Genomic DNA, 144179 nt, shown 5'->3' with positions numbered 1-144179 from the left:
TGGGTGCACACAGCCTGCCCTCCAGGACACCTACAACACCAGGTGTTGCAGGAAGGCCAAGAAGATCATCAAAGACCTCAGCCCCCCGAGACACAGTATGTTCTCCCCACGTCTATCACTCAGACTCAGGGTAGTATAGGAGCATCATGGCAAAAACTGTGAGACTGGCCAATAACTTCTACCCCCAGATCATCACACTGCTGAATAGCCACCATTGGGCAGCTACCTGCCCTCCCCCGCCCCCCCAGTTGTAAATATGTATATATTGTTATTATTATTGTTTTATACACTTCTCTTATGGACCTGCACTGTTAGAGCTCAGAGTTTAAGAATTTCACTGTACCCTGCAATTATATCTGCGACCCTGTGCATATGACTAATAAACTCATCTATCTAAAAATGTCATTGTTGAGAAGGAGTGTCTGTGGATCCCAGTACAGGAGCTTCAGAATGGTTAAGGTTAAAACTATGTATGGGAGTGGTTTTCCCAGACACAGATTAAAACTAGTCCTGGACTAAAAAGCTGTGGAGAATCTCCATTGAAAAGGCTTCATCTTTGTCTGGGAAACCACCCCATGAAATTTGATTCCGTATATTTGTCTCAAGTTTGTCGAGAGATTAAACTGCTGTAAGTCACCCACACATTATCGGGGTAAGCCCCATGCGGCAGGGTAGCGTTCCTGGTTGAGCTTTGCATCAGTTTCATCATCAGTTGCATTAATGATAATTTAAAGCTCATTTGGATATTATTCCCAACCAAAGCATCCTTTATGAACTATACTAATTATCTTGATCACCATCACCTTTACTGTGAAATTATGTCATGTTCTCAAAGAAAGCACAATATCATATGTCCCTACACTTACATCAATGTGTGTCCATTGTGTGTCTATTTCTCAGCTCCTTGATGTATTTCGGCATAAATTCAACATCAGCTTGGTGTTTGACTTTATGGAGACAGACCTGGAGGTAAAACTGCGCTGTAGGTTTTGGCCATATGGGCCAGTTTCCCGGACCCAGATTAAATCTAGTCCTGGACTAAAAAAAGCTTGCTCAGTGGAAAAACTCCACCAAATGGCTTTTTACTCCAAGACTAGGGTTAATCTCTGTCCAGGAAACTGGCCCCAGTAAATGCTGATGTTCACGACTTTAGTCTAAAAGTGACCTTGGGCACTAGAGGCCACTAGAGGGATACTCCATCCAGTGCTTGGGATTCATGGGTTAATTCAAAGTACGAAGTTTCTGTTGGATATGCAAGAGGGTCCCTTTATAGACTAGTACTCTGTTCATTCTGTTAGCTCTCTGTGATGTTCTCCTTGAGGCACAGATATGGGTTCAGTCATACCGAACATCAAAGACTGGCTGGTGCCCAGAGAGAACCAGAGAGAGGGAGCAGCCTGAGAGCTATGGTATTAGTTTGCTTCTATCTCTCTCTTAGGGTTTCTGTAGGGCCAACTCTTGTCCTGGGGGATCTGTCTGTCTGTGTCTCTGCCTCACTCTGTCCCTCGCTCTCTGCCCATCCCTATTTTTCTCTCCTTGTCTTTCTCCCATTTGCTCTGGATTTATGAGTCTGTGTCTGCCAGATGGCTCCAGATGAGTGCCCAGTTTCACTGCCAATACATCAAACTCAGTTAGAGAGTAGAAAAACAGACCCCCTTAGAGCCATAATTAAGGAGTGGTAGCTGCTCTTAAATAATCAATACCACCCTCTCCGTAGCTCTCAGGATGATCTAATGGCAATTATCAAATCATAGACAGACAGATAAATAGCTCAGACACAGAAGACTGAAATACGAGGAGGATTTGATAGCCTGTGTCTACATAGAGATGTTGAGCTGAAATTCTCTTGTGCTTGTGCTTTCCTGAGAGGCGATTTGTTGTATGTGGACCTTCAGCCTTGGGGTTAAGAAAAGGTAGACTATTGAGAGACTGGCTGACACCCTGGTCTAACTCTCTCCTGTGTTCTAGGTGGGGATTAAAGATACCATTCTGGTGCTGACTCCAGCCAACATCAAAGGCTTCATAGTGATGACTACTGGGCCTGGAGTACATGCACCACACACTGTCATACAATACACACCTTCTCATAGGTGCTTGTGTCAGGTAAAGTTAGGTGTGATGGACTCGTCTCCACTTCAGAAATTATATTTGTAATTGTATTTTATGTAAATTAACAAATGTACGTTTGTTATAAATCAATTACAATTGAAGTCGGAAGTTTACATACACTTAGGTTGGATTCATTAACTTGTTTTTCAACCACTCCACAAATGTCTTGTTAAAAAACTATAGTTTTGACGAGTCGGTTAGGACACCTACTTTGTGCATAACACAAGTCATTTTTCCAACAATTGTTTACAGACAGAGTATTTCACTTTTCACAAGTTGACTGTGCCTTTAAACAGCTTGGAAAATTCCAGAAAATTATGTCATGCCTTTAGAAGCTTCTGATAGGCTAATTGACATCATTTGAGTCAATTGGAGGTGTACCTGTGGATGTATTTCAAGGCCTACCTTCAAACTCAGTACCTCTTTGCTTGACATCATGGGAAAATCAAAAGAAATCAGCCAAGACTCCAGAAAAAATATTGTAGACCTCCACAAGTATGGTTCATCCTTGGGAGCAATTTCCAAATGCCTGAAGGTACCACGTTCATCTGTACAAACAATAGTACGCAAGTATAAACACCCTGGGACCACGCAGCCGTCATACCGCTCAGGAAGGAGACACGTTCTGTCTCCTAGAGATGAACGTACTTAGGTGTGAAAAGTGCAAATCAATCCCAGATCAACCGCAAAGGACCTTGTGAAGATGCTGGAGGAAACAGGTACAAAAGTAAAACTAGCCCTATATCGACGTGACCTGAAAGGCCGCTCAGCAAAGAAGAAGCCACTGCTCCAAACCCGCCATAGAAAGGCCAGACTACGGTTTGCAACTGCACATGGGGACAAAGATCGTACTTTTTGGAGAAATGTCCTCTGGTCTGATTAAACAAAAATAGAACTCTTTAGCCATAATGACCATTGTTTTGTTTGGAGTGAAAAGGGAGATGCTTGCAAGCCGAAGAACACCATCCCAACCGTGAAGCATCATGTTGTGGGGGTGCTTTGCTGCAGGATGGACTGGTGCACTTCACAAAATAGATGACATCATGAGGAAGGAAAATTATGTGAATGTATTGAGACATCTCAAGCCAAAGTCAGGAAGTTAAAGCTTGGTTGCAAATGGGCCTTCTAAATGAACAATGACCCCAAGCATACTTCCAAAGTTGTGGCAAAATGGCTTAAGGACAACAAAGTCAAGGTATTGGAGTGGCCATCACAAAGCCCTGACTTCTAATCCCATAGGAAATTTGTGGGTAGAACTGAAAAAGCGTGAGCGAGCAAGGAGTCCTACAAACATGACTCATTTACACCAGCTCTGTCAGGAGGAATGGGCCAAAATTCACCCAACTTATTGTGGGAAGCTTGTGGAAGGCTACCCTAAACGTTTTGCCCAAGTTAAAAAAATGTAAAGGCAATGCTACCAAATACTAATTGAGTGTATGTAAACTTCTGACCCACTGGGAATGTGATGAAAGAAATAAAAGCTTAAATAAATAATTCTCTAAAGGGGTGATCCTAACTGACCTAAGACAGGGAATTTCTACTAGGATTAAATGTCAGGAATTGTGAAAAACTGAGTTTATATGTTTTTGGCTAAGGTGTATGTAAACTTCCGACTTCAACTGTATATTTCTCCATAGTAAACACTGTGTACGATCTGAAGCCCAATAACCTGCTGCTGGATGAGAATGGGCTGCTGAAGCTGTCTGATTTTTGTTTGACTAAAACTCTCGGCAGCCCTGCAGTCTACACTCACCAGGTAGTCAGTCACCTGTAGGTGTCACTCTCAAACTCCATTTCAAAGTCTTTATTGTCCATTTATTTATATATTTTTAAATAGCATTTAATGTGTCACTCACTGTGTTTGATACAATGTTTGCTCTCTCTCTCAGGTGGCGTCGTTCTCCAGAGTTGTTCGGTGCCAGGATGCATGGGGTGGGCGTCGACATGTGGGCCGTGGACTGCGTCCTTGCGGAGCTTCCGCAGGTACACACACCATAAGCTCAGTCCAATTTAAACGAGACAAAACAAGTTTGCCTGTATAATGGCACTGAAACTAGGCAGCTCAATTGAACGTTCTGAAATTGTCTTGTCTCTGTGATTTAAAAAGAAATCTAGACTGAGCATCAAGGTTCAGACTACTGTATTGTCAGACACACCTTTCTGTATACATAATTCTGCATCCCAAATGGCAAGCTGTTCCCTGTATAGTGTACTACTTTTGACCAGGGCACAAGGACTCTGTTCAAAAGTTGTACAAATGTAGGGAATGTGGTTGCCATTTGAGACTCATGTGTCTGTCTTTTCTGTGTCTGCATGTGTGGTTCATTTAAGACTAAGCAACGCCTTGAAAATATCTGGGTCCTCAATAATACATTGTGGATTTAAATAATGCCTTCATGTCTCTAACTCTAATGTGATACACAGTCCAGCACACAAACGGGGTCCCTGGGTCCTGTGTGGGGGGGTGATCTGGCATACAGACATACAGCAGCCTGTCCCCCCTGCTGTTCAGTTCTGTGTCAGAACTACCTCCGGCTATAGGAACCCCTGAGCCCCCCTCGGCCTCCCTTCTCTTTGGCTTTTCTCTGGAAGAGTTCTAAATGGCACCCTATTCCTTATTTAGTGCACTAATTTTGACCAGCGCTTAAAGCAGTGCACTAAAGGAGGCATTTGGGATGAAGTCAGTCTGTTTATTCAGTGCTGTTTCTCCCAGCTCTACCCCCCTTCCTCTCAACAGCCTCTGAGGGTGAGGTACTTTACGAACAGCCCCAGCTGCCCCAGCACAACTCCTCATCTGAGCCTCTCAAAGAGAATCAAGAGGAAACGAGATGGTCTGGAGACAAGGAATGAACAACACAGACACACACGCACATCTCAGCATTGGAATCAATAGCACAGACATTATTATTCCATCATACACCAGAGATAGAAGGTTAAATACCTCCTTGACATGTTTGTGTTTGACCATGATATTAATAACAACATGGTAAATATTATTCTGCTTGCTTATTTAAACTGATGGTTTGGCATGTACAAAGGATTCAATGACTGGTTTCCAATTTTGGATTGGGCCAGCAAGGGCCTCCCGTACCTAGAATGCATACATATTTTTGTACTGTGACCATGTTATCAGAAGTAACCTCGTCAATTAAACATAAATATTCTCTCACACTGTCAGAGTAACATGGTCTACTCGTATAGAACTGTAATCCCATTATAGTCAGAGCCCAGTAATTAAAGGGATGTAGGCAGTACAAAATAGCGCAATAGCAACCCAGGACTAACACACACACACAGGGGTAGGGATGGTGGCGGTACGTTTAACTGCAATAAAAAACGAGTGTTACTGTGAGGTTCGACGTGTGGTTTGGGAACTATTCAGGTTGACTGGGTTGTGTATTATAATAATAATAAAGAATAAATTGATACTCTGATAGGGATATAGAGGGCATTTGCTTCAATGGAGAAACATGACCAGTCTTGCTGGTAAACATCCAGTGTGGTTCATTGGACTAGGTAGTTAAACAGTGGACCATGGACCCCCTAAACAGTGGTCCATGGTCAGGTTTTTTTTTCTTTTCTCCTAATGGTTCAAGTTTAGTGTTGAATAATGTTATTCTAGACCTGTGGTTAGTGGCAACTTCTAACTCCAGCGTGGCTCGTGTGGTCCAGTGGAAGACCTTCAGTGTGGTCTAACAGTGGTTCTGGATAGAGCTCTGTAAGAGCCTGCTAGAGCACGACTATTTAGGTAACGAAAGAAGAAAACAGCAAGACTGTATTTTTGTCATGATTCATTTCATACATTTAGATGTACTGTAATATTGTCATGATTCATTTCATACATTTAGATGTAATGTAATATTGTCATGATTAATTTCATACAAAAACACAGTACATCTAAATGTATGTTATTTATTTTTGATGTGATGTAGGATAAGTCATTCTGTCTGAGATTGTGGTTGGTCATTTGGTTGACACTTCTGAATTAATGCAACACCTCAACTCTTAGCTGACTCACCTTAGCATAAGTATCTAATCAATTATCCCCCCCAAAAATATGAATGTAATTAATTAAGTGGAGAAATCTTAGTAAAAAATACCTACTCCCACTCTGGTTTAAGGTGCCATTCACCTTAAACCAGTGCTCTGAATAAATACATATACCTCCCACCCACTACATGAGCAGAGATTCAACCTCACGTCTGAAGAAAAAAAATGTCTGTATGCCAGTCTGTTTGCACAGATTTGGATAGAGGGAAAGGTCGTTTTGCATGGCTTGCTGCCCCAGGTGGGTAGGGATTTTACTTCAGGACCAATTATTTAACCTTTATTTAACTAGGCAAATCAGTTAAGAACAAATTCTTATTTACAATGACTGCCAACAACGGCCAAACCCAGACGACCCTGGGCCAATTGTACATCGCCCTATGGGACTCCCAATCATGGCTGGTTGTGATACAGCCTGGATTCGAGCAAGGGTGTCTGTAGTGACGCCTCAAGCACTGAGATGCAGTGCCTTAGACCGCTGCGCCCCTCTGGAGGCCAAGAATGAACAAATCCCGCCCACCTGGGGCACTGGGCCAGGTGAAACTTACTTGCTTAGTGTGTGTGGGAAAGAGACATGCTACCTCCAGGGCAGACGGTGGCTCTCCACTCAATTCCTGCTCCGCTCTGACACCACTGTTCCACCAGCAGCGCTGTATGTCAGCAGTCTAAAGTGGCCTGTTCCTGTCCTCTCCTCTGTCCACACGGATCTGACACAACCTGGCAAGTGAGAGCAGATCTTATGACAGGTTTAGTTAGTCTCTCACCAGACTCAGGGACTACCTTTAGCTGTCCCCTGTCAGAGCAGGTCAAAAGCTGGTGTCCGCTACACCTGTACTGTAGTGAGACCCTTGGTTTCACCCATCCAATGTTGTTGGATCAGTTGGCTCAATGAAAAGGAAGGAAGGATACATTTTTTTTTAAGTATTGGAGCTGGACTCGGTCCAGACAGACAGAGAACCATTTGGGTTATGGCCAAGGCGCAGGGTTGAGGTGAGGGCAAGCTGAATGTATCAATACATACACAAAATATCTAGGTCAAATAGGGGAGAGGCGTGGTGCCGTGAGGTGTTGCTTTATCTGGGGGTTTTTTCAACCAGGTTTACTGTTCATTTGAGCAATATGAGATGTAATGGAGTTCCATGCAGTAATGGCTCTATATAATAATGTATGCTTTTGTGACTTTGTTATGTTTTGGGGACTGTGAAAGACCCCTGGTGGCATGGCTGGTGGGGTAAGTGTGTGTCAGAGCTGTGTCTGTTGACTGCAAGCAATTTGAAATGTTCAACACATTGCATCACTTTTTCTTTTTATAAGAAACAGTCAGTCTCTCCTCAACTCTTAGCCAAGAGAGACTGAAATACACTGCTCAAAAAAATAAAGGGAAAACTTAAACAACACAATGTAACTCCAAGTCAATCACACTTCTGTGAAATCAAACTGTCCACTTAGGAAGCAAGTCTGATTGACCTATAAATTTCACATGCTGTTGTGCAAATGGAATAGACAACAGGTGGAAATTATAGGCAATTAGCAAGACACCCACAATAAAGGAGTGGTTCTGCAGGTGGTGACCACAGACCACTTCTCAGTTCCTATGCTTCCTGGCTGATGTTTTGGTCACTTTTGAATGATGTCGGTGCCTTCACTCTAGTGGTAGCATGAGACGGAGTCTACAACACACACAAGTGGCTCAGGTAGTGCAGCTCATCCAGGATGGCACATCAATGCGAGCTGTGGCAAGAAGGTTTGCTGTGTCTGTCAGCGTAGTGTCCAGAGCATGGAGGCGCTACCAGGAGACAGGCCAGACACTCTAATGTACTTGTCCTCTTGCTCAGTTGTGCACCAGAGCCTCCCACTCCTCTTTCTATTCTGGTTAGAGCCAGTTTGCCCTGTTCTGTGAATGGAATAGCCTTCATTTCTCAGAACAAGAATAGACTGATGAGTTTCAGAAGACAGTTCTTTGTTTTTGGCCATTTTAAGCCTGTAATCAAACTCACATGCTGATGCTCCAGATACTCAACTAGTCTAAAGAAGGACAGTTTTATTGCTTCTTTAATTAGCTCAACAGTTTTCAGCTGTGCTAACATAATTGCAAAAGGGTTTTCTAATGATCAATAATGGGCCTCTGTACGCCTATGTAGATATTCCATGAAAAAAATCAGCCGTTTCCAGCTACAATAGTCATTGACAACATTAACAATGTCTACACTGTATTTCTGACCAATTTGATGTTATTTTAATGGACAAAAAAATTGATTTTCTTTCAAAAACAAGGACATTTCTAAGTGGCCCCAAACTTTTGAATGTTAGCATATATGGTTAAATTATCAGCATACATGGACACACAGGTTTTGTTTAATGCCAGTGGCAGGTAATTGGTAAAAATATAAAAGACACTAGAGAGCTGCCCTGCGGTACACCACACCCTACATGTTTGACATTAGAGAAGCTTCCATTAAAGAAAACCCTCTGAGATCTATTAGATAGCTCTGAATCCACAATATAGCAGAGGTTGAAAAGCCATAAAGCATATGTTTTCTAAACAACAGGCTATGGTGAATAATATATTTGTTAAAAAAATTAACAAGGCAAATCAGTTAAAAACAAATTCTTATTTACAATGACAGCCTACCAAAAGGAAAAAGGCCTCCTGCAGGGACGGGGGCAGGGATTTAAAATGTATATATACAGTATCAGTCAAAAGTTTGGACACACCTACCCATTCAAGTTTTTTTAAATTTTTAATTTTACTAAGATTCCAAGAACACAGGATGAGATGTTACTATCCTTTGTGCAAGCACTTCCAAGAGTTAATGAACAGTGAGCGTGTTGAAATTTGGGGAGCGCATCGTCAGTAGTGTACCTTTGGTTCCTAGGGTGTTTCGGCCTTTCACACTATACACCCTCCCCAAAGGCGGCCAGCGACAGGGTGATCAATCCTACGCTTGCGTCCCATTCCCAATTAGTCATAGGAGTTGCCTTGTTGTTGATAGCCAACATCCCATGGGACTATGCATGGCAGGGGCGTCCTCCTCCCTGAGTCAAGCATTGTTGACCGCATACCTCCTGGCCCTCTCACTTCGGGGCCCAGCTGGGGTCTTTCCTCTTCATCCAGAGCCACTGACTGCTGCCTTCTGCCGCCTCCGATACAGCTTTGATTGCCGAGCTCTGGCCCTTAATTCCCAGGTCTCTAAGCAGTCTGGTTGTAGATGTTGCCACAAAACCTCTGCAGCCCACCTCCACTGGTCGGACTTCTGTGTTCCAGCCATGATGCCATGCTTCGGCAGCTAGATCAGCATAGCGCAGATGTTTTCGCTCATAAGCCTCATCTACTGAGTCCTCCCAGGGTACTGTGAGCTCAATGATGAAGACCTTATTGAGCGAACGGGACCAGAGCACCATGTCAGGTCTTAGGGTGGTGGTTGCGATCTCCGGAGGAAACACAAGTTGCCGGCCAATGTCAGCTAGCATTTTCCAGTCACGGGCCAAGCACAGCTGGTCTCGCTCTAATGGTGTAGAGCCGCTCTTCGGTGGTTTAGCCCCTTCGCGGACAAAGTTTGTCCGTAAGGAGTGTGATGCTGCTGTGGGTGGTAGGGAGTTGGTGGCAGCTCGCTTGTCCTCCAGGGCGGACGCAAGGTTTTTAAGGACTTGATTGTGACGCCAAGTGTAGCGTCCTTGGGTGAGGCTTGTTTTACACCCTGTGAGAATGTGCCTGAGGTTGGCTGGCATGGAACAGAGGGCACAGTCCGGATCTTCACCATACCATTGGTGAAGATTAACTGGTGTTGGAAGGACGTCATATGTTGCTCTGATGGAAAAGCTCAACCGCCTCGCTTCCATGGCCCACAGATCCTTCCAGCTGATCTTCCTCTTCTCCACACTGTCCCATCGAGTCCACTGTCCCTGTTTGGCAAGAGAGACTGCCTTGGCCCACCTTGCAGCCTCCTCCTGATGGCGTACTTCCTGCACTACCATCTTCCGCCGCTCGGGTGCAGTGGCCTTACTCCAAGCAGCACGGCTAGTTAGCCCAAGGCCTCCTCTCCCTTGCTGAACATGACCCACAATGTCAGCATGTCTGAGGGCTGCTGTTGCATCCTGGACTGCTTTTCCTGGCCTCCATTTTCGCCCAGTTGCCAAGGTCGGCGCGTTGTTGCTCACCACTGGGTCTCGAGATTCATTCAGTGTCATCTGGAGCCTGGTTTTTGCACACTTGAATTCCTCTGTTAGACTGGTGAGGGGCAGCTTGAGGACACCATCTCCATAGAGGCCTATGGTGGTAAGGCATCGTGGAACTCCGAGCCACTTCTTTAAGTAGCCTGTGACTCCTCTTTCCATCTTCTCCACTGTTGAGATTGGAACCTCATACAGTGCTAAGGGCCACAACACCCGGGGTAGGAGACCAAACTGCAGACACCAGGCCTTTAACTTTCCAGGTAGCTGGGTGTTGTCGATGGACTGTAGGCTACTACTGATGTCTTTGCACAGCGGTTGCACCTGGTCTTTGTCCTTCAGGCTTGCATCATACCACCTTCCAAGGCTTTTTACCGGCTGCTCAGACACTGTTGGGATTTGGTCATCTCCGATGAAGAATTTCAGGTCAGAGAGTACTCCCTTCACAATCGAGATGCTGCGTGACTTGGATGGTTTAATCTTCATACGGGCCCAGCTGATGTTCTCCTCGAGTTTTCTGAGCAGTCTCCTGGTGCATGGGACAGTGGTGGTCAATGTTGTAATGTCGTCCATGTAGGCTCTGAGTGGAGGGAGGCGGAAACCAGAGTCGACTCGCTGTCCACCAGCAACCCATTTTGAGGATCTGATGATAACCTCCATTGCCATTGTGAATGCCAACGGAGAAATGGTACATCCCGCCATTATACCTACATTCAGGCACTGCCATGAGGTGGTGAACTCTGAGGTGGTGAAGCAGAACTGCAGATCCTGGAAGTACGACTTCACCAGGTTTGTGATGGTGTCCGGTATGTGGAAAAATCTGAAGGCAGACCACAGGAGTTCATGGGGCACAGAACCAAATGCATTGGCGAGGTTGAGGAAGACTACATGGAGGTCCCTTTTCTCCACCTTGGCCATTTGGATCTGGTGCCAGATCATGCTGGAATGTTCCAAGCAGCCAGAGAACCCTGATATTCCTGCCTTCTGTACAGATGTATCGACGTACGCATTCCTTTGCAGGTACTCGGCCATCCTCTGGGCAATGACCCTAAAGAAGATTTTACCCTCGATATTCGGTAAGGAGATTGGGCGGAATTGGCTGATGTTCACTGCATCCTTCTCCTTAGGGATCAGGACCCCGCCTGCCCTACGCCACACTTTGGGTATTATCTTCTTCTGCCAAGCTGTTCTCATAAGCCTCCAGAGGAACCTCAGGACGTCTGGTGCGTTCTTATACACTTTGTACGGGACTCCATTTGGCCCCGGGGCTGATGCTGTTCTTGCCCGTCGAACTGTGTTTTCCACCTCTTTCCATGTCGGAGGGCTGGTCTCAATATGATGTTCCGGGGGTTCAATGGGTGGGATATCTGATGGGATGGCCAGATGTTCATGTCGCTTTGAGTCAAAGTTTGTTGTTCTCAGGTGCTCCTCTAGGTCTTTCTTTGTTGTTTTTAGAGCTCCACTTTTTTCCTTTGTGAAGAGACTTTTAAGGAACTTGAAGGGATCTTTATAGAATCGAGTTCTAGTTTGCTCTTTCTTCCTTCTGCGTTTCCGTAGGTTCTCTGCTCTACGGAGGGATGCCAACCGGGTTTTGATGTCAGCCTGAAGTGCCTCTATGCCCTCCTTTTCCACTTCCGAGGCCTTCTTCCACTGTTTCTTAAGCTGTCGCCTTTCTTGAACGAGGCACTTGATTTCTTGTTGCCTCCTGGAAACTGGTGGGGTTGGAACCTTTCTCCCGCCTTTTGCCTCTTCCACTCCAAATCTTTCTGTCCCGTACTCATAGATGATGTCCCCCATCCTCTCCAACTTCTTCTCCACTGTGCCTTGAAGTTTCTCGAGGGTCAAGGTAAGGTCAGTATTCACTGTTTCCCACAACTTCTTGTCACTGGCGCCAGGCCACTTCACATACGGTCTGTGCCCTGGCAGTCTCCTCTTGACTACAGGTCTGGGAGGCTGGGTGAGTTCCACTCCTGTTGTTGGTTCCACCTCAGTTGTTACTTCGGTGCTTGAGTTTACGTCCTCCATGACAGTGGTACTGATGCACTGCAAACTATGGTTTACGTCCAGTTGCTGTGCTTCATTCGACTGATTTGATCGCTTTCGCAGAAAGTAATCAATGCGAGTTCTCTGTCTCTCTTTACCCAAACACCCCTTCTTCCCCTGGTGGATCCTCAACCCATGGTGTGATGTAACTTTCCTCCAACCACAGACACATACCTGCATCTGTTTGTGGCCCACTGTTGCAGCAGAACTTGTGTGACAGTTGCTGTGGTGTTCTCTTGTGCTGTGCTCTCATTACTCGTAGTCGTTTTCAGTCCAGTCGTTACCATGTTGTCAGCCGATGAGTCATCTTCCGCCCCGCTCTCGCAGACTCTAGGGGTATTCTCGTATGTTGACTTTCTGTAGCTAAAGCGGATGTTTCCAACATACTGCGAAGCATGGGAAACTACAGAAATGGGAAGCTACCCCATGACTGTCCCAGTGGGGTCTATTCCCTCCGGTCAGCCGTCTCTCCGTGCCGCCACAAGGACTTTCCCTGTTGTCAGCTGATCTTTCTCAGCAGTCACTGGACAAGTCCAGATATTCAGATTCCAAGAACACAGGATGAGATGTTACTATCCTTTGTGCAAGCACTTCCAAGAGTTAATGAACAGTGAGCGTGTTGAAATTTGGGGAGCGCATCGTCAGTAGTGTACCTTTGGTTCCTAGGGTGTTTCGGCCTTTCACACTATACACCCTCCCCAAAGGCGGCCAGCGACAGGGTGATCAATCCTACGCTTGCGTCCCATTCCCAATTAGTCATAGGAGTTGCCTTGTTGTTGATATACTCTACAATGTACAATAATAGTGAAGACATCAAAATATATTTGTTATTCTTCAAAGTAGCCACCCCTTGCCTTAATGACAGCTTTGCACACTCTTGGCATTCTCTCAACCAGCTTCACGAGGAATGATTTTCCAACAGTATTGAAGGAACTGCCATAAATTGGGTTGAGGTCAGGTAATTGTAGAGGCCAGGTCATCTGATGTAGCGCTCCATCACTCCTTCTTGGTCAAATAGACCTTACACAGCCTGGAGGTGTGTTTTAGGTCACTGTCCTGTTGTAAAACAAATGATAGTCCTACTAAGCACAAACCAGATGGGATGGTGTATCACTTCAGAATGCTGTGGTAGCCATGCTGGTTAAGTGTGCCTTGAATTCTAAATAATTAACTGACTATCACCAGCAAAGCACCGTCACACCACCTCCTCCATGCTTCACAGTGGGAACCACACATGCGGAGATCATCTGTTCACCTACTCTGCGTCTCACAAAGACACAGCAGTTTGAACCAAAAATCTCAAATTTGGACTCATCAGACCAAAAGACAGATTTCCACCAGTCTAATTTCCATTGCTCGTGTTTCTTGGCCCAGGCAAGTCTCGAAATTCCACAAAATAACTTTGAACAAGGCACACCTGTTAATTGAAATGCATTCCAGGTGACTACCTCATGAAGCTGGTTGAGATAATGCCAAGAGTGTGCAAAGCTGCCATCAAGGCAAAGGGTGAAAATACAGCAGAAAATATGGAGTGTTGCGCCATGATTGGCTCAGTGTTCTGTCACTCATGGGGAAACTACGTCACCGCCAAGTCTAAGGGTAGAGCTAGAAAATTCTAGCCCCTTGGGTGCTGCTATAGAGTTTACATTAGAAGTGCCCATCCAAGAAGGCTAAAGGTCATTGGCCACAGATAAAATGATGTCAAATCATGTTATATGTACAGTAGCTTTGATTGGACTGATCACGTCAACATCATACGTTCAATATCTTAGCTAAATCAAATAAAATGTTATTGGTCACATACACACGGTTAGCAGATGTTACTGCGAGTGTAGCGAAATGCTTGTGCTTCTAGTTCCAACAGTGAAGCAATATCTAACAATTAATCTAATAATGCCAGAACAACTGCCGAATACACCCAAATCTAAGTAAAGGGATGGAATAAGAATATATACATATAAATATATGGGTGAGCAATGACAAAGTGGCATAGGCAAGATGCAATAGATGGTGTAAAATACAGTATATACAGTGCCTTGCGAAAGTATTCGGCCCCTTTGAACTTTGCGACCTTTTGCCACATTTCAGGCTTCAAACATAAAGATATAAAACTGTATTTTTTTGTGAAGAATCAACAACAAGTGGGACACAATCATGAAGTGGAACGACATTTATTGGATATTTCAAACTTTTTTAACAAATTAAAAACTGAAAAATTGGGCGTGCAAAATTATTCAGCCCCTTTACTTTCAGTGCAGCAAACTCTCTCCAGAAGTTCAGTGAGGATCTATGAATGATCCAATGTTGACCTAAATGACTAATGATGATAAATACAATCCACCTGTGTGTAATCAAGTCTCCGTATAAATGCACCTGCACTGTGATAGTCTCAGAGGTCCGTTAAAAGCGCAGAGAGCATCATGAAGAACAAGGAACACACCAGGCAGGTCCGAGATACTGTTGTGAAGAAGTTTAAAGGCGGATTTGGATACAAAAAGATTTCCCAAGCTTTAAACATCCCAAGGAGCACTGTGCAAGCGATAATATTGAAATGGAAGGAGTATCAGACCACTGCAAATCTACCAAGACCTGGCCGTCCCTCTAAACTTTCAGCTCATACAAGGAGAAGACTGATCAGAGATGCAGCCAAGAGGCCCATGATCACTCTGGATGAACTGCAGAGATCTACAGCTGAGGTGGGAGACTCTGTCCATAGGACAACAATCAGTCGTATATTGCACAAATCTGGCCTTTATGGAAGAGTGGCAAGAAGAAAGCCATTTCTTAAAGATATCCATAAAAAGTGTCGTTTAAAGTTTGCCACAAGCCACCTGGGAGACACACCAAACATGTGGAAGAAGATGCTCTGGTCAGATGAAACCAAAATTGAACTTTTTGGCAACAATGCAAAACGTTATGTTTGGCGTAAAAGCAACACAGCCCATCACCCTGAACACACCATCCCCACTGTCAAACATGGTGGTGGCAGCATCATGGTTTGGGCCTGCTTTTCTTCAGCAGGGACAGGGAAGATGGTTAAAATTGATGGGAAGATGGATGGAGCCAAATACAGGACCATTCTGGAAGAAAACCTGATGGAGTCTGCAAAAGACCTGAGACTGGGACGGAGATTTGTCTTCCAACAAGACAATGATCCAAAACATAAAGCAAAATCTACAATGGAATGGTTCAAAAATAAACATATCCAGGTGTTAGAATGGCCAAGTCAAAGTCCAGACCTGAATCCAATCGAGAATCTGTGGAAAGAACTGAAAACTGCTGTTCACAAATGCTCTCCATCCAACCTCACTGAGCTCGAGCTGTTTTGCAAGGAGGAATGGGAAAAAAATTCAGTCTCTCGATGTGCAAAACTGATAGAGACATACCCCAAGCGACTTACAGCTGTAATCGCAGCAAAAGGTGGCGCTACAAAGTATTAAAAAGTATTAAGTATTTATTAAAGTGGCCAATGATTTCAAGTCTGTATGTAGGCAGCAGCCTCTCTGTGTTAGTGATGGCTGTTTAACAGTCATCACAGATAGAAGCTGTTTTTCAGTCTCTCGGTCCCAGCTGTGATGCAGATGTACTGATCTCGCCTTCTGGATGGTAGCGGGGGGAACAGGCAGTGGCTTGGATGGTTGTTGTCCTTGATCTTTTTGGCCTTCCTGTGACATTGGGTACTGTAGGTGTCCTGGAGAGAAGGTAGTTTGCCCCCAGTGATGCGTTGTGCAGACCGTACCACCCTCTGGAGAGCCTTGTGGTTCTGGGCCATACAGCCCGACAGGATGCTCTCAATTGTGGCATATGTAAAAGTTGGTGAGGGTTTTAGGTGACAAGCCAAATTTCTTTAGCCTCCTGAGGTTTAAGAGGCACTTTTGCGCCTTCTTCACCACACTATCTGTGTGGTTGGATCATTTCAGTTTGTCCATGATGTGTACGCCGAAGAACTCAAAACTTTCCACCTTCTCAACTGCTGTCCCGTCGATGTGGGTAGGGGGTGCTCCCTCTGCTGTTTCCTGAAGTCCACGATCATCTATTGTTGACGTTGAGTGAGAGGTTGTTTTGCTGACACCACACTCTTGAATGCCCTCACCTCCTCCCTGTAGGCTGTTTCGTCATTGTTGGTAATCAAGCCTACTACTGTTGTGTCGTCTGCAAACTTGAAGATTGGGTTGGAGGCGTGTTTGGCCATGTAGTCATGGGTGAACAGGGAGTAAAGGAGAGAGCTGAGCACACACCCTTGTGGGGCCCCAATGTTGAGGATCAGCGAAGTGAAGATGTTGTTTCCTACCTTCACCTGGGGGCGGCCCGTCAGGAAGTCCAGGACCCAGTTGCACAGGGCAGGGTTGAGACCCAGGGCCTCTAGCTTAATGATGAGCTTGGGTGGTACTATGGTGTTGAATGCTGAGCTATAGTCAATGAACAGCATTCTTACATAGGTATTTCTCTTGTCAAGATGGGATAGGGCAGTGTGCAGTGTTATGGTGATTATATCATGTGTGGACCTATTGGGGCGGTAAGCAAATTGAAGTGGGTCTAGGGTGACAGGTAAGGTGGAGGTGATATGATCCTTGACTAGCCTTTCAAAGTACTTCATGATGACAGAAGTGAGTGCTACGGAGCGATAGTAATTTGGTTAATTTACCTTTGCTTTCTTGGGTACAGGAACAATGGTGGCCATCTTGAAGCATGTGGGGACAGCAGACTGGGATAGGAAGAGATTGAATATGTCTGTAAACACACCAGCCAGCTGGTCTGGACATGCTCTCAGGACGCGGCTAAGGATGCCGTCTGGGCCGGCAGTCTTGCGAGGGTTAACACGTGTAAATGTCTTACTCACATCGGCCACGGAGAAGGAGAGCCCACAGTCCTTGGTTGCTGGCCGCGTTGGTGGCACTGTATTATCCACAAAGCGGGCAAAGAAGGTGTTTAGTTTGTCTGGAAGCAAGACGTCGGTGTCCGTGACGTGATTGGTTTTCTTTTTGTAGTCCGTGATTGTCTGTAGACCCTGCCACATACGTCTTGTGTCTGAGCTATTGAATTGCGACTACACTTTGTCTCTATGACATTTCACTTGTTTGATTGCCTTGTGGAAGGAATAACTACACTGTTTGTATTCAGCCATAATCCCAGTCACCTTTCCATGGCTAAATGCGGTGTTTTGTGCTTTTAGTATCCACGGTTACTGGTTTGGGTAGGTTTAATAGTCACAGTGGGTACAACATCTCCTATGCACTTCCCTATAAACTCACTCACCGAATCAGCGTATACGTCAATATTATTCTCTGAGGCTACCCGGAATTTGCCCCAGTTCGCGTGATCAAAACAATCTTGAAGCGTGGATTCCGATTGGTCAGACCAGCGTTGAATAATTCTTAACACGGGTACATCCTGTTTTGAGTTTCTGCCTCTAGGAAGGGAGGAGCAAAATAGTGTTGTGGTTAGATTTGCCAAAAGGAGGGTGGGGGAGGGCCTTGTATGCATCGCGGAAGTTAGCGTTTCAGTGATCCAGAGTTTTGCCAGCGCAAGTACTACAGTCAATATGCTGATAGAATTTAGGTAGCTTTGTTCTCAAATTTGCTTTGTTAAAATCCCTAGCTACAATAAAGGCAGCCTCTGGATATATGGTTTCCAGTTTGCATAATGTCCAGTGAAGTTCCTTGAGGGCCGTCGTGGTATCGGCTTGAGGGGGGATATACACAGCTGTGACAATAACCAAGGAGAATTCTCTTGGGATTGATTACGGTCTGCATTTGATTGTGAGGAATTCTAGGTCAGGTGAACAGAAGAACTTGAGTTCCTGTAAGTTGTTACAATTACACCATGAGTCATTAATCCTGGAAGGATATTGATCTCATCCCGTCAGTAGAGGATGCCTGGTTATTTTTTATAAATGCCTTCCTAACCATCTTAAATAAGCATGCCCCATTCAAGAAATTTAGAACCAGGAACAGATATAGCCCTTGGTTCTCCCCAGACCTGACTGCCCTTAACCAACACAAAAACATCCTATGGCTTTCTGCATTAGCATCGAACGTGATATGCAGCTTTTCAGGGAAGCTCGAAACCATCATACACCATTATACACAGGCAGTTAGAAAAGCCAAGGCTAGCTTTTTCAAGCAGAAATGTGCTTCCTGCAACACTAATTCAAAAAAGTTCTGGGACACTGTAAAGTCCATGGAGAATAAGAACACCTCCTCCCAGCTGCCCACTGCACTGAAGATAGGAAACATTGTCACCACTGATAAATCCACTATAATTGAGAATTTCAATAACCATTTTTCTACGGCTGGCCATGCGTTCCACCTGGCTACCCCTACCCCAGTCAACAGCACTGCACCACCCACAGTAACTCGCCCAAGCCTTCCCCATTTCTCCTTCTCCCAAATCCAGTCAGCTGATGTTCTGAAAGAGCTGCAAAATCTGGACCCCTACAAATCAGCCGGGCTAGACAATCTGGACCCTTTCTTTCTAAAATAATCTGTCGAAATTGTTGCCACCCCTATTACTAGCCTGTTCAACCTCTCGTTCGTGTCGTCTGAGATTCCCAAAGATTGGAAAGCAGCTGCGGTCATCCCCCTCTTCAAAGGGGGGGACACTCTTGACCCAAACTGCTACAGACCTATTTATATCCTATCCTGCCTTTCTAAGGTCTTCGAATGCCAAGTCAACAAACAGATTACCGACCATTTCGAATCTCACCATACCCTCTCTGCTATGCAATCTGTTTTCAGAGCTGGTCATGGGTGCACCTCAGCCACGCTCAAGGTCCTAAACGATATCTTAACCACCATCGATAAGAAACATTACTGTGCAGCCGTATTCAGTGACCTGGCCAAGGCTTTCGACTCTGTCAATCACCACATCCTCATTGGCAGACTCTATAGCCTTGGTTTCTCAAATGATTGCCTCGCCTGGTTCACCAACTACTTCTCTGATAGAGTTCAATGTGTCAAATCGGAGGGCCTGTTGTCCGGGCCCCTGGCAGTCTCTATGGGGGTGCCACAAGGTTCAATTCTTGGACCGACTCTCTTCTCTGTATACATCAATGATGTCGCTCTTGCTGCTGGTGAGTCTCTGATCCACCTCTACGCAGACGACACCATTCTGTATACTTCTGGCCCTTCTTTGGCCACTGTGTTAACAACCCTCCAGGTGAGCTTCAATGCCATACAACTCTCCTTCCGTGGCCACCAATTGCTCTTAAATACAAGTAAAACTAAATGCATGCTCTTCAACCGATCGCTACCTGCCCGCCTGTCCAACATCACTACTCTGGACGGTTCTGACTTAGAATATGTGGACAACTACAAATACCTCGGTGTCTGGTTAGACTGTAAATTCTCCTTCCAGACTCGCATCAAACATCTCCAATCCAAAGTTAAATCTAGAATTGGCTTCCTATTTCGTAAAAAAGCATCCTTCACTCATGCTGCCAAACATACCCTTGTAAAACTGACCATCCTACCAATCTCGACTTTGGCGATGTCATTTACAAAATAGCCTCCAATACCCTACTCAATAAATTGGATGCAGTCTATCACAGTGCCATCCGTTTTGTCACCAAAGCCCCATATACTACCCACCACTGCGACCTGTACGCTCTCGTTGGCTGGCCCTCTCTTCATACACGTCGCCAAACCCACTGGCTCCAGGTCATCTACAAGAACCTGCTAGGTAAAGTCCCACCTTATCTCAGCTTGCTGGTCACCATAGCAGAACCCACCTGTAGCACATGCTCCAGCAGGTATATCTCTCTGTTCGCCCCCAAAACCAATTATTCCTTTGGCCGCCTCTCCTTCCAGTTCTCTGCTGCCAATGACTGGAACGAACTACAAAAATCTCTGAAACTGGAAACACTTATCTCCCTCACTAGCTTTAAGCACCAGCTGTCAGAGCAGCTCACAGATTACTGCACCTGTACATAGCCCATCTACAATTTAGCCCAAACAACTACCTCTCCCCCGACTGTATTTATTTTTCTCCTTTGCACCCCATTATTTATATCTCTACCTTGCACATTCTTCCACTGCAAATCTACCATTCCAGTGTTTTACTTGCTATATTGTATTTACTTTGCCACCATGGCCTTTTCTTTGCCTTTACCTCCCTTCTCACCTCATTTGCTCACATCATATATAGACTTATTTTTCTTCTGTATTATTGACTGTATGTTTGTTTTACTCCATGTGTAACTCTGTGTTGTTGTTTGTGTCAAACTGCGTTGCTTTATCTTGGCCAGTTTGCAATTGTAAATGAGAACTTGTTCTCAACTTGCCTACCTGGTTAAATAAAGGTGAAATAAGAATAAAATAAATAAAAAAGGGATTAAATGAGGTTGAATGAACTGTTTCACTGCCAGAAAGGCTCAGCTGATAGCCAGGTGTAGCAGTGGTAAGATGTTGGGACAGCTTTATGTAGGCCCTAACAGTTTTTGGGCACTCTCTGTCACTGTTACAGTGCAATTCATGTATTTTTTAGTGTTGTGTAGTGTCTTTGCTGGGATGCATCCCACTTTTTTTGTTTTGCCCACCAAGATATACATGCTAAAATCACCACTGGCTGCCTTATATGACTTTCACTTCAATATCACATGATATTGGTTCTCGGCATCACATTATATCAAAATAAATACATGCCCAGGCTCTCAGATTCCCAGATGACTTCCAACGTAAAGACTAAGAAAACGTTGCCTGTGTGAGTGGGCTCAGACATGCCATTCTGTATCCATGTGAAGGTCCTGTACCACACACACACACAAAAATACATTTGACGCACACGCATGCACAAACACACACACACCGACTGAAAACCATCCCCTCTCTAAACATTCCTCCCTCTATCTTGTTTGCGTTTCTCTGTGGAAAAGAAAGAAAGAAGAGTCTGAGAAGAGGAAGTCAGTGTCATCACCCAGGTTACCTAAAAGACAAAGGGAACTGCAAACTTTTTGAAAAGCAAACACCCAACTCTTTCTCTACAATAACGCTTTAAACACACACACACAGTTTGTTCAACATACAGTGCCTTCAGAAAGTATTTTCCACATTTTGTTGTGTTACAGAATTTAAAATTGAGATTTTTGGGGTCACTGGCCTACACACCTTAATGTCAAAGTAAAATGATGTTTTTCTAAGTATTCAACCCCTTTGTTACTGCAAGCCTAATACGTTCAGGAGTACAAATGTGCTGAACAAGTCACATAATAAGTTGCATGGACTCACTCTATGTGCAATAATAGTGTTTAACATGATTTTTGAATGACTACCTCATCTTTGTACCCCACACATACAATTATCTGTAAGGTCCCTCAGCCGAGCTGTGAATTTCAAACACAGATTCAACCACAAAGACCAGGAAGGTTTTCCAATGCCTCGTGAAGAAGGGCACTTATTGGTAGATGGGTAAAAATAAAAACAATTGAAAATGGACTATCCCTTTGAGCATGGTGAAGTTACTAAATACACTTTGAATGGTGTATCAATGCACCCAGTCATTACAAAGATACAGGCATCTTTCCTAACTCAGTTGCCAGATAGGAAGGAAACTGATCTGAGATTTCACCATGAGGCCAATGGTGACTTTAAAACAATTACAGAGTTTAATAGTGATAGTGGAAAACTGAAAATGGATCAACAACAATGTAGTTACTTCACAATAATAACCGAATTGACAATGTGCAAAGAAGGAAGCCTGTACAGAATAAAACATATTCAAAAAAATGCATCCTGTTTGCAAGAAGGCACCAAAGAAAGACTGAAAAGAAATGTGGCAAAGCAATTCATTTTGGTCCTGAATACAAAGTGTTATGTTCGGTGCAAATCCAATACAACACACTACTGAGTACCACTCCATATTTTCAAGCATATTGGTGGCTGCATCATGTAATGGGTATGCTTGTAATCGTTAATGACTGGGAAATTTTTCAGGATAAAAAATAAACGGAATGGAGTTAAGCACAAGCAAAATCCTATAGGAAAACCTGGTTCAGTCTGCCTTCCACCAGACACTGGGAGATGAATTCACCTTTCTGTAGGACAACAACCTAAAACACAAGGCCAAATCTATGCTGGAGTTGCTTACCAAGAAGACAGTGAATGTTCCTGAGTGGCCGAGTTACAGTTTTGACTTAAATCCTGTGCTTATTTTGAGTCGGATCCTCAGATTTGACTTTGTTTGTTCCGGCACCTATTTGCCTCTCGTGGCATAATTGATTACTTATTTCGCTGTTCGCACTGTAGACATTCTAGTAACAGCAATCAGCATTAAATCAAGTTGCCTCCTCGTTATTTATCCCGCCCCCCAGTGCATCCACCGACGAAGTGGTCGGAGCAGGTGCAATTTGCAGTTCAAGAAGAAGCAAACGTATAACCCCTGGCTTGTCATGCAGAATTCAAAGTTGGGCTGTACAATATGCAAAAAGCCTTAGAATGAAGTTAAACATCAGTCTCATGCCCGCTCCTGGCTTTGAGCAAGAAGTTGACTCGCAAGAGTTAAATGGCCTTGACATGGGGAGAGTCATTGTGGAAGGTTTGGAAAACTAAGGTAGGACATTTTTTTTCATTTACTTTCACAGCACAAAACAAGTTTGTAATTGAATATGTGCTTCATATTATCACATAGGCAGGAGGTCTAAATATTCTCATATGTGTGTTCTGCTGCAGCCTACATTGTTCTACTTTATTTGAAGTTATATTCCGACATTGAGATATTTGTTCTACTGTTACATTGATGTCTTGAAAATTATATGAAATTGGGGTCTTGTAAGCCCCACTGCTGAGTATGTGTACATGGCGGGTGTTCTGAAGTGTTGTCTAAAAATGTTGCTGTACACTGACGTCTAGAAAATTAGGCTATAAGAAATTCGGACTTGTGTAAGGCCCGCATACTGCAGTGAAGTCTAAAATGCTTTGAATTAATTAGCACCTTGGAGAGTGCTGTCCGTTTCACCACCATAGATAGTAGGCAACTTGGCTTAAATCTAGTGGCTTGCGGAAGTATTCACTCCCCTTGGTGTTTTTCCTATTTTGCTGCCTTACAACCTGGAATTAAAATACTTTTTTTTTTTTGGGGGGGGTTGTATCATTTGATTTGGTGTACAGCAATCTTTAAGTCATACCACAGATTCTCAATTGGATTGAGGTCTGGGTTATGACGAGGCCATTCCAAGACATTTAAATGTTTCCCCTTAAACCACTCACGTGTTGCTTTAGCAGTATGCTTGGGGTCATTGTCCTGCTGGAAGGTGAGCCTTTGTCCTGGGCTCAAATCTCTGGAAGACTGAAACAGGTTTCCCTCAAGAATTTCCATGTATTTAGAGCCATCCATCATTACTTCAATTCTGACCAGTTTCCCAGTCCCTGCCGATGAAAAACATCCCTACAGCATGATGCTGCCACCACCATGCTTCACTGTGGGATGGTGTTCTCGGGATGATGAGAGATATTAGATTTGCACCAGGCATAGCGTTTTCCTTGATTCCCAAAAAGCTACATTTTAGTCTCATCTGACCAGAGTACCTTCTTCCATATGGTTGGGGAGTCTCCCACATGCCTGTTGGCAAACACCAAATGGTTTGCTTATTTTTTTCTTTAAGCAATGGCTTTTTTTCTTGCCACTCTTCCATAAAGCCTAGCTCTGTGGAGTGTACGGCTTAAAGTGATCCTATGGGCAGATACTCTAATCTCCGCTGTGGAACTTTGAAGCTCCTTCAGGGTTATCTTTTGTCTCTTTGTTGCCTCTCTGATTAAAGCCATCCTTGCCTGATCCGTGAGTTTTGGTGGGCGGCCCTCTCTTAGCAGGTTTGTTGTGTTGCCATATTCTTTCTTTTTTTTATAATGGATTTAATGGTGGTCCGTGGGATATTCAAAGTTATAACCCAACCCTGATCTGTACTTCTCCAGAACTTTGTCTCTGATCATTTTGGAGTGCTCCTTGGTCTTCATGGTGCCGCTTGCTTGGTGGTCCCCCTTGCTTAGTGGTGTTGCAGACTCTGGGGCCTTTCAGTACAGGTGTATATATACTGAGATCATGTGATATATCATGTGACACTTAGATTGCACACAGTTGGACTTTATTTAACTAATTATGTAACTTCTGAAGGTAATTGGTTGTACCAGATCTTATTTAGGGGCTTCATAGCAAAGGGGGTGAATACATATGCATGCACCACTTTCCGTTTAGAATTTTTTTAAACAAGTTCTTTTTTTCATTTCACTTCACCAGTTTGGATTATTTTATGTATGTCATTACATGAAATCCAAATAAAAATCAATTTACTCTGGACCCTGATCTCTCTTTTGACGAACACATCAAGACTGTTTCAAGGACAGCTTTTTTCCATCTACGTAACATTGCAAAAATCAGAAACTTTCTGTCCAAAAATGATGCAGAAAAATGTATCCATGCTTTTGTTACTTCTAGGTTAGACTACTGCAATGTGCAACTTTCCGGGCTACCTGGATAAAGCACTAAATAAACTTCAGTTAGTGCTAAATACGGCTGCTAGAATCCCAAAAATGTGATCATATTACTCCAGTGCTAGCCTCCCCACACTCCCTTCCTGCAAGGGCTGATTTCAAGGTTTTACTGCTAACCTACAAAGCATTACATGGGCTTGCTCCTACCTATCTTTCCGATTTGCTCCTGCGGTACATACCTACAAGTACGCTACGGTCACAAGACGCAGGCCTCCTAATTGTCCCTAGAATTTCTAAGCAAACAGCTGGAGGCAGGGCTTTCTCCTATAGAGCTCAATTTTTATGGAATGGTCAGCCTACCCATGTGAGAGACGCAGACTCGGTCTCAACCTTTAAGACTTTACTGAAGACTCATCTCTTCAGTAGGTCATATGATTGAGTGTAGTCTGGCCCAGGAGTGTGAAAGTGAACAGAAAGGCTCTGGAGCAACGAACCGCCCTTGCTGTCTCTGCCTGGCCGGTTCCCCTCTCTCCACTGGGATTCTCTGCCTCTAACCCTATTACAGGGGCTGAGTCACTGGCTTACTGGTGCTCTTCCATGCCGTCCCTAGGAGGGGTGCGTCACTTGAGTGGGTTGAGTCACTGACGTGATCTTCCTGTCTGGGTTAGCGCCCCCCCTTGGGTTGTGCCGTGGTGGAGATCTTTGTGGTCTATACTTGGCCTTGTCTCAGGATGGTAAGTTGGTGGTTGAAAAGGGGGGCTGTGCTTTGGCAAAGTGGGTGGGGTTATATCCTGCGCGTTTGGCCCTGTCCGGGGGTATCACCGGTAGGGGCCACAGTGTCTCCTGACCCCTCCTGTCTCAGCCTCCAGTATTTATGCTGCAGTAGATTATGTGTCGGGGGCTAGGGTCAGTCTGTTATATCTAGAGTACTTCTCCTGTCTTATCCAGTTTCCTGTGTGAACTTAAGTATGCTATCTCTAATTCTCTCTTTCTCTCTTTCACTCTCTCGGAGGACCAGAGGCCTAGGACCATGCCTCAGGACTACCTGGCATGATGTCTCCTTGCTGTCCCAAGTCCACCTGGCCGTGCTGCTGCTCCAGTTTCAACTGTTCTGCCTGCAGCTATGGTACCCTGACCTGTTCACCGGACGTGCTACCTGTCCCAGACCTGCTGTTTTCAACTCTCTAGAGACAGCAGGAGCGGTAGAGATACTCTTAATGATCGGCTATGAAAAGCCAACTGACAATTTCTCCTGAGATGCTGACTTGCTGCACCCTCGACAACTACTGTGATTATAATTATTTGACCATGCTGGTCATTTATAAACATTTCAACATCTTGGCCATGTTCTGTTATAATCTCCACCCGGCACAGCCAGAAGAGGACTGGCCACCCCTCATAGCCTGGTTCCTCTCTAGGTTTCTTCCTAGGTTTTGGCCTTTCTAGGGAGTTTTTCCTAGCCACCGTGCTTCTACACCTGCATTGTTTGCTGTTTGGGGTTTTATGCTGGGTTTCTGTACAGCACTTTGAGATATCAGCTGATCTAAGAAGGGCTATATAAATGCATTTGATTTAAATTAGAGGTTGTAATGCAACAAAATAGGAAAAACGCCAAGGGGGATGAATACTTTTGCAAGGCACTGTACTTGAAAATATATGGCAAGACCTGAAAATGGTTGTCTAGCAATGATCAACAACCGGTTTGACAGAGCTTGAAGAATTTGGAAAACAATAATGGGCAAATGTTTTACAATACAGGTGTGGAAAAGCTCTTAGAGACTTCACCAGAAAGACTCCCAGCTGTAATCACTCTACAAAGTATTGACTCAGGGGTGTGAATACTTATGCAAATTAGATATTTATGTATTTAATTTTCAATACATTTGGAAACATTTCTAGAAATAAGTTTTCACTTTGTCATTATGAGATATTGTGTGTAGATGGACGAGAGAAAAAATATTGAATATATTTTGAATTCAGGTTGTAACAACAAAATGTGGATTGGATCAAGCGTACAACTATCATGAATATAAACTATATGAACCCAACAACGTGACGAAAACGGATGTGAGATAGAAATAAAATAAGAAAATACAATCATCTAAATTAAATGTGCCATAGTAATTCAGTATATTTTTTGTCGTGCGTATTAACTGTTTATAATGCTTCATATATTGATTTATTACACAGTAGCTCTACTATGGCATTTTACTCGCTTTGAGTCACGCCGCATTTGCATTTTGTCTGTGCGATGAGCACCTGCCTGTAACAAGTAACGCCATCACGGTAAAAACAGTGGGAGGAGAGAGGGGGCTAGAAAGAGAGAGAGATAGAGACGGGGAAGTACGCGTACTGCAGGCGCTCTGAGTAGAATTTTATGCGAGAACGTCCGTCTGTACCGAACTGGAAAAGTGGGCTGAATTCTGAAAGGGAATTTTTGACAACCATAACAAGATGTGTAGACCTACTCCGTGCTGTATAGGACAGGTGAGTAATAACTAATTGTGGTTATAACTGATATTATACTCGGCACGTTTATGGAAAAAATACCACCAGCGAACGTTATTGCTTTTTCTAACAAATTGAACTCCATAATGTATAGTAGCTTACGCTACATTTGATGTAAAATGTCGGAATTTAGTTAGCTAATTTAGTTTTTTTTTCTTGATTTCGTATTCAAGGTTTCAATTCATTTTTGTATTTTACGAAATGTGTGTGGCTTCCAACTGTTTGGCTAAACGCTAGCTAGCTAGTTACTGTAGCTAGCTATTCTTGCGGATGACCATCGAAGATAATCTAGCCTGCCACAGTTTCCCCCAAAAATGAGTAGTAGCGCGCGATGCAGCTACAAAGATGTTATGATTTGAATCGGACGCGAGTTTGTAACATTTGTGTAAACTGGCAACATTGTTGCTTGTGTTGTAGATGTCACTTCTACTGTAAACAATGTGTCATCGCACTGTTTAACATGCGGTGACGGCGTGCGTGACACTAATTTGCCTTCAGTTCCTACATTTGCCGATCTGGTTACCTCTGCCAACATCCTAGCGGTTGTGCCCGGCTTGATCCAATTCATTTTTTGAAACTATCTCACAGTTTTCCAGTGACGTAATGCTGTGTTGTTCTAAAGGTTTTGGGCAAGTCGCTGTATTTCTTCTTTTCCAGTGGAATGATATTGAGTTCGCATGACTAGCACAGATCTTAATCCAATAAACCTCACTTATTCGCTTCGGCTATTTGGGAATGATATGGTCAAGCCATTAGGTGATGAGAAGAGCTTCTCTGGCTGAAAAGACTATGGGGCTAATTTAGGTAGAAATGACCATTGCAGCAGAAGTCAAAGCAACCAGCCAAAGTCCATTAACACATCTAGTTTAATATAACTTCATATTGGTGTGTGAGAAAACTGGTTCTTATTTAACACAATGATACAGAGATCTTCAATGTCCCATTGAATAGGCCTTGTCTTTGGCATTGTTCCATAACTGCCTGCTAGTCTAACTAACCACACTGAATATTTTCTCCTCCAGAGGAATTTAATTACAGGGACACGTCCCTCATCCAATGTATTCAGGGGCCATCCCTTCAGTCCAGTCAATGAAGAACGGAATCAAAGGAAATACGGGCTGGTGTGTGTGTGCATGTGTGCACATGCATGCGGTGTGTGTGGCTGATGTTAGCAAGAAATGAAGCACAAACACTTTAGTCAACATTGTCTTGCTACACAGGCCATGCGATAATCCTGTCTGTCACAGACCCCCATTAGCATTGTCCCCATCAACATGTGTATGAGTGTGTGTGTATTTGTGTTTGTTTTGACTGTGTGTCTATGCCTGTGTGTCCATCTTATTTGTATGTGTGATCGGCGGGTGGTCTGTTCATTTCCTCTTTGGCTGAATGTGGGGGGCTGGCTGTTTGGATTAGATTAGTGACGGAGATAAACTGGCCAGAGCTGCGCAGAAGAGGGCCAGAAACAGTGGTGTAGATGGACAGGGAGGGAAGTAGTCCAGAGAGAATCAGGACTGGAGAGGTGACTCCGATAGACGTAGTTGTAACTCTGAGCTACGCTGGAAACAGAACAGGAGGGTGGCAAACACACCAATGAGAGGTCAGGACACACTGTTGTCACACACTGACTCAACATACACCTGCAGTAGCCTGGCGGACACACATGTGCATACACCTGCATCCGACTAAAATAAACATCCAGTCATCTGTCACTTCAGGTTTGCCACATTGCTCCACTCTACATCCAGATACTGGTCCCAGGTCAGCTGGATAGTTCAGCCTGTAATAGTTGAGGTTAGCGCTGGGGCAGGGAGATCTGACACTGGAACAGTTTCAGAACATTTCCTTCTGAACCAACATGGCTACGTAAACAAAGCCATTGTGTGTGTTTTTCAGTCTCTCCTGGCTCATAGACTATAGCTTCACATTTAGGAAACAACAGATGTAGTGATTATGGTGGTCTTCCTTTAAAACCCCTCTGGCTGTGAACACTGTCAGGCTTCCACAGGAGGAGGGAGACTTGAGCTAAACCCCTGATCAAAACCAGGATATTATGGCCTTTGATTGGCTTGGCTTCTTAAAGGAGTAGATTACTATTTTACAACTTGATGTTAGATCAGTGTTTCCCAAACTTGGTCCTTGTGACCCCAAGGGGTGTTTGTTCTGGTTTTTGCTTGATGATGAGTTGATTAGTTAAATCAGTTGTGTAGTGCTAGGGCAAAAACCATAACGTGCACCCCTTGGGGAGTTTGGGAAACCCTGTGTTAGATGGTTGCTCATCCTGAAAGTAGTCTATGGATCAAGAGAAACTGTAGTCCATGGTTAATTTTTCTTTAAACACCAACTACGAACTTCAGCTAACCTTAACCACCACAATCTAACCATCAATGAAACTGATGGGGACATGTGAGCATGTAAAAAAAAGAAAGTCTAAATCACTTGAAATCAATTCAAATCCTCTCCATATTTGATGTTACTTAAAGGTGATTTGGCCATAAAAAACATGCTTACATTCCCCCATCACTTCCATTGATTATTAGCTTGTGGTGGCTATTTACTTATTATTGCTGGAGCCAAATCACACAGAGAATCTGGCCACACATTTGAATTCAAGGGCAAAGAAGATAAAATAGCATGTAAAAAACCTAGTGCTATCTATTTTAGATTCTGAACTCAATTTCAAATCACACATTAGGAATGTAGCCAAAATAGATTTTTACCACCTGAGGTACATTGCCAAGGTGGGCCGTTTCTCTCTTAGGCTGATACAGAGACTCATGCATGCTATTATTACAAGCAGGCTTGACTACTGTAATGCTCTCCTGTCTGGTCTTCCAAGAAAGCCATTGGTCAACTGCAAAACATACAGAATGCTGCAGCGTGGGTACTGACCAAGACCAGACGGAGAGCACACATTACGCTGGTTTTAAGGCAGCCTTTAGTTACTATGCCCTAGCCTCTGGAATAGCCTGCCAGAGAACCTGAGGGGGACTGAAACTGTGGACATATTGAAAGAGATCTTAAAACACACCTTTTTAATTGAGCTTTTCCTTAGGGTGCTTTTTGGTTGTTGTTCTTTAGTTTTTTTATCCTCTTATGTTTGTTGTGTAGTAAATATTTCATTGTTTTATTCATTTTTTCCTGTGAAGCACATTTTGTTCCATCCCATGTCTGAAATGTGCTGTATAAATAAAGCTTGATTTGATTTGATCAAGTTGTAAAATAGTAAACCACTCCTTTAACCGTCCTTGTACCAGGTGCAGCCATTGAATTTAGTTTGAAACTGAAATGTTTTACTGGCTACGATGAGGGTCACAAACAGAGCCTGGGGTTGTGGTTGGGAGTTTGGCTAGGGCTGTTGCTAGGCTAACAGGCCTACTGTAGTGTGTATGTTTATGTGTACACTCTTAGAAAAAAGGTGCTATCTAGAATCTGAAAGCGTTCTTCGGCTGTCCCCATAGGATAACCTTTTGAAGAACCCTTTTGGAACCCTTTTTTCTAAGAGTGTCGCCTAGATGTTGAGCATCTCTCTGTGCTGGCTGAGGCTCCATGTGTAGAGACTGTAGTATGATGAAACCCTGTGAAATGTCTGTCTGCTTGATGGTAATGGGTTCAGCCTAGCGACATCGAAAGACAGGGAGAGAGTGTAACCCACTGCTTCAGTCAGCAAACGAAAGGGGAAGGGGTATACCTAGTCAGTTGTACAACTGAAGGCATGTGTTTGATAATTGATATCCAATATTGGATGAAAAAAGATCTGCTACACATTTAAATCTCCCATGTAACTACAGGTATTCCATTGTCTATAACACAATTATAAGCTAAATGCTTTATTTGTGTGTTTTTATTGGAGGCAAAGGTAAACATGGCTATGTATAACAGAAGTGGCTATGTTCCATTACTGAGAGTACGATAATATATTGTATTGATCAGATAGCACTGTGTTATGGCTGGACTACATTCTTCCTCTGTGTACTACTGTCTGTCTGTATCACTATCTCTCTGGGTCTCTTTTTTATCTTTTTGTTCCATTTCCTCTGTTTGGGTCATGGATGCCTCTTGGGTTGCTCAACATTCCCCTGTTCTCTTCCTTTCGCTCCCTCTCTTTATTTAGCGTAGCCAATGCCAGGGGCTGTATTTACCCCATTAAGGTGTTGTTACTCAAATCAATCAAATCAAATGTTATTGGTCACATGCTTCGTAAACAACAGGTGTAGACTAACAGTGAAATGCTTACTTACGGGCCGTTCCCAACAATGCAGAGAGAAAGAAAATAAAGAAATAACATTTCATAATAAAAGTAATAATAAATATACAATAAATTAATAACGATAACTTGTCTATATACATGGGGTACCAGTACCGAGTGCAAGGGTACGAGGTAATTGGTAGATATGTACACTACCGTTCAAAAGTTTCGGGTCACATGTCCTTGTTTTTGAAATATAAGCACATTTTTTGTCCATTAAAATAACATCAAATTGATCAGAAATACAGTGTAGACATTGTTAATGTTGTAAATACCTACTGTAGCTGGAAACGGCAGATCTTTAATGGAATATCTACATTACATAGGCGTACAGAGGCCCATTATCAGCAACCATCACTCCTGTGTTCCAATGGCACGTTGTGTTAGCTAATCCAAGTTTATCATTTTAAAAGGCTAATTGATCATTAGAAAACCCTTATGTTAGCCCAGCTGAAAACTGTTGGCTAAATAGTACCCGCAAAACACCAGGCTCAACTCAACAGTGAAGAGGCGACTCTGGGATGCTGGCCTTCTAGGCAGAGTTCCTCTGTCCAGTGTCTGTGTTATTTTGCCCATCTTAATCTTTTATTTTTATTGGTCAGTCTGAGATAGGGCTTTTTCTTTGTAACTCTGCCTAGAAGGCCAGCATCCCAGAGTCGCCTCTTCACTGTTGAGGTTGACTGCTGTTTTGCGGGTACTATTTAATGAAGCTGCCAGTTGAGGACTTGTGAGGTGTCTGTTTCTCAAACTAGACACTAATGTACTTGTCCTCTTGCTCAGTTGTGCATCGGGGCCTCCCTCTCCTCCTATTCTGGTTAAAGACAGTTTGCGCTGTTCTGTGAAGGGAGTAGTACACAGCGTTGTACAAGATCTTCAGTTTCTTGGCAATTTCTCGCATGAAATAGCCTTCATTTCTCAGAACAAGAATAGACTGACGAGTTTCAGAAGAAAGCTCTTTGTTTCTGGCCATTTTGAGCCTGTAATTGAACCCACAAATGCTGATTCTCCAGATACTCAACTAGCCTACAGAAGACCTGTTTTATTGCTTCTTTAATCAGAACAACAATTTTCAGCTGTGCTAAAGTAATTGCAAAACGGTTTTCAAATGATCAATTAGCCTTTTAAAATCATAAACTTGGATTAGGTAACACAACATGCCATTGGAACACAGGAGTGATGGTTGCTGATAATGGGCCTATGTAGATAATCCATTAAAAATCAGCCTTTCCAGCTACAATAGTGATTTACAATATTAATAATGTCTACACTGTATTTCTGATCAATTTGATGTTATTTTAATGGACAAAAAATGTGCTTTTCTTTAAAAAACTTGGACATTTCTAAGTGACCCCAAACGTTTGAACGGTAGTGTACATATACAGTGCCTTGCGAAAGTATTCGGCCCCCTTGAACTTTGCGACCTTTTGACACATTTCAGGCTTCAAACATAAAGATATAAAACTGTATTTTTTTGTGAAGAATCAACAAGGGTTTAAGGGATTTAGCTTTTAGTGGTTACCATTCTTATCCTCAAAAGACACAACCCATTTTAACACTGATCATAGGACTGTTCTTATCTCCAATAGAGCCCCACAGTGGAGGTGTCATAATACCCATAAAACCTAGTAGTCAAACAGGGAAATGGTTCCAATCGTTTTTCCACCATTCATTTTTCCCATAGGTAATTTTAGATGCACTTAAAATAAGGGCTGTGTTTCTTGTAGGCGTTTGGCGTGATGTTTTGATAACCATGTAAATCTCTCCCAGACAAGGTGACTTTTATCAATGTATTTGGCTCAATTTACTCTCAGATTCGAAAATGCTAATTAGCATGAAAATATACGTCATGCAAGAGTACAAATCCCTGCAAACTCCTGCACATCATCTCTAGATAGACGACACCTTTGCTAACAGGTATTGTGTCAATTTAAAACTTGCACAAGACAGTTCACAAAAATGTAAATTTAAAGAAAGTTAGCTAATTTATTCATTACTAAATTTAGCTAATGTTAGATAGTTAATCCAGAGATTCTTACCTTTGCCTCAATTTGTAAGTCAAGTCCACATTAGCAGCTAATTAGCATTCATTTTTTGTCAGGGGAAATACAGGCAAATATATTGATAAAATTCACCTTGTCCTAGAGAGATTTACACGGTTATCAAAACGTCACACCAGGGTAAACCTACATGAAACCGAGCCCTTATTTGAAGTGTTTCTAAAATCCCTTATGGGAAAAATGAATGGTGGAAAAACGATTGGAACTATAACCTTGTTTGACCGCTAGGTTTTACGAGTATTATGACTCATACTGTGATACTCTATAGTGGTAGCCTATCTCATAGTATTAGAGATATCTCCTGACCTGGGACCAGCTGTGGGCTTCACCAACTCCTGTCAACCTGCTGATCCATTCCTTTTCAATCCCTCAGTTTTTGACTAGCTAGCCCATTGTTTTCAATAAGTGGTTTGACTCTCTCAGTCTCTTCCTGGATTGGGATTTGTGTTCATTTCCTGAAGGGAATCTGAAGCCAAACATCCTGTTATACTGAAGTTCTGAGACTGAGTGGCCCACTAGTGGTACATAGCGGAGCGTGAAAGATGGTGTGTTTGTGTCTGTGTGAGCACAACGGGTCTGTAGTTTTACCAAGTCTTTTAGACTGAGGAGGGGTTTTCCCCTTTCACCCTTAACCCCTGGGACAGCTGATGGATACGAGAGAGAACGAGATGAGGAGGAGAGAGAATAGAGAAAGAAAGGGGGAGGTCAAATAAAGGGAACAGGATGAGAGGGTGGTAGATAGGGGGAGGAAGTGAGAGAGGGATAGCATAACAGAAAGAACTAGAGGGAAAGAGTTCTCGATGCCCCCAGGGTCCAGCGAAGGTTGAGTCACAGTGGGGGTTGGTGTGCTGTGAGTGGAAGGAAGGGGTGGGGAGGGTGGTTTTGTGCTTTTTATAATAGTAATAATAATAATAATAGTAGTAGATAATAGTAGAGAGCTGGTGGCCTTGCCATGTAATCCTAACCCTTTGTGGGAGTGGTGTGTGTGGGGGGTTGGAGGAGGGGTTGATGGCTACAGATTTGGGGGTTAGTAGTTTGGCAGGAACGGTGTTAATATTGTTTGAAAGGGATCAGGGCAGACCACCTGTCGACAGTGGAGGGAGGGCAGGGTCAGAGTTGGTTGTCATGGCATCTACATTGTCTCTGTGTGCATCGGAATGCCTCAGCACGGAAGCTAGCTATTCAGTTAGCCCCAGTTAGCTCCTCTAGCTCCCTTAGTGTGTGTCCACTGTGTTAGTGTTAGAGCGTTTACACACACTGGGTCTATTAGATTAGCTGAACGGCTAAATACACGCTCACTAAAGACAGCCAACACCCACACAACCATTTTCCTAATCCACTACTTGAGTGTTGCCTAATTCATTCTTATCAAAGAGAGGAACTAATCCCATTTAGGCCTGTGAAGTTTAGTAGAGGATATAGGCCTACTGCCCAGTCCCAAATCAACTCCCTACCTCTACCCCATACCCTGCACAGTACACACTCCCCCCCCAGCCCATCCTCCCTGACACTTTTCCTACTAGCCCTACACTCCTGCATCTGAAAGGGAAAGGCAAAGGGAAAGTGGGATACCTAGTCAGTTGTATAACTGAATGCCTTCAACTGAAATGTGTCTTATGCATTTAACCCAACCGCTCTGAATCAGAGAGGTGCGGGGGCTGCCTTAGATTGGTGGGTGTGAGAAATGTAGAATACAATTTAGGCTTACTAAAATAATGGCCTGTGTCTGTCAAACTGTCATCCCGTTCATTTGTAGTTTTTCCGCAGATTCTCCAATGCATTTTAAACTCACGCTGTTGACACTGATGCCTCCGAAGCCATCATTCTCCACACAGATGGACAGTTCTTCCAGAGAATCTGTCTTACTGCTCTTATAAGCAGAGGCATTGTCATCTATTTCTGAACTGGATAATTATACACCATACTTTAACCATCCACCCTTGCCATTCCATATCCATAAGATTCCCAGTGGCCCTAAATCATACAGAACACACAGCTGTGGTGAGGTTAGGGGGGTCTGAGTTGGCTTCAGTAAGGGGAACAAAAACAGGCTGCTGCCTCCTGCTCTCCTTCCCTCTCTGTGCATATACATCCCTTGGCCCCTCCCTTGCCTGTCCTCTCCTGTCCTGTCTCTCTATTATGATACAGTCTTAAAGTGGAACTGACAGTGTTTTAACTAGGTTACAGATATGAAACAAACAGACAATCATAATATCAGTAAAAAATATTAAATTCCCATTTTATGCCACAAAACTATTTTTATTTGAGTTTTTAAAAATAGGTTCTATTTGACAAAAAATATCTATGACATTGTTGGCAGAATAGATGGATGCAGTTCAATGCACAAATCATATAATTCACCAATAGATTTCTTGGTAGCCCAACAAATATTGCTATCAGGTTGTAAATTACAGCTGACCTGGGCCCGGTTTCCCTGATAGCGGTGGAACTTAGGCTTACGAGTGTTTTAACAATGCATCGTAAAATAACGTCTGAAGATGCCACACCCATTTCCTAAAACACCACATACTGCACTCGTCATACAGTGAGACTTTTAACTGTGTCATTACAGGAGCTGTCCCGTGCTGAAAAGGATTCCACAATATAGGCTAAAGAACCCACTGTAGCTCTTAAATTATTTATGGCTACTCAAAGTCATCTTTAAAAATATATATATGTTTTACACAATAGTTTTCCCATCAAGAGAAGAATTGTTCTCTAGCCTATTATGTATTTAAATATTTGTATTATGTTTGCCATGTGTTATGTATTATGTTTTATCATACTATTATGTACATTCTGCATTTCTTCAGTTTGTGTAAACTGTGAGCAAAATTGAATAAAGCCAAAGTCAAAATCGCTCATTCCCTCGTTCACTATAGAAAATATCAACGTGATCTAAAAGTAGGATATGATGACAAAAAAGTTTTTGTAATCACTCAACAAATCATTGTAGCCTAATGGCAGGCAGGAATTGGGCTTCAAGTAGGCCTACAGATATTCTACAATTAAATAATTCAACAATAAAAAGAATTAAACATGAAGTAGCAAGTTAAGCAACGTTGCCATAGACCTAATATGTTGACCTTTAGGTTATTGCTTAGGCTACAGTGAAATGTGTGAGCTTTTAGATAATTGTAGCCAATAGGCCTAATGTACAGTTGAAGTCTGAAGTTTACATACACTTAGGTTGGAGTCATTAAAACTCGTTTTTCAACCACTCCACAAATTTCTTGTTAACTAACTATAGTTCTGGCAAGTCAGTTAGGACATCTACTTTGTACATGACAAGTAAGTTTCTTTCTGCATGACACAAGTCATTTTTCCATTTTTTTTTTACAGATATATTATTTCACTTATAATTCACTGTATCACAATTCCAGTGGGTCAGAAGTTTACATACACTAAGTTGACTGTGCCTTTAAATAGCTTGGAAAATTCCAGAAAATTATATCATGGCTTTAGAAGCTTATGATAGGCTAATTGACATCATTTGACATTTGGAGGTGTACCTGCGGATGTATTTCAAGGCCTACCTTCAGACTCAGTGCCTCTTTGCTTGACATCTTGGGAAAATCAAAAGAAATCAGTCAAGATCTCAGAAAAAGAATTGTAGACCTCCACAAGTCTGGTTCATCCTTGGAAGCAATTTCCAAACGCCTGAAGGTGCCATGTTCATCTGTACAAACAATAGTATGCAAGTATAAACACCATGGGACCATGCAGCCATCATACCGCTCAGGAAGGAGACGCGTTCTGTCTCCTAGAGATGAGCGTACTTTTGAGCGAATAGTGCAAATCAATCCCAGATCAACTGCAAAGGACCATGTGAAGATGCTGGAGGAAACAGGTACAAAATTATCTATATCCACAGTAAAACGAGTCCAATATCTACATAACCTGAAATGCTGCTCAGCAAGGAAGAAGCCACTGCTCCAAAACCGCCATAAAAAAAGCCAGACTACGGTTTGCAACTGCACATGGGGACAAAGATTGTACTTTTTGGAGAAATGTCCTCTGGTCTGATGAAACAAAATTACATCTGTTTGTCCATAATGACAATCGTTATGTTTGGAGGAAAAAGGGGGAGGCTTGCAAGCCGAAGAACACCATCCCAACCGTGAAGCATGGGGGTGGCAGCATCATGTTGTGGGGGTGCTTTGCTGCAGGATGGACTGGTGCACTTCACAAAATAGATGGCTTTCATGAGGGAGGAAAATTATGTGGATATATTGAAGCAACATCTCAAGACATCAGTCGGAAGTTAAAGCTTGGTCGCAAGTGGGTCTTCCAAATGGACATTGACCCCAAGCATCCTTCCAAAGTTGTGGGAAAATGGCTTAAGGACAAGAAAGTTAAGGTGTTGGAGTGGCCATCACAAAGCCCTGACCTCAATCCCATAGAACATTTGTGAGCAGAACTGAAAAATCATGAATCATCATGATCATACTATTATTCTGACATTTCACATTCTTAAAATAAATTGGTGATCCTAACTGGCCTAAAACAGGGCATTTCTACTAGGATTAAATGTCAGGAATTGTTAAAAACTGAGTTTAAATGTATTTGGCTAAGGTGTATGTAAACTTCCGACTTCAACTGTATATGAATATCGACGGGGCTCAGATGCAGCCTCATGGCTTAATAGTAGGTAGGTCTATCGATTGCACATACATGAAAGTGATGTAAATATTTAGCCTAATATTCTAGCTATTATATAGTTTGGTTATCTCTGTATTATTTTTTGTAATGTATCCTTGCTTCGCTCTTTAGGCTATTTATATAGAACTTTGAAGTTTTCAGCAGTCACAGAGAGACAGATACACATCTTCATTCTATGTTTAGCAGAGATTTTCTGCGTGTAAAGTGACGCGGGAGGGCGACGCACTTAGTGGTCTGTGGCAGGTATTAGATTACGAGCGATTTCAGATGCAACGTCAGTAAAGGTTTTAGGAAACGGCTCGGAAATGTTAAGATCCTCTTACCAAGGTTCTAACGATGAACTCAGCCTTAAGATGCTTTTGGGAAACTAGGCCTTTTGGAAACCAGGCCCGTGTACATTGTTTGCGGTCTCCAGCCATTCGGGATGTACAGTTTCAGTTTCAATTACTTTTTTGGACAACAACTGACAAATGTAGCAAACTAAGGCTGGGAATTTCAATACAATCAAACTAGCAAGGGCGATGATCACAAGTCAGTCATAACGTGGATAATAGACTAGCATATCTATTTATGTAGCTATTTATTTAGCAAGTTAAAAACGCAGAGCCTAACGTTAGCTAGCGCTGGGAGGATGTCATGTCATTGGACGAGTGAGTGAGTGGCCAACTTTTTCTCCCCCATATCATTTTTGGGTGGCTACAGCTAGAGATGCAGGTGTCATTTGGTTACTGTTATTCAGAGTTAGCATATCTCTTAGTAGTCAATGTAAATAAAACATTTTAGTATTTTTTTCTTCTTCTCCCCAATATAGTGATATCCAATTATGATATTGTCTCATCGCTGCAACTCCCCAACTGACTCAGGAGTAGTCGAAGGTCGAGTTATGCGTCCTCCAAAACATGTCCTGCCAAACCGCGCTTCTTAACACCCTGACTCCTGTGAGATTTACATATTTGAAGGAATCCATTCAGGTGTATTTTGTGGCTTTGGCGAATGCGTTCTAATTACCTAAAGTCTGTTGCTACTGCCTGTAAACACACAGTCCAGTTCAAAGTGAATGATGGCAGGCCCATGTGGTAAATGGCTTATTTGTAGGCCTACTGTATCTCTGATTGGCTATGGCGCACCGGTCAGTGTAGAGTCCCATCCTGGACAAGACTGAGATGGTTTTATTTGGTTTTATGTACTTCACTCTATTAAGTTTTCAAACTTAAAGCTGCTTCCCCACTCTATATTGCTATAGAATTTTCACAAATGCCTTACTCTACATCATTCCCAAACATTGTATGAAAATGGTGCTTGCTTGTCAGAAATGTTTTTAAAAATTCTTCCTGGGAGTTTATATGAACAGATTTTAATAAGATTTAATATTGCTAAAACACTGTCAGTTCCATCATAGTCCGCAGATGCTAAGACGCAATAGTCCGGCATCCCATCGTGAAATAGCTACCCGGATTTGAGACCAATATCAGCGGGAGACCAGAGCCCGAACGCGCACCTCCCCCAAATTCCCATCCAACACAGTTCTGGTACTCATCCTATATTCATTTGAATGTGTTGACAGTTGGAGAAATTGCTTGAGCTGCACTGAGAATTCCAAAACTATGAAAGCCAATATTTAAGAACACAGCTGTGTGTACACGTACATGTTTTGGGCCATGATAAACCCTTTAGATAGACAGGATTCAAACCTACAGAGTTTGTGACATAGTATGTTATATGGCAGTAAAGCCTACCATCTGAGATGAGGTCTAAACTGTTCTAGGCCTGTGTCTGTTACGTAATCTGTGTATTATACAGTAACGGATGTAAAGCCAGATATGGTCTGAGCCAGTGCTTAACCCTAACCCTAACCCTATGATACCACAGTAAAGTGTGTCTTTGATATTGTCTGTGTGTGTGTGTGTGCGCGCAGTCTCAGCGGGCGTGTGTTTGTAACGGTCTGATGTGTTCTGTTCCGGTGCTAATGTCAGTACTCTGTGGTATGCTCCAGACCCGTGCTCCTCGAGCCTCTAAATCACATCACATTTTATTGGTCACATACACTTATTTAGCAGTTGTTATTGCAGGTGTACCAAAATGCTTGTGTTCTTAACTCCAACAGTGCAGTAGTATCTAACAATTCACAACAATACACACTATCAGCCAGGGATCTGCTCAAGCTCCTCTAACTCCTGTCAACCAGCCAAGACTCCCGAGATTCCTGCTCAACAACATTTTGGCTGCATCAATGACTTTCCTTCTCTCTCTCTGTGCATTTTCCTGAGTTGTTAGCAGCAGTGACTGGCTTTAGTTTAGATCTTAAGGGGGCGGTTTGGTTTCCCAGACACAGATTAAGCCTAGTCCTGGACTAAAAAACACGCTCAATGAATAATCTTAAATCTCAATGGATAATCTTAATATCTCAATGGATAATCTTAAATCTCAATGGATAATCTTAAATCTTAATGGAGAATCATACATCTAAATGGAGAATCTCCTACTTGGAGAGGCATACTTTGTGTCCAGGAAACCGGCCCATAATGTTGTTTATTGAGCATGCATAATGGCAGTATACTGTAAGTTTTAATGCCTATGTCTTCTCTTCTGTCCTGGTGTAGCTGGCGTGCTGCTGTGGCTCGGCAGCCTGCTCCTGTTGCTGTGGCTGCTGTCCTAAGATCAAGCAGTCCACATCAACACGCTTCATGTATGTCCTCTACTTCCTCCTGGTCACCATTGTCTGTGTCGTCATGATGTCACCTACTGTGGAACAGGAGATGAGGGACCATGTGAGTACACACACGTGCACATTTAGACACGTACACACGTGTGTGCACACACACACACTCTTCTTTACATGCATCCACACACACACACAAGGAACATGCACACACACGTACACACATGCTCACACACACATAGGGGCCTACATATCTGGCCTTGTCTTATTTCCTGCCTTGATGTTGGTTAACACATGGAGATACAGTAGAGCTCTAGAATAGTTTTGGAAGCTTTAAACTCCACATAAACCCGGTAATAAAGCCTTCCCTGGCACAGCAGAATGGAGCAGAGCTATGGAAAACGCTGCTGGTGTCATTTCCTGGGTGTGTAATTGTATGGTAGTTAGGAGAGCCTAGTTTAGTACAGGGTGCCACAGGGGCTAACACAGACAGTAACTACAGGTGGTGAGGGTAGGCAACAACACATCCGCCACGCTGACCCTCAACACGGGGGCCACTCCTGTACTCCCTTTTCACCCGCGCACAACTCCAACACCATTATTAAGTTTGCCGACGACACAATGGTGGTAGGCCTGATCACCAACAACAACCTCTCCCTCAACGCCAGTCAGACAAAGGAGCTGATCGTGGACGACAGGAAACGGCGGGCCAAGCACACCCCCATTCACATCGACAGGGCTGTTCTACAGCTGCAGCATCGAGAACATCTTGACTGGCTGCATCACTGCTTGGTATGGCAACTGCAAGGCGCTACAGAGGGTAGTGTGTAGGGCTGTTGCGGTGGCCGTATTAGCACCACACCGGGAGTCATGAGTCATGACCGTAGTAAAATTCTACGTGACCGTTGACTCAAGGTATTCTCCTCTTATGCACTCTGGACGTGTTAGTAGATCCCAACTCACTAATGATCATCAGGTTCTAATGGCCTGGTACTCAGGGCTCTATTGTTCCTCTAACCACTCTGTCATGTGTTAGTAGAACCCAACTCACTAATGATCATCAGGTTCTAATGGCCTGGTACTCAGGGCTCTATTGTTCCTCTAACCACTCTGTCATGTGTTAGTAGAACCCAACTCACTAATGATCATCAGGTTCTAATGGCCTGGTACTCAGGGCTCTATTGTTCCTCTAACCACTCTGTCATGTGTTAGTAGAACCCAACTCACTAATGATCATCAGGTTCTAATGGCCTGGTACTCAGGGCTCTATTGTTCCTCTAACCACTCTGTCATGTGTTAGTAGAACCCAACTCACTAATGATCATCAGGTTCTAATGGCCTGGTACTCAGCGCTCTATTGTTGCTCTAACCACTCTGACATGTGTTAGTAGAACCCAACTCACTAATGATCATCAGGTTCTAATGGCCTGGTACTCAGGGCTCTATTGTTCCTCTAACCACTCTGTCATGTGTTAGTAGAACCCAACTCACTAATGATCATCAGGTTCTAATGGCCTGGTACTCAGGGCTCTATTGTTCCTCTAACCACTCTGACATGTGTTAGTAGAACCCAACTCACTAATGATCATCAGGTTCTAATGGCCTGGTACCCAGCTCTCTATTGTTCCTCTAACCACTCTGACATGTGTTAGTAGAACCCAACTCACTAATGATCATCAGGTTCTAATGGCCTGGTACTCAGGGCTCTATTGTTCCTCTAACCACTCTGACATGTGTTAGTAGAACCCAACTCACTAATGATCATCAGGTTCTAATGGCCTGGTACTCAGGGCTCTATTGTTCCTCTAACCACTCTGACATGTGTTAGTAGAACCCAACTCACTAATGATCATCAGGTTCTAATGGCCTGGTACTCAGGGCTCTATTGTTCCTCTAACCAAATCAAATCAAATCAAATTGATTTATATAGCCCTTCATACATCAGCTGATATCTCAAAGTGCTGTACAGAAACCCAGCCTAAAACCCCAAACAGCAAGCAATGCAGGTGTAGAAGCACGGTGGCAAGGAAAAACTCCCTAGAAAGGCCAAAACCTAGGAAGAAACCTAGAGAGGAACCAGGCTATGTGGGGTGGCCAGTCCTCTTCTGGCTGTGCCGGGTGGAGATTATAACAGAACATGGACAAGATGTTCAAATGTTCATAAATGACCAGCATGGTCGTATAATAATAAGGCAGAACAGTTGAAACTGGAGCAGCAGCACGGTCAGGTGGACTGGGGACAGCAAGGAGTCATCATGTCAGCTAGTCCTGGGGCATGGTCCTAGGGCTCAGGTCCTCCGAGAGAGAGAAAGAAAGAGAGAGAGAATTAGAGAACGCACACTTAGATTCACACAAGACACCAAATAGGACAGGAGAGGTACTCCAGATATAACAAACTGACCCTAGCCCCCGACACATAAACTACTGCAGCATAAATACTGGAGGCTGAGACAGGAGGGGTCAGGAGACACTGTGGCCCCATCCGAGGACACCCCAGACAGGGCCAAACAGGAAGGATATAACCCCACCCACTTTGCCAAAGCACAGCCCTCACACCACTAGAGGGATATCTCCAACCACCAACTTACCATCCTGAGACAAGGCTGAGTATAGCCCACAAAGATCTCCGCCATGGCACAACCCAAGGGGCGGCGCCAACCCAGACAGGACGACCACATCAGTGAATCAACCCACTCAGGTGACGCACCCCTTCCAGGGACGGCATGAGAGAGCCCCAGTAAGCCAGTGACTCAGCCCCTGTAATAGGGTTAGAGGCAGATAATCCCAGTGGGAAGAGGGGAACTGGCCAGGCAGAGACAGCAAGGGCGGTTCGTTGCTCCAGAGCCTTTCCGTTCACCTTCCCACTCCTGGGCCAGACTACACTCAATCATATGACCCACTGAAGAGATAAGTCTTCAGTAAGGACTTAAAGGTTGAGACCGAGTTTGCGTCTCTGACATGGGTAGGCAGACCGTTCCATAAAAATGGAGCTCTATAGGAGAAAGCCCTGCCTCCAGCTGTTTGCTTAGAAATTCTAGGGACAATTAGGAGGCCTGCGTCTTGTGGCAGTAGCGTACGTGTAGGTATGTACGGCAGGACCAAATCAGAGAGATAGGTAGGAGCAAGCCCATGTAATGCTTTGTAGGTTAGCAGTAAAACCTTGAAATCAACCCTTGCTTTGACAGGAAGCCAGTGTAGAGAGGCTAGCACTGGAGTAATATGATCAAATTTTTGGGTTCTAGTCAGGATTCTAGCAGCCGTATTTAGCACCAACTGAAGTTTATTTAGTGCTTTATCCGGGTAGCCGGAAAGTAGAGCATTGCAGTAGTCTAACCTAGAAGTGACAAAAGCATGGATACATTTTTCTGCATCATTTTTGGACAGAAAGTTTCTGATTTTTGCAATGTTACGTCGATGGAAAAAAGCTGTCCTTGAAATGGTCTTGATATGTTCTTCAAAAGAGAGATCAGGGTCCAGATTAACGCCGAGGTCCTTTACAGTTTTATTTGAGACGACTGTACAACCATTAAGATTAATTGTCAGATTCAACAGAAGATCTCTTTGTTTCTTAGGACCTAGAACAAACATCTCTGTTTTGTCTGAGTTTAAAAGTAGAAAGTTTGCAGCCATCCACTTCCTTATGTCTGAAACACATGCTTCTAGCAAGGGCAATTTTGGGGCTTCACCATGTTTCATTGAAATGTACAGCTGTGTCATCCGCATAGCAGTGAAAGTTAACATTATGTTTTCGAATAACATCCCCAAGAGGTAAAATATATAGTGAAAACAATAGTGGTCCTAAAACGGAACCTTGAGGAACACCGAAATTTACAGTTGATTTGGACAAACCATTCACAGAGATAAACTGATATCTTTCCGACAGATAAGCTCTAAACCAGGCCAGAACTTGTCCGTGTAGACCAATTTGGGTTTCCAATCTCTCCAAAAGAATGTGGTGATCGATGGTATCAAAAGCAGCACTAAGGTCTAGGAGCACGAGGACAGATGCAGAGCCTCGGTCCGATGCCATTAAAATGTCATTTACCACCTTCACAAGTGCCGTCTCAGTGCTATGATGGGGTCTAAAACCAGACTGAAGCATTTCGTATACATTGTTTGTAACCACTCTGACATGTGTTCGTAGAACCCAACTCACTAATGATCATCAGGTTCTAATGGCCTGGTACCCAGCTCTCTATTGTTCCTCTAACCACTCTGACATGTGTTAGTAGAACCCAACTCACTAATGATCATCAGGTTCTAATGGCCTGGTACCCAGCTCTCTATTGTTCCTCTAACCACTCTGACATGTGTTAGTAGAACCCAACTCACTAATGATCATCAGGTTCTAATGGCCTGGTACTCAGGGCTCTATTGTTCCTCTAACCACTCTGACATGTGTTAGTAGAACCCAACTCACTAATGATCATCAGGTTCTAATGGCCTGGTACTCAGCGCTCTATTGTTCCTCTAACCACTCTGACATGTGTTAGTAGAACCCAACTCACTAATGATCATCAGGTTCTAATGGCCTGGTACTCAGGGCTCTATTGTTCCTCTAACCACTCTGACATCAATGCAAATCCTATTGAAAATCACATCAAACACTTATCTTCAAAACAGTATGTGCTTTTATATCTCACCACACTGTGATTGATCAATTTGAACAGCTTGAAACTGATTGGAAAACATGGTTGTTGTGGATGTTGTTTCAAAGCCTAACAATGAAATGGACAGCGCTTTCTATATGCATATTAGCGCTTATGCATACGCATAGGTCTATATATGAGCTGAAGCCCGAAAAAAAACCTGAATTAAAATAATGATTGTGCCGTTATACAATACATAACCTACCACATAGTACACATGGCAGAAAGACATACAAAAAATACACATTTAAGATACATAATTGGTCGAGCTTATATTAAACCAATCCAGAGATGGCCTATAGTGAATCTGTATTTGATTTTGAATATCCTAGTAATAGGGAATTGTTTATATTTTCATAATGAATGGGCTGACACATTACCTTATGCTGCTATACGTAATATCTCACCACCTGGAGTTTCCATCTCCTCTTTCCTTCATTCCTTTCATCAGCGCACAGAAAGAGGGGCTGTCAACAGTTAAATTAAATCTTTAGTTGTGAAAACATGTTACTATCCATGTTCATGAACAGATTTCACTTGGTTTCCCAAGTAAAGCACTGACTGGGTAGCTGCAGGAACAGGGTTGGAGAGCCCATGACATACAGAGTACTGGGTAGCTGCGGGAACGGGGTTGGAGAGCCCATGACATACAGAGTACTGGGTAGCTGCGGGAATGGGGTTGGAGAGCCCATGACATACAGAGTACTGGGTAGCTGCGGGAACAGGGTTGGAGAGCCCATGACATACAGAGTACTGGGTAGCTGCGGGAACGGGGTTGGAGAGCCCATGACATACAGAGTACTGGGTAGCTGTGGGAACAGGGTTGGAGAGCCCATGACATACAGAGTACTGGGTAGCTGCGGGAACGGGGTTGGAGCCCATGACATACAGAGTACTGGGTAGCTGCGGGAACGGGGTTGGAGAGCCCATGACATACAGAGTACTGGGTAGCTGCGGGAACAGGGTTGGAGAGCCCATGACATACAGAGTACTGGGTAGCTGAGGGAACAGGGGCTGGAGAGCCCATGACATACAGAGTACTGGGTGGCTGCAGGAACAGGGTTGGAGAGCCCATGACATACAGAGTACTGGGTAGCTGCAGGAACAGGGTTGGAGAGCCCGTGACATACAGAGTACTGGGTAGCTGCAGGAACAGGGTTGGAGAGCCCATGACATACAGAGTACTGGGTAGCTGCAGGAATGGGGTTGGAGAGCCCATGACATACAGAGTACTGGGTAGCTGCAGGAACAGGGTTGGAGAGCCCATGACATACAGAGTACTGGGTAGCTGCGGAACGGGGTTGGAGAGCCCATGACATACAGAGTACTGGGTAGCTGCGGGAACGGGGTTGGAGAGCCCGTGACATACAGAGTACTGGGTAGCTGCAGGAACAGGGTTGGAGAGCCCATGACATACAGAGTACTGGGTAGCTGCAGGAACAGGGTTGGAGAGCCCATGACATACAGAGTACTGGGTAGCTGCAGGAACAGGGTTGGAGAGCCCATGACATACAGAGTACTGGGTAGCTGCGGGAACGGGGTTGGAGAGCCCATGACATACAGAGTTTGGGCGGAATATCACCTGTTGCGTAGTGTAATAAACGGAGTAGCCTACCCAACATCAGTAAAACGAACCGGCAGGAAAGTGGCCTCCATTCGCAGTTGCAGTGCATAAGGATAACATGTATTTTCCCTCCTACCCCTGTTCCTGCCCATTTGATAATGTGCCATTCTAAATTGAAACAAATTTGACATATTAGTAAAGACAATATTACATTGAGGATAGTTAGTCATGGTAACATCCACATTAATGTAGAAGTGTTTAGACATATATTATATTCTTATTTACAATAAAAGTGACTCCAAAATGACACAATACATTGTTCACCATTCATTTCTATTGGGCACAAAATAGTCTGAAACACAACCAAAACAAACAGAACATGCATCCAACAAGTTTGTAGAGTCACAAGCTTGATGTAATCATTGGGTTCTAGGAATATGGGACCAAATACTAAACTTTTGACTACTTTGATACACATATAAGTGAATTTGTCCCAATACTTTTGGTACCCTGAAATGAAGGGACTATGTACAGAAAGTGCTATAATTTCTAAATGGTTCACCCGATGTGGATGAAAATACCCTCTAATAAAAGATGACAGTCTGCACTATAACCTCATAGTCATTGTATCATTTCAAGTCCAAAGTGTTGGAGCACAGAGCCAAAACAACAAAAAATTTGTCACTGTATTTATCAGACTGTTACTGTCCAACTGGGCACACACTGGTTGAATCAATGAAATGACTTGGAACTGACGTCTGTGCCCAGTGGGATGGCACTGACTGTGACTACTCTACCACTGAAAGAGCTGTCAAAGACTCCCCCTCTCTCTTTGTATAGAGCAGACTTCCTGCTGTTTAGCTCCATATGAAACAGACATTCTGTAAAAGGAACATCCAGGCACAAAATGGCTACCGTTAGAGACACACGATGAACACACACACACAGCGCAGTGGGCAGTCTAGAAGATGAGAGCGTGGTCATTGTGTATGTGTGTGAGAGAGCGTTGGTCTTTTGTCAGTAGATTTACAGCAGTGAGAGTCAGTGCTGTCCTTCTCCTAATCAAACCTCTATCGACATGCTAATCAGCTTCTTCACAACACACAAAGACTACAAAAACAGCCTGTTATATTACTGCCAAGCTAACTGCTCTATATCCTACTATACTGTGTCTATATTGGCTGTGGTACTGAACTATGACAGCTCTGTCCAGTGACTGGCCGACTATACTACAGCCATGTTAGGGGTGTCCGACTCAACCAATAATCTAGAAAGTGGAACTGTCAGGTGACGTAGACCAAAGGACATTTGAGGTTTTTGTTAGTTTGTTTGGATAGAGCAGAACTTATGTACCAGGAAGCTACTACAAGTGAAAGCTGATGGAAGGCTCCAGGGCAGCTTTATAAAGGACATTCCAACACACAGCCAGTCTCTCACTGGTTTAAAACACTTTTATATAGAGACTCCCAGCACCCAGCGTTGAAGCAGCTGTCTTTATTTCCTATAGAAATGACTCAAGTGACTCTTGCTCGGTCTTTCCACTTTCTATAGGCATTCTCACTCCCTCCCTCTCTGCCCCTTCATATAGGCCTACATCTCTTCCCTCCTTTTCTCTCTCTCCCCCCCTCTCTCTCTATACATCCCCCTCGCTCTCTCACACACTCTCTCTTACTCTCTTTCTGTCATTTGTTCTCTGCTGAAAGCAGGCTGGTAATTTATTCATCCCTGTCTTTGTTTGTTGTGGCCGACAGCCTCAGTAACAGGCCGAAGAGAAAGAGAAAGACGGTTTGATGGAGAGAAAGAAATAGGGCTTGGTGGAGAGAAAGAGGGTTTGGTGTCGCTGCCTGTTCCTTTTGCAGCTTGTTTAGAAGCGTGACGCTCAGCATGAACCCTATTAACTCTACTCTGACTGAAGACTGTGGGCTCCTCTGTCCTCTGGGGAACACACACACATTCAGACGTGCTGTGATTTGTGTGATCCATTCCTTTTTTAATTAGAATAATATTTGTTTCTCAAATTATTTTTCAAAAGGTTTCTTCCCACTCCAGATACAAACGTATACATACGAACAACAACTTACAGACACACGTAAACAATGACTACATCTCATCTGCCCAGACCTCCCTCCCTAATGCCTGCATTTTTGTTTGCCACTTGTACCAATTTATTTTTCTTTACAAATCCATTCCGCCATAATAGTGATATTACCATACCTATAGTGTTAACATGGCTACTTGTCTCTCTCCATCTCTCTCTGTCTCTCTGTCTATCTCTCTCTCCATCTCTGTGTCTCTCTGTCTATCTCTCTCTCTCCATCTCTCTCTGTCTCTGTCTATCTCTCTCTCTCCATCTCTCTCTGTCTCTGTCTATCTCTCTCCATCTCTCTCTGTATATCTCTCTGTCTGTCTCTGTCTTTCTCTCTCTGTCTTTGTCTGTCTCTCTCTCTCTGTCTTTGTCTGTCTGTCTGTCTCTGTCTCTCTCTCTTTGTTTCTGTCTCTCTCTGTCTCTCTGTCTCTCTCTCCCTGTCTCTCTGTCTCTGTTTCTGTCTCTCTGTCTGTCTCTCTGTCTGTCTCTCTCTCTCTCTGTTTCTGTCTCTGTCTGTCTGTCTGTCTCTCTCTGTCTCTCTCTCTGTTTCTGTCTGTCTGTCTGTCTGTCTGTCTCTCTGTCTGTATGTCTGTCTCTCTCTCTGTTTCTGTCTGTCTGTCTGTCTGTCTGTCTGTCTGTCTCTGTTTCTGTCTCTGTCTCTCTGTCTCTCTGTCTCTCTCTCTCTGTTTCTGTCTGTCTCTGTCTGTATGTCTGTCTCTCTCTCTGTTTCTGTCTCTCTGTCTGTCTCTGTTTCTGTCTCTCTCTCTGTTTCTGTCTCTCTGTTTCTGTCTCTCTCTGTCTGTCTCTCTGTCTCTCTCTGTTTCTGTCTCTCTCTGTCTGTCTGTCTCTCTCTCTCTCTGTTTCTGTCTCTCTGTCTTTCTCTCTGTCTGTCTGTCTCTCTCTCTGTTTCTGTCTCTCTCTGTCTCTCTCTGTCTCCGTGTTTTAGATCCCGTTATACAGGGACCTGTGTGAGAAGCTGAATGCTGGTGAGAACTGCTCTACCTTGGTGGGTTACTCTGCTGTGTACAAGGTCTGCTTCGGCATGGCCTGCTTCTTCTTCTTCTTCTGTATATTCACCCTACGAGTCAACTCTGCCACGGGCTGCCGTGCCGCCATACACAACGGGTACGTGCACTGTCTACAGTATCGGTGTGTGTGTGTGTGAATCTGTTTATTAATCAGTGTGTGTGTAGTGATGTTTGTCTCTCTCTCTCTGACAGGTTTTGGTTCCTGAAGTTCATAGCCTTGTTGGCCTGCTGTGTTGGAGGATTCTTCCTGCCAGAGCAGGACATCTTTCTGGAAGGTATGGACCCTTATGTCCCTTTTACTATCTCTAGTCTTTATTCTCTCCATACAGTCCCTCCCTGAGAGGAGAGACACTGCTCTGTCACACTGTGGTGTCTCACCTATACTCACCTGTAGAGGTCAGCTTGACTGTCTTTTTAACCTCTCTAGGGTATGTGGGACGCTAGTGTCCCATCTGGCCAACATCCAGTGAGATTGCAGAGCGCCAAACTCAAATACAGAAATGCTCATTATAACAATTCAGAAAACCAAACATATGTTACATAGGTTTAAAGATGAACTTCTTGTTAATCCAACCACGGTGTCAGATTTATAAAATGCTTTTCGGCGAAAGCATACCTAGCCCAGAACATACCTAGCCCAGAACATAGCCCATTTGACAAATTATTACAAACAGTAAGCAGCCAAGCAGAAGCGTTACAAAAGTCAGAAATAGAGATAAAATGAATCCCTTACCTTTGATGATCTTCATATGGTGGCACTCAGAAGACATTCATTTACTCAATACATGTTCCTTTTGTTCGATAAAGTCTCTTTATATCCAAATACCTCCGTTTTGTTTGCGTGTTTTCTTCAGTAATCCACAGGCTCAAACACCGTCAAAACAGGCAGACAAAAAAATCCAAATTGTATCTGTAAAGTTTATAGAAACATGTCAAACGATGTTTATATTCAATCCTCAGGTTGTTTTTTAGCCTAAATGATCTATAATATTTCAACCGGACAATAACGGTGTCAATATAAAAGGTAAACAAGAAACTCTCTTGGTATTGCGCATGAAAAATCTCTGTGACACGTCAGCGTCCACTCATTCAGACTGGTCTTACTCCCTCATTTATAAGAATACAAGCCTTAAACTATTTCTAAAGACTGTTGACATCTAGTGGAATGCATAGGAACTGCAAATTGAGTCCTAAGTCAATGGATACTGTAATGGCATTGAATAGAAAACTACAAAACCCAACAACAACAAAAAAACTTCCTGAATGGATTTTCTCAGGTTTTCGCCTGCCAAATCAGTTCTGTTATACTCACAGACACTATTTTAACAGTTTTGATAATGTTAAAGTGTTTTCTATCCAAGTCTACCAGTTATATGCATATCATATCTTCTGGGCCCGAGTAGCAGGTCATTTAATTTGGGCATGCTTTTCATCCAAAATTCCGAATGCTGCCCCCTAAGGTTAAAGCCTTTCCTTAATCAGCTTTGAGAGAAGAGAGGGGGAATAAAGAGAGAGAAAGAGAGGGGAAGGAGTCTGTTATCTGCTCCCTTCAGAGGAGAGGACTGGTGCAGATGCAGGCTTTAGTTATCGTGTGTGTGTACAGTGATAATCTAGTCCCTGTGGTTGTCTATGGGATGACGAGGGGTTATGCAGAAGTCAAGTGTACACACCCTGCAGAAGATATGGAACAAGAGCTTTGCAGTATTTCAAATGTATGATCTCTGCCTTTCTTCCTCCCTCCCTCTCGCTCTTTCTCCACTCATCTCTCTTCAATCTCTTCCCTTCTCTCTGTCTCTCTCGTCTTTTCCTCTCCCTCTCTCTCTCTCTCTGTCTCTCTGTCTCTCTCATGTCTTTTCCTCTCTCCTCTCTCTCTCTCTCTCTCTCTCTTGTCTTTTCCTCTCTCTTTCTCTCTCTCTCCCTCTCTCTCTCTCTCTCTCTCTCTGTCTCTGTCTCTCTGTTGTCTTTTCCTCTCTCTCTCTCTCTCTCTCTCTCTCTCTGTTGTCTTTTCCTCTCTCTCTCTCTGTCTCTGTTGTCTTTTCCTCTCTCTCTCTCTGTCTTTTCCTCTCTCCTCCTCTCTCTCTGTCTCTCTCTCTCTTGTCTTTTCTTCTCTCCTCTCTCTGTCTCTCTCTTGTCTTTTCCTCTCTCCTCTCTCTCTCTGTCTCTCTCTCCCCTGTCTTTTCTTCTCTCCTCCCCTCTCTCTCTCTGTCTCACTCTTGTCTTTTCCCCTCTCTCTCTGTCTCTGTCTTTTCCTCTCTCCTCTTCTCTCTCTGTCTCTCTCTCTCTTGTCTTTTCCTCTCTCCTCCTCTCTCTGTTTCTCTGTTGTCTTTTCCTCTCTCCTCTCTCTCTCTGTCTCTCTCTCTCTCTCTTGTCTTTTCCTCTCTCCTCCCCTCTCTCTCTCTGTCTCGCTCTTGTCTCCTCCTCTCTCTCTCTGTCTCGCTGTTGTCTTTTCCTCTGTCTCTCCCTCTCTCTCTGTCTCTCGTCTTTTCCTCTCTCCTCCTCTCTCTCTGTCTCGCTCTTGCCTTTTCCTCTCTCTCCCCTCTCTCTCTGTCTCTCTCTTGTCTTTTCCTCTCTCTTTCTCTCTCCCTCATCCTGTCTCTGGCTCTTGTCTTTTCCCCTCTCCTCTTTCTCTCTGTCTCACTCTTGTCTTTTCCTCTCTCCTCTCTCTCTCTTGTCTTTTCCTCTCTCTTTCTCTCTGTCTCTGTCTCTCTGTTGTCTTTTCCTCTCTCCTCCTCTCTCTCTGTCTCTCTGTCTCTCGTCTTTTCCTCTCTCCTCCTCTTTCTCTCTGTCTCTCGTCTTTTCCTCTCTCCTTTCTCTCTCTTGTCTTTTCCTCTCTCTTTCTCTCTCTTTCTCTGTCTCGCTCTTGTCTTTTCCTCTCTCCTCTCTCTTTCTCTGTCTCTCTCTTGTCTTTTCCTTTCTCATCCTCTCTCTCTCTTGTCTTTTCCTCTCTCTCTCTCTCCCTCTGTCTCTGTCTCTATCTTGTCTTTCCTCTCTCCTCTCTCTCTGTCTCTCTCTTAGTCGTAGTGGACATTGGATTACCATTAACAACAACAATATTAATGAGAACAACAATACATTAAAGCAATGGTAGTAGACCAGTGTCAACATGACTGAGAAGACACATGACATGGTATGAAAGACAAAACAAAACAAGATGGGAAATATTATCGACATTACTTTGCACTTTTCACTGGCTGTCCCTCAGGTTGTGGCAGGAGGACACTGCACGTTTTGGCTTTTCACCCAATAAATATTTGATTTTTTTCTTCATCTTTTATAGTTTCAAATTCTTTGTATTGAATTATAATTTTGGGAAAGAAATATTCTCTTAGGTCTGAGTATTTGTCACAGTGTAATAGGAAATGCAGCTCTGTGTCTACCTCTCCCCTGGAGCAGAGTGAGCACAGCCTGTCCTCTCTGGGCAGCCAGGTTTGTCTGCCTCTATAGCCAGACTGTACTTACTGAGTCTATACCTAATCAATGTTTTCCTCAGTTTTCTATCAGTCACAGTGGTCAGATAGTCTGCCACCATGTACTGTCTGTTTAGAGCCAAATAGCATTGAAGTTTACTTTAATTTTTTGTGGTGTCTTTCCAATAGCTGATATATTTTTATTTTTGTTTTGTGATGATTTGGTTGGGCCAGATTTTCTGAATGCTGTCCTGAGGCTCTATGGGGTTGGTTTGAGTTGGTGAACTGAGCCTCAGAACCAGCTGGCTTTTTTTTGAGCCAGATTCTAATTGGAATTTCGATTTTGATGTTCCTTTTAATGGCATAGAATGCTCTTCTTGCTTTGTCTCTCAGCTCATTCACAGCCATGTGAAAGCTACCTGTGTTTCTGATATTTAGTCATAGATATGTGTAATTTTTGGTGTGTTCTAATAAAACTGTGTCCAAATATAATTTATATTTGTCATCCTTATTTCCAGACCTTTTTTGGAATATCATTATATTTGGGTTTTTCAGGTTAACGGTCAGAGCCCAGGTCTGACAGAACCTGTGAAGATGATTTAGGTGCTGCTGTAACCCCTCTTTAGTGGGAGACAGCAGCACCAGGTCACCTGCGTACAGCAGACACTTGATTTCAGTGTTGTGTAGGGTGATACCAGGTGCTGACGATTCTTCTAATGTTTTTGCCAATTCATTAATGTAGATGTTAAATAGTGTTGGACTTATTGGGCAGCCCTGTTTCACTCCCCGTCCCTGAGAGAAGAAGTCTGTTTGCTTGTTGCCAATTTTAACCGCACATTTGTTTTTAGTGCACATTGATTTAATAAAATCATATGTTTTCCCTCCAATACCACTTTCTATTAGTTTATAAAAAAATACCTTTGTGCCAAATTGAATCAAATGCTTTCTTGAAATCTGCAAAACACGAGTAGATTTTGTCTTTGTTTTGGTTTACTTGTTTATCAATTAGAGTGTGGAGGGTGTAAATGTGGTCTGTTGTATGATAATTTGGCTTCTGCTCAGGACATTGTGTTCGTCAAGGAAATGATGTAGTTTGCTATTTATAATACTGCAGAGAATTTTCCCCAAGTTGCTGTTAACGCAAATTCCTCTGTATTTATTTGGGTCAAATTTGTCTCCATTTTTACATTGGTGTGATCAATCCCTGGTTCCACATATCGGGGAAAATACCTGCAGTGAGGATAATGTTGAAGAGTTTGAGTACAGCCAATTTTAATTTGTGGTCTGTATATTTGATCATTTCATTTAAAATACCATCAGCACCACAGGCCTTTTTGGTTGAAGAGTGCATAGTTTTTCCAATAATTCTTCTTCTGTAATTGGGGTATCCACAGGATTCTGATAGTCTTTGACTGCTGATTCAAGGATTTGTAATTTTTCTTGTATATCTTTTTGTTCTGGGCTCTTTGTTATATTGCTGTAGAGGTTTGCAAAGTGAATTCTCCATATATCCCCATTTTGGATAGCCAATTCCTCATGATGAGGTTTGTTTAATGTATTCCAATTCTCCCAGAAGTGGTTTGATTCTATGGCTTCCTCAATTCCATCCATCTGATTTCTAATGTGCTGTTCCTTTTTTGTTCTGAGGGTGTGTTTGTATTGCTTCAGTGTTTCCCCATATTGAAGGCATATATTTTTGTTGTCTGGTTCTCTGTGTTTTTGATTAGATATATTTCTCAATGACTTTCTTAGATTTTTGCAATCATTATCAAACCATTTTTCATTATCTGTTATTTCTGGTTTGCTCTTATGCTTCTTTAAATTAGCCAAGGAGGCTAATTTGTCAAATATAAAGTTTATGTTCCAAACAGCCACATTTACACCTTCATTGCTGAAGGAGAATGTTAAGGCTAAAAAGTTGTCCTGGAGAGATTGTATTTTTTGGCTACTAATTGCTTTTTGGTAGATGTCTGTACTGTTTGCACTCCATCTATAGGCCTGTTTTGTATCATGTCATTTATTGGGCCGTGATGCTTCATGGTTGGGTTCTGCTCTTCTCAGATACACTGTGATTTTACTGGGGTCTGAGAGAGGTGTTAGTGGGCTGACTGTGAAGGCTCTGAGAGACTCTGGGTTGGTCTGAGAGAGGTGTTAGTGGGCTGACTGTGAAGGCTCTGAGAGACTCTGGGTTGGTCTGAGAGAGGTGTTAGTGGGCTGACTGTGAAGGCTCTGAGAGACTCTGGGTTGGTCTGAGAGAGGTGTTAGTGGGCTGACTGTGAAGGCTCTGAGAGACTCTGGGTTGGTCTGAGAGAGGTGTTAGTGGGCTGACTGTGAAGGCTCTGAGAGACTCTGGGTTGGTCTGAGAGAGGTGTTAGTGGGCTGACTGTGAAGGCTCTGAGAGACTCTGGGTTGGTCTGAGAGAGGTGTTAGTGGGCTGACTGTGAAGGCTCTGAGAGACTCTGGGTTTAGGTCGGGGAGGAAGTAGTCTACAGTGCTGCTGCCAAGGGATGAGCTGTAGGTGTACCTACCAAAAGAGTCCCCTCTCAGCCTGCCATTGACTATGTACAGACCCAGTGTTCCACAGAGCTGTAGGTGTACCTACCTAAAGAGTCCCCTCTCAGCCTACCGTTGACTATGTACAGACCCAGTGTTCCACAGAGCTTCATGAGCTGTACTCCGTTTTTGTTTTTCACTTTGTCATAGTTGTTTCTGTGGGGGTATGTGGGGAAGGAAAGGTTGTTGCTTCCTGGTAGGTGTTTATCCCCATGACTGTTAATAGTGTCTTGTTCTTCTGCTGTTCCAGCATTCAGGTCTCCACAGACCAGTACGTTGCCTTGGGCCTGAAAGTGACTAATTTCCCCCTCTAGAATGGAGAAACTCTCTTCATTGAAGTAGGGTGACTCTGAGGGGGGAATGTATGTGGCACAGAGGAAGATTTGTTTTTGTCTGTCAAGATAGCCTCCTTGTTGATTTTTAACCATATAATGAATTCTCCTGTTTTGATCAATTCAATTGAATTAATTAGTTCAGATTTATACCATATTAGCATTCCCCCTGAGTCTCTGCCCTGTTTGATTCCTTTTAATTTAGTGGATGGTATGATTATCTCCCTATAACCTAGTGGACAGCCAGTGGAACCATCACCTCTGCACCATTTTTCCTGTAGTACTACAATATCAACATCATCAATTTCTTTCAGGAATTCTGGGTTTCTGCTCTTTAGTCCAAAAGCAGAGCACTTCGATCCTTGTAAATTCCAACAGGCAACGTAAAAATATTTCATAACTTTTTTTTCTCCCTTTACCTTCAAAATGAGATAAACACTCACAATCCAACAAGAACTATTAAAATAAGATTTTTCAATTAAAGTAAACTCTTATTATGCAAATGTTATTTGTTTATAATTTAAGATAGAATTTGTGTCATGCGACTTGGGTGGGTATAGTGTGAGGATGGTGGAGTTCTTGTGCTCATCTTACCATGACCCTTCGTCCTATCACATGTGAGCATAGTAGACTCAGCATTTGTTTAATGTCACTCATTTGGTTGGTGGGGGCTGGGCCAGTTGCTCCTCTCACAACCTGTGCGTAGCTCTGCCTGCTGAGCTGTGGCTCCTCCAAGTGTGGGTCTGCGGTGGAGGGCAGGGGGGTGGGAGGCCTCATCTGGGTGGCTCTGAAGCTGGGCTGGGGTGGTCTGTGCTGCGCTGGCTGTGGTGGGCATTGAGGTTAGTGGTGCTGTGGTCGTGGCTGGGGGTTCCAGGGTGCTGGTCCGGGGTGTTGTCTCGGTGATCTTGGCGGGGTGGAGATTGCTTCACTGTCCCTGGCTGGAGGTCGGACTGCGGTTTAAAGCCAGTTGTACATTGGATCGCAGGGCACAGTCCTGGGATAGGCTGGCGTTTATTCTTTGGATTGTGGCAGGGTGGAAGTCCTTCCTCTATAGAAGGGTTGACACCACGATTCTTGAGTTGGGGAAGATTGCGGAGGCCTTCTCAATCACTCCCCGTAGTGAAGTCGTCACCCTCTCCTGCTGAGCACGCAGGTCATTGCTTCCGGTGTGTATGATTATGTGGCTTGGCGACCCAAGATGGGCCTTATCAAGCAGCTCCATGGCCCTCTGCGTTGTTGGGCACCACACCTTTCTCCTTTTGTGTCGAGGGAAAAGTTTATTCTCCTGAACAAACTTCCCATTTGAGTCCATCAACAGGACGATGTCAGCCAGTGTTTCTTCTGGACTGGAGGGGGCAGAGGGGGGGCTGGTGGGTGTTGGAGCTGGGGTGTGGCTGGTCTGTGCCGGTGCCGCTGTCAGTGGGAGGCTGTTCTGTGGGTTGGGGAGGAGGGGTGCAGCAGGCAGGGCTGGGGAAGCCTGGCTGGTTGAGCTGGTCTCCTCTGCTGTGTGAGGGCAGGGCTGGGGAAGCCTGGCTGGTTGATCTGGGCTCCTCTGCTGTGTGAGGGCAGGGCTGGGGAAGCCTGGCTGGTTGAGCTGGGCTCCTCTGCTGTGTGAGGGCAGGGCTGGGGAAGCCTGGCTGGTTGAGCTGGGCTCCTCTGCTGTGTGAGGGCAGGTCATAGAGTGGTGTTCTAGCTGGTCCTGCAGCCTGTCCTCTGTTCTCTTTCTCTCCTGCAGCTTGTCCTCTGTTCTCTTTCTCTCCTGCAGCTCCTCTCTTAGTGTGGTCAGATCGTTATTACTGTTCTGCCTGTCTTTTTGGAGCTCTCTCACCTCCTTTCTTAGATCATCCAGCTCTCTCTTGAGTCCATCTCTCTCTTGCTGAACTTCTTTCAGCTGTATTGCAAGGCTGCTGTCCTGCTCTGTCTTCACCTTGGTTAGGAGCTTCTCTAAGGTGTGGTTGTCTGGTTGCTGTTTTCTGTTTGCTCACGCTCTCTCTCAGCAGGACCACCTCCCCCTCCAGTTTGGTGAACTCATCCCTCATGGCAGCCATGGTGGTGAGGAGGGCCTGAGCCTGCTCTGCACTGAGGGGGTCGCTCTCCTCCTGGGGCGTGTCCTCCACTATGGTGGGAAGAGAGGTGCTGGATGTGCCTTTTTGGGTGGGGAGAGTAGAGGTGAGGGTGGTGCTGGTGGAGTTTGTCTTGTGAGAGGGCATGTCACTGGTGGTGTCCTTCTCTATCTCTGCTCTCTCCTTAATGGTCTGAAAGTCTGTTTCAAACAGCCTAATGTTACCTTGCACCATGACAGTCCCAGTCTTGTAGAGGTTGATTGTTATCATGGTGCTGTCAGGGTCATCTGTCTCTTTGACTTTCAGCTTCCACCCATTTCAGATTCCCTCTTTCTTTATGGATGGGTAGTGAGAGCAGACTGCTGAGCTCCATGCATTTGGCTGGTCAGTGAGGAAGATGAGATTACTCAAGTCATTGTTTTTGTAGAGGTCTGCAAAAAGTGTTTCTGACCTCCCCTTTAGTAGTTTCTGTTTAAAAGCTTTCCTCGTTGTGTCATTTTTGGCCTCTTTATGGTAGAGAATGGATTCTGCGCTGAGGGGGAGTGGGGACATGGTGCCTGTGGGCTCTGCTACTACTGCTACTGCTACTGCTGCGCTGTTCTGCTGCCCCGTTGCCATGGCAACCAATTTGTTCGTCTGTTGCTAGCTAGCGCTAATTTAGTTCAAAAACCAGCAAAAAGAGTGACAAATCCTCACACACAAAAAAACAGAAGATATGTTTAAAGTTAGTCCGTGCTCCATTTTGGTTTACTCACTCAGTTTGGTCGTTTGATGTAGTTGTATTAACTCCCCTTGCTAGGTTTGTTCTAGCTCGTTTCTTCTGGCTAGCTTGTTAGTCTGCTGGCTAGGTCTTTGTTGTGTTGCTAGAGACAAAAGTTCCTAACTTGAAACGCAAAGTTACTATTCTATTACTATTCTATTCTGAATGAATAGAGTTGTTGTTCATCACTTCTTGTCTGGAATTCTTTTTCGATTAGAGTGTTTATCTCATTCTAAAAACAAAGAAATATGAAATATATCAGGAGCTCATGTTGAGCATGACTCTCATGTTGAGCATCTCTCATCTCCTCCTCTCTCTCTTGTCTTTTCCTCTCTCCTCCTCTCTCTCTGTCTCTCTCTTGTCTTTTCCTCTCTCCTCCTCTCTCTCTTGTCTTTTCCTCTCTCCTCTTTCTCTATCTCTCTCTTGTATTTTCCTCTTTTCTCTCTCTGTTTCTATCTTGTCTTTTTCTCTCTCCTCCTCTCTCTCTGCCTCTCTCTTCTTTTCCTCTCTCCTCCTCTGTCTCTCTCTTGTATTTTCCTCTCCCCTCCTCTCTCTGTCTCTCCTCAGTGTGGAGGTATGTTGGAGCCGGAGGAGGGTTCATCTTCCTGCTGATCCAGCTCATGCTGCTGGTGGAATTTGCTCACAGATGGAACACTAACTGGTGAGAACAACAACAACATCAATACTTATAATAAAGCTCTCTTTGTCCTGCTGCTTTATTTTATGTCTTCAGCCAAAACAGTCACACATAAATACAGAATTATGTCATTACATAGGATAGACACACATCCTCCAAGCCTAAAGTACTTCAGTATTTCTGTTATATGGAAGGGAATAATGTGTAGGGTTGTTGAGAAGGGAGAGAGGAAGGTGGCACATAAGGAGGGAGAAACGGAGGACAGCGGGACGAAAAGAGGATGGATCCCTGTGCTGTGTTGAAGGAAGGAGGACTAGAAAGAGGGAGGAATTAACCTTATGTAGGATTGCTTATTTTGGAGATGGAAGAGTATGAAGGAGGGAGAGAGAGAGAGGAGGGGAGGATGCCAGGATGGACTCCTGTGTAATGTTATTTACACAGGTGAGAGAGCGGGCGAGAAACAGAGGGAGAGAGAGAAAAACAGGGAGAGAGAGAAACAGAGGGAGAGAGAGAGACATACACAGGGGGAGATAGAGAAACAGGAAGAGAAAGAAACCCAGGAAAGAGAGAGAAACAAAGGGAGAGAGAGAGAAACAGAGGGAGATGGAGAGAGAGGAACCAAGGGAGAGAGAGAGAAACTGAGGGAGAGAGAGAGAGAAACAGAGAGAGATGGAGAGAGAGGAACCAAAGGAGAGAGAGAAACCGAGGGAGAGAGAGAGAAACAGAGGGAGAGAGAGAGAAACAGAGGGAGAGAGAGAGAAACAGAGGGAGAGACAGAGAAACAGAGGGAGAGACAGAGAAACAGAGGGAGAGTGAGAAACAGGGAGAGAGAGAGAGAGAAACAGAGAGAGATGGAGAGAGAGGAACCAAAGGAGAGAGAGAAACCGAGGGAGAGAGAGAGAAACAGAGGGAGAGAGAGAGAAACAGAGGGAGAGAGAGAGAAACAGAGGGAGAGACAGAGAAACAGAGGGAGAGACAGAGAAACAGAGGGAGAGACAGAGAAACAGAGGGAGAGTGAGAAACAGGGAGAGAGAGAGAGAGAAACAGAGAGAGATGGAGAGAGGAACCAAAGGAGAGAGAGAAACAGAGGGAGAGAGAGAGAAACAGAGGGAGAGTGAGAAACAGGGAGAGAGAGAGAGAGAAACAGAGAGAGATGGAGAGAGAGGAACCAAAGGAGAGAGAGAAACCGAGGGAGAGAGAGAGAAACAGAGGGAGAGAGAGAGAAACAGAGGGAGAGACAGAGAAACAGAGGGAGAGACAGAGAAACAGAGGGAGAGACAGAGAAACAGAGGGAGAGACAGAGAAACAGAGGGAGAGACAGAAACAGAGGGAGAGAGTGAGAGAGAAACAGGGAGAGAGAGAGAGAGAGAGAAACAGAGGGAGATAGAGAGAGAGAAACAGGGAGAGAGAGAGAGAGAGAAACAGAGGGAGATAGAGAGAGAGAGAAACAGAGGGAGAGAGTGAGAGAGAAACAGGGAGAGAGAGAGAGAGAGAAACAGAGGGAGATAGAGAGAGAGAGAAACAGAGGGAGATAGAGAGAGAGAAACAGAGGGAGAGAGAGAGAGAAACAGAGGGAGATAGAGAGAGAGAAACAGAGGGAGAGAGAGAGAAACAGAGGGAGAGAGCTATTGTGTCTTGTTGTATACAGTACAAAGGAGGGTTTGGTCAGTGTCTTAAGTTGCAGACAGGATGCACATGACAACGGAGTGTATACCCACAGTTTCCTCTCCCCCTCTGAGACACACACACACACTCACAATAGAAAAATGTTTGTCGATTTTCACTGACTGGGAATATAAGGCAAGAGGTCACAGCAATTACCCTGCAGCTGTGTGACTGGGTGTGTGTGTGTTTGTGTCTGTGTATCTTAGTGCTGAGCGATTAGTGCTTTTTGAGGGCGGTTCGGTTTTAGTTAAATTATTTAAAAATAGTCACGTTTTCGATTTCAGTTTCGATTCTTTGGGTTGAATGCTGTAACAACACAGAATAAAACTATTAATAAAATCCCATGATGGTCGTGACCGCTCATTACTGCTTATCGCTTATTAACCATCACTTATTCACTTTACATATTACATTTGTTTTATTTAAAGACTATTATTTTATTCCAAGTCATCATCTCATCTCTATAGGGCTGCTGCATATGCTGTCTGACAAAATCCCTATTTTATAGATCTTCAAAGGAAATGAGGCAGTCCTCTATGACTGCTGAATACCAACTATCAATCACTTAGATCATGTCTTTTCAAGTGGAGATGCACTACATTACCAAAACCATGTGGACCCCAGCTCGTTGAACATCTCATTCCAATATCATGGGCATTAATATGGAGTTGGTCCCCCCTTTGCTGCTATAACAGCCTCCACTCTTCTGGGAAGGCTTCCCACTTAAATGTTGGAACATTGCTGCGGGGACTTGCTTCCATTCAGCCACAAGAGCATTAGTGAGGTCGGGCACTGATGTTGGGCGATTAGGTCTGGCTCGCAGTTGGCGTTCCAATTCATCCCAAAGGTGTTCGATGGGGTTGAGGTCAGGTCTCTGTGCAGGCCAGTCAAGTTCTTCCACACTGATCTTGACAGGCCATTTCTGTATGGACCTCGCTTTGTGCACAGGGTATAGGGCCTTCCCTAAACCATTGCCACAAAGTTGGAAGCATTGGGGCAGGTAGTGTTCTCGGGGCAGGTAGTGGCATCCGCCAAAACCAGATTTGTCTGTCGGACTGCCTGATAGCGAAGTGTGATTCATCACTCCAGAGTCCAATGGCGGCAAGCTTTACACCACTCCAGCCGACGCTTGGAATTGCACATGGTGATCTTAGTCTTGTGTGTGGCTGCTTGGCTATGGAAGCCGATTTCATGAAGCTTCCAATGAACAGTTATTGTGCTGACGTTGCTTCCAGAGGCAGTTTGGAACTCGGTAGTGGGTGTTGCATCCAAGGACAGACAAATTTTATGCGCTTCCGTTCTGTGAGCTTGTGTGGCCTACCACTTCGAGGCTAAGCCGTTGTTGTTCATAGACATTTCAATAACAATAACAGCACTTACAGTTGACCGGGGCAGCTCTAGCAGGGTAGGCATTTTATGAACTGACTTGTTACAAAGGTGGCATCCTATGAAGGTGCCACAATGAAAGTCATTGAGCTCTTCAGTAAGGCCATTCTACTGCCAATGTTTGTCTATGGAGATTGCATGGCTGTGTGCTCGATTTTATACACCTGTCAGCAATGGGAGTGGCAGAAATGGCTGAATCCACAAATTTTAAGGGGTGTCCACATACTTTTGTATATATATTGTACCTCACAAAGCAACGGCTGCTCTCTATATCCCCTCACGATTGAGTCTTCTTCTGCCTCTTCCGTAGCAGGCATAAAAGAAACACAGACCGGAAAAGTACATGTGCAATGGATTATGGTCATTGTAGTTAATTGCCACGTTTTATGAGCTAAACTTTGTCGAATATTTGCCTGTTGAAAACTACAACTCTACATTGCACAGTTCAGGCTGGCTCTGATTTATCTCTAAAGAAACTGAATGTGCACATTGAGCTCACAGAAAAAAACTGAAGCAAATGGAATTCAAGTAATTGAACCGACGGCGGTCAATTAGTTGTTTAAAAAAATAAAATAACCGAAATGTCGGTTAATCTATCAGTACTAGTGCATCTGTGTGTATTTGTGTGTTTGTGTCTGTGTGTCGATGGGGTTGGGGAGCTCTGAGTAAAAGTAATCTGGATGTGGAAGTTTTGCCAACAACCCTAAACCTGTCTTGTTTAGGGTTGTTGGCAAGCCTCAGGAATAAAATATAACTATATCCCCTCTCTCTTCCTCCCATCCTTCCCTCCATCTCTCTCTTCTTCCTATCCTTCCTTCCCTCCATCTTTCTCTTCTTCCTATCCTTCCTTCCTTCCCTCCATCTCTCTCTTCCTCCTATCCTTCCCTCCATCACTCTCTTCCTCCCATCCTTCCATCCATCTCTCTCTTCCTCCTATCATTCCCTCCATCTCTCTCTTCCTCCTATCCATTTCTCTCTTCCTCCTATCCCTTTCTCTCTTCCTCCTATCCTTCCCTCCTCTCTCTTCCTCCCATCCATCTCTCTTCCTCCCATCCTTCCCCCCTCAATAGGAGTTCAGGTGTGAACGACAACCGTCTGTGGTATGGAGCACTGGCCATGGTCACCTTGGTGCTGTTCAGTATGGCAGTAGGAGCTGTGGTGTTCATGGCTCTGTTCTACACACACTCTCAGGCTTGTCTGCTCAACAAGGTGTTCCTGGGGGTCAACAGCAGCCTCTGTCTCATAGTCACCCTGCTGGCTATATCGCCCTTCATACAGAGACGTTAGTATTGGCTATACAAACACTGGAACACACACTGGAACGCACACACACACACACACACACACACACTTTAACAGTCCTTCTGTTCTCCCTCCAGTCCAGCCTAAGTCAGGCCTGCTCCAGCCAGGAGTGATCAGTGTGTACGTCATGTACCTCACCTTCTCAGCCTTCTCCAGCAAGCCCAAAGAGAGTAAGTAGACTGGAGGCTCAGCCATTGAGCTCCAGTGTTTCATTGCCTATCTGATTGACCTATTAACAGGTTTTATGTGTTTGCATTTTGTTAAATTTCACGTAAAATTCAAATGACACTTGCACATCTTTCTTGCAGGTACATAGTAACAATTGAATAACATGAAAGTAAAGAGAAACCCTTTAAAGTATCACTTTTCTTTATTAAACTTACGAATCGGCCTCAAGGCCTTCGTCAGAGCTTTTTGTTCAATTGTACTTAAAATGCCTCCATTTAAACTGTGTTCTGGTCTAATGTGCCCTTGCAGCTCTCCAGTACTAACAAACTTAAATATTATCCTCCTCTTTTTCCTGTTTTCTCTCATTCTTCCCCCTCTCCTTTTCTCTCTCTCTCTGTTTCTGTTTAGTGTTGGAGGTTAATGGGGTGAATACGACAGTTTGTGTGTTTCCCTTCAACTCTGGATCAGAGAGCGACAAGAGGATTGTATCAATAGTGGGAACTGTCATCATGTTCGGCTGTGTGCTCTACTCCTGGTAAGACACACACAGTTATGTTATGGCCTGGTACTGACCCTGATACTGAGCCTGGTACTGACCCTGAGCTGTCACCTATCCTGTGTTTTTAGATCAGTGCAGAGAGGATAGGGGCTGTGCTCTTTAGACTATTAGAATGCTTCCAGGTTAGAGATCTGTAGCTGCAGTGAGGTCATGTCTTATTGGCTTGAGCAGATGTGAAAGTGTTTTTGATTGGCTGGTGCTGTTCAGAGGGTGTGTGTGATTGGCTGGATCTGTAGTGCGTGTCCACATGTGTTTCACATTAAGCTCAGACATATCTCCTGTGGTCGTCTCTGTAAAAGACTTGAGCTATTCTCAACCACAAATTACTGGGAAAATGTCTTCTGTCATTCCTGTGTGTGTGTTTCAAGTTTTATTAGTCATATGTAGTGGTAAACACAGTTCTACGGAATGCTTACTGGTGTGTGTGTTTGTGTGTGTAGTTTGACGTCCACCACCAGACGAAGCTCTGCAGCACTGCGTGTGTGTAGGAACAGCATGCCTGAGACTGAGGTAAGAAGACCTAATCTCTCTCTCTCACACACACACACAAGCTTAGTGTGTTTAGTGAAATGGAGATGTTATAGTTGATTGGTTGGTACATTCCTGTTGTACTAACTCCCCTCTCTTCTTCAGAGAGCTCGCTGCTGTTTCTGCTTTGGAGATGACACAGGTAAATACCCACATATTCTCTCTCCCTCCCACTGTTTTCTTTCTATCATCTCCCTACTGCAACACCAGCAGAAAGAGGCAGTGTTCTTGTATGTTCTCTCATACACATATTAACAGTAAAGATGCAGGAACAGCATTGGTCAGTAACCAGAGATGATGTCAGTGTTACCAGGAGGGGACAATGGTGGTGTGGAGCTAGACCAATCAGATGGTAGCAGTAGACCTGAGAGAAGGCTGCATCTGCCTTCTGGTGGGAGATAGCAGCACTGCAGCCAGGGAAAGAACAGCACGTCATTTCATTTAGGAATTTATTACACAGAGAAAACATATTTTAAATAAGCAGATGTACAGTTTAGAACATTACAATTAATTAAGAAAACAGGAGCCCTTCTCAGGAAACCTACTGATTTTCAGGGAGTTTCCTGTCCGGAAAAGGGGAGGGAGAGACATATAGTATAGACCAGGAAAATGGAAAGAAATCAGGAATATTAAATGGTGAAAGTGTTATTGGGTAGAAAATGTTCTGTCCATCATACATGTATATGTTGCTGCGATGATGTAAGGTTGTAATAATGTTGCTGTGATGTTGTGGTTGTGTTGTCCAGATGACTATGATGAGGAGAAGACTGGAGGAGGCCAAAATGTTCTGTATGATGAGAGAGGGGGAACCATCTACAGCTACACCTACTTCCACTTTGTCTTCTGCCTGGGTTCAATGTATGCCATGATGACAGTCACCAACTGGTTCCAGTAAGTAGAAGAGTTACTGGGGAAACTTTACACTAGGTTCCAGTAATTAGGAGAGTTACTGGGGAAACTTTACACTAGATTCCAGTAAGTAGGAGAGTTACTGGGGAAACTTTACACTAGGTTCCAGTAAGTAGAAGAGTTACTGGGGAAACTTTACACTAGGTTCCAGTAAGTAGAAGAGTTACTGGGGAAACTTTACACTAGGTTCCAGTAAGTAGGAGAGTTACTGGGGAAACTTTACACTAGGTTCCAGTAAGTAGAAGAGTTACTGGGGAAACTTTACACTAGGTTCCAGTTAGGAGAGTTACTGGGGAAACTTTACACTAGGTTCCAGTAAGTAGGAGAGTTACTGGGGAAACTTTACACTAGGTTCCAGTAAGTAGAATAATTACTGGGGAAACTTTACACTAGTTTCCAGTAAGTAGGAGGTTTACTGGGGGAACTTTACACTAGGTTCCAGTAAGTAGGAGAGTTACTGGGGAAACTTTAACTAGGTTCCAGTTATTCGGAGAGTTGCTGAGGAAACACTTTACACTAGGTTCCAGTAAGTAGGAGAGTTGCTGAGGAAACACTTTACACTAGGTTCCAGTAAGTAGGAGAGTTGCTGAGGAAACACTTTACACTAGGTTCCAGTAAGTAGACGAGTTACTGGGGGAACTTTACACTAGGTTCCAGTAAGTAGAAGAGTTACTGGGGAAACTTTACACTAGGTTCCAGTAAGTAGAAGAGTTACTGGGGAAACTTTACACTAGGTTCCAGTTAGGAGAGTTACTGGGGAAACTTTACACTAGGTTCCAGTAAGTAGGAGAGTAACTGGGGAAACTTTATACTAGGTTCCAGTAAGTAGAAGAGTTACTGGGGAAACTTTACACTAGGTTCCAGTAAGTAGGAGAGTTGCTGTGATAAATGTAACTTGTAGTAGAATTACTGGGGAAACTTTAACTAGGTTCCAGTAAGTAGGAGAGTTACTGGGGAAACTTTAACTAGGTTCCAGTTATTCGGAGAGTTGCTGAGGAAACACTTTACACTAGGTTCCAGTAAGTAGGAGGGTTGCTGAGGAAACACTTTACACTAGGTTCCAGTAAGTAGGAGAGTTGCTGAGGAAACACTTTACACTAGGTTCCAGTTATTCGGAGAGTTGCTGAGGAAACACTTTACACTAGGTTCCAGTAAGTAGAAGAGTTGCTGAGGAAACACTTTACACTAGGTTCCAGTAAGTAGGAGAGTTTCTGAGGAAACACTTTACACTAGGTTCCAGAAAGTAGGAGAGTTGGTGAGGAAACACTTTACACTAGGTTCCAGTAAGTAGAAGAGTTACTGGGGAAACTTTAACTAGGTTCCAGTTATTCGGAGAGTTGCTGAGGAAACACTTTACACTAGGTTCCAGTAAGTAGAAGAGTTACTGGGGAAACTTTAACTAGGTTCCAGTTATTCGGAGAGTTGCTGAGGAAACACTTTACCCTAGGTTCCAGCAAGTGGAAGAGTTACTAGGGAAACTGTAACTAGCTTGTGTGATATGTTTGTTTTCCTGTAGCTATGACAACCATAAGATAGATAAGCTGCTGGATGGCAGCTGGTCGGTGTTCTGGATCAAGATGGCGTCGTGCTGGGTGTGTCTCATCCTCTACATCTGGACCCTGGTCGCACCCATGGTCTGCCCCAAACGCTTCGAGGCCTAACACACACACACACACACACACACACACTGAAACACAACCCAACACTACCTTCAGCTTTCTACATGGGGTTTTTGTGTTGTTTTTGATTTCCTTTTCCCCCCTACTTTACATGGTTAAGCTATTGTTTCCTTGAAGGCAGTTGCTGTCTTTTAATTTTTTTACTACCTTTGATACATGGAGTACTCTGTTACATGCAGGGACTCTTCAGGGTGCCTAAAACAATGCGCTGGACCAAAATACATACAGTAATTTATGTGGGACCACATGATCATAGTGGTGCCCTGATTCTGTTATGGGATGCCCAGCACCCTTGAGCACCAATGTCAATTAAACCCTTTTCCATGTTTGCTTACATTTGTGATTTTTATGTGTGCGAAGCATCTGTTTTCCCATGATGGACCCAGACCTCCATATTGTTCTGTTATTCCCATAAAGAGAAGTTCCATTTCTCAGGCTCACATATAAGCTGGAAGTGTCTTGCTTGCTATTGCGCCCTTTTGTAGAAGACGTTTTCTATGCAACGAATCCAAATGTTTTGATTTGCCTGTCTTCACATGGTCATGTGAATCATTTTAAATTATGAGTAGATATGATGGATTGTGTCCACACTCCTTTTGAGACATTTGTACACAACACTTTTTTGTAGTGTTGTTTTCCAAATAGGCCTGTGTGACTAGCAGAGTGCTGCCTGGCTGGTAAAGGACTGCCCTGGGACCAGACTCACTAATGGAGGGAGGGAGGCGATCATGGAGGGAAGATCAACAGTTTGATTTCAAACATTTGCCAAAGGTAGATCTCAGAAACAAAGAATTGACACGCTAAAGTTCTTCACTACCACAAACCTCTGATCCTTGGTTAGCTCTCTGTTGAAGGGTCACTTTCAGAGACTTTTTCAGGACTGTGAAAACAGAAGGGGATAGGGTTCAAAACGGACCGGGACCTTAGCGTGTAGTGTAGGTTACTTAACACTGGTTGTTACTGACTGAACAAACCCAGATCAAGACTTGACAGGGAGCAAAAAAAACTTTCTCCAGAAATCCCAATGATTCTGTTGTCATACTTACAACCCTACAGTATATAACCCTTTTGATACTATTATATGTACACTCGTTTAATATAATATTTGAAAAACTGGAACATTTTTCTATTTAACATGAAGTCTTTCTCCTTCGATTTCAGATTGCTGAATAGAATAATCACATAACCCTATGAGCCAGCAGTTTGATTCATTCATATTTATGCCATAAAGTACACACTGTGACTTTAGTTTCTTCCTCAGCCATTGTCCTGAAGGGGTTAAACCCATCTGAAAGGGTCGGCTGTGAACAATAGGGTTGGGATCTATCCATTCAGTAATGTCATGGATCTGAAAGGGTCGGCTGTGAACAATAGGGTTGGGATCCATCCATTCAGTAATGTCATGGATCTGAAAGGGTCGGCTGTGAACAATAGGGTTGAGATCCATCCATTCAGTAATGTCATGGATCTGAAAGGGTCGGCTGTGAACAATAGGGTTGGGATCCATCCATTCAGTAATGTCATGGATCTGAAAGGGTCGGCTGTGAACAATAGGGTTGGGATCCATCCATTCAGTAATGTCATGGATCTGAAAGGGTCAGCTGTGAACAATAGGGTTGGGATCCATCCATTCAGTAATGTCATGGATCTGAAAGGGTCGGCTGTGGACAATAGGGTTGGGATCCATCCATTCAGTAATGTCATGGATCTGAAAGGGTCAGCTGTGAACAATAGGGTTGGGATCCATCCATTCAGTAATGTCATGGAGTGAATCGGAATTTCAATTCAACAATTAAAAGTTGCCATAGATTGTATAAAAATAGATTTACGAAATATAATTTCACTTGAATTAACTGTATGATGCTGAATTGACACCTGGTGAATTGGAACGCCTGGTGTAAAACTGGTTTACTAATCAGTTCCTGTACATGTTTGATATTAGCAGATTGTGTCCATATGTCATTTCAGACAAGTTGTTTGTCCACAGAGCCAGATAGACGTGACATGGTGTTCTACAGCTCAGCACCATCAGGTCAAGGTCATGTTAAACCGTTAGGCTCAAAATAGTCTGATTAGGCTGTATGCTGATGTCCCTTCCTGTTCTCCATTGTTAAGATGACCACTAGGTGTGTACACAGGAGTGTGAATGGAATGGGAGTGTGTTTGTTTCATTTATTTTAACAGGAGCACTTGCATGAGTTTGTCTGTGCAGAACATTGTGTGTATGTGTGTGCGTGCATGCGTCTCCAAAAGCACTGCTCACACTAAGGGCTCTATTCAATCCGTATGGCAGACGTTCAGCATTACAGTGTGATTGACATTTAAAGGCAATGTTCCCGCGTTAGCAAAGACTGCATTCACAGTAAACGCTGTATATGTCTTGTCGGCTCCATCGGAAATTACCTTTACATTTCTATCGCCCAATCTGCAACTCTTCAGCGATACAGACTCAATAGAGCCCGAATTCTCTGTACACAGTTAGTTTGTCATCAAACAAAAAATAAAACATGAACAGCCTGTGTGTGTCTGTGTTTGTATAAAGCTAATCACTTTTAGCCTCAGCTTGAAATAGTGCCTTGGGGAAGAAATCACACTGCAATCTATTCCATTTAGTTACACACCAAACATATTTTATGTTATATATATTTATTTATTTTTCTTTGGTATTTTACCAAAGGCTCAGCATGTTTATTAATAGATTAACTAAAAGACAAGGGGAACAGATAACACACATACAGGTTTACAACACTACAATCATCAATCTTCTAGTTGAACCTATTCTAATAGTACAGTGTCATGACGTTGGCCTGGGGGTAGGTTTATGACAGTCATAAATACCTCTCCCCCCCCCCTTTCCTCTCTACCCTACTGATGTTACAGTTGCAAAACCCTTGGTTAACAGAGATTCTGGGAACATCAGAAGGTGGGGGAAATTAACTATATTCTGATAATCCAACCAATTGAACATATGCGGTGGTACATAATGAATATGATGTCAGTTCGGTTGTCATCTGAGAAATTCTCATCAATGATAAGATGACAAACTCTACAGTGGAAAGTCTACACATCAGAGTTATCGGATTCACATGGAATTGTTGTTCAATTTAAATGTTTGAATATGACATTATTCGTGATGTGATGAAATGTGATTTTAGCTTCTAAAACTTAAGATTTGGGTTTTCATTAGACAGGGCTCTGCTCAATCAGTGGCCCGCCCCTGTGGAGGGACATGGGCTATAAAACGTTTCAAACACACCCTCCTCTCCCTTCCTATATAAGCCCTTGACAATATAACCTCCTGTTCCAAAGATGTGAGGACGACGGTCCTATGTCAGAATGGTTCAGATAACTACAGAAAGAAGCCAAAATCAGCGTGAACTTTGAACTCTCACTACAGAAGTGATACCTCCTAGCCGTTGAGTTAGCAACAGCAGATGCAACGAGGGTTAGGAAGGAACAGACAGAGTATCCCGTCTATCACCCAACGATGTTACTACAACGTATCCAATTGACAACCAGAGACATTCTTCAAAGGATTTGGTTTGGCAACACGGCCTTCCGTCTACCAACCAACCTACCGAAGCGCAGCTCAGAGTAAATATTTCTTGCATTTTCCTTTTCCGAATGGGCGGTAATTTAGAATGCATCAGATACTGTATTTACGATTGCACAGCTTCTCCCTGTGTCCCTCAGTCTTCCCGCTCTTTCACTCAAACCCAGCCCTTTTCCTTTGTGTAACAAGCTGTCATATCTGTTCCGCCCACTAGGGACGTTTTCCTTTATGACGTAATTTGTAATCAAGTTATGATTTAATTATGTGTATGTGTAATTCTGTGTGATTAGTTAGGTATTTAGTAAATAAATAATTAAACCAATTTTGTATTGCTGATTCAAATTGTTAGCCAGGGTTCGTGCAGATAGCCAAGAATTTACAACTTTCAGATGAGACTGAATTAAGATGATGATTGATATTGACTGCTATTGATGTAAAATATTACTAGGTCTTTAAGAGTTTTCAGAAGATAACAGCTCTATAAATATTATTTTGTGGTGCCCAACTCTAGTTAATTACATGATTAGCTCAATCAGGTGATATTAATTACAGAGAAATTATTTTATAGAATAGCATGTCATATCACTTAATCCTGCATAGCCAAAGACACGACACTATCCTGTGACGGTAGTACTGGACTATCCTCTGAACAGTCTAATCACTTTATGCTGGTCCAAGTCCCCTGCACACGCGTCACCCATGTTGTCATCTGGCACAGTCACACAGATTAGCCAGTGGGTTCTTGGTATGGCACACCCACAGAGTGAGGAACTACTTGAGAGCACACCCACAGTAGGGAATGAAACTAGTGGAGTGACTGACTGTTCTCATATGTCTGGTCAGAGTTGACCTCTAGTCTGCAGTTGTCTGCCTCGTCCAGGATACCGTTGTCATCATTGTCACACTCGTCTCCATGTCCATCCTTCTGTGTCCAGCTGGGAGGAGTTGATGACTGTAGGACAGTTGTCCTTAGTGTTCTGGTGACGAGAAGAGGTGAGAGCAAAGTCAACGCAGTAACTCTTCTATAGGTGTGGACGTGTTTATAGAAGGCTCTACCTGTCTATTTGTGTCACACGTGTCTCCTACAAGATCATCATCAACATCTGACTGTGGGAGAAGAGGGATATTATTCAATATCCTCATGAGGCATGCTACCCTGCTGCTGGCTACATTAGCATTTCAGTCTGAGTTTGGGGTTAGGGTGGTGCTATGGTTATGGTTGAAGTTGTTGGTTCTGTAGTGGTTTATCCAGAATGTTCTTCACACCTGACCACAAAAACACAGGTAAAATTGTTTCTTCGGGCCCCAGATGGTAGGGTTTGTTTAAGGCAGAGGTGAATAGTTTCCACTGGCTCTCAGCTGCGGGCGGGATTATAATGGAATAGAAACTTAGCGATGAAACTTATGTTGGCCTGGTATGGTTCCCAATCAGACAGCTGTTTATCATTGTCTCTGATTGGGGATCATATTTAGGTAGCCATTTTCCCCATTGTGATTTGTGGGATCTTGTCTACAGTTAGTTGCTTGTGTGCACACCAGTAGCGTCACATTTTGTTAGTACTTGTTTGGGTTAATTAAAATATGTGGAACTCTACGCATGCCGCACCTTGGTCCAATCATTATGATGATCGTGACAATATGACTCTGTTGAAGGCAATGATAAAGTCTGGAAGGGCTAGAGACAGGAGACATGCAGTTTTAAACCAGACAGCTAGACCTCAGACTGGTTTGGGAAAATAGATCTTAACGTCATGGATAAATAAATCTTAGTGAGAACAAGTACTTCTACAGTCACTTAAAATAAATCACTAATCAAATCAAATTTATTTATATAGCCCTTTGTACATCAGCTGATATCTCAAAGTGCTGTACAGAAACCCAGCCTAAAATCCCAAACAGCAAGCAATGCAGGTGTAGAAGCACGGTGGCTAGGAAAAACTCCCTAGAAAGGCCAAAACCTAGGAAGAAACCTAGAGAGGAACCAGGCATGTGGGGTGGCCAGTCCTCTTCTGGCTGTGCCGGGTGGAGATTATAACAGAACATGGCCAAGATGTTCAAATGTTCATAAATGACCAGCATGGTCGTATAATAATAAGGCAGAACAGTTGAAACTGGAGCAGCAGCACGGTCAGATGGACTGGGGACAGCAAGGAGTCATCATGTCAGGTAGTCCTGGGGCATGGTCCTAGGGCTCAGGTCCTCCAAGAGAGAGAAAGAAAGAGAGAATTAGAGAGAGCATATGTGGGGTGGCCAGTCCTCTTCTGGCTGTGCCGGGTGGAGATTTTAACAGAACATGGCCAAGATGTTCAAATGTTCATAAATGACCAGCATGGTCGAATAATAATAAGGCAGAACAGTTGAAACTGGACTAGGGCACACTGGTTGAATCAACATGGTTTCCACGTCATTTCAACAAAATTACGTTGAAAAGAAATGTGAAATAGACGTTGAATTGATGTCTTTTTGTGCTTAATTCTAAACACCATAGCATCTTAATAAGTGACCACAGTCCAACTATGTTGTCCCTCAATCTTTCTTCACCAAAACAGAATTACAGTTGGTGTTTTAACCCCTCCTTACTCACAGACCAAACATTCATTGACCGCATGACAGCCAAGTTGAATGAGTTCCTCAAGACTAATGACACAGGAGTGGTATCTGATTCTACACTATGAGAAACTTTTAAAGTGGTTATGAGAGGTCATATTATTTCAGTCTGCCGTAACAAAAAAGGGAATCGCAGGCAGTTGGAGACATACAGAACTTCACTCTCTCAGGTTGACTACAACAATATTTTAAAATTAAAATATGAATACAATTCTATTCTTGGTTCACAGTTCAGCAACCTCCTGCTAATAAAGCTGAGACAAAAACAATTTGAACTAGAGGACAACCCAGAAAAGTTGCTGGCCAGACAACTAAAGAGTGCACAGGTAAATAGAGTAATCCATAAAATCCAGTCTAAAGCGGGCACTTTGCTGACAGACCCTAAAATAGAAACAACTGCTTCAAACAATTTTACTCAGTTATATTCTTCCAGATCCGATGCTTCTGGTTCTGATGTATCAGCCTTCTTTGATTCCATCAGCCTGCCAAAACTTGATGATAGTGCCAAAAAAAGAATTGAACTCAACAGCGGAAATAATCGAGGCAATAAAAGCTTTCCCACCTGGAAAGGCTGCAGACCCGGATGGTTTGGGTTGTGAATTTTATAAAACCTCAAGTGAAGTTCTCGCTCCCCTCTTACTCAGGGTGATCACTGATTCAACAGAAAATAATATTTTGCCGAAATCATTGTATGAAGCCAATATTTGCGTTCTTTTAAAAAAGACAGGGAGGCATCATATCCTGCAAATTATAGACCAATAGCATTGATTAATTTTGATAAAATGATCACCAACATGCTTGCTAAAAGGTTGAACAAACATGCAACAACCATTATTCACCCGGATCAGACAGGATTTATCCCCGGCAGGTTCTCTTTTTCTAATGTACGCAGGCTGCTGAACATTCTTTATGCAAATCAGGGGAGGGGCTCCAAGGCGGCTATCAGGGGAGGGGCTCCAAGGCGGCTGTTATATCGCTAGATGCTCAGAAAGCTTTTGACCAAATAGAATGGTCAAATATGTTTGAAGCACTCACTAGATTTGACGACTCATTTATCACCTGGGTCAAAATGCGCTACGCCTGCCGAACATCCTCTATTCTGACCAACAGCGACAAATCCAGTCCCTTTGAACTATATCAGGTTTGTCCACTCAGTCCTCTGCTCTTCGCTGTCGCCATTGAACCCCTGGCGATACGAATAAGGGATCATCCTAATATCCAAGGTCTTAAAGTAGGAAACATAGAAAGCCGCATTTCATTATATGTAGACGATGTATCATTATACCTCTCGAACCCAGTAGCCCCTGTCCCTAAACTACTAGACTTAATTAATTTGGCAAACTATCTGGCTATTCAATAAATCAGGAAAAAGGTGATCTCGGTAATCGCTGATAAATTTACAAGTGAGCTAGAGAGGATAACATTTAAAGTGGTACATGACCACTTAATTTACCTGGGACTAAAAATACCTAGAAATCCAAAATTCATCTTCAAGCGAAACTACAGTGAACTGGTTGCAAACCTAAACCAAACAGAGAGCTGGAGAATATTGTCTCTTTCTATGATGGGGCGCATTAATGGCATAATGTTTTCTCGCCAGGTTCCTTTATCTTTGCTAGAATCTCCCAATTTTTCTTCATAATTTTTTAAGACTTTGGACTCGACATTCTTATCATTTGTCTGGGGTTACAGAAACCACCGCAATCGTAAAGCCCACTTGCAAAAGGCCACTTAGGCTTAGGTCTACCCATCTTTAAGCGGTGTTGGGCTAGTAACCGGAAAGTTGCAAGTTCAAATCCCTGAGCTGACAAGGTACAAATCTGTCGTTCTGCCCCTGAATAGGCAGTTAACCCACTGTTCCTAGGCTGTCATTGAAAATAAGAATTTGTTCTTAACTGACTTGCCTAGTTAAATAAAGATTAAATAAAAATTACTGGGCTGCAAATGCCAGAGAATTTACTTACAGGCAACTGGGTTTCCCTGATAAATTGGACACTGTTACCCCCGTGTGGCTAAATATGGAGCTCAAGTCTGTCACAAATTCCTCTCTTCCAGCCTTGCTTTTCTCCAAAGCAGAGTTCCCAAACAAACTGATATGCAACAACTTTGCTTTGAGAAATTCCATATTAAGCATGTTTGTAAGGTGCCTGATACCTCTGTATACACCCTGATATGCTTTAATTATTGTTTTGTTCTGATAAGGTGTTTCTTGAATGGAGGGAGAAGGGACTGGCTACAATTAAAGATTTATACATAGATAATCAATTGGCATCATTCATCCAATTAAAGAATACATTCAATCTCTCCCATTCACATTTTTCCGTTACTTACAAGTCAGACTCTATATCAAAGGGAAAATTCAAAATGCTGACACCTCCAGTACAACATTCGTTTTATGATTTGCTACAGCGCCCTCCCAATTAATAACACCTCTACACAGAGGCCATACTAGTCATCTCAAGGAGACCTGGGGTAAAAAGTTAAATATTGAAATCTCATGTATATGGGGAGAAGCCCAGTCTAGAATTCACTCCTGTTCCATCAATGCCAGATATCAATTGATACAATGCAAAGTTGTGCATAGACTTCATTACTCCAAAACCAAATGACATAGAATTTACCCCCAGGCCTCCCCACTGTGTGACAGGTGTAAAGTCTCAGAGGGTTCCTTAACTCATCTGTTTTGGCTCTGCCCCTACTCAATAATTATTGGAGGAACATCTTTGATTTGTACTCACAGGTATATGAGAGGGCCATTGACCCAGACGCAGAACTCGCTCTCTTTGGCTGCTTACAGTCTGTTCTAAGATGGTCCTATGAGGAACAACAGGCTCTGATGTTTGCAATGGTGGCTGCAAAACAAATTGTCCTCACAGAATGGAAGTGACCCCCTCCCCTTTGCTTCAGGCACCATTAACTTGGAAAATAATAGTTTTTTAGGACCAACTCCTCCAGCAGATATCTCAAGGATTGGGTTCCGTTTCTGGACCGTCTGGACAGAGACTGACTGTGAACACTGACTAGGAACACTTACTGTTGTTGCAACTGTCATTGTTGCTCTCTTCTTGTCCCATGTCTTGCCTAAGCAATGCTTAATTTCATGTCTGGCAGCTGCGTTTAAAAAAAATCTTGTGTGCTTTTGTTTTGTACAAAATTGCAAAAGAAAATCCTTTAAAATAAAATATTTAAAAAAGAATCAATGCTCTATGACTGTTTTGATCACATAGACTGGAATATTTCCCAGGCGCCACTGGGGATTACCTAAATGAATACGCCGACAGTCACCGTATTCATAAAAAAATGCATTGATGATGTGATGCCCGAATCATAAACTGTGGCAGCCTTGTCAGGAAACAGAAGAGGAGAGATGCTGCTTATAAGCACTGCAAGGTGACCGGGGACAATTGCATGGTTAAACAACACAATTATAACCTATGCAGATCGATCAAGATGGCGAGACACAAGTATACGGACGAAATAGAGAAGCAATTCAGGGGGTTGGACACGACGCGTATGTGGCAGGGGCTTCTAGCGATCACGGATTACAAAAATAAATCCAGTCACGTCGCTGTCCCCAACGCTGCCCTGCCGGACGAGCTAAACACATTTTTCTCACACGTCGAGCATAATGACTCTGAGTTGCCGAGGAGAGCCCCTGAGGACGAGGGCTACGTGCTGACGATCTCCACAGAGGACGTATGGAAGTCATTCAAGCGTGTTAACCCTCGCAAGGCTCCTGGCCTAGAAGGCATCCCTAGCCGTGCCGTCAGAGCATGTGACGGTTTCAACTGTTCTGCCTGTGATTATTATTATTTGACCATGCTGGTCATTTATGAACATTTGACCATCTTGGCCATGTTCTGTTATAATCTCCACCCGGCACAGCCAGAAGAGGACTTCCTCTCTAGGTTTCTTCCTAGGTTTTGGCCTTTCTAGGGAGTTTTTCCTAGCCACCGTGCTTCTACACCTGCATTGCTTGCTGTTTGGGGTTTTAGGCTGGGTTTCTGTACAACACTTTGAGATATCAGCTGATGTACGAAGGGCTATATAAATACATTTGATTTGATTTGATGTGCAGACCAGCTAGTTGTGAAGCACCTGCTTCACAATGTCCACTCTCATCCCCGTGCCCAAGAAAGGGAAAGTAACTGAGATGAATGACTACCGACCTGTAGCACTCACTTCCGTCATCATGAAGTGCTTCTAGAGGCTACTCAAAGACCACATCACCTCGTCCCTCCCCGACACACTCAACCCTCTCTAATTCGCCTGCCGCCCTGTCAGATCCATGGACGACACAATTGCCATTTCACTGCCCTCACCCACGGGACAAAAGGAATGCATATATGAGGATGCTGTCAATTAACTTCAGCTCGGCCTTCAATACCATAGTGCCCTCTAAGCTCACCACAAATCAAATCAAATTTTATTTGTCACGTACACATGGTTAGCAGATGTTAATGCGAGTGTAGCGAAATGCTTGTGCTTCTAGTTCCGACCATGCAGTAATCTAACAATTTCACAACAACTACCTTATTCACACAAGTGTAAAGGAATTAATACGAATATGTACATAAAAATGATATGGATGAGCGATGGCCGAACGGCATAGGCAAGATGCAGTAGATGGTATAGAGTACAGTATATACATATGAGGTGAGTAATGTAGGGTATGTAAATATTATATAAAGTGGCATTGTTTAAAGTGGCTAGTGATACATTTACTACATCCAATTTTTAATTATTAAAGTGGCTAGAGATTTGAGTCAGTATGTTGGCAGCAGCCACTCAATGTTAGTGATGACTGTTTAACAGTCTGATGGCCTTGAGATAGAAGCTGTTTTTCAGTGTCTCGGTCCAAGCTTTGATGCACCTGTACTGACCTCGCCTTCTGGATGATAGTGGGGTGAACAGGTAGTGGCTCGGGTGGTTGTTGTCCTTGATGATCTTTTTGGCCTTCCTGTGACATCTGGTGGTGTAGGTGTCCTGGAGGGCAGGTAGTTTGCCCCAGTGATGCGTTGTGCAGACGTCACTACCCTCTGGAGAGCCTTACGGTTGTGGTCGGAGCCGTACCGGTCAGTGATACAGCCCGACAGGATGCTCTTGATTGTGCATCTGCAAAAGTTTGTGAGTGTTTTTGGTGACAAGCCAAATTTCTTCAGCCTCCTGAGGTTGAAGAGGCGCTGTTGTGCCTTCTTCACCACGCTGTCTGTGTGGGTGGACCATTTCAGTTTGTCCGTGATGTGTATGCCGAGGAACTTAAAACTTTCCACCTTCTCCACTACTGTCCCGTCGATGTGGATAGCGGGCTGCTCCCTCTGCTGTTTCCTGAAGTCCACAATCATCTCCTTTGTTTTGTTGACGTTGAGTGTGAGGTTATTTTCCGAACACCACACTCGGAGGGCCCTCACCTCCTCCCTGTAGGCCGTCTTGTTGTTGCTGGTAATCAAGCCTACTACTGTCGTCTGCAAACTTGATGATTGAGTTGGAGGCGTGCATGGCAATGCAGTCATGGGTGAACAGGGCGTGCAGGAGAGGGCTGAGAACGCACTCTTGTGGGGCCCCAGTGTTGAGGATCAGCGGGGTGGAGATGTTGTTTCCTACCTTCACCACCTGGGGACGGCCCGTCAGGATGTCCAGGACCCAGTTGCACAGGGTGGGGTCGAGACTCAGGGTCTCGAGCTTAATGACGAGTTTGGAGGGTACTATGGTGTTAAATGCTGAGCTGTAGTCAATGAACAGCATTCTTACATAGGTATTCCTCTTGTCTAGATGGGTTAGGGCAGTGTGCAGTGTGATTGCGATTGCGTCATCTGTGGACCTATTGGGGCAGTAAGCAAATTGGAGTGGGTCTAGGGTGTCAGGTAGGGTGGAGGTGATATGGTCCTTGACTAGTCTCTCAAAGCACTTCATGATGACGGAAGTGAGTGCTATGGGGCGATAGTCATTTAGCTCAGTTACCTTAGCTTTCTTGGAAACAGGAACAATGTTGGCCCTCTTGAAGCATGTGGAAACAGCAGACTGGGATAAGGATTGATTGAATATGTACGTAAACACACCAGCCAGCTGGTCTGCGCATGCTCTGAGGACGCGGCTGGGGATGCCGTCTGGGCCTGCAGCCTTGCGAGGGTTAACACGTTTTAATGTTTTACTTACATTGGCTGCAGTGAAGGAGAGCCTGCAGGTTTTGGTAGCTGGTCGTGTCGGTGGCACTGTATTGTCCTCAAAGCGAGCAAAAAAGTTGTTTAGTTTGTCTGGGAGCAAGACATCCTGGTCTGCGACGGGGCTGGTTTTGTTTTTGTAGTCCGTCATTGACTGTAGACCCTGCCACATACTTCTCGTGTCTGAGCCGTTGAATTGTGACTCTACTTTGTCTCTATACTGACGCTTAGCTTGTTTGATTGCCTTGCGGAGGAAATAGCTACACTGTTTGTATTCAGTCATGTTTCCGGTCACCTTGCCCTGATTAAAAGCAGTGGTTCTCGCTTTCAGTTTTGCAAGAATGCTGCCATCAATCCACGGTTTCTGGTTGGGGAAGGTTTTAATAGTCGCTGTGGGTACAACATCACCGATGCACTTGCTAATAAACTAGCTCACCTAATCAGCGTATTCATCAATGTTATTGTCCGACACTATGCAGAACATATCCCAGTCCACGTGATCGAAGCAATCTTGAAGCGTGGAATCCGATTGGTCGGACCAGCGTTGAACAGACCTGAGCACGTGCGTTTCCTGTTTAAGATTCTGTCTTTAGGCTGGGAGCAACAAAATGGAGTCGTGGTCAGATTTGCCAAAAGGAGGGCAGGGGAGGGCTTTGTATGCATCGCGGAAGTTAGAGTAACAATGATACAGGGTTTTACCAGCCTGGGTTGTGCATTCGATATGCTGATAAAATTTAGGGTGCCTTGTTTTAAGATTAGCCTTGTTAAAATCCCCAGCTACAATAAATGTAGCCTCAGGATATATATGTTTTCCAGTTTACATAGAGTCCAATGAGGTTCTTTCAGGGCCGTCGATGTGTCTGCTTGGGGGGAGAATTCTGCTGGTAGATAATGCAGTCGGCATTTGATTGTAAGTAATTCCAGGACAGGTGAACAAAAGGACTTGAGTTCCTGTATTTTGTTATGATCACAATGCGTCTCGTTAATCATAAGTCATACACCCCTGCCCCTTCTTCTTACCAGAGAGATGTTTGTTTCTGTTGGCGCGATGCGTGAAGAAACCAGGTGGCTGTACCGACTTTGATAATGTATCCCGAGTGAGCCATGTTTCCGTGAAACAAAGAACGTTACAGTCTATGTCTCTCTGGAATGCAACCCTTGCTCAGATTTCATCTACCTTGTTGTCAAGAGACTGGACATTGACGAGTAGTATACTCGGGAGCGGTGCGCTCGATGTTCCCGTCTACGGAGCCTGACCAGAAGACCACTCCGTCTGCCCCTTCTGCGGCGCCGTTGTTTTGGGTCGCCGGCTGGGATCCGATCCATTGTCCTGGGTGGTGGACCAAACAGAGGATCCGCTTCGGGAAAGTCGTATTCCTGGTCGTAATGTTGGTGAGTTGACGTTGCTCTTATATCCAATAGTTCCTCCCGGCTCTATGAAATAAAACTTAAGATTTCCTGGGGTAACAATGAAAGAAATAATAGTACATAAAAAACAAAATACTACATAGTTTCCTAGGAACGCGAAGTGAGGCGGCCATCTCAGTCGGTGCCGGAAGTTGGTAGAGCCCTGGGACTGAACTCCTCCCTATGCAACTGGGTCCTGGACTTTCTGATGGGCCAACCCCAGGTGGTGAGGGTAGGTAACATTTACTTCCTCCACACTGATCCTCAACACGGGGCCCCACAAGGGTGCAAGCTGGGCACTCCCCCATCCTCATCAATGGGGTTGCCATTGAGACAGTCAATGTACACATCTCCGAGGAGCTGAACTGGTCAAACCACACGGACACCTTGTTGAAGAAGGCATGACAGCGACTCAGCGAGGCTGTAGAAATTTGGCCTTCCCCTGGGGGCCCTCCGGGTTCTACAGGAGCACCATCGAGAGCATACTGTCGGGCTGCACGCCCCACCAGACATTTATCATTGTTACAGTTGTATTCACACCCTTTGTACATCCCCGTCGCCTTGTTTGTCATGAGTTGGGAAGAACATTATATTTAGGAACATGCCTTGCATTAGTTAATGGCAGGGAACTCTGCTAACATACTGTACGCCCACCCACTTCCTCTCTGTCTGCAGATGTCAGAAGTATGCCATTTCTGTATGTTTGAAGTATGCCATTTCTGTATGTTTGAAGTATGCCATTTCTGTATGTTTGTCTCCGAGTGACATCCAGAGCCATATATTTATATGGTTCTGGTGACATCCAACATCAGCTGCTGTAATACTGGCTCCATTCACCTAGATGTTCCACGTTGTCTCCTGTGCCTTTGCTGTTGTTTTAGTTTTTTTACTTCCTTTGTTGACAGGATGCTCATATTCAATTCATAGATGCATTTCCTTTAAGAACTACATAAATAGTTAGCACTTTATCCATTGTGTTTGGTTGGTTTGTGTAAAAAATCTACAGAACAAAGGGAGACAGTATTGGAAGGGACTGATACTGTGTGTCTTGATAAAAGCGCAGAAGGGATTGTATAGCTGTAAACTGTAACCAACTAACTCCGGTTAAGCTCATTTTTGGAATTGTAATAACACTATTGACTCTTTTTACAAGATCAGAAAGTCACAGTTAGGTGTTAGGATTTGGCACATTGTCCTTAGCTGGTCAATAGTTGAAGTTAAGGCAACATCAGCAAGATCATTCTCCTGGGGTTTTGTGATGGTATCAAAAACATATAAATAAGAGATTGACATTATAATAAATTATCATAATCCTGGTTCATTCTTTGTGCATGTTTGCAAATTAATGCTTTCATTTCAACTCAACAAAAGTCTAATCCAACCTCACCTATTTAATTTGAGTCTGTTCTGTGAAATGAAGAACCACCTAATTTACAAAACTGCCAATTGTGCCTCCTCTCTCTGTCTGTGTTGTGGGTGGGTAAATGTCCTCTGATGAAAGTGATAAAAAGCTCTGACCTAGGAAATAACCATATTCATCTGTCATTTAGGCTGACAGAGGACTTTTCTAGCCTGGTTTCGTAGTGTTTCTGTTCCAGACCCTGGTGTTTCTGCTCTAGCCAGGTGTCCATGTTTTTAGCCTGGTGTCTGTGTGTTTCTGCTGTAGCCTGGTGCCCGTGTGTTTCTGCTCTAGCCTGGTGTCCGTGTGTTTCTGCTCTACCTGGTGTCCGTGTTTCAGCTCTAGCCTGGTGTCTGTGTGTTTCTGCTCTAGCCTGGTGTCTGTGTGTTTCTGCTCTAACCTGGTGTCAGTGTGTTTCTGTTCTAGCCTGATGTCCGTGTGTTCCTGTACTAGCCTTCCTTTCTGCTTTCTGCTCTAGCCTTCCACATTGAATCCATTAACTGTTTTTTTTGACCAGCCACACGTTTCACTACTTCACATGCACCATGGAAACGATGCAGGAAGAAATAAAATAATTTCTCTCTCTTTTGTGAAAGAAAGTAACAGAGGTGGTGCAGTGCCTGAAAAAACAGTCATTATGTTGGGAGTGAGATAATAATAATTTCCTCTGGAGCATAGTTCTGGGATGAGGTTTTTTCATGAAGCCAGCTCTGCTAACTGTTGTTTACTAGCGACATTCAAATATGTATTATAGACCAAGTATCAATGCTTAAAGACTTAAGTGGATCTAACACCTGTAATGTAACTTTTCCAACAAGCAATACAACTAGCAATAGCCAGGGTGCCAGCTGTGTTGCTTTAGCCAACTCTAGCCATCAAATCGGAAATATTCTGAAGAAAGGCTCAAGCTGAGATGTAGAAGAATAAACAACTCCACTGTTCATGCATTTTCTAAAGTCTGTCTGTCTGTCTGTCTGTCTGTCTGTCTGTCTGTCTGTCTGTCTGTCTGTCTGTCTGTCTGTCTGAGCTAGAAGGTATCAGGAGGTGTCAGTTTTTTTACTCTGGGCAGTGAAGTGTCTTCCACCTGTGTAGCTTCTTTGGGTCCATCTACGTAGTACACTACATGACCAAAACCATGTGGACACCTGCTCGTCAAACATCTCATTCCAAAATCATGGGTATTAATATGGAGTTGGTCCCCCTTTGCTTTTGTAACAGCCTCCACTCTTCTTGGAAGGCTTCCCACTATACGTTGGAACATTGCTGCGGGGGCTTGTTTCCATTCAGCCACAAGAACATTAGTAAGGTCGGGCACTGATGTCAAATCAAATTTATTTTGATTTTTGATGTTAGCGATGTTAGGCGATTAGGCCTGGAGCGCAGTCGCCGTTTCAATCTATCCCAAAGGTGTTCGATGGGATTGAGGTCAGGGCTCTGTGCTGGCCAGTCAAGTTCTTCCACACCGATCTCGACAAACCATTTCTGTATGGACCTCTCTTTGTGCACGGGGCCATTCTCATGCTGAAACAGGAAAAGGCCTTCCCCAAACTGTTGCCACAAATTTGGAAGCATAGAATCGTCTAGAATGTCATTGTAAGCTGTAGTGTTAAGATTTCCCTTCACTGGAACTAACGATGAAACCATGAAAAACTGCCCCAGACCATTAATCCTCATCCACCAAACTTTACAGTTGGCAATATGCATTCGGGCAGGTAATGTTCTCCTGGCATTCGTCAAACCCAGATTTGTCCGTCGGACTGACAGATGGTGAAGCGTGATCCATCACTCCGGAGAACGTGTTTCCACTGCTCCAGAGTCCAAGGGCGGCGAGCTTTACACCACTCCAGCCTATGCTTGGCATTGCGCATGGTAATCTTAGGCTTGTGTGTGGTTGCTCGGCCATGGAAACCCAAACTCCCGACTAACAGTTTTGTGCTGACGTTGCTTCCAGAGGCAGTTTGGAACTCGTTAGTGAGTGTTGCAACTGAGGACAGATGTTTTTTACGAGCTACTCGCTTCAGCACTCGGCGGTCCCGTTCTGTGAGCTTGTGTGGCCTACCACTTTGCAGCAGAGCTGTTGTTGTTCCTAGACATTTCCAATTCACAATAACAGCACTTAAAACTGACCAGGGCAGCTCTAGCAGGGTAGACATTTGATGAACTGACTTGTTAGAAGGGTGGCATCCTATGAAGGTGCCACATTGAAAGTCACTGAGCTCTTCAGTAAGGTCATTCTACTGCCAATGTTTGTCTATGGATATTGCATGGCTGTGTGCGCGATTTTATACACCTGTCAGCAACGGGTGTGGCTGAAATGGCCGAATCCACTAATTTGAAGGGATGTCCACATATGTTTGTATATATAGTGTATGTCCTAGTCCATCCATAAGGTTAGGATTTAGGCTTGGGTAGTCTGGATCAGTGCTAAGAGGACTTCTGCATTACTTGTCCCGGCCTGTATATGTTTGATTCCAGACTAGATGTATGTGGAGAAAGCAAGGCCTCTAGTGGTGAAAACGGACATTACCAAAACCACATGAGGTTAGGGTTTTGTTTGTAGTTTGGGCTAGGGTTAGGGTTAGGTTGAACTGGGAGGTGGGCATGAAGCTTGGGTTAGAGTCAGGGTTGAGGGTTAGAGTTCAACCTAGCATCAAACACAACAACACAAACTCTAACCCTAGCTTCATGTCTACACCCCGGTTCAACCCTAATCCTAGCCTGAACCTACTTTCGTGTCCACACCCCGGTTCAAAAGTAGCCAAAACCCTAGCCTTAGTTTCATGTTCACATCCCTGTTCAACCCATACCTTAGCCTCAATCACAACCCTATCTTTAACCCTAGCTTCATGTTCACATCCCTGTTCAACCCATACCCTAGCCTCAAACACAACACTAACTTTAACCCTAGCTTCATGTTCACATCCCTGTTCAACCCATACCTTAGCCTCAATCACAACCCTATCTTTAACCCTAGCTTCATGTTCACATCCCTGTTCAACCCATACCCTAGCCTCAAACACAACACTAACTTTAACCCTAGCTTCATGTTCACATCCTTGTTCAACCCATACCTTAGCCTCAAACACAACCCTAATCCTTTCCTTGACCTCAACCCATGGTCATATCCATAACCCTATGCTATGCATAGAATAATAATTTTCACAGTTTGGTGATACAGGTCACAGGCAGCAAAACCAGCTGAATTCTTCTTGAATGGGTAGAACTTGTAAAATATTAACTTCCCCAGTTTGTCCCTTAGGAGGCATACTTTCTCTAGAAATAGAGTGATCACACTGACAAGCTGAACACCGATATTCAAGAGGGAGTGAATGGATCTCCACACACAAACACACTGACAAGCTGAACACCGATCTCAAGAGGGAGCGAATGGATCTCCACACACAAACACACTGACAAGCTGAACACGGGTCTCAAGAGGGAGCGAATGGATCTCCACACACAAACACACTGACAAGCTGAACACCGATATTCAAGAGGGAGTGAATGGATCTCCACACACAAACACACTGACAAGCTGAACACCGATCTCAAGAGGGAGCGAATGGATCTCCACACACAAACACACTGACAAGCTGAACACCGATATTCAAGAGGGAGCGAATGGATCTCCACACACAAACACACTGACAAGCTCAACACCGATCTCAAGAGGGAGCCAATGGATCTCCACACACAAACACACTGACAAGCTGAACACCGATCTCAAGAGGGAGCGAATGGATCTCCACACACAAACACAATACACACATGACATGAGTACAATTTGTTTATTTCCTATCATCTCAAAAACATAGTTTGTACATTGCTTGCACTTAAAGGTACAAATAATATATCCAGTTTAATATCAGTCCACACTTTAATGAGGTGACCAGAGCGTGAGTGTACTATAGTTTCATGTAAAGCCTCTTCAAGTTCTTTAAAAGAACTTCATAAGTACAATGAATAATTATTATTATTATTATTGTTATTCATTATTATCATCTTAAGCCTTCATCAGTAATGACATGTTGAAGTGGCTTTTCACCGGCCAGTGGCAGTCATGAATATACTGTACATGATCACAGATGAAGAAGTAGATGACAGGGGATTTGAATGGAGCGATGTCAGTAGTCTCAAACTCAGCAGGATAATGCCTATTATTGATGTACAGGTAAATAATAATGTCTCACACAGACATCATGTTTGAGTTGAGATATTTCCCTTTTTTATCACATAGACTTAATATCAGTACGGCATATGGCATATACTAATTTCCCTGACTATCTTTCACAACACTGCATCTTGACGTATAGTACGAGTTCACCAACAGTTAGCTAACAAGAACAGTATATAGTAAGTAGTACATGAATACATCAGTAGAAAAGGTCAACATGTACAATAAGTAACACACACGCACACACACACACACACACACACACACACACTACTTCACCTCACAGCGAATCCCAGATAAAGCACATATTTAGTGTGTGTGATGCTTGCAGTGCTATACAGTACAACAAGAACATTAGAACAGTCGCTCTACTGCAGGTATAACTACTAGGAGTACTATGTACAGGAAATCATTCATAGAATATTGCACTTGTTGGCCCATTGCACCCCACAGACAAAGCTATGAGGATGCACTTAAACATAGACAATATACACCTTTATAGATAGAAATATAGATAATTCAATGTCTTCATGCAACTTTTCTGAACCTTCATTTTTCTATGCAGAAACTCTAGACGGCGCAAAACAAACTACAGCCAGTTTTTTGGCACAATTATATATTTTTACTATTCTGTTTCTAGGTAATTTGTAGCTAAAGGATCAATGTAACTATTCACTTAATATATAGAAGAGATTATCTTTACTGGGATTTATAGGACATTCTCGATGTAAAGGACAATTTGCTTCAGCCAAGGATGGAGTGACAATAATAACATGATCCCTAAGCTGGTCAGGGATGTGGAAAAGGTGCACTAGTTTCTTATAAAAGGGAACCCATGTACTGGAGCAGGTATATGAAATATGGATGTTTTGTCTGTTTCATAGAATATTGCTGTTTATCCAGTCAGACAGACTATCTATCATGGCTTCAGTATCCATCGGTCATAACATATCATATCTTGGCTGTGTTTAATTTGTGAATTATATGTTTTCATTTCTCTTGAGAAGTGGAAATGAGCAGGTTGGTATTTATTGACATAAATCATGTACTGGAGGCAGCTCTGCAGAGTGGTCACTAGGTGGCACAGCCACAAATTCATAAAATCTGATTTTAAACTTACCTTAACCCTAACCTTAACCACATTGCTAAGCCTAATGCCTAACCCTAACCTTAAATTAAGACCAAAAATCACATGTTTGTTTTCATAAATTTCTACAACATAGACAATTTTTACTTTGCAGCTGGCCTATCTAGCTGAAACCACTCTGTTCTGCCTCCAGGGCAAGATTCAAAACAAGAAATGTCAATCTGCTGGAAATGAGGGAAGGGTTTATTGTTTGGGTAAAGCTAAATGTAAGGGTCTGGGTATAAAAACACAACTTAGGTTATTGGCTATTTGACATCACACTTGTATTATTCTTATTAAGGCTAGGAAAAGAGGATCTATTCAGTTTAGCAGAAATGCAGACACTCATCAGATCACACATCAGGACTACTACTACAAAACACATGTACAGTATAATACAGTACTCACATAGACACAATGCATGTATAGTATATTCATTAAATATGAAATAAATGCGGCAGGTGAGCACAAAGGAGAAGAGGCCATGTTGGAAATACTAAAAGGCCACATTTGTTTTTATCCAAGGTAGATGATTGAAAGTACTCACACAGCCACACTCATTCATTTTTCCTAAAACGAACAGGCACACGGTCACGCACGCACACACAAACTGCAAACAGAAATCACTACTATCTACCAGTTTGTATACAGTACACTTAATGATATAGTTTGGCTGTGGCAGAAGACTATGTAACAACAATACATACAAAATAAAATAAATACATAAATAGAAGGATAAATAAATGAAAGCACTGATTATAACTGTGTGTCCGGCAGGTTTTACGATGGACAGTAAAAACAGTGACAGCTATGGGTTCTCCTCACAGAATTACAATTGATAACAAGTCTTTGAAGCCAGCTGGAAAGCTACTGTGCAGTACGTGCATTGACCACACATTGAATTCTAAAAGCCTTTACAAGCATCATTTTTGTAAATATTGTATGGTAAGCTAAAGAGAATAATGTATGTTTGTAATGTCCTATTATCAGCCACACTATAATAGGCCTACATCGACTCAGACTTATATTGACCCTCTGTGTTTCCAGGTAAAGGTATGAAGTGTGTATCTGTTCCTCAACACAGCTATGGAGAGGGACATACATTGATTGCTAGCCTGGTCACTGATCTGTGCTCTTGCCAACTCCACAATTCCATAAAGAGTTGGCAAGAGAGCAGAAACAAACTGGCACCAAGGCTAGTTGATTGCCATTGATGTTCAATGATAAAAGCGGTCGGATAACACACCACACTGTAAAGGAGTTGCTGTGAATTTGACAGTAACTTACAGGCAGCTCAGTGGCAAGTCTAATTCTGTATTTCATATTACAGTACACCTACTATTATATAAATATGGTATCAATGCAAGTACTTGGTAATGACACATACAGTAAAATACCGTAAAATGTACCCTATTATACTACAAAAAAGTTCATTCTACCGTAATCAGAATGAATGAATGGATTAATGAAATTCATTGAGGGGAGGGGTTTGTACTTTACAGTATTTTACTGTAATTACAATGGAGTGGTGCAAGCAAGTTGGCTGCTATGTAAAGTGTTGACACATTATATCATATTAATTCATATTTGGTGTTTTGTATCACTTGCCCATCTAGAGGCCTTAACCAAGGTTTCCACACTGACAGCGACTACAGGGCAAAACAGACCAAAAGGACCTGGCAACATGCTCAACCACTTAAAGGTTTGACTTGCTGCCACTCTAATCTGTCCACTATACATTATGAATGAATGGGTCACTATCACCACATAGCAGTCAAATTGGTACAGCATTCTCACATGCAGGTGCAAGCCTCAAAATAAGGGAATATTACCTTTCTGTATGTTTTTCATTAGTCCACCGATGATACAGTCCCTTATTTTTTTGCATGTCAGCAATCAAGTTTTCCTGATAAAGAACTTTCAAAATACCGAAAGTGTCACAGTATGATGCGTTTTCAATATCTTGAAAACTTGAATGCTGACATGCAGAACATTTAGGGACTGATTCAACAGCGAAACAAAAACAAAAATATCATTTTTGAGATGCACAACAATACCATGCACCCATTAGTGGTCAAAAGGTTTTTGGCCCTCAAAAGATACGGTATGGTGCTGTATTCTGTGGGGGGGGAATTACAGTACCATTCGAAACAAAGCAATGACTTCTCCGACCAAAACGTTTTCCCACAATGTACCATAATATACAGTATGCTGTAGTAAAAAGTTTCAGAGTATTTTACTAATGATCATACTCAAAATTACTGAATAAATTACAGTTTTCTGTTACAGTGCAGGATACAGAAAGACAAGTGTGAACAACTCCAGTCCACTAGGGATGAAGTCCTGCTGGTTTTCCTTCCATCCTGGCACTTAATTGATCAACTACTGTCACTGATTGGCCAGACAGTGCACCAACAGCAGCTACACTGGTCAATCTCTGACTAAAAGGCAAGGAGGAAAGTCAGCCTTCACAGCAGCCATCCAGGACTTTAGTTGTGCACCCCTGCTTTAAAGGCCCAGTACAGTAAAACATGTGATTTCCTGTGTTTTATATATATTTCCATACTATGAGGTTGGAATAATACTGTGACTGTGTAAATTATGGTAATGCCCTTTTAGTGTAAGAGCAGTTTGAAAAGGCCGCCTGAAATTTCAGCCTGTTTTGGTGGAATGGAGTTTTGGCCTGCCTATTGACAACACCAGGCGTTAAATTAGGAAATAGACCAATAAGAAAGAGAGTTCCAAACCTCTCTGCCAATAACAGCTAGTTTTCAGTTTTCCCCTCCCCACTCAGACCACTCCCAAGACCACTTGCCATAGCAAAATTCTTGCTTGAGAAATTGCTCTTTGCTAAGAAGCAATTTTTGTTTATTTTTTTACCATTTTAATTGAAAACAATAACAGTAAGGTATTTTATTGTTACCCAGAAATTATACGATATTAATATTTAAAAAATATCAGCATTGTACCTTTAAGACTGTTGTATCCAAAATAGCACCCTATTCCCTACATAGTGAACTACTTTTGACAAGGGCACTATGTGGGTCCTGCTCAAGTAGTGCATTATATAAGGCAGGGGTTCTTAAACTTTTTCAGCTCGAGACCCAAATAAAAAATGTACCATCATCCCGTGAACCAAATCGTCCTCCGACTCATATTAAGAAGAAATTGTGTGTGATTATAGATGTATTCTATAATGCGACTCACCTCTCACATGCCCAGGCCCCATTTTGCGTCCCAACCCATAGTTTAAGAAACTCTGAAATAGGTAATAGGATGTAATTTGGGATGCAGACTACATCTAAGGGACTGGGTATCTTGGCGACACAGTAACTGGGAGGAGCCACTAACAGTTGCAGGCGGGCTGCTGGAGGGGCGGGGCGCTGTCTGTCAGTTTGGCGCTGGGTGTTCCCATGGTAACGGCGGTGTCAGTGTCCAGGCTTTCGGACATCCTGTCACAGATGATGTCAACGAGGCGCTCGAAGGTCTGCTTGACGTTGATGTTGTCCTTGGCACTTGTCTCAAAGAACTCAAAACCTGTGAAGGGATAGAGAGACAGAATAATATATTGTTGGTGATGTTTACAATAAGTAAATGATCCACATTCAGAAATCTCTTGACGTAATGTCTTAGTGGAAATGTAAGGCTGTCAAATACTGTAGGTCATGCTTACAATAAGTCAATGGACTTACAGAAGCCCTTGTAGGCACTGGTGCTGCGAATCAGTATGAGCTGAAGCATTATAGATCTTCGTATCTATCTGACTGTTGATGTTTCAATGTGTTCATTCTTTTATCTCTGCTTATATAAAGTGTCCCTGATCAATGAAATGACAGCAGCTCACCCAGTTGTTCTGCCAGTTGTCTCCCACTGTCTGCAGCCACCACCCTCTCCTCCTGCATGTCACATTTGTTCCCAGCCAACACCACCTGGGCGTTGTCCCACGAATAGGTCTTAATCTGGGTCGACCTGCACATGCACATACACACACACATGAACAGAAAAAAACAGGAACTAAAACTCAAAACAGAGCACTGCATCTATCTACTAGACGCTATAAGTGATAAGCTGATACAGTGAAAACAACACACCTCCTATATCATCAGATCAGGACAATGAGGTGTTACAGTCAGACTGGAATCTGTGAGAAACATTTCAGGAACACATTTCCCCTGTGGCCACACAGAAAGAAGGCCAGAGCACCAGCGGAACACAATAATGTACTGTGATGTCAGCACTGCTCAGTCCAGATCAGACTGGTCATAGGAGTTGAGATATAGGTCAATTCACATCTGGCTATTGACTGCTATAACACAAAATCACATCCCAGTAAAAAACAGCTTTTCTGAACTGGGGTTTGCATTAAATGTTTACATATAATTGACCTCTAGGTTATCCTATATTTAGTGTCAAAATGATTACCGATGTCTATGTTTATCTCTCACAATTATTAGTTATGTGTTTCAATTATCAATAACCAGGAGAGGAGAGAAGAGGAGAGGTGCAGCAGCGTCTATTTCTGTGAAGAGCATAGGCGTGCCTTCGTCCCTATTAGGAGACAACTGCGTCATACACAGGAAATTAGTTTGTGTCAGGACACGAGCTCATTCACATAAAGCCTGGCAGGGAAGGAGCCGTTGCCATGGAAACAATGCATCTTTGCCCTAAACCTTGTAACCAGGAAGAATAATAGAGAATGGAATAAAAACCTACCATTAGAAGAAGTATGTTTAGGTTGTTGGATAGAATGATAAAGCATTGTTGTGCTCTGTCTGCTCTATGCTCTAGAGCAGTGGTTCCCAAACGTTTTATAGTACTGTACCTCCATCCAACCCGTACCTCCATTCAACCTCCAGCTGCGTACCCCCTCTAGCACCAGGGTCAGCTCACTCTCAAATGTTGTCTTTTGCCATCATTGTAAGCCTGCCACACACACACTATAAGATACATTTATTAAACATAAGAATGAGTGTGAGTTTTTGTCACAACCCGTCTCGTGGGAAGTGACAAAGAACTCTGATAGGACCAGGGCAAAAATAATAATATAATAATAATCAATAATTTTGCTCTTTATTTAGCCATAAATATATAAAACCTTATTTGTTCATCAAAAATTGTGAATTGAAAGGATACACATAACTCTGCAATGTTGGGTTGTATTAAAGAGAGTCTCATTATTTTTCCATACACAGTCTGTGCCAGTATTTCGTTTTCATGCTAGTGAGGGCCGAGAATCCACTCTCACATAGGTGCGTGGTTGCAAAGGGCATCAGTGTCTTAACAGTGCGATTTGTGTCACGCCCTGACCTTAGAGATTCATTTTATTTCTCTATTTGGTTAGGTCAGGGTGTGATGTGGGGTGGGCATTCTATGTTTTATTTTCTATGTTCCTTTATTTCTATGTTTTGGCCGGGTATGGTTCTGAATCAGGGACAGCTGTCTATCGTTGTCTCTGATTGGGAATCATACTTAGGTAGCACTTTTTCCCTCCTTTCAGTGTGGGTAGTTAACTTTGTTAGAGGCATCATAGCCCTGTTAAGCTTCATGGTCGTTTTGTATTGTTTCTTGTTTTGTTGGCGACATTCTAAATAAAAGGAATATGTACGATCACCACGCTGCGCTTTGGTCCGCTTCTTACGACGTCCGTGACAGAACTACCCACCACAAAAGGACCAAGCAGTGTGGTAAAAGGAGGACTGGACATGGGATGACATCCTGGACGGCAAAGGATCCTGGACATGGGAGGAGATCCTGGCCGGAAGGGATCGCCATCCATGGGAACAGGTGGAAGCAGCCAGCTGGTAAAGGGGCCCATCGTTACGAGGGAACACGGCTAGCTAGGAAGCCCGACCTGAGCCAACTCCCTGTGCTTACTGTGGGGAGCGTCGTACTGGTCAGGAACCATGTTATGTGGTGGAGCGCGCGGTGTCTCCAGTGCGTGTTCACAGCCCGGGGCAGCTCCCCGCATCTGCCGGGCTAAGGTGAGCATCCAGCCAGGACGGATGGTGCCGGCTCAGCGCGCCTGGTCTCTAGTGCGTCTCTTCGGTCCAGGATATCCTTCGCCGGCTCTGCGAACTGTGTCTCAAGTGCGTCTGCACAGCCCAGTGCATCTTGTGCCAGCGCCCCGCATTTGCAGGGCGAAGATAACCACCCAGCCAGGACGGGTTGTGCAGGCTCTAAGCTCAAGACCTCCAGTGCGCCTCCACGGTCCAGTGTATCCTGTGCCTCCACCAAGAACAAAGATGTCTCCCCAGCCTGGTGAGTCCTGTGCCTGCACCCAGAACCAAGCCTCCAGTATGTCTCCCCTGTCTGGTGAGTCCTGTGCCTGCGCCCAGAACGAAGCCTCCAGTGATGATCCATGGCAAGAAGCCTCCAGTGATGATCCATGGTAAGAAGCCTCCAGTGATGGTCCATGGCAAGAAGCCTCCAGTGATGGTCCATGGCAAGAAGCCTCCAGTGATGGTCCATGGCACGAAGCCTCCAGTGATGATCCATGGCAAGAATCCTCCAGTGATGATCCATGGCACGAAGCCTCCAGTGAGGAGTCATGGCACGAAGCCTCCAGTGATGATCCATGGCACGAAGCCTCCAGTGAGGAGTCATGGCACGAAGCCTCCAACGATGGCCTCCAGTCCGGAGTCTCCAGCGACGGCCTCCAGTCCGGCTCCTCCAGCGACGCGCTCCAGTCCGGAGCCTCCAGCGACGGCCTCCAGTCCGGAGCCTCCAGCGACGGCCTCCAGTCCGGAGCCTCCAGCGACGGCCTCCAGTCCGGAGCCTCCAGCGAGGGTGCCCAGTCCGGGGCCGCAGCAAGCCTGACAGCTTGAAAGACATTTGGACACTACAGTGAAAATGGTTAACTTTGTTACAGCAAGGCCCCTGATCTCTCCTGTATTTTCTGCACTATGCAATGATATTGGAAGCGACCATGTAACGCTTTTACAACATACAGAAGTGCGGTGGTTATCAAGGGGCAAAGTATTGACATGTTTTTTTAATTGAGAGATGAGCTTAAAAGTTTTCTTTACTGACCATAATTTTCATTTGTCTGACCGCTTGCATGATGACGAGTTTCTCACACGACTGGCCCTTCTGGGTGATGTTTTTCTCACCTGAATGATCTGAATCTAGGATTACAGGAACTTTCCTCAACTATATTCAATGTGCGGTACGAAACTGAGGCTATGATTAAGAAGTTGGAGCTCTTCTCTGTCTGCATTAACAAGGACAACACACAGGTCTTTCCATCAATGTATGATTTTTTTTGTGCAAATGAACTCAAGCTGATGGACAATGTCAAATGTGATATAGTGAGTTGGGTGCGCAATTACGTAGGTACTTTCCCAAAACGGATGACACAAACAACTGGATTCGTTATCCCTTTCATGCCCTGCCTCCAGTCCACTTTACCGATATTTGAACAAGAGAGCCTCATTGAAATTGCAACAAGAGGTTCTGTGAAAATATAATTTAATCAGAAGCCACTGCTAGAGTATCCTGCCTTGGCAAATTGTCTCGGACGTCGTAAGAAGCGGACCAAAGTGCAGCGTGGTGAGCGTACATATTCCTTTTATTTAGAATGTCGCCAACAAAAACCATAAACAATACAAAACGACCGTGAAGCTTAACAGGACTATGATGCCTCTAACAAAATTAACTACCCACACTGAAAGGAGGGAAAAAGGGCTACCTAAGTATGATTCTCAGTCAGAGACAACGATAGACAGCTGTCCCTGATTGAGAACCATACCTGGACAAAACATAGAAATAAAGAAACACATCACAGAGAAATAAGAAAATGTGAAGAAAAAAAAGTGAATCACATTTTTATTTGGTGTGCCCCCGACGGCATTGCGTACCCCAGTTTGGGAATACCTGGTCTAGAGAAAAAGTTCACTGATTTGAACAGCTCCAGGATAATACCAGTCATTAGCTACTGTAACTATACTAAACAAAAATATAAATGCATGTAAAGTGTTGGTCCCATGTTTCATGAGCTGAAATAAAAGATCCCAGAAATGTTCCATTTGCACAAAAAGCTTATTTTCACTCAAATGTTGTGCACACATTTGTTTACATCCCTGTTAGTGAGAATTTCTCCTTTGCCAAGATACTCCATCTACCTGACAGATGTGGCATATCAAGAAGCTGATTAACCAGCATGATTATTACACAGGTGTACCTTGTGCTGGGGACAATAAAAGGCCACTCTAAAATGTGCAGTTTTGTCACACAACACAATGCCACAGATGTCTCAAGTTTTGAGGGAGCAAGCAATTGGCATGCTGACTGCAGGAATGTCCTCCAGAGCTGTTGCCTGATAATTTAATGTTCATTTATCTACCATAAGCTGACTCCAATGCTGTTGTAGAGAATTTGGCAGTTCATCCAACAGGCATCACCACCGCAGACCACGTGTAGCCATGCCAGCTCAGGAACTCCACATCCAGCTTCTTCCCCTGCGGGATTGTCGGAGACCAGCCTCCCAGACAGCTGATGAAACTGAGGAGTATTTCTATCTGTAATAAATCCCTTTTCTGGGGAAAAACTCATTCTGATTGGCTGGCTGGGCCTGGCTCCCCAGTGGGTGGGCTTATGCCCTCCCAGGCTCACCCAAGGCTGCGCCCCTGTGAATCCATAGATCAGGGCCTAAAGAATTTATTTCAATTGACTGATTTCCTTATATGAACTGTAACTCAGTAAAATTGTTGAAATTGTTGCATCTTTATATTTTTGTTCATATTACATTACACAACCACAGTGAACAGAGATGTTTAACCAGTCTCATTTCTACACATTATGCCCCACACACAATGCCAACACTCTTTTTGTTTCACCTTGAGACAGTTCATAGTTTTGTCAAGTGCATCCATCAACATTCTGGTAGACTTTATCCCAGAAACCTATTGTTTGTGACTGATGAAATAGACTCCTCTTGTGTTCTTATTTCCAGTCCTGAATAAATCATGTTGAATCCAGGGTACAGGAAACACACAGTACAGGTTAGTGTAGGTATTCAGTATTCAGATGGAAATAGCTTGTGTGGTTTACAAAGACAGCGATTCATGACTTTGCCCGACCTTCCCAGGGACCCCCACACAGGTGGGCTAGTGGCTCTCTGACAGCAAGCGCTCTAATCAATACGCTTAGATAAGGAGATACAGAAAGGGATGAAGGTCAGCTATTTGGGTCTGTTTCTTCACAGGGAGAAATCTTATACTCATCCTGTCTCAATACAACCCAACAACAACACACCTCTTCTGTTGTCCTTGTCCATAAAGATATGTAGTCTTTCTGAGAATGTGGTTAAGATAAACAGTACTTAATCCATAACATAACATGGCATCTGAAGTTGCTTCCTTCCCTCGTGTATTTCATGATGCATGATGTACTGACACAACATTGCAGTCTTACCAACGTGCTGATGAAAGATGTATTGTTGGTACGTATCGGCTTTCGATGAGAAAAGAAACGTATGCTATTCGGCCCCCGTTTTCCTCCTAGAGAGGGTGAAAATGTTTTGTACCCCAGTAAAACTCACCAGTCCTGCACACAATGGAAGGACTCCTCGTTTGTGATGTCATACATAAGGATGAAGCCCATGGCTCCGCGGTAGTAAGCAGTGGTGATGGTCCGGTACCGCTCCTGCCCCGCCGTGTCCTGGAGAGATACAGAACATTATTATTGCTGGTCACAAACAAATGCACATGCATGCACACACAGACACACAGACACACACACACACACATACACAGTCACACAGATAACTAACAGTTAGTCAGAGAAAGTCTCCCATCCTTCATGTGTGTATTTATTCTGGACCGGTTTGGCTGGTTGTGATTATCATATGCATAATGCATCGCTGACTGGTTTGGCCGGCTATGATTATCATGTATGCTGCATGGCTGTCATTGATAGGAAGGTCATTATCTATTCACTGATTCTAGAGGTTCAAGTCTCCCCAGTAAAGCCACTGTGGTGGCTGAGGCCTACTGGAAGTGCCATATTGTATTATGTAATGTCTATGGGCTTACAGTAAACATATTGTATAGGGGCTATTGATTGTCATAGCTGGTACTCTAGATAGCATATCAGTCATGTAGCAGACTGTCTGATTCATCAAAAGGAAAATGGCAAATGGCCATTTTGTCTGATTTCCAACTCATGTTTGAAGTAGGTCGTTGGAGGGGTCAAAATCCCACTGTCCTTTTGCGAAAACACTAAAACTATCTGTCATCTGTGTTCTGTAGGGGATTCTAAGCCAAAACAGTGCTGGGTTACATTAGCTCCAGAGAGGCCTGCTCTGCTCTGTGAATATGGCTATAATTATGTCTGTGTGGTAGCCAGAGGACATCTCTGACCTTCAAAAGCACACACAGCTCAAAGGCTGCCTCCCTCCATCTCCTTCATACAGCAGCTGGGCTGAGCAATGGAAACCCACAATAATACACACTAACACATTGATGTATTGTATGTGCACCTACTTATACACATGCATGAGGGTGTACAGGTGTGTGTGTGTTATTTTTTGTACAATACAATATGCACAGTAGGCCTAAATAATTACTGAGTCCTATATAATGTTTTGAAAGGAAATCATTTGAGCCTTTTTCACACATTGTGCTAATGGTTCTCTTGTTTGGCAGACTGTGACATTACTTTACATTAAACATGAATCTAGACAATGCTTTGACTGCTGACTTTCCTCTTGGCTGAATACTGAGGACATACTGTATGCATCCACACACTTCATTACAATATCGATTCAGGGCAAAGTGCCTGACGATGACCTTTTTTTATCTCTGGGCTATTTGAGTGTGCAGCTTTGCTTGTTCTTAGCTAAAAGACACAGCAAGACAGAAAAATCCTGCTGAGTCCAGTGAACAGGAGTTCCATTAGAAACTACCTGACTGAGTTTGTTTATGCATCACCATGGACCCCAGTGTGAATAAGCCCAAGAAATGGACAGAACATTTAGTACAGTCAGTGCAGAGTGACAGTAGGGATTGAATCTTACTGGTCAATTCTGGTATACTGTGGCTCGTCAGGAATAGTACAGTACTCAAACATGATTATGATAATACATAAAACTATAACCAGTAAACGTAACTGTATTTGCAAATGACTATGACACATTATTTCAGATGTGTTTAATATTGTAAATCCAACAAGGACATCATCCATTATTATAAAATGACCACTGAAGGAACAGTTCTCTCAAAACGCCCAATTAGACAACCTAGAGCTATTCATTTGAATGCTCTCTCTGGCAATTATGCCTCTGTTAGAACCTGCTTGTCTTTCCTTCACTGACAAAAAAAAATTACCCTTATTACTCATAATTTAAACTGTTTACATTCAACCCTGCTTTTCTGCTTCCTGATAAAGTGTGTGTGATTTGTGTCCCATGCAAATCAGCTGATTAACTGCTACAGTCCTGTCTGGGACCAATGAATTGGTGGAACAGACAGTAAATATGACAGCGAACAGCATTGCCTCTCTAAGAGAGAGAAAGAGTGGGTGTTTGGAGGAAGAAGGCTTTAAACTGAAGCCTTAGCTGCCTCAGAGCTGCTCAGAAACAAATTATTCCATCTCCGAAACCTCCTAATTAAAAGAGCCTTAGGCAAAGTCGGCCAACCACAGGAGGGGAACACAGTCTGAGAGGAGTGTTATTCAGTGATGATGTCCTTCAGCTAAGGGTTACAAGCATCCTGCTAACGATGACACATCCATCTGTCTCGGTTCTCTACGTTGCCCTGTCTCGGTTCTCTACATTGCCCTGTCTCGGTTCTCTACGTTGCCCTGTCTCAGTTCTCTACATTGCCGTCTCGGTTCTCTACGTTGCCGTCTCGGTTCTCTACATTGCCCTGTCTCAGTTCTCTACATTGCCCTGTCTCAGTTCTCTACATTGCCCTGTCTCAGTTCTCTACATTGCCCTGTCTCAGTTCTCTACATTGCCCTGTCTCGGTTCTCTACATTGCCCTGTCTCAGTTCTCTACATTGCCCTGTCTCAGTTCTCTACATTGCCCTGTCTCAGTTCTCTACATTGCCCTGTCTCAGTTCTCTACATTGCCCTGTCTCAGTTCTCTACATTGCCCTGTCTCGGTTCTCTACATTGCCCTGTCTCAGTTCTCTACATTGCCCTGTCTCGGTTCTCTACGTTGCCCTGTCTCGGTTCTCTACATTGCCCTGTCTCAGTTCTCTACATTGCCCTGTCTCAGTTCTCTACATTGCCCTGTCTCAGTTCTCTTCTCTACATTGCCCTGTCTCATTGCCCTGTCTCAGTTCTCTACGTTGCCCTGTCTCAGTTCTCTACATTGCCCTGTCTCAGTTCTCTACATTGCCCTGTCTCAGTTCTCTACATTGCCCTGTCTCAGTTCTCTACATTGCCCTGTCTCAGTTCTCTACGTTGCCCTGTCTCGGTTCTCTACATTGCCCTGTCTCAGTTCTCTACATTGCCCTGTCTCGTTCTCTACATTGCCCTGTCTCGGTTCTCTACATTGCCCTGTCTCAGTTCTCTACATTGCCCTGTCTTAGTTCTCTACGTTGCCCTGTCTCGGTTCTCTACATTGCCCTGTCTCAGTTCTCTACATTGCCCTGTCTCAGTTCTCTACATTGCCCTGTCTCAGTTCTCTACGTTGCCCTGTCTCAGTTCTCTACGTTGCCCTGTCTCAGTTCTCTACGTTGCCCTGTCTCAGTTCTCTACATTGCCCTGTCTCGGTTCTCTACATTGCCCTGTCTCGGTTCTCTACGTTGCCGTCTCGGTTCTCTACGTTGCCCTGCCTCGGTTCTCTACATTGCCCTGTCTCAGTTCTCTACATTGCCCTGTCTCGGTTCTCTACGTTGCCCTGTCTCGGTTCTCTACATTGCCCTGTCTCAGTTCTCTACGTTGCCATCTCGGTTCTCTACATTGCCCTGTCTCGGTTCTCTACATTGCCATCTCGGTTCTCTACATTGCCCTGTCTCGGTTCTCTACATTGCCCTGTCTCGGTTCTCTACGTTGCCATCTCGGTTCTCTACATTGCCCTGTCTCGGTTCTCTACATTGCCATCTCGGTTCTCTACATTGCCCTGTCTCGGTTCTCTACATTGCCCTGTCTCGGTTCTCTACATTGCCCTGTCTCGGTTCTCTACGTTGCCCTGTCTCGGTTCTCTACGTTGCCCTGTCTCGGTTCTCTACATTGCCCTGTCTCAGTTCTCTACATTGCCCTGTCTCAGTTCTCTACATTGCCCTGTCTCGGTTCTCTACATTGCCCTGTCTCAGTTCTCTACATTGCCCTGTCTCGGTTCTCTACGTTGCCCTGTCTCAGTTCTCTACATTGCCCTGTCTCGGTTCTCTACATTGCCCTGTCTCAGTTCTCTACATTGCCCTGTCTCGGTTCTCTACGTTGCCCTGTCTCAGTTCTCTACATTGCCCTGTCTCACATTCAATCACTCTAGGCCTTGTTCATACAGATAAGCGGCACAAGCCACCTCAAATGTAATTGTGACTTGATCCTAGTTGGCTCATAGAAATCTATAACAATGTAGAAGTCAGTATACCAGTTGCTTGGTAACCATAACAGGAATGGACAAAAATATTTGAAGCAGCAAACAATTCTGTTTGTTAAGTTTAACTACAAGTGTGTTTTCTGAAAACACATTACTCAGGAGAAATGGAGGGAATGAATTCTTGGCCAACCATGAGCCATCTAGTTACAACCTGTCACAGTGCTAGATAGTTATTGATCAAGAGTAGGGGACAGGGGAAGGGGCCTGGCTATGGATTGACAGTCTAATGTGGTTTACAGACCAGGGTCATTCGGTTAAAAGAAAGGGAGATTGGACAGGGGAGTTTATTTTTCCAGACTCCCCTTAACAATTAGTAAAGGCTTTTGTTTCATGTTCAATAGAACCTCCATTAGCCCACTGTTAGGTTAGTCCTCCAAAAACTCCTTGGGAGGCTAGAATACAAATTACATGAGAAGACACTGATTATTTCAATAGTTACAAGCCCCTTGGGAATGAATGAGAGTGCATAATTGTAATGATGAGAGACTGACAATGTCTGAAATAGATTGACTACTCTAGGCTGATGCCGAGCCCCTGTAGGAGAAGAATGAATTTGCCTCTAGAGGCTGATTTATGGTCTCTTATGTATTTTTCCTTCTAATGGTTAATGTTAGGGTTGGGATAATGTAAACTAGATCTGTGCCTGCGGGCAACTTCTAACAGGAGCCTATAGTTCCTATGACTACTGTAGGTCAGGATGTCTCCTAATATGCATACTACTTATGAGCTAGCGGCAATACGCTGGTGATATCAAATAGATTTCACTGAGAGATACAAAGTATTGAGTTTCTCCATGATGTCATGCAAAAAAGTAAGTTGGTGTGTGGTTGCAAAGGCAGAATCATCTTGAAAAGCTCAGCACTGCTTAATGGCTTTTCTGGCCATTGTTAAACTGTTTTGAATGTAGCCATTTTACAGCAAAGGTAATCTACTAAAACTGGCATTGACATTTTGAGCTTAATATTGTTGAGTATTTAGATCAAATGATCAAAATTACTGTTCATTAACCAAGGCAAGATAAGATCAATATTGCAGTTGAATGAATAGCTGATATTTGTCCAAACTGTAGTTGAAAAGCTATACTTACATTAGACATGATCTATTACAATAGTAAGTACCCTGGACTTTAGAGACAGACTTACCCAGATCTGCAATTTGATCCTCTTGTCATTCTTGTAGACAGTCTTAACTTTGAAGTCGATGCCCACAGTGCTGACGAAGGCTGAGGTGAAGGCGTCGTCAGCGTAGCGGAAAAGGAAGGAGGTTTTACCCACGCTGCTGTTCCCAATGATCAGCAGCTTAAACATGTAATCAAAGTTCTGGTCCCCGCCCTCCTTCCCTTGAGTGGTCCCCTGAGTGGCAGACATCTGGTAATATCAGGAGTCACAGTGTAAAAGGTCATGACAAACTTAAAATCAACTCATTGGAATTAGAAATGGTACTTTTTAAGGTTTAGAAATGTTGCATGGAGGAGGGACGTTAAGGACGTGTAAAAGAAGAATAAATTATTAAACTAATCACACACAGACCCAGCCTGGTTTCATAGACTAGACATAACATAGTAAACGTAAATCATGTGACACTCAAACTAATATGATGTTACATTTGGTATAGTTACATAGGACAGGGGTTACTTAAGGCAAAACAAAAGTAGTGTGGTTGGTCATATAACGCAAATGTCTAGCATCCCAAAGGTTGTGAGTTCGAATCTCATCAGGGTAAACTTTACCATTTTAGCTAATTATCAACTTTTCAACTACTTACTACTTTTTAGCTACTCTGCAACTGCTTAGCATGTTAGCTAAACCATCCCCTAACCCTAACCTTAACCCTTTTAGATAAACCTTCCCCTAACCTTTACCCTAACTCCTAAACTTAATCCTAACCTTAACCTTAACCCTAACCTCTAAACCTAACCCCTAGCCTAGCTATATTAGCCAGCTAGCTAACGTTAGCCACCTAGTAACATATCATACATTTTGTAAATTGTTTACATATTCTACCTTTTGCAAATGTGTAACATATTGTACATTTGGCAAATTCGTATGTAATGGATGTGAAACGGCAAGCTAGTTAGCAGTGGTGCGCGCTAAATAGAGTTTCAATCGGTGACGTCACTTGCTCTGAGACCTTGAAGTAGTGGTTCCCCTTGCTCTGCAAGGGCCGTGACTTTTGTGGAGCAATGGGTAACGATGCTTTGTGGGTGACTGTTGTTGATGTGTGCAGAGGGTCCCTGGTTCAAGCCCAGGTTGGGGCGAGGGGACGGTCTAAAGTTATACTGTTACATTGGTGCCGTGACCCGGATCACTGGTTGCTGCGGAAAAGGAGGAGGTCAAAAGGGGGGTGAGTGTAACGGATGTGAAATGGCTAGCTAGTTAGCGGTGGTGCGCGCTAAATAGCGTTTCAATCGGTGATGTCACTTGCTCTGAGACCTTGAAGTAGTGGTTCCCCTTGCTCTGCAAGGTCCGCGGCTTTTGTGGAGCGATGGGTAACAATGCTTCGAGGGTGACTGTTGTTGATGTGTGCAGAGAGTCCCTGGTTCGTGCCCGGGTATGGGCGAGGGACGGTCTAAAGTTATACTGTTACAGTAACATATAATATAAATTGTAATTCGTAACATATATCATATACGAAATGGATGGTGAACAACCACAAAATGAATACATACCATACAAAACGTGAGTGTCTCTGATTAACGTAAGACTAATATGAAATGCTCAGACCAGATTGACACACCAGTCTCTCAGTTAGGTGTTAAAAACACAGACTGTGTGTCTGATAGCAGATGGCTTTGTGGAATAAACCAGAAAGGCACTACACACCCTGGGGAATTGAAGAGTCCACCTGTGTTCTACATCCTCACATCTATGTGCCTGCCAATGAACATCAGTCAGATCCTTCACAAGGTGTTTGATCAATTAGACTTTGATTTATCAAGGGGTATGCCAATCAATTCTACAATCCAATTACTGACTCTAGCAAATACAAAATGTGGAATGTTGAATCGTTCTTGCAAAATTCGCCATCATTTGTCAGCATTCTACAAAAATACAACTAGGCTACAGCAGACATCTTTGTTCCTAATAGCCTTAATGTTTTCACTGTGCCTCAGCAATCTGCCATGTCAAGCATGTGCCTGTTCTGTTTGTTCTGTTACACGAAGAATGATGCTTTCGGTTTTACATCAAGCAAGTCTACAATTGCACTATTAACAACACCGTACAATGTTTCGTTAACAAAATGTAATTTTACCTTACGCAATAAGCTATACAAGGACACATCATTTTAGGTGTTTAATGCGCTAATTTCCATTTTAAAATGTTATGATGACGACGAAAATACACGCTTCCATTTTGCTACACAGATGTAGTCCTCTTAAATTGGTTAAAACCTCACAGAATGTTGGATAATCGCAAATACACTGTAATCTATAGTAGCCGCCCTAGGTCAATCAAGTTCTTTCCGAAATTATATCACAGTCTAGAAAAATGGACATGATGAAGAAAACATATCTGACGACATTACAGCAAACAAACCTCATTCGAAGGCTTCGTGTCAGTCAGTGGCTTTTCCTAGTTTATTTATCAGGCTGTTATATAAATTCTTACTGTTGGAGACGGTTCTGTTTGAGCCGAGGCAATTTCAGCACCTCGGAGCTGTCCCCGTGTTTTCCCGAAGCTGAACCGTTGGAAAAGCGTAGTAAGCACGTTCAACGACGTCAAAGTTCACAATATGGGGCTTGTAGTCTTTATAATGCAAAAAGCGCTCCAGGAGATTGGAATATTAAAGCGATGTGACTACATCATTCAGCATACAACACAGTCACTTTGACAACAGCTGTGGGCCTGCATTACTCTTGATAAGCTCAAGAAAACCATTTAAAACTACATGAAGACTGCATTAAAAAAAATTAAAATCTTTTTGTGACCATTTTCATTTTACTAATGAAGTATTTTGGCAACTATAACATTTCCTCTGTGGCATTAGCAAAAACTATGCTTTCTTTTAGAATAAACAATATTACATTTCACAAATGTGCGTTTAGTCTACTACATTAATTTGTTCAATGTAATGATGATGTGTATTTGGAGTTCTGTATAGCCTCATTAAACCTGGATGCTATACAGATAGATGCTGGTAAGATCTTACCTTTCCGTATAAATCCATGTAGGCTGTGCTTCCCAATAATAAATAAATAAAACAAAATGTATTGTGATATGAGCCAAATGTTAATGAAAACAGTAAACCTCGACCGATATTACAAGACCTTCTTTCTGAAATTAATTATTTGTGAAGTCAATAATGGCTACTCGTTCTGAGCATCACTGCCGTCAGTCTCTCAGCCCCCGCCCAGAAATCATGCTCCGCTTCAGAGAACAGTAAACAGAACAGGAGGTGCTGGTGCACATGATTGATAGCGTCTCTGGCAGCGGCGTGCCGGGGTTAAGCAGATGGAGTCAAGATGTGCAACAATGTGTCAGTTACAATTATGCCTTTATCATCATTTTGGAAGATAGATAAGATCCTAATGGAAAAAGTATATAGGGGTAGGCCTATACAGCAAAATACAGCAAATTCAAACATCTAGGTAGGCCTTTATGAGATTTGCAATATTGTCTTTAAACCTTGGATGGGGGATGTTAGAAAATGTGGGAAATATTGTGCCAATGTCACACAAACTTGGATAGTAATTATAGTAAATAGTAATGTACAATTAACAATGTCTACACTGTATTTCTGATCAATTTGATGTTATTTTAATGGCTTTTCTTTCAAAAACAAGAACATTTCTAAGTGACCCCAAACTTTTGAACGGTAGTGTATATATGGATGTCGATTAAGGCAGCCCCCGCACCTCTCTGATTCAGAGGTTCGGTTAAATGCGGAAGACACATTTCAGTTGAATGCATTCAGTTGTACAACTGACTAGGTATCCCCCTTTACATTACCAATATACAATAATATGTCATCATAGTCAACAGCCCCTCCACATTTCATTCAGCCCATTTATCATCTGTGCCAGGCTCATGTGGCTACTGTTCTAGACAACTGGACCGCACCTGTTCTCTGTTGCTATTTCTGGTCTGACTCGCCTGAGTGTCAGTCTGTTTGTACTTTCATGCCACCTCCCTGTCACTCGTGGCCATGACAAACAATGCCAGCAATGGAGTTGGCAAGAGTACAAACCATTCTGGGACCAGGCTATCCCATGGTTACAATTGTGATCAACTAGACCACACCTAATCTATGTTGCTATTTCTTACAGTCCTGAGGAGAACAAAATGCTGGGAGGAATCAGGTTGTCAGACTAGTCTGAGTTAAGGTCACAATAACCTTCTGTATTTTGCACATGTCATTATGATAATAGGCTGAATCTACTGCACACCCAAAGCTGATTTGTGAAGGTGCTGCAGACAAAAGGCAAAACTGGAGAAACAGGAGAAATTCTCTGCACACTTCCAGTGCCATTATGATAATAAATATGACTTCCATGTTGCCCTATAAAGCATCATTCATTTGGCCTACATCTGACTAGATTGTGTTATGTAAAATATAAGTGTTTCGGACAATATATCTGATTAAAATGTTATATTGGGTGACTTAACGACACTACCAGACACAACAAAAGTTACAAAATGAGATAGACAGGCAATTTCATTGGCTGTAGCGTGGCCACTACCCATTCTTTAGTTGTTGGTAACCTCAGTTATGAAATGAAATTACCTATCCAGGTACCAGGAACGGATTTGATTGGGTGTGTTATTTATTAATGACTAATGGGCGGGAATTAAGCGTTTGGCCTTTTGATTGATGTCTACTGGCCGCCTGAATGGCTCATTGACCTATAAAATAAGGGATTGCTAAAACGGGGACGCGTCAGGTAGGTCGCAGTTGCAAAGCCTAATGTGCGTGTTTTACTAAATTGTAGCCTATTTGTGCAACTATCTTAAGTAACCAATTTATGTCGTGCAATAATATTACAACACATGTTTTCTCGTCTACAAATGTGTCTGCAAAATGTTCTATAAAACATACATAGGCTTACAGAATCAACGTGTATAACATATGTGGGAAATATCTTGCTAAACATCTTGGGGTAATGATCAACTCACCATTAACGCATTGCATTGATATAGTAGCAAATTCGCTTTGAACAATTGTTACGTTTGAAAAGATTTTGATGACTGAAGTTTCGTAAACAAAAGTTTTCTAGAAATTGCTTTGCACGATCATATAACACTATGGCACCCTCTGCTGGGGGCTTGAATCCTTGCATGTCTATTGAATTACTTTATTAATTGTCGATGTCTATGACACGTTGCAAATGTCAATATCAGAGAAACTCTATTTGCATTGCTTTACAACTACTTTGAATGCCGGCAACAACTTTTGTGTTCAGATATTTATTTATGATTGTGTCAAAAATAAACAATGAATTAAGACATTAAGCCTATCCCTGTCTACCTGACTGTTGCCTCTGCTGTTTTGATTGGCCTAGTACAGTACAAATATGGATGCTAACCACTGCTTTATGTAGCCTAATAGAGACAGTTTATCATGGAGGACTCCACAGAATTCATTCTCCAGGATCAAGGCTCCAGGCTCTGACAAATATTTTTAGGAACTCTATATAAAGAATGGAAGATAGATTGGATCGCCACATGTTTCCAACCCTTTGTATGAATGTCTTGGCTGGGTCTTGTTTTGGTCTTGGCTGGGTCATTGATGTCTCATCTTGTATGTGCAAGGCCCTTTGCAAGGCTTTTTCCACCTATGCAGCTGAATTGATGACATTAGGCAGGCTCCATTCAATCCCCTTGTTTTTTATTTATTAGTCTACAACTGTAAAACCCCAAGGGATAAGTATGTCCTACCTAGAACCAATTAAGGTGATATACAACTCAGTGGCGTCTCCCACATACCCCGTCCCCTAGCCTGAGTCCCAGTCTGTTTGTGCTACATGCCAACTTCTTGTCAATCGATGTCATGTTTGGCTGGACAATGACCAATGGAGTTAGAAAAATTACAAACAGTTCTGGGACCAGGCTAACCGTCTCCCATATTATTGACTGGCAATATTATTTTCATACAGGTACCTTACCTGCCCTCGAGTAAAGCTCAGATCGTAAACGTCATGCAGCTTCTGAAGGGACGCAGAGGCCAACTAGTTGATCTGGGATCAGGAGACGGGAGACTGGTGAGTTGGCTCTGATGAAATAAAACTCTCTGCTATGAACAATAGAGGCTGTGTTCCAAATAGCACCCTCTCCCCTATATTCTGTACTTCTTAAAGGACTATATAGGGAATAAGATGCCATTTGGGACACATACCGTGTCTGACACTTACATTTCTCTCTGTTCTAGCAAGGGATCTTGTGTGGCGAGGACAACAAGCAACAGACAAATGATAGTGAAGTCACTCTTTTGCTGCAGTGAAGTTATAGGTAGTTGTATGACTCAACTTTCCTCTACCTTCTTGTCTTAGGTGTTTGCTGCCTACTCTGTTGGCCTCCAGTGTACTGGATTTGAGATAAACTCCATGTTGCTGGCATATGCTAGAGTGAAGGCACGCTGGACAGGAGTACCACCCAGCCAGGCAAACTTTGTCAACAAGGACTTCTGGAAGGTACAGTATAGTTCTTTAACATTGTGTTTATTAGACACATACTCTTTACTAAATGTGTTTTCTCTCATTTGACAGACTGATTTGTCAAACTACAACAATGTGACTGTATTCCTAGCCCCAGGATTGGTAAGCGCTCTATCCATGCTAGGCCTCCGCACAGCAAGAACAATTCCTGCTCTTATAATATGATTATTTCTACAATTAGATTTTTAATAACTAAATTATATTCAAACAGTCTTAACTCAGAAATTATTGGGTATGCTGGATCATTTGACAAGAGAGTGTTGATCTGATTGGTTGATGACTAAAACCAGCCTCTCTGATTGGTCCTCAGATGGAGGTGCTGTGTGAGAAGCTTCTGAGGGAGCTTCCTGATGACGCGTGTGTCGTCGCCTGCCGCTTCCCCTTCCCCCAGTGGCCCCACCGAGCCTCGCAGGGCGACGGCCTCGACCAGGCCTGGGCCTATGACATCAGCACTGTACGCTCAGCCCTGGGCCAGGCATGACCCTATGACCTTATACTGTGCATCGATGACTGGATTAGTCCTAATGTCATTCACTGGTTCACACCAAACCCAATATATGCTAATTATCACCCCAAATCAAACCCAGTATCGCCAACTGCTTCTGTCTTTGTGTACCTTTTCTTTTTTGATTTATTCAAAATTCAAAAGGCACTCGCACATCTGAGCTATCTTTGTTGCAGGTGCATGGTAACAGTTGAACAAGATGAGAAAAAAGAAGAAACCTGCACACTGCTCTTGATAGTATCACTGCTCTTACGTATCGGCCTCATGGCCTTCCTCAGAGCATTTGTGAGTTAACAAAAAAAATGTACACCCTTATGTAGACATAGCTCCACCCACATCCGTTCAATGCATCAAATGGGATTGGAGTTGAGGGAAAATGATTTGAATATTTCTGTTATATTTATTGTTATATTTTGTAATGCTTACTTAAGTGTTAACATAAAACATTAAACGGGTGTTGTTGGAAGTAGACTAAAGTGCAGCGTGGTCAGCTACATTTTCCTTTTATTGTAAAATGTCCCCAACAAAACAACCGTGAAGCTTACAGGGCTAAGTGCCACAAACAAAGTTAACTACCCACACTGAAGGAGGGGAAAAGGGCTACCTAAGTATGATGCCCAATCAGAGACAACGATAGACAAAACATAGAAATAAAGAAACAGAACACATAACATAGAATTCCCACCCCACATCACACCCTGACCTAACCAAATAGAGATATAAAACGGCTCTCTAAGGTCAGGGCGTAACAACACGTCTGTCAAACCACAATGAGGACATCAACCCATCAAGCAAGTTTTCATAAATCATTGGTTACAGGGCAAGAAAAACATCAGAGTAATTTGAAATGGTGGCATTAATTCATGTTCACATTTACAACATAACGTATAAAGGCATTTCATCATTAAGTCCTTTAGGAAATAATGTCTGGAGGGTGAAAATCCCAAAACATTGTCTTTTGCTCAGAGTGTTATTTATATCCCCTCCCATGTCTGATATCTTCACTTTCTCTATGCCACAAATTCTAAAGGTAGAAATGTCATGTTTTTGGTCTTTAAAATGTACTGTGACTAGATAATACCTGTCGTTTCTCCTGATTGAACTATTACGTTCACTAATTGTCTGTTTGAGAGAAGCAGAGGTTTAACCTACAGAACACAGACCACATGGACATTTAATAATGTAAATAACATGCGTGGTGGAGCACGTAATAATGTCATTTATTTGGAACCGTTTTCTTGTATGTGGGTGGCAGAAATATTCACACTCCATCATATTGTTGCACTGTGCACCATTCGGAAGAGGGTGTTAAAGAGCCCGGCTCATTTTCTTTTGTGGCTGGCAGTTGGCATGGACCAATTTCTCACGTAAATTGCTTCCTCCTATATACAATAAATCGTGGATTCTTAAATTCAGCTGGCAGAGCTGGGTCCGATGATAAAACATGCCAGTGTTTCCTGACATCATCTCCCACTTTGCGCGACTTCAAAGTATATGTGGAGGTGAACATTACAGAGTGTTCTTTAGCTTTAGTGGGTCTTTTTTGTAGCAGTTCATCTCGTGTTTTCACTAATTCCAAATTAAGAGCTTCATCCACACATTGTAATACTAGCAAGAGCAGTTTGTTGATTTATTGACCAATATATGAAGGGTGAGGTGTGTGCCAAGCTTCATTGGTCAAATCTAAAGGAAGGGGATTATAAACATGTCCTTACACTGTAATTAAACCAGGTGCCAGTTACTCACCTGGTGAGAACAAATATGCAGAGCATTTGAAGTAATTATGTCAATTAGTCTTTCCCACTGTGGTGTGAAAGTAAGGTTGCAAACTGTGACAGAAATTAATACAATTCTATTTTCTGGATGATGTTGACAATGTTTTTTGTTCCCAGCTGGGTTATTGTCTTATAAAATGTCCACTCTGTAGGACCTAGTCATTTTAACTTCCACTGAGTTACAGGAGGCTACTTTGGAAAAAGCTAGAAGAGCATTAGTTATCCAAGCTGATCACTGTACTGGCCAGTGTGCATTGATATAGAGGTTAGAGCAGGACATACAGTAGAGAGCCCAGCATTTGTCTGACTTCATATCATATAATCCCCACTCTAACTAAAAAGGCACGTTAATTGTATTGTCTTTCCACATGCCAATCAGGCAGGAGAGAGCAGAGGAACAGTAGTAGACCAGTGAGGGAAGCACGGGCAAATTCTTAAGCCAACTCCTGTTGTTTAGATGTGGAGGGGGTGGGGGCTTTGCACGTCTCCCCCTTAGTCAGCAGACAGAAGCAGTCACACAGGAGGTGGGAAGGTTGTGCATCCCAAATTGCACCCTACTTCTTATATAGTGTATTACTTTTTACCAGGGCCCATCGGTATCATGTCAAAAGTAATGTGCTATGTAGGGAAATCAAGGTGGCACACGGTCTCCACTGGGAGCCTGGGTCAATGTGATCATAACCACAGATTTAAAGCTTGCAGAGGGCTCTGCTGTACAACACAGAGTACCCATGGCTGTGCCCAGGAACTATGGTAATCTGCTATGACATACTGGCAGATCGTTAAACTGTATTCCAACCTGGAGGACTGTAAAATAACCACCTGATGGTGCTAGAACCTCAAATTAAAATCATAGTGGCAGAAAACCATAGTTGAATTAATTTACACTCACAATTTTGTAGCATTTCAATGCGCTGTAGCAATGTATATGATTTTACAACACATACTGCTGTCTCTAACTCTGAATGATCGGCTATCAAAAGCCAACTGACATTTACTCCTGAGGTGCTGACTTGTTGCACCCTCTACAACCACTGTGATTATTATTGTTATTTGACCCTACTGGTCATCTATGAACGTTTGACGATCTTGGCCATGTACTGTTATAATCTCAACCCGGCACAGCCAGAAGAGGACTGGCCACCCCTCAGAGCCTGGTTCCTTTCTGGGTTTCTTCCTAGGTTCCTGCCTTTCTAGGGTGTTTTTCCTAGCCCCCATGCTTCTACATGGGGCAGCAGGTAGCCTTGTGGTTAGAGTGTTGGGACAGTAACAGAAAGGTTGCTAGATCGAATCCCCAAGCTGACAAGGTAAATATCTGTCGTTCTGCCCCTGAACACTGTTCCTAGGCAGTCATTGTAAATAAGAATTTGTTCTTAACTGTCTTGCCTAGTTAAATAAATAAATAAACTTCTGCATTGCTTGCTGTTTGGGGTTTTAGGCTAGGTTTCTGTATAGCTCTTGTGACATCGGCTGATGTAAAAAGGGCTTTATAAATACATTTGATTGATTGATTGATTAATACTGTACATACAGAACACATGATTTAATCATTTGGTTTTCATCACTGATTCACCCAACTATCAGATTTGATGAGTTGTTATCAAGATTTTGCTTGTGCTTGATATAAGTCTGGTATGTGACACTGTCCCACACCTTGACACTGAGTATATGGTGTTGATGATGATGTAATGGTAATAATGAAGATTATAATGATGATGATGATTAATATTTAGGATTGCAAGATTGGGTAAATATTTTTCATTTTATCCAAGCCTTTTCCTTTATCGTAAGCATATAAACACCAGTCATTGACATGCCAGTACTGATTCGAGGTAGCTCTACCGGATCTCTAGACTGACGTCGTAGAGCCAGCCAGACAACGGGGCGGGGCCTACGATATCATTCTGGCTAGTCAATGAGACCAGGCTGCATATAAACCCAAGCACTCTTGACTGCATTCAGAGTACGAGCAACGAAGTCATCACCTCGCTATGGAATTACTGAGGAATATCTCTCAACAGCCGACGAATAGCAACAGGATGTACGAGCCCAACCAACCCGGGTCCTGTGAACTGCGGAGAAAGAGAACTGAGGACCACGGTCATGCACCTGCAGAGATGTCGAAGATTATCACGGATCCTGCCACCGGGAAATGTTACTGCCGTGGGAAAGTTCTGGGAAAGGTAGCCATCAGTGAATTACAACAAAACGCAAATTACGCAAAGACAATATGGTTCTTTATGTGTCTACTTTGGGAATAGTACACTGTTATTCCAAAGCATGCACACTTTAAAGGAACCTGGTAAATGTGCTTATCAATATGATTGTGTTATTTTCTTTTCAGGGAGGTTTCGCCAAGTGCTATGAGATGACCGACCTGTCCACGAGTAAAGTTTATGCAGCGAAAATTATTCCCCACACGCGCGTCTCCAAACCGCACCAACGGGAAAAGGTAAGAGCGCGCACCACTATTCATCATGTATTATAATGTCTATATAGATTGAAACTGAATGTCTAGGACTTTTGAATAATTAGTTAATGAATTGCTTTTAATAATCACTATTATATCTCTTCTCCATAGATTGACAGGGAAATCGAGCTACACAGAGTTCTCCACCATAAACACATCGTGCACTTTTACCATCATTTCGAGGACAAAGATAACATCTACATCCTCCTAGAATACTGCAGTAGAAGAGTGAGTGTTAACTGCTACACTTGAATACTAAGCCTTTATTACTGAACTAAACTGAGAAATTCCTGCATACAGTAGCAGCACCTCAAAAGTACAGCCCTTACTGGGCAGCAGACATAAAATGGGGAAACAAAAAATCATTTGTTTTTATTTTCCATAGACTGCCTTGACTGATCTAATATTTATTCCCATGTTATCTTTGTACAGTCTTTGGCACATATCCTGAAGGCACGCAAAGTGCTCACAGAGCCGGAAGTGCGATACTACCTCCGTCAGATCGTCTCAGGGCTGAAGTACCTGCATGAACAAGAGATCCTACACAGAGACCTCAAACTTGGTAAGCATCTATGGCAAGAGACACAATAGAAGCCAGAGTCGTTATCATTCAATCGGCTTTGCCAAGCACAATGCAGAGGGATTCAAACCTGCAACCTTCACCTGTCAATCTGTAAACCAACCACTTTATGATATTGATGACTCAGTAAATGGTACAATATTTGTGATCTTCTTCTCCCCTCCTAGGTAACTTCTTTGTGAGTGAGACGATGGAGCTGAAGGTGGGAGACTTTGGGCTGGCTGCCAAGCTAGAGCCTGCTGGGAACAGGAGGAAGACCATCTGTGGGACACCCAACTACCTGTCCCCTGAGGTGCTCAACAAGCAGGGCCACGGCTGTGAGTCAGACGTCTGGGCCCTGGGTTGTGTCATGTGAGTACATTCTATTTTATTTCAAGTTTTTTGTCAATAGACGGCCCCTTAATTCCATTCCATATGTAAATACACTGTTATGACAACCAGTCACCAACTAAGTCTCCCCCTCCGTTCTCCAGGTACACCATGCTCCTGGGCAGACCCCCGTTCGAGACCACCAATCTGAAGGAGACGTACAGGTGTATCCGGGAGGCACGTTACTCCCTGCCCTCCTCCCTGTCGCCCCAGGCCAAACAGCTCATCTCCAGCCTCCTGGCCAAGACCCCGGAGGACAGACCTCACCTGGACCACATACTGCGCCATGAGTTCTTCTCACAGGTGAGTTAGCTAGCCCTCACTCAGCCTCTCTCTCCTGCTCTCTCTGTACCGTATGGAGCATGAGACTGCAAATCTAATTTTGTTTTAACATTCTGTTTCCTACTTATGATAGGATTATTTGTCTATCTGCACTTTTTCATTCTCCTAACATCTCTCTCCCTCCTTCCAGGGTTTTGTGCCAGAGCGTCTTCCTGCTAGTTGCTGCCACTCCGCTCCAGAGTTCCACGTCTCCAGCCCTGCCAAGAGCTTCTTCAAGAAGGCCGCGGCTGCCCTCTTCGGCGGGAAGAGAGACAAGGTCAAATACTACGAGACTCTGAGTGAGTATATCAATTATTCTCCTCATAAGACCGCCTTAGTCAATGTCGCCAATTATTAAATCAGGTCAAATTTGTTTACCTTGTAAAATGATTATACAATGTTGCTAATTACCAAGTGATGATTAAAGCTGTGGTGTCGTAAATCCACTGATGTATCATGAGTGTTTTTGGCAGATTTCCTATCTAATCACACATCTGGTATAAATGAGAGGCTGCAGGGTGAGGCCATCCAGAATATTTGCTGACTGTGTGTTGTCTCTGGTAGATAAACTCACCAAAGAGGAAGAGGAGATCTACAAGCTTCGACATGACCTGAAGAAGACGGTTATCAGCCAGCAGCAGCAGATCAAACAGATGACTGAGGTGAGAAGCTCATCACTCTCTATTTGACCATGATAGTCATGATGAAATAAAATATAAAGTCAACACAGACTACTGTAATGCACAGCATTAGGGGAGTAGTGAAAAGTCAGATTATGGAAAAGCAATTGTATGAGGAAATACTGAATCATGATAAAGGAAAGTGTGAGGCCATGTTATTTAACCCCTCCCTCTTTCTCCTCACCTCAGGATGGAAGGCCACCGTCACCATCTGCTGGGAGGCCTGTCGCCCTGGCAACAGAGGGCCTGCCCCCGACGACGCGAGACACCATCCGGCTTATTGTCAGGGGCAGTCTGGGTAGCTGCAGCAGCAGTAGCGAATGTCTAGAGGACAGCACCACTGGCAGTGTGGCTGAGACAATCACCAGTGTTCTCAGAGGATGCCTGGAAAACATGCCCAAAGGTAAGCCTATCGCACTTATAATCCTGGAGATGAGACATGATTTTGTTTAAATAAGGCAGGTACAGTGTAATTATACTGTAGTACTTACTACCATGTAAAGAAATGATTCCAACACCAATGTAACTTAATATGATAAAGTGGGACTCCCTTTGTTATTGCATATGGTTGAATTGTGTTTTAATCACAACTACCTTTCTGTCTCTAGCGGATGACATCCCCAAAGGGACAGAGTGCAGTAATCTGCAGTGGGTCACTAAGTGGGTGGACTACTCCAACAAGTATGGCTTTGGCTACCAGCTTTCAGACCACATAGTGGGCGTTCTGTTCAACAACGGGACACACATGAGCCTCCTCGCAGACAAGAAGTGCGTACTCTGTTCTCTTTATCACACAACACATCACTCATACCTTAGTTGGAGATTGTTTAGGCTCTATGGGTTTTTACATTCAGCTGTCAGATTGAACATCACAATGCTTGATGGGCGTAAATAAACAGAAGTGGAAAGTATTGCCGGCTTCAGATGTAAAAGTCAACAAAAAGTATGCGACAGAGAAGGTCTTTGCTGTCATACTGATAAATACATCTGTTTGGCATGCATCTTGTCCTTCAGAAACATGCAAGTGCTTATTTTGGTTGCTAACTCTCTTTTCCCTCTGTCTCTTCTGTCTGTAGGACTGTCCACTACTATGCTGAGTTGGGTCAGTGCTCTGTGTTCTCCACATCTGACGTGCCTGAGCATTTCATAGGTCAGGTGACCGTCCTCAAGTACTTCGCTCACTACATGGAAGAGAACCTGATGGATGTAAGTCTAGCCTCTAGCCTCTCCTCTCATCCTCTATTCCTCTTTTCCTTTCCTGTTGATCCTATCTATCCTCTCAGTAATATCTTCCTACTGTTACCATTTCCCAAAAAAATCCTCTTTCCTGTCTTTCCTCCCGGTCCTTCACTCCACTCTCCTTTCCTGTCCTTCACTCCACTCTCCTTTCCTGTCCTTCCTCCCGGTCCTTCACTCCACTCTCCTTTCCTGTCCTTCCTCCCGGTCCTTCACTCCACTCTCCTTTCCTGTCCTTCCTCCCGGTCCTTCACTCCACTCTCCTTTCCTGTCCTTCCTCCCGGTCCTTCACTCCACTCTCCTTTCCAGCCCCCTCTCCTTTCCTGTCCTTCCTCCACTCTCCTTTCCTGTCCTTCCTCCCGGTCCTTCACTCCACTCTCCTTTCCTTCCTCCCGGTCCTTCACTCCACTCTCCTTTCCAGCCCCCCCTCCTTTCCTGTCCTTCACTCCACTCTCCTTTCCTGTACTTCCTCCCGGTCCTTCACTCCACTCTCCTTTCCTGTCTTCCTCCCGGTCCTTCCTCCACTCTCCTTTCCTGTACTTCCTCCCGGTCCTTCACTCCACTCTCCTTTCCTGTCCTTCCTCCCGGTCCTTCACTCCACTCTCCTTTCCAGCCCCCTCTCCTTTCCTGTCCTTCACTCCACTCTCCTTTCCTGTCCTTCCTCCCGGTCCTTCACTCCACTCTCCTTTCCTGTACTTCCTCCCGGTCCTTCACTCCACTCTCCTTTCCTGCCTTCCTCCCGGTCCTTCCTTTCCTTTCCTGTCCTTCCTTCACTCCACTCTCCTTTCCTGTCCTTCCTCCCGGTCCTTCACTCCACTCTCCTTTCCTGTACTTCCTCCCGGTCCTTCACTCCACTCTCCTTTCCAGCCCCCTCTCCTTTCCTGTCCTTCACTCCACTCTCCTTTCCTGTACTTCCTCCCGGTCCTTCACTCCACTCTCCTTTCCTGTACTTCCTCCCGGTCCTTCACTCCACTCTCCTTTCCTGTACTTCCTCCCGGTCCTTCACTCCACTCTCCTTTCCTGTCCTTCCTCCCGGTCCTTCACTCCACTCTCCTTTCCAGCCCCCTCTCCTTTCCTGTCCTTCACTCCACTCTCCTTTCCTGTCCTTCCTCCCGGTCCTTCACTCCACTCTCCTTTCCTGTACTTCCTCCCGGTCCTTCACTCCACTCTCCTTTCCTGTCCTTCCTCCCGGTCCTTCACTCCACTCTCCTTTCCTGTACTTCCTCCCGGTCCTTCACTCCACTCTCCTTTCCTGTCCTTCCTCCCGGTCCTTCACTCCACTCTCCTTTCCTGTACTTCCTCCCTGTCCTTCACTCCACTCTCCTTTCCAGCCCCCTCTCCTTTCCTGTCCTTCACTCCACTCTCCTTTCCTGTACTTCCTCCCGGTCCTTCACTCCACTCTCCTTTCCTGTACTTCCTCCCGGTCCTTCACTCCACTCTCCTTTCCTGTACTTCCTCCCGGTCCTTCACTCCACTCTCCTTTCTAGCCCCCCACTCCTTTCCTGTACTGCTCTCTCCCTCTGTTGTCTTTTCTCTCCTCCTCCTCCTAATCTTCTCTCAGTCTAATGATTAAACCTGTTCCTGTGTTTGCTGTGTAGGGTGGAGACCTAGTAAGCCAGCCAGACACGCACATGCCCAGACTCTACCTGCTGCAGTGGCTCAAGTCTGACCGTGCCCTCATGATGCTCTTCAACGACGGCACGTTTCAGGTAAACACACACATCATCACAGCCAAAATAGACATTATGCAAAATAGACACAGTGCAGCTATGGTAAATCCACAGAACACTTCATGTAAATGCATAACACATACATCAGCTAAATATTCAAATCAGTTATTGTCTTCTATCGACTCATAGATATATTTTCAGATAAGAACCCAAATGTACTTATTCTACATTTCAGGCACATTGTTCATCAGTTTCCCAGGGGGGTTAAATATGAGACAATCTACATTAATGTTGGTATTATGCTATTTGTTGTATTTTCAGTACTTTATTAAACCATATATATTTTTCTAACAGGTCAACTTCTACCACGACCACACCAAGATCATCCTGTGCACCCAGAGGGAGGAGTACATGCTGACATACATCAACGAGGAGCGTGTGTCCTCCACCTTCAGACTGAGCTCCCTGCTCACCTCCGGCTGCCCCGCAGACCTGCGCCAACGCATGGAGTACTCACTCAACATGCTGCTGCAGCGCTGCAACTGAACCAGGAAGCAGCACCACGCGGGGAACCGTTTATACAGCCGGGCAGACTTCAACATGCTACTGCAGCACTGAACCAGGAAGCAGCGGCAGGTGGTGGGACAGTGAATGGGGTCGGACCTGTGTAAAGCAATGACTACTGATTGGTAACCTTTGCCAATCTATCAGCAGAGTTGCAGCTGAATCTGGATGGAGAGGCTCTGGAAAGGACAGTGTATTGAGCACAATGACTTTGAACAGAAAAGGGCTGATGTGTATGTTGATAATCGGAGGATAAGATGACTGGATGTTATGTTATGATGAGGGGATGGAGGTACGAATGTGAAAACCATCTGTTTTTGAGGAAGAGTGTGGAAGTGAAGAGGACAGTAACACTGGGCTGGAACCAGATACAACTGTTATGTTATTTTTCTAATGAAAGTAGAACCATAAGGGCTGATGGATGCTTCAAACTCGATCCTGGGGCCTCCCCTGGGTGCACGTTTTTTTTTTTTTTGTCCTAGCACTACACAGCTCATTCAAATAACCAATTCATCATCAAGCTTTGATTATTTGAATCAACTGTGTAATGCTAGGGCAAAAAAACTAAATGTGGCCCCAGGGGAGGCCCCAGGACTGAGTTTGGGAAACCCTACACTACAGGACTGTAATGTACACAGCACTTCTGCAGAGGGAGGGGAGGCTATGTGTGGGGAGAAACACAAGCTAACTTCAAACTGTGATTCATTCTCTGTGAGGACAGATGGACATAACTGTTTTACTGTGAAGGAGGGGGAGAATGATGTTGATTATACAAGAAGAGCCATTACACTGTTAGACATTGGAAGAAAATAACTTATTGTGTACAAAAGTGAAGTATTTAATAAATATACAACTTTTTCAAAAAATATGTTCTGTGATATGACTGAGTTATTTGGGTTTGCACATATCAAATGGTCTGTCTTTATTTCAAGCGTTTATGGTTGAATTGTGTTTTAAAGATTGCTATGAAATGGTTGCTATTCTTAGATACAATGAACTACCTGTCTTAGTGAAACTCTCCTCAGGTGTAAAACATTTCCCGGATGTTTTGATTAAGAACTTTGAAATACTGACAGAATGAATTCCACAAAGCCTCAGGCAATACATTATACTTTAAACTCACTTGCATTTACATTCCTACAGTTAAATTTTTACTGGTTTCCCATGTCAGCAGTTTCTAGTGCATTCACATGTCAGGGAACAGAGGAGGGAGACGTGAGGGTCTGTTAAAGCACTTTGGTGAATTGAGGAAGCTTGACGATGATTCAGAGTGCAGCATTGGTCACATTGACATTGGAGCTGGAAAATGACACAATACTTTTATTTCCTCACCGGAAATAGCTGATTGAATTGGTTGTTGTGAGGGTGGATGGTAAAGGAATATGAAGGTAAGGGTGGATGAGGTTGAGGGTGGGTGGATGAGGGTCATTCTTGAGAAATATTGAATTTATACTTTCAGATTGTCCATTCTTTTGCTTTCTCAATTGATAGCCGTTCAAAGTTGCTTTGTAAGAACAACCCCCCTTTTACAAAAACTCCCATGGTACCTAACATCACTACACTTTAGACTTATGAGTTACCACACCCAGTCTCAGGGATGTTAACTCTGGAAGTTATTTTGGTAAAGCAGGTTTTTTCTTGTACCTCATTTGTGGAACAATCTTCAAAATGTTCTTAAATTTGATGTTTTAGTGCCTCTAGGACCGTTCAGAAAGCTGATTCAGGACCTTATTACTGATAAATGACTGTTTTTTATGACTGTTTTTCTTTCTGCTTGCATTTGGTATTTATATTTTGATATGTGTATATTCTGTCATTTCTGTAATTCAGGGCTCACCTGTAAAAGAGACCTTGGTGTCACTATGACTCCCTGATAAAATAATGGTTAAATGAATGAATTTAAATAAATGTAGTAAAATGATGCCACGGTTATTATTGCATCAGTGCGTGATGTTCCTGTTTGACTGTTTAAGATCATCTTTCCCATAGAGATCCTATTGAATTACTAATTCCTAATTGTATGATATTTGCTTTCACCTTGTTTGACTTCGTATCCATAGAAACAGGTAGAGCTCGATCAAGAATTCTATTTCTATGGGAAGGACTTTGGTTACGTAAGAGAGAGAGACATACAGTCCTAGTGACAGCCTGGTCCTTGACGTGGTTCTCCTCGTCAGCCTGCCTCTGACCTCAGCTCTGCCTGTCTATTCATCTTCTCATTCTGTTCTGACGAGGCCTGTCCCTGGCTCACCCTCCATTTACAGTTCACAGATGTTCAGCATTGCATCGCATAGAATTGATGATAATGATAACGTAATAATAGCGTTTACTGAGATAGCGGTTTAACATTGAGCTGGATTACATTTCCCACCACTTATTTATTCCCTTCCTGAAAAATGACTTATCTGTTGTTGACAGGTTCTGTTATTAACAGCAGAGCCTGAGAGCGTCAGTGAACCATGAGGTATTCAGAGCTGAAAGTGGAGTGTCTTTAAAATGGTTGTCTTGTCAGCCAAGGCACTGCATCCTGTGTGTGCGTGTGCGAGTGTGTGAATGTGTGTGTGTGTGAGTTTGTGTATGTGTGAGTGTGTGTGAGTGTGTTTGTGTGTGTGTGTGTGTGTGTGTGTGTATGTGTGTGTGTGTCTCTGTGTGTGTTTGTGAGTGTTAAGAGAAAATATGTATACAGCTAACCTCAATTACTGTACATGATGAGTCATCTTCAGTGGTCGAATATCTTTTCTCCTCCAGTCATTATGTAAAGACAGGTTAAACATGTATTATCTTGGATATCCATCTTGAATGACTGTCTTTTAAAAATGTACCCCATTTTTCTCCCCAATTTTGTGCTATCCAATTACTAGTTACAATCTTGTCTCATCGCTGCCATTCTCCATTGGGCTTGGGAGAGGCGCCAAGTTGCACTGTTTCTTAACACACTGCTCGCTTAACCCGGAAGCCATTGGGTCGGAGAATCAAACCTCAGGCTGCAATGTGCCACTCGGGATGCTTGAGTAACTTTCTTGAAGGTAAATTATACATGCTCCTCATACATAAACATGAACACACAACGAGACAAGGCAGGAAGTACAAGAGGAAGGAACGGGCATTATTTATGACACTTCCAGGTCTCAATTCATGTGGTTTGACATCGACAGCCTCTGGAGTCGGTGGTTCCTTCGGTCAGAGTCACACAGATAAACTACAAACGCTGACATCAAATGATGTGATGCATGCCATGCACGCCAAGACCAATATGCCCCCTCTTCTCCACATCCAAACACATTTCAGGAGGTCGAACATCCTGCAGAAAAGGAATAGTACGTTGGATAGAGTAGTAGGAGTTGCATGATACCACCTCAATAGTTGGCACAGATCTAGGATCGGTTAAGCGTCTTTCCATCCTAATCTCAGCAATTAGAGGGTAAAATACCAAACTCACCAGAGATCAGCTTCTAGAGGTACCTTAATCCAACTGTTATTGAGTCAGCATAGGAGACTGGCCCAGTTGCACAATCTTAGAGGATTTCTTAACCAACATTAATAATTTACAGCAGCCTAGCCCATTTAAAAATCCATTTAGATAGTGGAGTTCAGTCCTAACATAAAGACTAAGCTCAGAAGATGTTCTTGGGAGTGTCAGTGTCTGACAACAATCTGTTCACTTCAGATTATGCAGGTTCTTCAGCTTCTTCAAACACAAACTGCTTCATGTCACGTTGTCAGCAGAGAACTCCTAACATGTGCACAGGCTTAGCAAGAGAATCTCTAAGCTAGGGTGCCAAAGGGGATCTTTCTCCCTCAACTATCGTCACAAAGTTTTCTCTGGGCGAAAGTGTGACTCACAGCTTCTTTAAAGTAGCCTGTGCCACAAATAGAACAGTGTATTTTCACATGCTGCTACCCTTACTCCAAGATTAAAGCTGCCTTTGATAATGTTTAATTCACAAGTTCTGAGTCTTGGATTTTATACCGTATGATTATTGTTACAGACTGAACAGTAAGTACCAAATGGGGAACATTACGTCAGTTCACAGTTGGAGTAACTTTCTTCCCAACAGCACACTCCTTTTTTTAAACTGGTAAGTGCACACTGAGGGAAGGAAGCAATTACTAAGTTCCTCTTTGCTGTATGTTGCTGTACGTTCTTTGAACCAGAGCCACATATTTAGATGATACATATAATGCTAAGCTTTGAACCAGAGCCACATATTTAGATGATACATATAATGCTAAGCTTTGAACCAGAGCCACATATTTAGATGATACATATAATGCTAAGCTTTGAACCAGAGCCACATATTTAGATGATACATATAATGCTAAGCTTTGAACCAGAGCCACATATTTAGATGATACATATAATGCTAAGCTTTGAACCAGACATGAAACTGTAAGTTTGTACCTATTCCATTGTGTGAGTTATTAAGACAGACTTCTCAATAAACAAAAAAAGATTTTCAAAATCACTTTCTGATCATATTGCATTAACCTTGATATTGTTTAATCACAAATCCCAAACCATTAATGCAAACCATTCCGCTCATAATAAAAGTGAAAACAAGTGAATAGGTTTTAATCTGGCTCATGCATATTGTAAGCTCTCCATGCAAGCCTGTGCATGTCAGAGAGCAGAGCACAGTTCTAGATGTGAGAATTCAGCTGTACTGTACCCTCTCCTGGTATTTTACAGGGCACACAGAGCTAATGGATGTATCTAGTCCTGCCTATTCATGTAGCTTGGCACTACAGGGGGGATGGCTGTTCAGCTTGGCTCTACCCTCTGGGCCTGGTTGGCAACGAGAACCATGGCTAGTAAAATGGATATGCGTAAGCACGTGAGTACCCACAATGCCCTGACAGTCTGCCAATACCCAGCCAATCAGTTCCTATTAAATCCAGCCAGTAAAATGGCAGCATCCCTTGAGCCTAACTGAGTACAATGTAGTTTCCCTTGGACGCTGACCTAAGGTCTGTTTTCAGTTTTCCCTCTATTGGTTAACTTTAGGATTGGGCAGTTAAGCTGATCCTAGATCTGTGCATATGGGTAACTTCAGCCTAACAGATGTTTCCCCAGAGATGACGTCCGCTCCATTGACTGATACTTCAGTCAGGTTAATATGATGATTGACAGCTCATCCACAGTAGTGGATGAATGAAAAAATCTATCACAAACTAATACATTGAAAAGACTTGGTACACAACCTGCGTTGTAGGAGTGTCGTAACAGCTGTCATGGTTCATGAGTATTTATGACAAGAAGATAATTTGTAGGCTGACGGATGACAGGCGTGACTGATATGTAACATGTGTGCATCATAAATATGCATAATGTAGTAGTATGGTGTGAGAGGTGCACAAGGCTGACCACTGCTCTCCAGAGGCGGGTCTGCTTTCCCTCCCATTGTATGACGTCAGGAGGCAGAGCGGACTTCCTTGAAGTGAAGGGATATCCTGTTCCCCTCTCCAGGACATACATCTGTCACATGCTAGAATGGATATTTTCCTGTCAATGAGGCAGATTCATCAGTAATGTGAACAACACCGAGCACAAAACACAAGGATTAAGCCTAGTATTGATAGTTAGTTGGACTAAGTGTTAAAGTTAGGCTAATTTACTAGTGTTAAACATGCTTGCTGTATACACTGTGATGGTGATTTATGAACACAATACTGTAATGTGTTTTAGCAGCACATTGAGTTGCAACTTGCCTGAAATTTCCCCTCCTCTCAGTCCACCCAAGTAATGATTCTGCTGCTGTCCCAGGATCTCAACAATCAATGACATTCATTAGATTTGGCACCAGCCTGGCATCTGCTACTGCATGCCACACAGAGGTCAACTTCTCTCCCTCAGAAAGTAATACATAAAACAGGGAGAAAATATGCTACTGTTCTTACACAGCAGTGTTACAGGCCTGTTCTTCCAACATATGCTGTAGTAGCCTCCCTGCATGTGAACACCCTATGGCCTTTGCCAATAGGTTTGGACAAACTTTGGCTGTTGCCCTTCAATCTCTACAATATCATTAAAACACACACCATTTTCTTTGTATTTCACTACTGAACACATCAGCCTCAACACATCAGCCTGAACACATCAACCTGAACACATCAGCCTGAACACATCAGCCTCAACACATCAGCCTGAACACATCAGCCTGAACACATCAGCCTCAACACATCCGCCTCAACACATCAGCCTCAACACATCAGCCTGAACACATCAGCCTGGCACTTATCAACTAAACAGGATAGAAATGCCACAGTAATATTAGTATGGCGACAGTTTGAGGTCAAATTCCCAGGGAGACAAAAGTGTGCATTATCGATCTAAAACCATCATCTATTTATTCATCTTGTGTTTCTCTGACTCAACAGTGTTTCTGAGCTACGTGGGAGTGTTTTTACTGGGTGAATGTCACAGTCAACATTGGAATTAGGAGGGTTGAAAGTCAACTACTGGGTGTGGATAGACCAACCTTCTAATGTGTTAATCCATTATTGTGGAAGTGACATTCCATTCTTGCTTGTCACCATGAAATCTACACTTGTTTTAATAATGTTCTGTCAAGCTAAACTCAAGTCGCCCTCGCTTTCTTTTAATTCCCAAAACATGAATGGTGTTTTTAAGCAAGCACACACAGCTCAAAGCTATTTGGCTTTGGCATTAAATTGTTTGTCAAGCAGAGACATATAATTGATATCTGGCCAGACAATTACGCAGCAAACACAATTATCAGTGGCAGGTATCACTGTTTACAGCTAATGCTAATTTCTCCAACACACATTCATTAGCCTCCGTCTGCCTGAGGGATAATCGAAGAGAAACAACATGATCTTCCCCTGGCTGGGAGGCAACAGAGCAGCTATGTGCAAGGGGTTGGTGGGCCTTCCAGAGGAACGCTGCTAGTTGTGAGTGTGACTAAATACAGACTGGTGGAGCATCTAACACTGACGCTACAAGTGAGACAAGGGTTTAAATACACAGCTTCATGTTGAGGTTCGCTTCACAACACACGTGGAGGTAACTCCGGAGGTGGGGGACCAGAGATCTCTATATCATGACTCACCGTGGCTTTCAAGGTGTGGGTCGACCCACACACACACTGCACCTCCCTCTGAGGCATGTTGGGTTCTGCTCTGCTCAATGTCCAGAGTAACACCACAATAACTTCAGAGACTCAGCCTTTAAAAACAAGCATTATATAGCATTCAGTGTGTTCAGTATATCCACTCTGACTGTCCTCCAGTGTATTGATGTTGGAGGCCAGTGTGACTCGATTGCCATGGTAACAGTTCATGTTTTGATGTACAATAGTAATGATGACAATATCTACTTCATGCTCTGATAAATATGTCTATAGTACAGGAACTCTGCAGATATTGCAGCAGCTAACATAGGATGATATAGGCCTATCTGTCATTCTTAGCTGCAATGATGATGTTTACAAATTACTCTGCAAGGTAACCTCTTTTTACAGCACAAGGTTTGGGTACATTAAATAACATGGTGATATTGTTACACTGGGTGATAAATGGCCCAGTCTCCATCTATTTCTATGCATCTCTTTCTCCCTCTCTCTCCTTCCATCACTCCCTCTCTCTCCTTCCATCACTCCCTCTCTCTCCCTCTCCTTGGTGCTTCACACATGTTTTCCACAAAGCCACAACAAGTCGCTAACACATCAATGATGTATATAAACTCTGGATTGCTGATGCTATGTATTGGCCATCCAGAGGCTTTGAAGCCACCGGTCGGCCATATAGGCACTCCCCAGTAGGAGCAATTCTCCATAATAATTCATAGAATGATTCATAGAATTCATTTTATATATATATATTTTTTTAAGTATATGTATTTTTAGCTCACATGATATAAATGAAAAGTATGCATCAAGGTGCCTGTAATAGAATACGTGGCAAAAACAAATGTAAACATTAATATATGCATTTCTATAGCTGCCCCAAAAGAATTTACAACGGTGGGGGAGTGCCAAGATGGAGGCACGATGGCTTCAACACAGCGCCCCCTATCAGTCGTCTACTGTACATATAATCATTGTAACGCATCCCTGTGGTTTTCATCAAGCCAGTGAAACCATGGAGCACATGTCAACACTCACCTTCTCTACAGTAAATAATAGAACATGAGCCATAGGCAAGTCTACATCAGTATATTTACAATCCTACTTAGTTAGAACTAGGGACAGGAGTTTTTCCTGAACAGAGTTTTTCCTAGGTTTTTCCTGTGCAGGTCACATGGTCATGAGAAACTCCTGAGCCAACTCAAAGCAGCCAGGCATATCAAACAAACTGATCGCTGAGTTAAATATCTCTGATACAACCAATGCTCCCATGGCATTTCTTCAGACCCCATGGCACAGCACTAGTAAAGGGAAATGCCATGTGAAATGTTATCAGTGGTTCTCCCTCTGGGGTTGGCACAGACACACGGCCAGAGCGCTGCTCCACATGGTGACGTCTATCTGGGGAGAGAGATCCCCTCAGGCTTCCTCCAAAATCCTGGTGAGGCCTGACAGATATGGCATTTCAGAGCTACATACACGCACATGCACACACACACACACACACACACACACACACACACACACACACACACACACACACACACACACACACACACACACACACATTCAGACAGACACACACACTCAGACAAACACGCGATAGAGGTTCCCATCAATCAATTCTCTGAATACTTTCATTGGGATAAGCTACTGAAGCCTGTAGCCTTCTCCTGTAGAGTCGTTTTGGGGTAAAGAAGAGATTTGAAGAGGAAACATAGCTTTGCTGTTCGGTTTACACAAGAACTGACGTCTAACCATCCTTTCTTTAAAATAGCTTTATGTCCTGCTGATGTCATTGCTATAGAAAAATGTTTACATAACCCAATGAAACATTGTTCTGCGCAGATCCCCTCCAGACCGGGCAGTCAGTTACAATATTGTGTTCCTCCTCCCAGAACTTCAGTATCCATTGTGCATCTGGCCACTCTCAGTCATTGACCGAAAAGCGTTGGGTGCTCCCTGTGTGAACCACAGGAGGTTGGTGGTAACTTCATTACGGAGAACGGGCTCGTGGTAATGACTGGAGCGGACTTGGTGGAACGATAACAAACACATCAAACAGATGGTTTCCAGATGTTTGATGCCATTCCATTTGCGCCATTCTGGCCATTAATGCCATTAAATGCCATTAAAGCTGCTGTGGTCATCCCCCCCTTCAAAGGGGGAGACATTCTAGACCCAAACTGCTCCAGACCTATATCTATCCTACCCTGCCTTTCTAAGGTCTTCGAAAGCCAAGTTAACAAACAGATCACCGACCATTTCAAATCCCACCGTACCTTCTCCGCTATGCAATCTGGCTTCCGAGCTGGTCATGGGTGCACCTCAGCCACGCTCAAGGTCCTAAACATATCATAACTGCCATCGATAAGAGACAATACTGTGCAGCCGTATTCATTGACCTGGCTAAGGCTTTCGACTCTGTCAATCACCACATTCTTATTGGCAGACTTAACAGCCTTGGTTTCTCAAATGACTGCCTCGCCTGGTTCACCAACTACTTTTCTGATAGAGTTCAGTGTGTCAAATCGGAGGGCCTGTTGTCTGGACCTCTGGCAGTCTCTATGGGGGTGCCACAGGGTTCAATTCCCGGGCAGACTCTTTTCTCTGTATACATCAATGATGTCGCTCTTGCTGCTGGTGATTCTCTGATCCACCTCTACGCAGACGAAATCATTCTGTATACTTCTGGCCCTTCTTTGGACACTGTGTTAACTTCCGGGTCCGCCCGGTGTCCTTTGTCTAAATTGGTGCGTAATCTACAAGCTGCACGCAGTCATCCAGTGATTGAGAGGAGAGAGGAGGCTTTCAACGAACGATATATCATGAAGAGATATGTGAAAAACACCTTGAGGATTGATTCTAAACAACGTTTACCATGTTTCAGTCGATATTATGGAGTTAATTTGGAAAAAAGTTCGGCGTTTTGATGAGTGATTTTTCGGGTTTTTTTGGTAGCCAAACGTGACGCACCAAACGGAGCGATTTCTCCTAAACAAATAATCTTTCAGGAAAAACTGAGCATTTGCTATCTAACTGAGTCTCCTCATTGAAAACATCTGAAGTTCTTCAAAGGTAAATGATTTTATTTGAATGATTTTCTGGTTTTTGTGAAAATGTTGCCTGCTGATGCTAATGCTAAATGCTACGCTAGCTGCGCTAGCTGTTACACAAAAGCTTGTTTTGCTATGGTTGAGAAGCATATTTTGAAAATCTGAGATGACAGTGTTGTTAACAAAAGGCTCAGCTTGAGAGCTAGCATATTAATTTCATTTCATTTGCGATTTTCATGAATAGTTAACGTTGCGTTATGGTAATGAGCTTGAGGCTGTATTCACGATCCCGGATCCGGGATGGCTCGACGCAAGAAGTTAACAACCCTCCAGACGAGCTTCAATACCATACAACTCTCCTTCCGTGGCCTCCAACTGCTCTTAAATGCAAGTAAAACTAAATGCATGCTCATCAACCGATCACTGCCCGCACCTGCCCGCCCGCCAAGCATCACTACTCGGGACGGTTCTGACTTAGAATATGTGGACAACTACAAACGCCTAGGTGTCTAGTTAGATTGTAAACTCTCCTTCCAGACCCACATTAAGCATCTCCAATCCAAAATTAAATCTAGAATAGGCTTCCTACTTCGCAATAAAGCATCCTTCACTCATGCTGCCAAATATACCCTCGTAAAACTGACCATCCTACCGATCCTCGACTTCGGTGATGTCATTTACAAAATAGCCTCCAACACTCTACTCAACAAATTGGATGCAGTCTGTCACAGTGCCATATACTACCCACCACTGCGACCTGTACGCTCTCGTTGGCTGGCCCTTGCTTCATACTCGTCGCCAAACCCACTGGCTCCAGGTCATCTACAAGTCTTTACTAGGTAAAGCCCTGCCTTATCTCAGCTCACTGGTCACCATAGCAGCACCCACCCGCAGCATGCGCTCCAGCAGATATATTTCCCTGGTCACCTCCAAAGTCAATTCCTCCTTTGGCCGCCTTTCCATCCAGTTCTCTGCTGCCAAACTTACCATCCTACCGATCCTCGACTTCGGTGACGTCATTTACAAAATAGCCTCCAAAAATCGAACTGCAAAAATCGCTGAAGCTGGAGATTCTTATCTGCCTCACTAACTTCAAGCACCAGCTGTCAGAGTAGCTCACAGATCATTGCACCTGTACATAGCCCATCTGTAAATAGCCCATCCAACTACCTCATCCCCAATACTGTATTTATTTATTTATTTTGCTCCTTTGCATCCCAGAATCTCTACTTGCACATTCATCTTCTGTACATCTATCACTCCAGTGTTTAATTGCTATATCGTAATTACCTTGCCACTATGGCCTATTTTATTACCTTACCTCCCTTGTCTTACCTCATTTGCACACACTGTATATATACATTTCTATCGTTTTTTCTACTCTATTATTGACTGTATGTTTGTTTATTCCATGTGTAACTCTGTGTTGTTGTATGTGTCGAACTGCTTGCTTTATCTTGGCCAGATCACAGTTGTAAATGAGAACTTGTTCTCAACTAGACTACCTGGTTAAATAAAGGTGAAATAAAAAAAGAAAACATTTAAATTATTATGAGTTGTTCTCCCCTCAGCAGCCTCCTGCGAGTCATGTGAAGGGTAGCAGGCAGGGACATGGAGCTAGTGCTGTCAAGGAAAATGAGCGAGACATGTGAAGGGTAGCTGGCAGGGACATGGAGCTAGTGCTGTCAAGAAAAATGAGCGAGACATGTGAAGGGTAGCTGGCAGGGACATGGAGCTAGTGCTGTCAAGAAAAATGAGCGAGACATGTGAAGGGTAGCTGGCAGGGACATGGGCCAGTACTGTCAAGGAAAATGAGCGAGACATGTGAAGGGTAGCTGGCAGGGACATGGCGCTAGTGCTGTCAAGGACACTGCTTTTGCGTCAGACTGACAACTCAATTGATGAAGTCAATCAATAAATTGTTTACGATAATAGACTGGCTGTTTCCACTTAGCCTGCCATCGAGCTGAGAGTAGGAAGCACTGCTGTTTCCATAGCAACTCTCCACCCACCCACCCACCCCCAGCACAAAGGTACATCCGGTGGTTCTGTTAGTCACTCTACTTTACTGCCTAATCAAACATGGTCAAATCAATTGATGAATACAGATAGATTATGCCCCCTTCTTTTCAGAACAGACTAAATTGAACACAGGAGATGGTGGCACCTTAATTGGGGAGGACAGGTACGTGGTAATGGATGGAACGGAATCAGTGGAATGGTATCAAATACATCAAACACATGGTCCATTCACTCCGTTCCAGCCATTAATATGAGCCATCCTCCCCTCAGCAGCCTCCACTGGAATTGAAATAGGATTGACCCCTGGTATTGACAACTCTACTAACATATCTCTCTTGCCATAAACACAACAAGACCAAAAGTATGTGGACACCTGCTCGTCGAACATCTCATTCCAAAATCATGAGCATTAAAATGGAGTTGGTCCCTCGTTTGCTGCGATAACAGCCTCCACTCTTCTGGAAGGCTTTCCACTAGAGGTTGGAACATTGCTGCGTGGAAATCCTCCACTAAACTTTACAGTTGGCACTATGCATTGGGGCAGGTAGCGTGCCAAACCCAGATTAGTCCGTGGACTGACCGATGTTGAAGTGTGATTCATCACGCCAGAGTGTCCACTGCTCCAGAGCAGTGGCGAGCTTTACACCGCATGGTGATCTTAGGCTTGTGTGCGGCTACTTGGTCATGGAAACCCATTTCATGAAGTTCCCGACAAACAGTTATTGTGCTGACATTGCTGTCAAAGGCTGTTTGGAAGTCAGTAGTGAACATTACAACTGAGGACAGACGATTTTTACACGCTACGCGGGCAGAAATTTGATGAACTGACTTGTTGGAAAGGTGGCATCCTATGAAGGTGCCACGTTGATAGTCACTGATCTCTTCAATAAGGCCATTCTACTGCAAGTGTTTGTCTATGGAGATTACATGGCTGTGTGCTCGATTGTATACCCCTGTCAGCAACGGGTGTGGCTGAAATAATCAAATCCACTCATTTGAAAGGGATTCCACATACTTTTATATATATAGTTTAACTTGAATAAGACGAGTACTGGAAGTTTACTGTTGACCATGCAAGCTGAAAATGCTTGGTGTAAATGTTTGTCAGTGTGAAATGTTTAAGCCAAGGCCACACATGCCAGTGGATATCCTCTGTTTGGCCAGGCAGGCGTATGATAGGGGAACAATGCTCCCAGAGAAGGTTGAGGGGCAAGGGGAGGTGGGAGGGGGTGTATTCTCCAGAGGGACAAGAAGAGATTTAATCCTGGAAATGCTGTGAATGACAGACACTAACAGCGCACCTGGTGTCTTGGTGGTGACGTCTTTAATGATCCTTATTAGTTGATGTGTGTGTTTTAGCCCTTTGGTCTGACCTGAGCAGTATAGTACCATATACATCATTTAACGTAAAGTAGCAAAACAGCTGTGGAAATCTTATTTGAATTGGAGGATGACTCCCAGTGACATGTTGTCTCCCCCTCTGCTTTGATTTTCTTCAATGAGATGTTCATCCAATGCACAGAATAGAATAGAACATAATAGAATAGAACAAAACATAATAGAACAGAACATAACAGAACATAATAGAATATAACATAATAGAACAGAACAGAATAGAATATAACAGAATAGAATAGAACAGAATAGAACAGAACAGAATAGAACAGAACATAATAGAACAGAACATAATAGAACAGAACAGAACAGAATAGAATAGAACAGAATAGAATAGAACAGAATAGAACAGAACAGAACAGAATAGAACAGAATAGTAAATGCATATACAAACCACACTGTTACACTGTAGGTGCAATGCAGTTTTTGATTCCTCTCTGGTTTGTCTCATCCTCATCCATATAAGGACTTTGCTCTCCTCCTCTTCTCCTCTAGGGTGAGCCTAGTCTACCTTCCGTGCAACGGTGTTGTTGTCATACACTGATGCTCTCAATGCTCACCTGTGTAAATGTTTGGATGCTACGCCACAGTCTGAACCCCTAATCCATGCTGACAGATTGATGCTCAGGAGAGGGGAACTCTGAGACAAACAGGGTTACTCACCAGACAGTGGTTTGTAAGGATGACTCTATATCTGTGTGTGTGTGTGTGTGTGTGTGTGTGTGTGTGTGTGTGTGTGTGTGTGTGTGTGTGTGTGTGTGTGTGTGTGTGTGTGTGTGTGTGTGTGTGTGTGTGTGTGTGTGTGTGTGTGTGTGTGTGTGTGTGTGTGTGTAGAATTACCTTGTTGTTTGACTCACGGTTTGGATAAATCAGTGCCCGTCACGTGTGTGAGTAGGTACTGTATTTGTGTGTGAGCGCAAGGGTTTGTGTTCAGCACATGCATTGAGCTCTGGATTAGCCATTAGCCTGTGACTAGACAAGATATATGTTCACTGATTAAAGATATAAGGTATAATACAGTACATATTCCCCAGCCCCCACATGCAAATTACTGATACTTGATAGGACATTCTCACTAACAGCACAGTTTACAGTAATGATACTTGATTGGACATTCTTACTAATGGCACAGTTTACAGTTATTATACTTGATTGGACATTCTCATTAACAACACCGTTTACAGTAAGGATACTTGATAGGACATTCTCACTAACAGCACAGTTTACAGTTATGATACTTGATTGGACATTCTCATTAACAACACCATTTACAGTAATGATACTTGATAGGACATTCCGACTAACAGCACAGTTTACAGTAATGATACTTGATTGGACTTCCAACAGTCTCACTAATAAGCTATAATACCTTCAGCCACTGTACCGTGCAATGTGTTTTTAGAAACCACACCAGAGGCGGAATAAGGGCATACAAATGCTCATTGCCATACATGCGTAGGAAAAAGCACTTGGTCATGCCACCATATTCCCAATCAACCATAGTCCAGCCTACATCATCATCCACTCCTTACAAACTGATAGAGAGGATCTTACTCTATGGTGAAGGACACAAAGACAAAAAAAAGAAAACATTCAGTCTCTGGCCTTGAACATGTTCAGACAAGAATCGCTTCAACACCCAGAATCTCACATACACCACCATTCTCTAACATGATATGCTAGTACAGCACATTCTCCACTATGTGGTTACCACACATTGATGATACATTGGATTTGTTCATTCTCTTTTGTGTATAGGAGTGTGTACATCCATTGTCCAAAGAAGGAAAATAATTTAGAGATTGAGCTCTATCTCTGTCTGAAGTTGGCGGGTGGTTGGCACCAGGTACTGCATCTTGCCCTAGAGATATGGGATAAGATGCCTATCATCTTACTGTCTCAAGGTATAGTCATCTCTGGAAGGAACACACACACGCGCGCACGCACACGCACACACGCACACGCACACACACACACACACACACACACACACACACACACACACACGCACACCAGAAAGTACTTTAATACTTTTAAGCCTTGCTGTTGAATGATCCTTGTCCTTTAAAAAAAAAATCATCTTTAGTTTTAAAGCTGATGGAAAGTGGAGCACCAGGAATAGAGGAGAATCCAGGCAGTCAGCATTCAGTGATGTTATCTTGAACTCAATGCCCAGGCATTGAAGGCTGTCATAGTGCTGACTGGTGTTCTGTTCCACCAAACGATTATTTTAGCGCTATCATGTATTTTTATCATCCTTGCCTGATTTATGAATTTTCCTCCTGCAGATGTTTGGGGAAGTTGGATGGTGAGATAAAGGTGACAGACAGAATGGTGTCTCTATCTCTCCTGCTAGGCAAAGACATGAGGTAATTGTTGAAACTGTATCTTGAACCTGAGCTCTGGACACTCTGTGGCTACAGATGTTGGACCATTAATCTAACATTGCCTTACAGGCCTTGAAAAAGGCATTGCAGCCAAACCATCAACAATAAAGTCCCTAATCTATCACATTGCCTTATCTTTTCTTTAACTGTATAAACACACCAAGCTCCAGAAGTGTGTGTAATAGAACGATGAGCTATCTGTCAAAGGGAGTACTCTTAACATTCTCTCATAAAGCTCTCTTTAATTTCTCCCCCATCAGCTAGAGGCAGATACTGGGAGTCAGAAGAAGACCACAGTGATACCAACACACACCCCAGATGAGATTGAAAGACCAACTATTGGTCTGGGAAACGATGTGTGTGTCACACCCGCTGCCAGACACAAGTACTGCCATGGGCCCAGAGGCATGGTGTCTTTAAAAATGCATTATGCTTTTACCCCACTATATCGGCTTGTGTAATAGTTAGACGTGCTCTGCATGTACCCTACATCACTAAACCTATGTGGATACCTGCTCGTCGAACATCTCATTCCAAAATCATGGGGATGAATATGGATTTTGTCCCCCCTTCGCTGCGATAACAGTTGCTGGAACATTGCTGCGGGGACTTGCTTCCATTCAGTCAAAAGAACATTAGTGAGGTCGGGCACTGATGTTCGGTGAATAGGTCTGGTTCGCAGTCGGCATTCCAATTCATCCCAAAGGTGTTAGATGGGGTTGAGGCCAGTGCTCTGTGCAGGCCAGTCAAGTTCTTCCACACTGATCTCGACAAACAATTTCTGTATGGACCTCCCTTTTTTGCCTGAGGGCATTGTCATGCTGAAACAGGAAAGGGCCTTCCCCAAACTGTTGCCACAAAGTTAAAAGCACAGAATTGTCTAGAATGCCATTGTATGCTGTAGCGTTAAGATTTTACTTCACTGGAACTAAGAGGCCTAGCCCGAACCATGAAAAACAGACCCAGACCATTATTCCTCCTCCACCAAACTTTACAGTTGGCACTATTCATTTGGGCAGGTAGCGTTCTCCTGGCATCCGCCAAACCAAGATTCGTCTGTCGGACTACCAGATGGTGAAGCGTGATTCATCACCCAAGAGAACATGGCGGCGAGCTTTACACCGCTCCAGCAGACGCTTGGCATTGCGCATGGTGATCTTACGCTTGTGTGCGGCTGCTTGGCCATGGAAATCCATTTCATGAAGCTCCAGATGAACAATTCCTGTGCCAAAATTGCTTCAAAAGGCAGTTTGGAACTCGATAATGAGTGTTGTAACCGAGGACAGACGATTTTTGCGAGCTATGCGCTTCAGCACTCGACGGTCCCTTTCTATGAGCTTGTGTGTCCTACCACTTTGTGGCTGAGCCGTTGTTCCTCCTAGATGTTTCCACCACTCACCCAGAGGCGGCGCTCCTAGTGGCCGGAGACTTTAATGCAGGAAACTTAAATCAGTTCTACCAAATCTCTAATTAAAATGTTAAATGTGCAACCAGAGGGAAAACATTTCTAGATCACCTGTACTCCACACACAGAGGTGCGTACAGAGCTCTCCCTCGCCCTCCATTTGGTAAATCTGACCACAACTCTATCCTCCTGATTCCTGCATACAAGAAAAAATTAAAGCAGGAAGCACCAGTGACTCGGTCTATAAAAAAAATGGTCAGATGAAGCAGATGCTAAACTACAGGGCTGTTTGATATCACAGACTGGAACATGTTCCGGGATTCTTCCGATGACATTGAGGAATACACCACATCAGTCACTGGCTTTATCAATAAGTGCATTGAGGACGTCGTCCCCACAGTGACTGTACGTACATACCCCAACCAGCAGCCATGGATTACAGGCAACATTCACACTGAGCTAAAGGGTAGAGCTGCCGCTTTCAAGGTGCGGGACTCTAACCCGGAAGCTTACAAGAAATCCCGCATTGCCCTGCGATGAACCATCAAACAGGCAAAGCGTCAATACAGGGCTAAGATTGAATCATACTACACCGGCTCTGACGCTCGTCCGATGTGGGCAAACTATTACAGACTACAAAGGGAAGCACAGCCGCGAGCTGCCCAGTGACACGAGCCTACCAGACGAGCTAAATCACTTCTAAATCTCTTCTCACTTCGAGGCAAGTAGCACTGAGGCATGCATGGAAGCATCAGATGTTCCAGACGACTGTGTGATCACGCTCTCCATAGCTGACGTGAGTAAGACCTTTAACCAGGTCAACATTCACAAGGCTGCGGGGCCAGATGGATTACCAGGACGTGTGCTCTGGGCATGTGCTGACCAACTGGCAGGTGTCTTCACTGACATTTTCAACATGTCCCTGATTGAGTCTGTAATACCAACATGCCTCAAGCAGACCACCATAGTCCCTGTGCCCAAGAACACAAAGGCAACCTGCCTAAATGACTACAGACCAGTGGCACTCACTTCCGTAGCTTGCTTTGAAAGGCTGGTCATGGCTCACATCAACACCATTATCCCAGAAACCCTAGACCCACTCCAATTTGCATACTGCCCAAACAGATCCACAGATGATGCAATCTCTATTGCATTCCACACTGCCCTTTCCCACCTGGACAAAAGGTACACCTATGTGAGAATGCTATTCATTGACTACAGCTCAGCATTCAACACCATAGTACCCTCAAAGCTCATCACTAAGCTAAGGAACCTGGGACTAAACACCTCCCTCTGCAACTGGATCCTGGACTTCCTGATGGGCCGCCCCCAGGTGGTGAGGGTAGGTAGCAACACATCTGCCACGCTGATCCTCATCACTGGAGCTCCCCAGGGGTGCGAGCTCAGTCCCCTCCTGTACTCCCTGTTCACCCACAACTGCATGGCCAAGCACGACTCCAACGCCATCATTAAGTTTGCTGATGACACAACAGTGCCTGATCACCGACAACAACGAGACAGCCTATAGGGAGGTGGTCAGAGACCTGGCCGGGTGGTGCCAGAATAACAACCTCTCCCTCAACGTAACCAAGACCAAGGAGATGATTGTGGACTACAGGAAAAGGAGCACCAAGCATGTTCCCATTCTCATCAACGGGGCTGTAGTGGAGCAGGTTGAGAGCTTCAAGTTCCTTGGTGTCCACATCAACAACAAACTAGAATGGTCCAAACCATTCACCAAGACAGTCATGAAGAGGGCACGACAAAGCCTATTTCCCCTCAGAAAACTAAATAGATTTGGCATGGGTCCTGAGATCCTCAAAAGGTTCTACATCTGCAACATCGAGAGCATCCTGACCAGTTGCATCACTGCCAGGTACGGCAATTCCTCGGCCTCCGACCGCAAGGCACTTCAGAGGGTAGTGGGTCCTGAGATCCTCAAAAGGTTCTACATCTGCAACATCGAGAGCATCCTGACCAGTTGCATCACTGCCAGGTACGGCAATTGCTCGGCCTCCGACCGCAAGGCACTTCAGAGGGTAGTGCGTATGGCCCAGTACATCACTGAGGCAAAGCTGCCTGCCATCCAGGACCTCTACACCAGGCGGTGACAGAGGAAGGCCCTGAAAATTGTCAAAGACCCCAGACACCCCAGTCATAGACTGTTCTCTCTACTACCACATGGCAAGCGGTACCGGAGTGCCAAGTCTAGGACAAAAAGGCTTCTCAACAGTTTTTACCCCCAAGCTATAAGACTCCTGAACAGGTAACCAAATGGTTACCCGGACTATTTGCATTGTGTCCCCCCCCAACCCCTCTTTTACGCTGCTGCTACTCTCTGTTTATCTTATATGCAGGCTGGCTAACCGGGCTATCTGCATTGTGTCCCACCACCCGCCAACCCATCTTTTTACGCTACTGCTACTCTCTGTTCATCATATATGCATAGTCACTTTAACCATACCCACATATACATACTACCTCAATAAGCCTGACTAACCGGTGTCTGTATAGGAAAGGTGGCATCCTATGACGGTGCCACATTGAAAGTCACTGAGCTCTTCAGTAAGGCTACTGACAATGTTTGTCTATGGAGATTGCATGGATCTGTGCTCGATTTTATACACCTGTCAGCAACGGGTGTGGCTGAAATAGCTAGGCTTGAATCCACTAATTTGAAGGGGTGTCCACATACCTTTTGTATATATAGTGTACATATGACATACAGTATAAATATAGGACAAAACACACATCACGACAAGAGAGACAACACAACACTACATAAAGAGAGACCTAAGACAACAACATAGCAAGGCAGCAACACATGACAACATAGCATGGTAGCAACACAACATGACAACAACACGGTAGCAAAACAACATGGTAGCAGCACAAAACATGGCACTAACATTATAGGGCACAGACAACAGCACGAAGGGCAAGAAGGTAGAGACAATAATGCATCACGCAAAGCAGCCACAACTGTCAGTAAGAGTGTCCATGATTGAGTCTTTGACTGAAGAGATTGAGATAAAACTGTCTAGCTTGAGTGTTTGTTGCAGTTCGTTCAAGTCGCTAGCTGCAGCGAACTGAAAAGACGAGCGACCCAGGGATGTGTGCACTTTGGGGACCTTTAACAGAATATGACTGGCAGAACGGATGTTGTATGTCGAGGATGAGGGCTGCAGTAGGTATCTTAGATAGGGGGGAGAGTGGCCTAATAGGGTTTTGATAAATAAGCATCAACCAGTAGGTCTTGCGACAGCTATACAGAGATGACCAGTTTACAGAGGAGAATAGAGTGCAGTGATGCGTCCTATAAGGAGCATTGGTGGCAAATCTGATGGCCGAATGGTAAAGAACATCTAGCCTCTTGAGAGCACCCTTACCTAACAATGTATAAATTACATCTAGCATAGGTAGGATGGTCATCTGAATCAGGGTTAGTTTGGCAGCTGGGGTGAAAGAGAAGCGATTACAATAGAGGAAGTCTAGATTTAACTTTAGCATGCAGCATTGATATGTGCTGAGAGAAGGACAGTGTACTGTCTGGCCATACTCCCAAGTACGTGTATGAGGTGACTACCTCGAGCTCAAAACCCTCAGATGAAGTAATCACACCTGTGGGGAGAGGGGAATTCTTCTTACCAAACCACATGACCTTTGTTTTGGAGGTGTTCGGAACAAGGTTAAGGGTAGAGAAAGCTTGTCGGACACGAAGAAAGATTTGTTATAGAGCATTTAACACAAAATGCAGGGTGGGGCCAGCTGAGTATAAGACTGTATCATCGGCATATAAATGGATGAGAGAGCTTTCTCACGCCTGAGCTATGTTGTTGATGTAAATTGAGAAGAGCGTGGGGCCTAGGATTGAGCCTTGGGGTACTTAATATCAATCAATCAAATGTATTTATAAAGCCCTTCTTACGTCAGCTGATGTCACAAAGTGCTGTGCAGAAACCCAGCCTAAAACCACAAAACAGCAAGCAATGCAGGTGTAGAAGCACAGTGGTTAGGAAAAACTCCCTAGAAAGGCCAGAACCTAGGAAGAAACCTAGAGAGGAACCAGGCTATGAGGGGTGGCCAATCCTCTTCTGGCTGTGCTGGGTGGAGATTATAACCGAACATGGCCAAGATGTTCAAATGATCATAAATGACCAGAAGGGTCAAATAATAATAATCACAGTGGTTGTTGAGGGTGCAACAGGTCAGCACCTCAGGAGTTAATGTCAGTTGACTTTTCATAGCCGATCGTTCAGAGTATCTCTACTGCTCCTGCTGTCTCTAGAGAGTCTGGGACAGGTAGCATGTCTGGTGAACAGGTCAGGGTTCCATAGCCGCAGGCAGAACAGTTGAAACTGGAGCAGCAGCATGGCCAGGTGGACCAGAAACCTAACGAGAAACCGTGGATTGATGGCAGCATTCGTGTGAAACTGAAGGCACGAACCACTGCTTTTAATCAGGGCAAGGTGTCTGGTAACATGACTGAATACAAACAGTGCAGCTATTCCCTCCGCAAGGCTATCAAACAAGCTAAGCGCCAGTACAGAGACAAAGTAGAATCTCAATTCAACGGCTCAGACACAAGAGGCATGTGGCAGGGTCTACAGTCAATCATGGACTACAGGAAGAAACCCAGCCCAGTCACGGACCAGGATGTCTTGCTCCCAGGCAGACTAAATAACTTTTTGCCCGCTTTGAGGACAATACAGTGCCACTGACACGGCCTGCAACGGAAACATGCGGTCTCTCCTTCACTGCAGCCGAAGTGAGTAAGACATTTAAACGTGTTAACCCTCGCAAGGCTGCAGGCCCAGACGGCATCCCCAGCCGCGCCCTCAGAGCATGCGCAGACCAGCTGGCCGGTGTGTTTACGGACATATTCAATCAATCCCTATACCAGTCTGCTGTTCCCACATGCTTCAAGAGGGCCACCATTGTTCCTGTTCCCAAGAAAGCTAAGGTAACTGAGCTAAACGACTACCGCCCCGTAGCACTCACATCCGTCATCATGAAGTGCTTTGAGAGACTAGTCAAGGACCATATCACCTCCACCCTACCTGACACCCTTGACCCACTCCAATTTGCTTACCGCCCAAATAGGTCCACAGACGATGCAATCTCAACCACACTGCACACTGCCCTAACCCATCTGGACAAGAGGAATACCTATGTGAGAATGCTGTTCATCGACTACAGCTCGGCATTCAACACCATAGTACCCTCCAAGCTCGTCATCAAGCTCGAGACCCTGGGTCTCGACCCCGCCCTGTGCAACTGGGTACTGGACTTCCTGACGGGCCGCCCCAGGTGGTGAGGGTAGGCAACAACATCTCCTCCCCGCTGATCCTCAACACTGGGGCCCCACAAGGGTGCGTTCTGAGCCCTCTCCTGTACTCCCTGTTCACCCACGACTGCGTGGCCATGCACACCTCCAACTCAATCATCAAGTTTGCGGACGACACAACAGTGGTAGGCTTGATTACCAACAACGACGAGACGGCCTACAGGGAGGAGGTGAGGGCCCTCGGAGTGTGGTGTCAGGAAAATAACCTCACACTCAACGTCAACAAAACTAAGGAGATGATTGTGGACTTCAGGAAACAGCAGAGGGAACACCCCCATCCACATCGATGGAACAGTAGTGGAGAGGGTAGCAAGTTTTAAGTTCCTCGGCATACACATCACAGACAAACTGAATTGGTCCACTCACACAGACAGCATCGTGAGGAAGGCGCAGCAGCGCCTCTTCAACCTCAGGAGGCTGAAGAAATTCGGCTTGTCACCAAAAGCACTCACAAACTTCTACAGATGCACAATCGAGAGCATCCTGGCGGGCTGTATCACCGCCTGGTATGGCAACTGCACCGCCCTCAACCGTAAGGCTCTCCAGAGGGTAGTGAGGTCTGCACAACGCATCACCGGGGGCAAACTACCTGCCCTCCAGGACACCTACACCACCCGATGCTACAGGAAGGCCATAAAGATCATCAAGGACATCAACCACCCGAGCCACTGCCTGTTCACCCCGCTGTCATCCAGAAGGCGAGGTCAGTACAGGTGCATCAAAGCTGGGACCGAGAGACTGAAAAACAGCTTCTATCTCAAGGCCATCAGACTGTTAAACAGCCACCACTAACATTGAGTGGCTACTGCCAACACACTGTCAATGACACTGACTCTACTCCAGCCACTTTAATCATGGGAATTGATGGGAAATGATGTAAAAATATCACTAGCCACTTTAAACAATGCTACCTTATATAATGTTACTTACCCTACATTGTTCATCTCATATGCATACGTTGATACTGTACTCTATATCATCGACTGCATCCTTATGTAATACATGTATCACTAGCCACTTTAACTATGCCACTTGGTTTACATACTTATCTCATATGTATATACTGTACTCGATATCATCTACTGTATCTTGCCTATGCTGCTCTGTACCATCACTCATTCATATATCCTTATGTACATATTCTTTATCCCCTTACACTGTGTATAAGACAGTAGTTTTTTTTGGAATTGTTAGTTAGATTACTTGCTCGTTATTACTGCATTGTCGGAACTAGAAGCACAAGCATTTCGCTACACTCGCATTAACATCTGCTAACCATGTGTATGTGACAAATAAAATTTGATTTGATTTGATTTATCTCTCATTGAGAATCAATTTGATTTAGGGACAGCAAGGAGTCATCAAGCCAGGTAGTCCTGAGGCATGGTCCAGGGCTCAGTTCCTCCAAGAGAGAAAGAAAGAAAGAAAGAAAGAAAAAAAGAAAGAAAGAAAGAAAGAAAGAAAGAAAAAGAGAGAATTAGAGAGAGCA

General features: G+C 43.7%; 5 protein-coding genes across 9 annotated transcripts in view; 4 read left to right on the top strand and 1 right to left on the bottom strand.

Moving 5' to 3' along the window:
- The window catches only part of LOC112262800 (serine/threonine-protein kinase KIN28), a 6969-nt gene extending 1231 nt beyond the window's left edge, over positions 1-5738 (top strand). The window contains exons 2-6 of one of the 4 annotated variants that reach the window (XM_024438568.2): positions 901-969; positions 1969-2103; positions 3844-3879; positions 3999-4092; positions 4847-5738. In XM_024438568.2, the coding sequence (XP_024294336.1) occupies positions 901-969; positions 1969-2103; positions 3844-3879; positions 3999-4092; positions 4847-4959 (447 nt within the window). In that variant the 3' untranslated portion in view covers positions 4960-5738. The other 3 variants (XM_024438569.2, XM_024438571.2, XR_002955414.2) reach the window with 3 other exon arrangements.
- Positions 5739-27075: 21337 nt separating this feature from the next.
- On the top strand, positions 27076-70715 carry LOC112262799 (serine incorporator 5). The gene is made up of 12 exons (XM_024438567.2): positions 27076-27275; positions 40865-41032; positions 50169-50347; positions 50443-50525; positions 59933-60026; positions 64124-64335; positions 64433-64525; positions 64932-65058; positions 65523-65592; positions 65716-65752; positions 66357-66501; positions 68036-70715. Exons 1-12 carry the CDS (start codon positions 27243-27245, stop codon positions 68178-68180), a joined length of 1386 nt encoding a protein of 461 aa, XP_024294335.1. The 5' UTR covers positions 27076-27242; the 3' UTR covers positions 68181-70715.
- A 20795-nt stretch (positions 70716-91510) lies between these two features.
- Positions 91511-106535, bottom strand: rab3c (RAB3C, member RAS oncogene family). 2 transcript variants are annotated; one of them, XM_024438564.2, is made up of 5 exons: positions 106322-106535; positions 103315-103539; positions 98164-98282; positions 92470-92594; positions 91511-92162 (listed from the first exon to the last, which is right to left on the bottom strand). In XM_024438564.2, exons 1-5 carry the CDS (start codon positions 106337-106339, stop codon positions 91972-91974), a joined length of 678 nt encoding a protein of 225 aa, XP_024294332.1. In that variant the 5' UTR covers positions 106340-106535; the 3' UTR covers positions 91511-91971. The 2 variants fall into 2 exon arrangements, with proteins under 2 accessions (XP_024294332.1, XP_024294333.1); XM_024438565.2 differs by lacking the exon at positions 106322-106535 and adding an exon at positions 105709-105865.
- A 2275-nt stretch (positions 106536-108810) lies between these two features.
- On the top strand, positions 108811-110799 carry si:dkey-190g11.3 (uncharacterized protein LOC567059 homolog). Its single transcript, XM_042331495.1, has 4 exons — positions 108811-109370; positions 109659-109799; positions 109875-109925; positions 110134-110799. The coding sequence occupies exons 1-4, from the start codon at positions 109308-109310 to the stop codon at positions 110302-110304; spliced, it is 426 nt and encodes a 141-aa protein (XP_042187429.1). The 5' UTR covers positions 108811-109307; the 3' UTR covers positions 110305-110799.
- A 3238-nt stretch (positions 110800-114037) lies between these two features.
- Positions 114038-120861, top strand: plk2b (polo-like kinase 2b (Drosophila)). The gene is made up of 13 exons (XM_024438562.2): positions 114038-114286; positions 114448-114555; positions 114685-114801; positions 115006-115135; positions 115321-115504; positions 115627-115825; positions 115995-116142; positions 116408-116505; positions 116713-116926; positions 117132-117291; positions 117600-117729; positions 119358-119468; positions 119784-120861. Exons 1-13 carry the CDS (start codon positions 114095-114097, stop codon positions 119973-119975), a joined length of 1983 nt encoding a protein of 660 aa, XP_024294330.1. The 5' UTR covers positions 114038-114094; the 3' UTR covers positions 119976-120861.
- The last annotated feature ends 23318 nt before the right edge of the window (positions 120862-144179 follow it).

Source organism: Oncorhynchus tshawytscha, linkage group LG12 (genome assembly GCF_018296145.1).
Source record: "Oncorhynchus tshawytscha isolate Ot180627B linkage group LG12, Otsh_v2.0, whole genome shotgun sequence".
NCBI classification, from domain to species: Eukaryota; Metazoa; Chordata; class Actinopteri; order Salmoniformes; family Salmonidae; genus Oncorhynchus; species Oncorhynchus tshawytscha.
This window is presented reverse-complemented; position numbering and strand designations above follow the sequence as displayed.

Excerpts from the sequence above, each read along its gene's own strand:
- LOC112262799 (XM_024438567.2), top strand. The coding sequence starts at position 27,243 with ATGTGTAGACCTACTCCGTGCTGTATAGGACAG. Across the intron at positions 41,033-50,168 it reads AACAGGAGATGAGGGACCAT|ATCCCGTTATACAGGGACCT; the intron begins GTGAGTACACAC and ends TCCGTGTTTTAG. Across the intron at positions 64,336-64,432 it reads ATCGCCCTTCATACAGAGAC|TCCAGCCTAAGTCAGGCCTG; the intron begins GTTAGTATTGGC and ends TTCTCCCTCCAG.
- rab3c (XM_024438564.2), bottom strand. Across the intron at positions 98,283-103,314 it reads GGATCAAATTGCAGATCTGG|GACACGGCGGGGCAGGAGCG; the intron begins GTAAGTCTGTCT and ends GTATCTCTCCAG. Across the intron at positions 92,595-98,163 it reads TTCCATTGTGTGCAGGACTG|GTCGACCCAGATTAAGACCT; the intron begins GTGAGTTTTACT and ends GTGCATGTGCAG.
- si:dkey-190g11.3 (XM_042331495.1), top strand. The coding sequence starts at position 109,308 with ATGCAGCTTCTGAAGGGACGCAGAGGCCAACTAGTTGATCTGGGATCA. Across the intron at positions 109,371-109,658 it reads GATCAGGAGACGGGAGACTG|GTGTTTGCTGCCTACTCTGT; the intron begins GTGAGTTGGCTC and ends TTCTTGTCTTAG. Across the intron at positions 109,800-109,874 it reads TCAACAAGGACTTCTGGAAG|ACTGATTTGTCAAACTACAA; the intron begins GTACAGTATAGT and ends CTCATTTGACAG.
- plk2b (XM_024438562.2), top strand. The coding sequence starts at position 114,095 with ATGGAATTACTGAGGAATATCTCTCAACAGCCGACGAATAGCAACAGG. Across the intron at positions 116,143-116,407 it reads CAAATACTACGAGACTCTGA|ATAAACTCACCAAAGAGGAA; the intron begins GTGAGTATATCA and ends TGTCTCTGGTAG. Across the intron at positions 116,506-116,712 it reads AGATCAAACAGATGACTGAG|GATGGAAGGCCACCGTCACC; the intron begins GTGAGAAGCTCA and ends TCCTCACCTCAG.